The sequence below is a fragment of the Poecile atricapillus genome, chromosome 18 (assembly GCF_030490865.1).
Source record: "Poecile atricapillus isolate bPoeAtr1 chromosome 18, bPoeAtr1.hap1, whole genome shotgun sequence".
Taxonomy (NCBI): domain Eukaryota; kingdom Metazoa; phylum Chordata; class Aves; order Passeriformes; family Paridae; genus Poecile; species Poecile atricapillus.
Window position 1 is genome coordinate 9,957,245 of NC_081266.1, and position 103,529 is coordinate 10,060,773.

At 38.8% G+C, this 103,529-nt stretch overlaps 1 protein-coding gene and 1 pseudogene across 1 annotated transcript; one reads left to right on the forward strand and one right to left on the reverse strand.

Moving 5' to 3' along the window:
• Positions 1–31,022: 31,022 nt before the first annotated feature.
• On the reverse strand, positions 31,023–80,010 carry LOC131586097 (1-phosphatidylinositol 4,5-bisphosphate phosphodiesterase zeta-1-like). Its single transcript, XM_058852837.1, has 13 exons — positions 79,856–80,010; positions 78,775–78,925; positions 74,173–74,407; positions 67,472–67,673; positions 65,764–65,908; positions 63,869–64,024; positions 56,423–56,650; positions 54,131–54,287; positions 52,087–52,203; positions 42,996–43,168; positions 39,964–40,096; positions 38,266–38,415; positions 31,023–34,829 (listed from the first exon to the last, which is right to left on the reverse strand). Exons 1-13 carry the CDS (start codon positions 80,008–80,010, stop codon positions 34,747–34,749), a joined length of 2,085 nt encoding a protein of 694 aa, XP_058708820.1. The 3' UTR covers positions 31,023–34,746.
• A 115-nt stretch (positions 80,011–80,125) lies between these two features.
• Positions 80,126–80,670, forward strand: LOC131586098 (F-actin-capping protein subunit alpha-3-like; annotated as a pseudogene).
• Positions 80,671–103,529: the final 22,859 nt, after the last annotated feature.

The window sequence follows — 103,529 nt, forward strand, 5'->3', positions numbered from 1 at the left end:
ACAGCACATCTGGAGTATCAGATATATCTAAATTTAGTAACTTCCATTTGCTCAACTGGGTCCAATCTTTCCCAGTTTTCACAGGGAAAATTATGAATACTGTTTTGTTTTTTTCCTCAAGCATTGTTCAAGACAGGTTTCAAATTTATTTTAAAATGGTAATCAGATTTCACGAGCTTAAGCTCGTGATTCTAAGGTAGAATCTCTTTATATAAACTAGATAAGGTCAAATGTATTTCTGAGGTAAATTCACTAAGTTAAGTGAATTTGGCTCATGGTTAATAGCTTACTATTCTGGATGGAAGTTTAAAGCAATTATCACAAAGTTGGATTAATCATCATCCTATTTGAAGTGCTTTGCCTGTCAAATAGATTAACAAACTTGTATTTTTTTTTTCTATTTCACTATATATTATTGCAGATTGTATATGACAGAGTCACAGAGCTCCAAGGCCGTGTACTGAAGCTTGTTGTGAAAAGCAAAGGAACATTTGTGGGAGCTGTTAACATTCAGCTGAGCAGTGTCCAGTTCAATGAAGAAAAGTGGTACTCCCTGGGAAACAGTGTAATTTAAATGCTCTCCGAGATGATTCAATTATTTGCCCACTCACTAATGTTTCTTTATCCCATTTCCCACGGTACATTTTGTCTCAGTTGCCCTTGAGAATAGGCAGTCATCTGCTGAGCACATATCCTAACATTTCATAATGCTGTTGTCTTAAATGTGCTACCATGTTCCTGCCACAGATTCCTGACAGCGTGAGTTTAAGGAATCACGTGCTAAGGACTTGTAGCAATATGCAGAAGTTCTTATGACAGCAATGAAGGGCTTGGTTTTGTTAATATTAAATAGTACAGTAAAAATACTAAATTCTCAGTGTGTGGGGCCGCATTCTTTGCCCATTAATTCCACTGATGGTGTTGAAACAATGCTGGTAATGATGTAATTTATCATCATTGCATGTGATGAGTTCACCAGAGGACCACGGGATGGTTCCCTGACAATACATTTCCCTACAGATGTCCAGCAAATTTCACATTAAATCTTATCCAATCAATACTTTGGGTTTTTTAAAGAATGTTAGAAGTTTTGATACAATGTCACATTTAATCCAGGACATTAATTTGTCAACAATATGTATCATTGTTTCTTTTATTCTGACATCCAAGAGGCAGATATAACTGGTCATTTGTGTGAAGAGAGGAGGGAGAAGCTGATGTTCATGAATAAAGAGATTATATTGAGTGTGAGCTTTCAGGGGGGATTTATTTAAGCTCATGATGCCACAGATATTTGTTCAGCAGTCTTCCCACATTGCAGTCCTATGCTGCATAAGGGGTTCAAGTCAATACATGCATTGAATAGACTTAGAGCTATAAATATATATTTATATATTAAATAATTAACATGAGTGGTTCCTTTAAGTTCACAGATGCTAATTATGATCATTTTCATGACCCTCCTCTAGACTCTCTCCAAAAGATCAACCTCTTTCTTGTGTTGGAGGCCCCAAAGCTAAATGCAACTTCCCAAGTGGGACCTCCTGAGAGCAGACTAGGAGGGTAAAATCACCTCCCTCAACGCTGATTTTGATAGCAGATGTGGGCTATGTTTCCACTTTTTCCATCAGTGGGAACTTCCCCAACCTGCCCTGACTTCCCAAGTGAGGGATCGCGGCTCAGGCCAGTTTCCTCAGGACCTGTGGATGTTTCTCATCACGTCCCATGGACCTGTGCACCTCAAGGCTCCTTAGGTTTTCTCAGACCCAGTCTTCTCCTACAGAAAAACAGCAGTAGGGCCAAGGACAGCAGCCCTTATTTGGGATACCCCCTCCATAATATTCCCTCTGGCTTCACAAAATCATTGTGAATGTGCCTCTCTGGGAATCAGGCCACTGGGGCTGTTGCAAAGCCACAGATGTTATTTTAATGATTTCTTCTGCAGAATATCATCGATAATATGAAATATGAATAAAGAGTGATGCAGGTTCCAGCTTGATGCCTTCTTTGGATATCAATGGAATGTTACGGTAACCTGTAAATATAATGACACCTTTATTAGTGTATTAACCACAAGCACAAATATTATGATGGAGTGTTTTTATGATCACCAATGCAAACAAGGCATAATTTATGATACTGTAAGTAGCTCTTTAAAATAAAATGAAATTATACTAGAACTGAATATCATTTGTGCTGGTTTTTCTCATTTATATATATATATAGTATTTCAATTCTGGTATCTTTGGTGTCAGAGTGAAAAAGCCCAGTGTTTTGCAGGATGTGATATTTTTTCAAATGGAAGACTTTCAGCCCAGTGATATTTAAACATGGGCAAACTTACATTGTAACATCCCAGGTTATGTGCTGCACACATTGTTTTGAGAGCAAATGAAAGAACTTGTGAATCAGCAGTGATAGCACCTACAGAACGGTGCTGCAGCAGCCATGCACTGTGCAGCTGAGGCAGAAAAAAGTGAAGTGTAAGACTTTCTACCATGACTTCTTAAAAAGTTAATTTCATATGAGTAATTCACTTTATCAGAGATAGGTCATGCCATCATGAAGCTATGTGTTCATCTGGTTATTGAAGCATTTGGAAAAGCCATAGTTCTCAATTTCAAACATAATTCACTTACCTGCTTAGAAAACAAAACAACTTTTTCTTAAAAATCCCGGCCTGTACTGCTTTATATGACTAAATGTCCCTTATTTAATAACAAGTGACAATGTCACTTATGGTTAAAAAAAATTCTGTGTTTTTTCTATGTATATATGTAAATAATTCCAGCTATTTAAGTAAGTCTGTTTTGTAGAAGTATCCATGTTCTGAACTGCAGTTTTCAAAATCCCTCTTTAGCTGTGTGTGGATGCCTGTGGAGTCTTTGGGAGCCACATTTACCTGGGTTTGGAATTTCTTGCTTCTTTCATACAGAATCATAGAATTGTTTAGATTGGAAAAGAGCTCTAAGATCATCAAGTCCAGCCTTTGACTGAACACCTCCTTGTGAACCAGGGCATGGCACTGAGTGCCACATCCAATTGTTTCTTGAACACCTTCAGAGATGGTGGTTCCACCTCCTGTCTGAGCAGCTCTTTCTAATAATGGACAACCCTACCAGTGACAAAATTCTCCCTGATGTCCAACTGAACCTTCCCTGGCACAGCTTGAGCCATTTCCCCTTGTTCTGTCACACTACACATAAGTTCCTCTGGTATTTAAGGTTCAGATTCTAGGCAGCAAATATTAAAGCTGGTTGTAGGCAATTTACATTTGAGATCAGTTTTTAAGGCATGCACACAATATGTGGAAGGCTTGGTTGATTTCTTATCCGAAGATACACTTCAAAGACTAAGACTAATTTCTGAAGACTTGTGTTCTAGCCCCTACCTACAGAAGATTCTACAAAGTTTCCTGAGAGAAGTAAAACTTCTTTTTTGTTATTGAAATTGCCCCAATTTGCATTAAATGATTAACTACTCTTGGATCCCATGATAATAGAGTTAAAAATTGAATTCCTGTCCTGTATTAGTATTCACCATGGCAGATTCATTGGCACAGGGACTGTAAGAGAGGACTCCCCCCTCCTATTTGCCTTTAACCACCCAGGTAGAGAATTTTTCTCAATTTCAGCCCCTCTGAGTATAGCTACATAATCACTACATGGAAAATCAAATTCTGCTGCAGCTGGACAGCGAGCATTCCTCCCCAGTGGAGTCTACAGGTAGTTGGGAGTCTGCTGCTGGGGAAAGGAAGGCAGTGTGGATATAGATTTGAATCCTTTCAAAAGAAAATGCAGAGGAGGGAGGAAATGGCACAACTTTGCCCCTCTGGCTGTCAAAGAAAATAAAAGATGTAAGCACTGCTCAGCTTTTGGAAGCAACTTGCCCTCAGGGAAACCTCAGGGATATGAATCCTAGGGACCTGGGGACAGTCCTGTAGTACAGATTTAAGCAATTGGAATGCTGAAGACTAAGACTGAAATCCATGCTCACTCTCCAGCATATTAGGCAGTTCTTGCCTTGTCTTCTGCTTGTTGTGACTCCCTCTGCAAGAACATTATTTTCCTATTTCACTGTTTAGAGAGTACTTGGGTACCTAAAGCAAAACCATCGTTCCAGACCTGCTTTCAGAGATCTCAATGTTAAGCATTGCAATGAATGCTTGTAATAAATTTTGAAATTATTTATCACTTTACCTCTTAGAAGCATTTTATTTATGGCCTCTGGGCATTCTGACAGCAAATTACTTTTTTTATATTGTGTTAAGTGGGGATTGGGGTAATTTGTTTGGCATCATTTATAATTTTTGTACCTAGACTCACTCCCTAGAATTTTAATTATTGCACTGAAAATGTTTCCTCAGAAATCTACTGCTCTTACTTTTCCAAAATATGAATCCCTCATTTGTAACCAAAATTATAATATATATAATATATATATATATAATATATAATATATAATATATACATTAAGCCTCACTGAAAATTTGTATCTAAAAAAGCCTCAATCAATAATTTTGCAAGTACTTGTAAGCAGCAGTGCCTGATATTTGAATTTGTCTCAGATATTGTGAATTGTTAGGTTGAGTGTTCTTTCATTATCCTGAAGTATACAAATAAAAGGAAACGAAAAGGTTATCAGTGTAAAAATTCATGTTGTAGAAAAACAACTGAGCTCTAAGAGTAATGTCATTTTTCTTGTATAACTCCTCAGCCTCAACTAAGAATCACAAGCAGCTTTATGACTTCCAAACATGAGGGAAAAAAAATGCACCATTTAAAATCCTGTTAAGCTTAATAAAAAAGGTGTGGTGCCTGTTGCCAGCTCCAGTGTTTTGCCTTGCCGTCTTTATTCACTAATAAAAGCTGTTTGTTTTGTCAGAAATGGCTTTGGAAAGCCAGTGTAGTAAACAGCCATTTTACATAAGCCTTTCTCCTTGGCCTATTGGCTTCTGTGTCTGCTCTTTATGAGCAGCCTTTTCATTACAAAAGTTCCAGGAACTCTACTGGCTTAACAAAAGAAACTCCAGCAAGAAAAATACCATGAATATTTTGCCCTATTTTTAACCATTGTGCTCCACTCTGAAAAGTTGCAGATAGGTTACCTGAGGGGGTTTTGGTGGTTGATTTTGTTTTAATTTGGTATTGGGTTTTGAACTTATCTAAGTGCACAAAACCACTGTCTTCATAGCAGCTCTGACTAGTCTCACTTCTTGCAATGAATTAAAATACCACCTGAGCAGTTTCCATCTAGAATGGAACACTGCAGTGGGAAGAATCACCTGCCATTAATATTGTTCTGATTTCAACATCATGGATTTGCATTCAGAGAATATGTTTATTTCAAAAACAGAGAGTGCCATTTATTCATTTTGTTACAAAATCGTGCTCTAGAAAATAAACATAGTGCTGAAGTCTCTCAATGCTACAGTAACAAAAAAAGCCTGGAATGTTGCAGATTTTTTTGAGCTGTTATAGGTGGTTGACATAAAAATATTACCTGTATTCAGGCTCATCACAGGTAAAGTGTACTGGCCAAGGAATTCGTTGTTACACAGAGAAATCTCATCCTGAACGCAGAAGCGTATCATTGCCAGTTCTGGAACTTGGATGTTAAAAGAGAATGTTTCATTCCATTTAGGGCTCAAAGCTAATTAAAGGAGAAAAGAAACAGGATTAAAATATGATTTCTTTTTTTTCTACTCTATAACTAAGCTGCTATCACTAGTTTGAACTGGTAAAGAGTTTCTTTTACCCTAGGTATCTGTGCCCATTTAAACAAATAACTAAACTCCCACTGACTGTAGTGGGGCAAAAGCCTAAGATAGTTGGTGTCATCCCTTAAAAGAGGGAAAAATGAGACAAGGATAGCCAGGTTAAGAACTTCTGCTCAGCTTAAATTTTCCTATAGCCATACCAGTTTCATGCTTTTGCCAAAGTTTCTCCTTTCACAGTGTTGGAAATGAATAAGTTCAGGTAGTAGAACGTTCACTTGACCAGAAATACAAAAAGAGAATGTGGAACAGGAGGGGTTTCCCTGGTCTTTAGCAATGTTCATACCGGGAAAAGAAATTCAGGGGCTGATTTTAAACAGCAGCTATCTATAAAAAAGAAAAAGGAAGCATAGAAGACAGAGGCACAGACAAAATGAGATCACAGAAAGCTTGTAGTCTGAGACATCAAGAAGATCTGTATTATAAAGATAAGGGAGTGCTCACAGACAGCTACAAAGAGTACACACTTCACCTGTCAAGCAATTAAGGGATTACTCCTACCAGAGACTTCAAATGAGACGAGTGATGAAGTTACAGCAATTTCTTAAGAAAACCTCGTCATTAAGTTAAGTGGTTAAGGCTGGGATAGGGTTAACTTTCTTCATGCCAACCCCTATGGTGCTGCATTTTGGATTTTTGACTCAAACAGCACTGACTACACCCCAGTGTTTGAGCTATTGCTGAACAGGGCTTCCACAGTGTCGAGATTTCTGTCTTTCTCACTGCAGAGCAGCCTCCCCATCCCAGTGAGGGGGCTGGGGGTACCCAGGAAGTTGGGAGGAGGCACAAGTGGTACAGCTGACCCCAGCTGGCCAAAGGGATGTTCCTTACAAATGGTGTCATGCTCACAGCTGGGGGGAAGGAGGAAGGGAGGGCATTCAGAATTGCAGTGTCTGTCTTCCCAAGTAACCTCAGAGCTCCAAAATGAAGCCTTGTTTCCCTGGGAATGGCTCTACACCTGCCTGCCCATGGGAAGTGGTGAATGAATTCCTTATTTTGCTTTGCTTGTGTGGGCAGCTTTTGCTTTATCTATCAAACTGTCTTCTTCTCAACCCGGGGGTTTTCTCATTTTGGCCTTTCCAGCCCTCTTCCCATCCAACTAGAGGAGAACAAGCAAGCAGCTCTTTGGAGCTGAGCTGCTGTCCAGGATGAGCCCACAGCAGTGTGCAAAAAAAACAATTCCACCTTCCTTTAGAAAGGGGGAGTGCTCCCAGCTGTGTGTTTGTGCTTCCTTAATCTATCAGTCTAGAAAAATGGCACACACAGCATGAACTTCTGCTACAGATTTTGTGCCAGGAAATCCTAGTCTAGAGAGAAATAATTGGTGTTTCCTTATAAAATGTTGTTGTGCTTTGTTCACAGCCTAGAGAAGCAGACTGATGCTCACCATTACTAGATTCTACCATTACTAGATTCTACCAATACTAGTTTTCTTTCTTGTTTGGTCCTCTGGCACACCATAGATTTCTATCTGCACCATGGGGTTAGCTTTGTTGGTCCTTGAGATGCTGCTGCGTGGTAACTGATGGCCACTGATGAGCTGGAAAATTAAAGTTATATTGAAATAACTGTAAGAATGAACTAATTCACCACAGCCATATAGTCACCATAATAGAAATAGCTTTCAAAAGAAATTACTTTAAGTATATGCCAGTCATAAACTGGTGTAATAAACACAGTGGAATCAAGAATATGGTGCTTCACATCCAATTTAATTTTTTATATATAATTTTTTAGAAATATTGTGGTTTAGGAACATTTTTTAACTAGATCAGATTCCTCTGAGCCCAGTCCAAACTGACCTTGAATGGTTAGAGGGATGGGATACACATAACCTCTCTGGGCTGCCTGTGCCAGTGTTTCACCACCCTCTTTTAAATAAATAAATAAATAAATAAATAACTGAAATAATATTTTAAACAATAATTTTCAGGTTTTTTTATTCAATAGCTATACATAAAAATTATATTTTGCTACTGTACAAAATAATCCTATTGGAATCAGCCTACAGTGATTTTTACATTTTCTGCTATCGAGCTCATGAATTCCAATCTGTGTGGAGTGGATCAGCATCAAGACCCACCGTGACATCAGCATTGTGCTACAGGGTATGTAGCAGACTGCCTCACCTGTGCCTCATCTCTTGCACAGTGTTCCTTAGTATTAGACAAAAACTCTTCATTCAGTGAGCTTCCTGATGTGTTTTGACCAAAATTTCCAAAACCAGGAAATTTTGTCTCAGACTGCCCTGTAATCTGGCACCCAGACTAAGACAGGATTTATGAAAGTCACAACTTTGTCTGCTTTTTATCTATATTTCAGGGTAGCTAGGAAAGAGTCAACATCTGTGCAGTAATCAGCCTTTTAGGAATCAGTATATAACATGTATTGAGAGAGATATACAAGCCTGAAAGCCCAGGTGAAAGATATGACTCCTGACCCTGGTCTCAGGCCTAAGCATCATAAGAGATTCTTATTCCCCTGTCAACCACCCCAAAAATCAAAACCCACAAATCCCACACTTTGCTTTGATATTTTCCAGTGCTTGTAGCACCTTGCCCCCAGAGAAGTTCTAGCCTGAAATACTGAAGAGCAGTGGCTTGGCAAACACTGATGCTCTTTCTTCCTAAGGAAAAGCTGCTGCCTTCACCAGGAATCTTTGCAATCACTGATGGGCTGCCCACTAAGGACATGGGCCTACAGCCTGCTCCGAAGCTAGCCTCCAGAATTCTCCCTTTCAGTTTAGGAAAAAAATAAAAAATATACAGTGTTTGTAACATCCTGCTGGGCCCTGCAGGAGGGAGAACAAACACGGCACAAGTGGTTTCTTTTACTAGATATTGGAACGGATACTCATTTGGAATTTTGGTTTATGATTTTGATGTTTAAAGATTGTTTTCCTTGCAAGGATTTGACGGTTGAGTCAAATATCTTTAACTCAGTGAACGAATACAAAACATTGTTAGTCTGGTCGAACTAACAGTCTAACTTGTCAATATAGTAGTTAAAAGGAACACTAAAGTGGTACAAGGTGAGCAAATTTGGGTCTCGCAGGGATTGCAGGACTTTGGTGCGGTTCACCCCCTGCAAGGCGGGGGGGAACGCGTGCCGGCCGGTGCACTGCTCGAGCCCCGGCATCGTCTCGCGGGGCAGCTCGGGTTCGCAGGAGAAGAACCTGGCAGCACAAGGCTGGCAGAACTCGGCCCGGCGCCCGTAGCACGGTCCACGCGCGCGCGGGCCACGCTGACGGGCGCGGGGGGGAGCAAAGTTCGCTCTCCGCGCTCACCTCCGCTTCCCCGCTGGAGCGCGAGCGAGCGCGGGGCGCTGTGCGGGCCCCGTGGTTCCGTGCCGCTTCTCGCGGCTCGCTCCGCGCGGGGCGCGCACGCGCGGGGGGAGCAGGGGCGTCCGCGCGGGCTCCGCGGTCTCGCGCCGCTTCCCGCGGCACAGAAGAAAGGAGCTCACAGGGCGCGCGCGCGCGAGCGAAAGGGGGGCTTGGGCTCCCCCCCCTTCCCCCGCCGCTTCTTGGCTGGCACCTTGGATGGGTGCGGGGGGGGGAATGCTCGCCACGGCCCCGGCCCCAGCTCCAGATCTGGGCTTGGGCTCGGCTTTTACGGGGTTTTTGCGGCCGGCCGGAGCTAGGGGGCCCGGCTGGCCGCCCGGCCCGCGGCTGGCGGCGGCGGGCGGGCGCAGGGGGAACGGGGTTGTTGCTGCCCCTCCCGCCACCGCTTCTCTGCCGGGGGGAGCCGCGCGCTCCGCCGCGTTGGTACACGGGGGGTTTGTCACTCATGTTACGGATCTGGTTCTGGTCCCAGACCCGGGATCGGGCTCGGTTTCTACAGGGCTCTCGCGGCCGGCTGGCGGCCGCGACCGGACCGGTTGCCCGGGCTCCCCTGCGGCGGTGGCGGCGGCGGCAGCGGGCAGGGGCGCCCCAGACAGTTCCAGCGGCGCTTCGAACTTGGTTTTTTTTCTCTTTTCCATTTTTTTTCTCGGTTTTTTTTCACCGCTGCTGCTGCCGCTGCCGCCGAGGTGGTTTTGCCGGTGGCTGCGGCGCTTCTGTGTGTTCGGGTTTCTCGGCGGCGGCGGCGCCCTGCACGCTGGGCGCGGGGGGGCTGAAGAGAGGGTTTTTCGCGGCCGCGCTGGCAGCTATTTGGGGCACCGGCGGAGGCTCCATGGCGGCCGCTGGCAGCAGTGCCCGCAGCGCCGGTCCTGGAGGGGCCGGCGGAGGCTCCGCGGAGGGCGCAGGCAGAAGCGGCTCTCGCGGCGCTGGCGATGGCGGCGCCTGCGGGTGCGGTAAAGGCAGAGCCGCGCGACTTCTGCTCTGTTGTTGTTTTTCTGCTGGCAAAGCCTGCGCGCCGAGCTCTGCGGATGGCGGGCGCACAAACTTTTTTGGGGAGGGAGATTTCTGGCTCACGGACTGCTCCTTTCAAAAACAAGGGTCTGGACTCTTCTGGATGTTAAAAGAAGTAGCCAAACCTTTATTCGATGGCAAAAATACCAACAGGAGTAGGAAGACAGGCTAGCCTGACTCCCTGCAACTCACAACCCGAGGAGCAAGGAGACCTCCCCCAACACAGCTGTGCACAAGGTTATATACCGCTTGAGCCCCAGGGGATGGTACAACTCAGGGTCCAATGAGGGATCAGGGGAGGAGGAGTGAGGGGAGGCGGTTACACTACTGGGAACCAATAGGGACATGTCATGGGCGGGACGGCAACTAGGGAACCAATCGCGAACCGAACTAGGGGTGAGGAGCATGGAAGGTTCTGGAAGAAAGGGTCGGGTTTACAATGATGGATAGGGGGATTAGGGCAGGCCGGGGTGATGGGCAGGGAAGGTTGGGGATTAAGGGGAGGGGTTTACATAATTGACAACTGGGGTCAAAACCAATACAGTTAATAGGGGAGAACAAGAACATACCAACAGACTAACAATTACAATCGTAACACTATAAATACTTATAACAATTCCCCCCTCTTAAACTTTGATCGGGCTTAAGTCCAAATCTTATAAACAGTCCTCAAAGCAGTCTTCACTAACTTAAGCCCGCATCAAAAGCACTTATAGTCAATGTGCTTCTTGTCCTAACTTCAGACTTCCTCTTCATGCTCTTGATAGATTTTTCGAAGCTTCTGGAAGTTTCTGTAGAGGTTTACTGCCGATTCAGGTCTATGATCTTTGTCTGAGTTTTCAGTCTTTATCCGAGAAATGTTCTCACTTAATTCTTGTTGCAAACTCAGTTCCAGGGATTTTTGTACAGTTTTCGTGATGGTCCGGATTATCCATGGGATTAGACAAGGGAGGAAAGAGACACCGGTTAATATACAGCCTATGACAATTAACAGCTTTTTCCACCACTCTCCATTAAAAAGATTATTCCACCAACTGGTCTTGGCTAATGAGGACCACTTTTGAACTGGGACATGTGCTAGTCTTCTGATGTTAGTAGTTATGTTCTTGATTACCTCACTGTGGTCATCTATCTCAACGCAACACTCGGAGGAGTTGAACTTCCCACACACGCCTCCCTCTTCTGCCAGTGGGTAGTCCAGAGCTAACCGGTTTTGATAGATCATGGTCCTCATTTGTCGGGCTTGTGCAGACAGCAAATCAAGGGCTAGGCTGGACTGATTAGAGATAATCTCTACCACTGCTTGTAACCGTATCAGTCTGTTTAGCATATATATTGGGGTTCTGTATCCCCATGATCCATCTTGCGCCCAGGTAGCCGGGCCATAGGTTGCTATAATTCGTTCTGGTGGTCACTCATCGTCTCCCCATTTTTGGGTTCCCCCAATCAACACCTCTCTCCTTTTTCTTTTCAGATCATCATACAATGGAACCCCCAAATGCCGACCCTCTAATCGGGGAAGAAGGAAAAAGGAAGGTTTAATAATTCCAAGTGTGCAGCTTCCCGCCCAGTCTTTAGGCAGCATAACATCGGCTGACCTCCCACAAATCCCATAGAAATTAATTGGAGCCTTCCAGAAGCCCGGGGGTTCTATGGTGTCCACTCCAATATGGTGCCAAAATTTGGCTAACCTTTTATCCTCCCGTAGTGGATTCGGGTTTGGATCTGTAGTTGCACACTCATGTAAGTTTTCCCTCTCCACATAAGAGCATCTCGGTTCCTTCTCCTTAGCCCAATACAAATGAGGTGCTCGAGGAATCCACCATTTATGTGTGTCATTTGTTACAAAATACCTTTTACACGGCAACTCACCCACATAGAACTTAAATCTGGGTCCTTTTCTCCAAATGCATTCTTCTCCAATGACTTCAGACCGCAATCTCCATACTTCCTCCAAGGACCTCTTATCTTGAATTGTCTTCCCTTGTTCCAATGCCCTTAGTAAGTTTTGTGGGGTTAGAGGTATCCCTTCCCATGGCCAGATCTCCGCCATTTGGGTGTCTCCACAAATCCAGCAGTTAGTGATGTTAAATTCCCGACTTATCCTCTCAGCCAAGTCCAGGAAGAGATTCTTACCTCCTAATGCCTGTATCCCAGGACCTTGCTTGACTATCCCTTTTATTTCCTTTTCCTTAACCCAGTCTGATCTGTAATCTCTGCCCACTTCATCATCCCTCTCTTCTGGCTTTATTTCCGAACAGATCCATTTTTCTTTCATAGGACATTCCCCCAACAGTTTCTGCTTAAAATCACCTACATTTTCTGACAGCCAATAAACCTTGCCATCCTCTTCACAAGTGGTTAACTCCAAAAAGTTGATACATCGGGGACTTGGATTCGTATGGATTCTGAGGATGGCTGTCCGAGATTCTCCTGCATATATGGGGTAGTAGCATTTGTCGCAAGGGAGCCCTTCCCCTTCTTGGAGAGTCAACAGGAGGAATACCCATGGGAGTCCGATGCAGGTAACTCTCCCACCCATATTCGTGGCAAAAGTGTCTCTGCTCGGTCTTGCCTCCCCTTTTTATTCTGCTTTCCGGCTACCTCCTCGCTTCTTTGCTGCAGGAGTTTAGATTCCCTTCCGTATCAACTTGTTAATTCTTTTTAGGGCCTGATCTCTAGAGATGTGAGGGAATGTTCTATTTGTCTCTCAGGATCTGTCGATCTGTAAGAAGAAGCACAAATATTACAACTTATTTACAAATATTACAACTTATTCACACTTTCAACAGTTCAACTCAACATCTTGCCTCATATTACGGTTTGTCTCACTTAAGTCTTTTTACATATATCCAGTATCATTACATCTCTCGGTCTGTATTTTAAAAATATCAAATAAAAAAACAAATAGATATGCAGTTGTTAAGTTATGATAAATAGGTAGTGATAAATAAATAAATAAATATTAATCATTTTGGAATCTTCTTTCCCAATAAATTAGTCAGTAGGTTATGATAAATAGATAGCAATTAAATAAATAAATAAATATTAATCATCTTGGCATTTTAAGTTATGATAAGTAGATAGTAATAAATACATAAATAAATAAATCTTAATTATTTTTAATAAGTTATACAGTTGAACCCAGTTTAAGGCTTCTTCCTGAAAATTAACTTGGTGTCTGTTCTCTTCTCTGTGGTCCATTCACTGGGAGCTGGAGCTGGTTCCTCTGGTGCCGGAACTGGTCCTTTTACTCTGGTGGCATGTGTCCATCCTTTCTCTCGTGTATGTACAGCAGTCTCAGTAAGTAATAGAACCTGGAAGGGACCTTCCCACTTTGGTGTCAGTGGTTGTTCTTTCCAAACCTTAATGAGGACCCAATCCCCTGGGTTGACTCTATGAATCTTGGTGTCTAATGGGGTGGTCTGGGGAAGGTATCCCCTTTTTCTTAACTCTTGTAAGTTATTAGCTATTGTTTGTATATACTTCCTCAGATTTTGCTCCCCCTCTTCATAAGTTCCAATGCCATCTAGAGTAGTCAAAAAGGGCAACCCAAACATCATCTTGTACGGCGACACCCCCAAGTCTGCCCTTGGTTGTGTCCGTACCCTCAATAGGGCTAATGGAAGGCATCTAATCCAATTCATTCCGGTTTCCTCAGACAATTTCGTGAGAGCGATCTTCAGTGTCTGATTTATCCTTTCTACTCTTCCTGAACTTTGTGGTCGCCAGGGAGTATGTAGTTTCCAAGCAATGCCCAAAGCTGCTGTGATCTTATGTAAAACACTGGCAGTAAAATGAGGACCTCTGTCTGAATCTATGATATTTATTATTCCGTAGCTGGGAATAATTTGTTCTAGTAGAATTTTGCTGACCACCTCTGCCGTTGCCTTTGCCGTTGGATATGCTTCTACCCAATGGGTCAAGTGGTCTATTACTACCAGCAAGTATTTAAATCTTTGAACCTGGGGCAGTTCTGTGAAGTCTATTTGTATGTTTTGGAATGGCCTTTTAGCTAGCTCTCTTCCTCCATATGATGTCTTTCACATTACTTTTTTATTTACTTTCTGACATATCATACATTCCCGTGTAATTGCTTTAATGATTTCAAATACCCCAATGCAGACATAGGTCCTCATGAAATGATCACATATTGCCCGTGTCCCCCAATGTGTAGAGGCATGTAAAGCTTCCAATATTTTCCTTGCTAATGCTTTGTTCAGAACTTGTCTCCCATCTTGTAATCTCCACTCCCCCTTCTCATTCTTACTCGCACCTATTCTTTGTAACTCCTTCTGTTCTTTCTCATTAAATACAGGGACTTCTTTCTCACTTTTGTCTGGACCACCTCCATCTTCAATTCTCACTTCTCTTAATTGGAAAACCATCTCAATCTGTTCCAACGCTGCTGCTTTTGCTGACTGGTCCGCCATACGCTTCCCCTTTATTTCCATCGAATCCCCTTCTCTGATGCCCTTTTACATGGACCACCGCTATTTCCTCTGGTCCCTTCAAGGCTTTTAACACAGCTTTTATGATGCCCTCATGTATCAATGTCTTCCCTTTTGAACTTATGAACCCTCTTTCAACCCATACTCTGCCAAAGGTATGTACCACTCCATAGGCATATTTAGAGTCTGTATAAATGGTCCCTTTTTTCCGGTTTAGCCATTCTAAACCCTTTAACAATGCGTAGATTTCGCAGCATTGTGCTGACCAACCATCAGGTAACCTTCCCTTCTCTACAACCGTCATATTCTTTCCATTAATGACTGCATAACCACTCACCCTTTTTCCATTCATCATCCTAGAAGATCCATCTACAAACAAAACTTCCCCTTCCGTCAATGGACATGCCTGTAGATCTTCCCTTACTTTTGTTTGTAGATCAATGATTTTTAAACACCAATGTTCTAGTCCTTCTTCTGTTGGTTCTCCATACAAAAATTGGGATGGATTTTGGATCTTCGTCACTGCCAGTTCCAAGTTCTCTCTGTTATTTATCATCAGTTCATATTTTAAGAGTCTGTTGTCCGATATCCAATCACTGGCTCTTTTGCTCAAAATAGATTTTAAATCATGCGGTGTGTACACTTTGATTTTACTTCCAAAAGTGAATTTGTAACCTTCCTCTATGAGGACTGCTGTTGCTGCCAAAGCCTGAAGACAATTTGGCCACCCTCTGACCACAGGGTCTAATAATTTTGACACATATGCAATAGGCTTCCTAACTCCACACCATTCTTGAACTAAAACTCCATACGCTATTCCCACTTTAACAAATAACTCAAATAATCAGTTTAAATCGGGTAAACTTAAAACCGGGGCACTAGCCAATTTTTCTTTTAACTGCTTTAACTTCTTCTCATCTTCTTCTCTCCAAATAATAGGTTCCTCCTCTGCTAATTTTTCATATAAAAACTTCACTAATTTTGTATATTCTTCTCTCCAGAACTTGCAATATCCAGTCAATCCTAACAATTTTCTTATGTCCGTTTTAGTTTTTGGCGCTGATAAAGACAATATTCCTTGTACTCGGATTGGGTCTAACTTTTTGTATCCTTGCCCAATCCAATGCCCCAAATATCTCACTTCGGATTCTACAAACCGCAACTTTTTCCTGGACACCTTTATCCCTTTCTTTCCCAAATAATTTAATAGACTAATTGTAGTTTCTCGTACTTCATCTTTTAATTCACCCAAAAGTAATAAATCATCAACATATTGTAAAATATTAACACCTCCCATGGGCTTGAATTCACTCATCAGTTCTTGTAGAGCCTGCCCAAATAAATTCGGGGATTCCGTGAAGCCTTGCGGTAACCTAGTCCATTGTAATTGCTGTTTCCTACCAGTCTCGGTGTCTGTCCACTCAAAAGCAAACCATTTTCTACTCTCTTTCTCTAACGGGCAAGACCAAAAAGCGTCCTTTAGATCGATTACGCTAAACCATTTGTGGTCTGACGGTATCCTATCCAGTAGGTTATAAGGATTGGCTACCACTGGATACCGAGTGATGGTCTGTCTGTTAACCTCCCTCAAATCTTGCACTAGCCGGTAGGTACCATCTGATTTCTTGACTGGCAAGATGGGAGTATTGTGGGGGGACATGCATGGTTCTAGTATCCCTCCTTCAATCAACTCATTAATGATGCCATTCAGTCCTTGTCTCCTTTCTACCGATATGGGATACTGTCGTATTCGGATCGGTGGTATTCCAGGCTTCATTTTTACCTCTATTGGAGGAATGTCCAACAACCCATGCTGCCCTTTTTCTGCCCATACTCTTTGATCTATCTCGCTCTCCTCCTCTTCTCTTAGCAACAACATCTTAGCCACCATCTGCCCCTCTGTTGGTATTACCCCCATTTGTAATTGCACTTGTAGGTCCCGACCCAGTAGATTGCACTTTATATCCGGGATGTATAGCAGATCCACACACCCTTCTCGGAAATCCCCCTTAACTATTACCCCTTCTATAATAAAAACCTCAAAAGGATTATTTTCAGCACCATTTACTTTGCAAGTCCTTCCACTTAAACTATATCCTTCTGGAATCTTGGAGACACTAGATCTATCTGCCCCTGTATCAACCAAAAATTCATATTCTTCGCTCTGAGGGCCTACTTCCAATTTTACCAAGGGTTCTTTTCGATGTTTCATGCCGTCCCTCAGAGCATAGAACCCCTGACACCCCTAATCATCCCCTTTTAGTATTTTTTCTAGAGTGTCCTGTTCTTTGGCGATGTATTCATCTTGTTGCCTCTTCTTACAAAACTTCTTAATATGTCCTCTCCCATTACAGTAATAGCATATTAATTCTGACCTTTGTATCCTTCTCTCTCCTCCCTCTCTCCCTTCCTTTTCTTCCTCCCACCTCCTGAATTCCCTCTTGTCATCCTTTTTGGCTCCTCCTTTTTCTCCCCCCATGCTCTCTTTGGCCACTGCTATCATTATTTTTGCTGTTGCTTTTGTTTTCTCCTCTTCCCTCCTCAGATAAACTTTCTGTGCTTCCCTCAGCAGTTCATTCAACCCCTTCTCCTGCCAATCATCCAATTTTTCTAATTTTCTTCTTATATCCACCCACGCCTTGGTCACGAATTGTATTTTTACTAGCACCTGTCCTTCCGGGCTTTCTGGATTGACACTTGAGTATAGCTGGAAGTTTCTTCTCAACCTCTCCAACCACGCACTAAGTGTCTCTTCCTTCTCCTGATGACTATCAAAGGCTAGCTTTGCGTTATTCGCTCTCGGTACTGCCTCCCTTATACCTCTAATCATTAATGTTCTGTAATCTCTCATACTCCCTCTTCCCTCTTCCTCATTGGGATTCCACCCAGGATCTCAATTTGGAACCTTCTTCTCCCCTCTGGGGCCAATCCAATTTTCCCTCTCCCATATCCTCATTGCAGCGGCTCTAATCAACTGATTTTCCTCTAGGGAAAACAGGATATTCAATATTGAATTCAATTCTTCCCAGGTGTACACACTCGGGCCTAGGAACTGATCTAGCTGATGCGAGATTCCAATTGGATCTTCCAATAAGGTTTTTATCTCTTTCTTAAAGTTCCGCACCTCCGAGGCGGTCAGAGGAGCATTCACAAACCCTATACCCCCTCTAGCACCTCCCATGGGTACTTCCCGCAACGGGAACAGCTTTTCTGCTATTCCACTTTTGTCCTCATTTCTTTTTGTTTGGAATCTGGTATTATATCTATGTCCCCCTTCATCCCAACTCTGTTTGTCAGGGACCGGAAGGGATACAGGGACATTCGGGTTAGTTGAGGGAGAATCAGTCAATTGGTCGCTTTGAGATGCTGCGGGAACTGCAATGATGTTAGAAGGAGGCCTCGGTGGAGGAGTTGAGGTTGAAACCCCCACTGGTAATCCCAAAGAGGGTGTCAGTGTCATGGGGGAGATGACCGGGAAACTAGAGGCTCTGTAAGAAGAGGTAGTGGGTTCTAATATTGGGTATGTAGATACAGACGAGGGGACCAGGGAAGCTTGAGGTAATGTAGGGTAAGATGTTAATGGCAGAGGAGGAGGATGATGCACCATAGGTGGAGTTGGGGGAGGAGGTGGTGGGAGGTTTTCTAAAGGGTCCCATTTCCTCTCCAATTTCTCTTCCTCTCCTTTTTCAGACTCCTTAGTTACTTTGTATACTTTAATTTCTTCTTCCCTCTTATCATCATGAAGCCAACAACTGGCATATTTTACTTCCTCTTCATTTGATGTCTCCCTTAAATTTACATGTTTAATCAGGGCCAAACACAACCATCTCTCTCCCGACCCATACCAGGGCCAAAACACCGGGCCCTCAGAAATGCTCTCTTTTGGCCATATTTCCGTGCAATAACTTACCATTTTTACCTTATCTAACTCATTTAGCCTTTCCTCCTTCTCCCACTTACTCAGCATTTTTCCCAGTGGGCTATTCGGAGGTATTTCTCTTGGCATCTTTTCTTTTCTATTTTTCTTATTGCCACTCTTCCCCACACATTGCCCCGTATTGCCTTTCTATGTGCTCTAAGTAATATAAATCAATATATGTCTTTCAAACAAAAATGAAATACACACCTATGGCCTCACACTTCAATGACCAGAATCAAAAATACCTACGAAGTGTTATCAATGTATTAGAATAGAAACAAAACGACAGACTATTAAAAATAATAATAATAAAATGTAAATACAATCTCTGAATGTTGTCGGGTAGAAACAAAATGACGGAGAATCAAAAACAATAATTAAATATAAATGTAATCAAGTAAAAAGCAAAATAGCAAACAATTAAAATAATCGGGTTAAAAGCAAAATAGCAGACAATTGAAAACAATATCTAAACACAAACGTAATCAGGTCAAACCCCAAAATGGCAGACAATTGAAAGTAATCAGGTAAAAACAAAATGGCAGACAATAGGAAATAATAATTAAATATAAATGTGATCAGGTAAGAACCAAATGGTGGACAATTGAAAAATAATTAAGTATAAATGTAATCAAGTAAAAACAAAATGGCGGACAATTGAAAATAATCGGGTAAAAACAAAATGGCCGTCAATAGGAAATAATAATTTAATATAAATGTAACCAAGTAAAAACAAAATGGCGGACAATTGAAAACAATAATTAAATATAAATGTAATCAAGTAAAAACAAAATGGCGGACAATTTAAAAATCGGGTAAAAACAAAATGGCGGACAATAGAAAATAGTAAATATAAATGTAATCAGGTAAGAACAAAATGGCGGACAATTAATTAAATGTAGTCAAGTGAAAACAAAATGGCGGACAATTGAAAATAATCAGGTAAAAACAAAATGGCAGACAAGAGAAAATAATAATTAAATATAAATGTAATCAGGTAAGAACAAAATGGCGAACAATTGAAAACAATAAAGAAAAACCCAAAATGGCGGACAATAAGAAATAGTTAAATGATAAAATTAATAGTCTAATTAGCAATCGACCTTCACAGCTCAAAATGGCTGCCACAGCAACAGAATGGCCACCCCTCCAGCCACTTAGCCTCCCATACCAAGATGGCTGTCCTGCCAACTACACAATCAACACGAAATGGCTGCTCGACCAGCCACACGATCCACAACAAAATGGCTGCCCTGCCAGCCACACAATCCCTGCTCACCACAGCCAGGGGATGATCTGGAGACTCTCGGCTGAGCCTCACCCCAGAACTACATCCCTCTGGTGCAGCGAGATCACTTTAATATACCAAGCCTCAAACTAAATGGATAATGTGCCTCTACCCAAACTGAAATTTAATGACGGGAAACACAAATCTGAATCGCAATCAATTCTTCGTAAAAAAAGTATCTCTTAAAAAAGGAAATTCAACTAACAACAAAGGAACTTATAAATGACCAGAACTCAAAGAACCTTATACAAGAACCCTATAATGACAGGCTCTAAAACCATTCCCTCCTAATCCTAATGAGTAGAAGGCCCTTCCCACAACTGGTGGCCCTTATTCCCTCTCTAGGGTCTCCGTCTTGTGAGGTTTCCCCCTATGAACCCCAAAAACTCCGGGCGAGGTTCCTAGTTCGGGGTCCTATCTCCCCAGGTTGTCCCTCAACCCCCCGAGGAGCACAAACCCCAGAGTGAGTACCTCCTTTCTCCCCTGTCCAGAGAAAAGTTACCTCCCCACCTCCAGGTCCTAATTCCCCAGATGGTCTAACTCACAAAAAAACCTTCCCACCTGGTCTTAACCACCAAGGGGGACCCTCCCACAGTTGGTGGCCTCTCCCTCCTAGGTCTCTGCACTGTGGTGCATGGACTCTGGCACCTTCCCGGCCTTAAGGGCTTCAGAGTCCTCTCCCAAACTTCTGAAGCTCGGGACATTCAGTTAGATTTCTGGGGAATCCCTCTCTCAGGTGTTGTCCCAGGCACTTTGGGGTCCCTAGGGGTCACCCGTCTCCCTCCTCTGGGTCCCTGGGGTTTGCCTGTCTCCCTCCTAGCCTAAGGGGGTCCCTCCCCCTTCACCCCAACACCTTACCGGTCAGGGTTGCTCCCTGGAGAGGGGGAGTCCTTCTCACCGGGTTGTCACTCCCGCTGGTCTTCGGGTTCTATCCAGCAACCCTTCCATGGTCTCGACGTAGTCCAGGGGTATATATAAAACGAAAATGCGCACCACCCAAATCTGTGCTACTCCGGGACCACCTCTGGGCGTGGATATCCCGGGTTTCGGCACCAAAAATTGTCAAAAACAAGGGTCTGGACTCTTCTGGATGTTAAAAGAAGTAGCCAAACCTTTATTCGATGGCAAAAATACCAACAGGAGTAGGAAGACAGGCTAGCCTGACTCCCTGCAACTCACAACCCGAGGAGCAAGGAGACCTCCCCCAACACAGCTGTGCACAAGGTTAGATACCGCTTGAGCCCCAGGGGATGGTACAACTCAGGGTCCAATGAGGGATCAGGGGAGGAGGAGTGAGGGGAGGCGGTTACACTACTGGGAACCAATAGGGACATGTCATGGGCGGGACGGCAACTAGGGAACCAATCGCGAACCGAACCAGGGGTGAGGAGCATGGAAGGTTCTGGAAGAAAGGGTCGGGTTTACAATGATGGATAGGGGGATTAGGGCAGGCCGGGGTGACGGGCAGGGAAGGTTGGGGATTAAGGGGAGGGGTTTACATAATTGACAACTGGGGTCAAAACCAATACAGTTAATAGGGGAGAACAAGAACATACCAACAGACTAACAATTACAATCATACCACTATAAATACTTATAACACTCCTGCCCGCTGCTAAAGTTCTCTAAGGGTCTGGGCAGAGCTGAAGGACCGCCACGCAGTTCGGTTTCACTGTTTTTAGGCTGGCACTGTTTCAGTGCCTTAAAAATGACTCCCCAGGTTGCTGCCAAGCTGCATGCACTGGTATCTCCCGCAGCCAGCCTAGTCCACAGGTGGTCCCCCACTGACCACCAAATCTCAAGGTTAAACACATCATTCACAGTCATAGCAAACTCCTGCGCTTTCACCCAGTGGAACAAAGCGCATTTATCTTCTTCAGGAATACAGAGTCCCATGCTCAGCAAGGCATCTTGCCATGCAAGGCTGACAAGTTGCTCGTCAGCTAAATCACAAGTTCTCCATTATGAAATTTTTTTATCTTGGCGGCTCCGCGAATGCAATTATGCAAACGCTAATGGCTCAGACCCGGGTTTTTGAGCTCTGCTTCACCAAGATGAGCCGTTCCAAGCCCGCTCTCTGGTAGGCTCCACTATCCCGTTGGTTAAAATACCAGTTCCCTCTAGGAGAACCCGGGAGAATTCCACTTACCCCTCTAGGGGGAAGGGCTGGCTTTGTCCTCGCTCGCTGCTTACCCTCAGGGGATTAGCAGATGTCGTCACGTCGGTTGCTTTCTGACCTCGGGGGTCGGCTGCACATCACGTCGGGTTACCAGACCTCGGAGGGTCGGTTCATCATCATGCGGGGTCACCAGATGTCGTTCTAATTGGGAACGGCAGGAAGAACGACACGGACTCTCAAGGGAGTCAGAACAGGAGAGAATCTCTAGTTTATTGCTACAGCCATGTTATATAGACTAGTTTGTGGAAAGTACAGAAAAGAAACTCTTATTGGTTAGTAAAGTACTACATTACCATCATTGGTCAGTGGGGTTCACCACCCACCCTGACCCTCTCCTGCAAGGAAAACAAGAGAACAGACAAACAGCACCTGCAGGCTGTTTTCTGTCTTTGAGGATTGTTTGAAATCCTCCCATGAAATTCCCAGGCTAGCTCTCAGGCAGGTCTGGCAGGCCATGGGCCTACAGCCTGCTCTGAAGCTAGCCTCCATAAAGTTCCACCTGAATATGAGGAAGAATTTCTTTCCTGTGTGGGTGACCACACTCTGGAACAGATTGCCCAGAGAGGGTGTGGAGAATCCCTCACTGGAGATGTTCCAGAACCATCTGGATGCAATGCTGTGCCATATGCTCTGGGATGACCCTGCTGGAGCAGGGAAGTGGGGCCAGATGACCGCTGTGGGCCCTTCCAGCCTGACCCCATCTGGGATTCTGTGGTTTTGGTCAGGTATTCCTCATGTTAACCTAAATTTATAAATAAGCCAGGGCAGTCTGAGTTAGAAGTGATCACTAAATTTGATACTGTAATATGACAGAAGTCATAATCTTTAGTAAGAAAAATATTTCTGATGTTTCCTCCATTTTTCCTTTATTCTCCATTCTCCTTTATTTCAGTGCTCAACTCAGAAACCCTAGGAGAGGATTCGTTTGCCCAAAACTTGGGGGTTTTTTGCCTGCTATGTCTGTTGTCTTAATAAAACAGTTTACTTCAAATTCCACCTACTCATGATTTTAAAAGAGATTTTTTGCCACGTTAATCCAAGCCCTGTTTTTGCACTATTACAGTCAAACTGCCACTATCACTCCTTGTTCCTGCTAGGAAGTGTCTAGCAAAGGACAACTCTTTCCATTGCAAGTCTTGCCTCAAGAAATCCTATGGTTAAGCAGGCTTTTCACAAGAAAAGAAATTCAGCTCTTGTGCCAATCAAAAGAGAAAACGACATAAACTCATCATATGAGCTTTTTTGATTGTTTGGTGGCATAACAGTGCCTCTGCAGATGGAAAACTGGGACAATAGTGGGATTTGGAGCAGCCTGTTTGCCTTTCCTCAGCAAGAGAGGAGGAAGGGGGGAAATGTCACCTTTAAAGTGGGGGAGAAAAAAACCAATAATCAGAACTACAATGTCTACTTGGAATTCAGGTGGCTGGACATCAAATTACCTCTAACAGTCTGACTGCTGATTGCTACTATTCATGAAAAGGGGCTTTATTTTAGTTCTGAAATAATCCAGAGCAACAAGCAACCCGTCAAGTTTTCCCGTCTGAATCTCTAAAATGTTCTCTTTTTTAATTTTCTCTCTTGACCCTCTCCTCCCACTCACCTCTTTGAACACAGATTTAAATACATTCAAAGAGATAGTGAGGAAGTAGTTTTCAGTCCATCTCATACAGCCAAAACACTGCTGCAAAGTGCCTCCCTTAAATTTTGGGAGGAATCAGCTGACAGAGGAAGGTTAGTTGGCTGAAGGCAAGGTAACATGAGAAAGAGCAGTTCAAAAGCATAGTGACAGTTTTACCTGACTCCTTTTCAGTTAATCACATCCACTTCTGGACACCCATGTCCTGTTAAACTACATTACCTTTGGAGCCTGTCACCTCAGCGTGGTTCCTTCCTTTGTCTGAAACAACTAAAATCAGTTGACCTTCAAGTTACAGTGATGTTTACCTATTCATTGAGAAGTGGAGATCTAGATTGCACTTAGGATCCTGGTTCCTTGGACTGGGACTTAGGGCTGCGTTTCATTCTCCCTCCTGATTTTTAAGAGATGCTCAGTTTACTGTTGCTTGTAATCCTCAATTGAAGTTTTAGTACAGTCCTAAATCAACAGAGATGGGCTTTCAAGTGGACAGTGTAAATTATAAATCCTGCATTAACAATGTGACCACATTGGAAAATACCCTTTAGTTCCATTGCCCTTTAATGGCTCTCTTACATTGGCTATTGAATCCCATCTATCTAAATCCCATGGGAATTTTAAATCAGATGTGCTTTGGGGAACTTAGCAATAGTAATATTAATCACTCCCATAGTGCTGACAATATGTAATGGTTTGAGTGGTATGGAGGCTAGCTTTGGAGCAGGCTGTAGGCCCATGGCCTGCCAGCCCTGCCTGAGAAGCTAGCCTGGGAAATTCATGGGAGGATTCAAAACAATCCTCAAAGACACAAAACAGCCTGCAGGTGCTGTTTTCTGATTCCCGTGTTTTCCTTGCAGGAGAAGGTCAGGGGGTGGTAAACCCCACTGACCAATGATGGTAATGTAGTACTTTACTAACCAATAAGAGTTTCCTTTCTGTACTCTTCACGAACTAGTCTATATAACATGGCTGTAACAATAAACTAGAGATTCTCTCCTGTTCTGACTCCTTTGAGAGTCCGTGTCGTTCTTTCCGCCGTTCCTAATTAGAACGACAGAGTGGGGCATCCTTTGATGCTGTATGATGTTAATGGTAGCAAGAATCAGCTTTGCAGTAGACCACATCATTTGCCTTGAAGGATCATTTCAGATAACAAAAACCAGAGGTTTGTTGTGCAAGAACTGGTTGTTCACACACACAAGCACTGTTTTCCTTCCCAACAGAGAAATTATTTATTGCTAGGAGACAGCAGTTTCTTCTATCCCAGGGATATGTTGTTGATAATGCTGTAGAAAGCCCCACATTTCCAGACACATACTGTGAATAATCAAAATCTGAGAAATTTCTTCATCCTGAGCCAGGTGTAAAACTACAACAGGAGATAGAAATGCAAGTGCCTGTATAATCCTTTGGGTTCATTGGCTCCAAATGTTTTAAGTTCTCTTCTTTTTGCCTGTATTCTCATTTGCATCATGTCACTGCATTGCTTGGCTGCTGACAGGCAAACTTCCTGTCTAAAATGCTGATTATATGATCAAAATTATTGATATTTTGATACACTCCATTTTGTGCTTTCTGACTGTATACTGTGTAACCAACACAAGGGTTTGTATTTAATTATAAGCCAAGCATTAAATGGCACGTGCTTGCTCCGTAGTTTTTAATTTTTATGTTTCTTGTGTGTTCTTTTGAAGCCTCAAGTAATAGAATGTGTTTCCTGAGTAATTGTAATCTGCTTTAGGAATGACTTTACAGCTCCTCAGAAGTTATCAGAAAATTCTCCACCCACCAGCACTGGCTGGTGTTGATGACTGAGCCTGGTTAATAGATTGTCTCTGATCTCGAGTTGCTGCCGTATAAGATGGAATATCTGGAATATCATTCAGTAACCTGAACTGGAAAATTAGAGATTGCAGCTGTGTGATGGGCGAGATCAGAAAGGCTGCTGTAAGAATCCTGTTCTGCCCATATTGCTGCAGGAAATGCTCCTGGCTCTTCTATAGCAATATGTTTTACAAAACACCCTTAGAAACCATCGGTCTCCCCAATATCAGCACAGATACTTGGGGGTTAAAATCAGTAGGAGCTTGCCATCTAAAATCCAGTTCCTATGCCTTGCTCTGGAAAGTGGAAAGGCCAGACTTTGTATCAGATTAAGATGAGTTAGAGTAGATTGAGGCTTAAGGATTTTTTCCATCAGAATGAAAATATTAAAGACAGATAATTTTACCTTGTCTTTGTGTTATTTATTTTTTATTTTCCTGATTCCATTTTAAGCTGAATTCTACTAATGCTTGTTATTCCACTGGCGCTCCAGTGGAATACTGAATACTGAAAATGCAACATGTTTTTATGTCTGCTAAAAACACAGATTTCATTTGGTACTTTTTATTTGTTTTCTTTGCTAGAACATGGACACTCATATTTATGACCTTCTTGTTTTCCAGCACCTCCCAGATGGCTCTGCCCCAAGTGCACACGCTGAATTTTATCTTCTGCCAGATCCTTATGAGGTCAGTCGAAGGAAAACAAGAACAGCTCCAAGAGGCTCTGACCCTACTTACAATGAACTTGTGAGTACCGTTCACTTTCTTCCACCCTTTCTTGTTTCATGGAATCCTGGAATGGGTCAGGCTGGAAAGGCCCACAGTGGTCATCTGGTGCCACCTCCCAGCTCCAGCAGGGCCATCCCAGAGCACGTGGCACAGGATTGTTTCCAGATGGTTCTGGGATATCACTGCTGAGGGATGCTCCACAGCCTCTCTGGGCAATCTGCTCCAGTGCTCAATCACTGCACAAGGAAGTTCTTCCTCCCATTCAGGTGGAACTTCCTGGGTATCTGTTCCTCCTGTTGCCTCTTGTCCCATTTCTGGGCCTCATGGAGCAGATCCTGGTACATTCCCTGACCTCTTCCTGCAGATGCTGACAGACATGGATGAGGTCCCCTCTCAGCTGTCTCTTTTCCAGGGTGAGCCCAGCTCACTCAGAGTTTTCTCATGAGAGGGATGCCCCAGTCTCCTCACCATCTCCATAGCCCTTCACTGGACTCACTCCAGTGGTTCCCTGCTTTTCTTCATCTGCTGAGCTTGGAACTGAACACAGCACTCCAGATGTGCCTCACTAGGGCTGAGTAAAAAGGCAGGGTCACCTCCCTCAACCTCCTGTCAATGCTTTTCTTGATGCACCCCAGGATCCCTTTTTGGCCATGAGGGCACACTGCAGGCTCATATTGTCCACCAGAACCCCCAGGTCCTTCTCTGCAGAGCTCCTTCCCAGCAGGTCACCTACAACCCACACAGGTGCAATTTGTTCTATTTGCTTTGCCCTCTCTTGAAACAAAACAACAATACAACATTTTTAGAGCCATTGCAATGAGGGTGACCAAGAAGAAGGAATGTACCATAAGGAGAACCACAAATGGTGATGACTGTCTGCTTTGCATCTTTCTCAGAAGTGAAACAGTGTCTTTTATGTCTCTCTGTTCAGGAAAACAGTTGGATTTTTCACAGTGCCCTGTCTTACCCCATAACCACAGTTACACGTTAGCCAAATGAGATCAAGCATCATTGCACCATAACCCAGCAGTTCTGAATGAAGATATGCACAATAGCATGAAAAGTATTAATTGAATGGATGCTGTTATTCAAATTAACATTTGAAAATTGGCTGTCACTGTCCTAAATGATAACACAAGAATGAATAGCCAGGTTCTTTTCATGTTAAAATGCCATTAGTTCACAGCTATATATGATTCTTTCACACACCACTGAAGTGCTCATGCCTCTGGGGTGAAAGGAAACATTTGTATGGAGAAGCATTTATGGCAGAATGGGAAGTGGTATAAACTGTGTTCATTTGTAAGGGCAGATGAGATTGAAACAGTAGGTGGGATTGGAGATTATAATTATTACATGTAACAAATCTCCTAAAGATCTCAAAGCAATTTACAAATGCTCTTTCAGCAGGCTATAAAGTAGAAGGTGTGGAAAATATTACCACTCCACCCTGTTCCATAGATAAGATATGATGAAGGTTAGGTTAGTCAGCAGAGTCTCAGTGCTTATCTCTTCGTTTCTCAGTCCTGGAGTTGTAATATTTCTCTTTTCCCACATCTGTTAATTACAAAAGTTGCCTGCTTACACTGATGACTTCCAGCGTTCTGTAAGAAGGCTCCCTGAGTAGTATTGCTGCTCACAGCTGAGACAAATTTCCCTCCCTACAGTACTGCAGTGGAATAACAAGAAACTAGGCTTTATTTTTTCTGTTCTTTCCTTCTTTTTTCGCTATCAGAGTGGAATAAATCTAATTAATCTGTCTAAAGAAATTCCTTTACATTTGAAAGATATTTAAAGCAAACAAACATAATATGATTATATCATTACATTCATTGTAAGGTATCCAAAATGGACAACAGATAAGAGCCAGCCAGCAACACTGGAAGACAATTATCTTTCAAATTGCTCTTAGAAACCTTTGAATGCAAGGAAATCCAAAATCCCGTCTGCAGTTAGTCACTAGTCACTGGGAGGAGATTTAATTGTGGTTCACGAGTATTCCGCTGCTGTTAAAAGAAATCCCGTGAAAGCTTTAATGTCCTTAATCAAAACGGAGAGCCTTCTTCCCAGATGCTCAATCTTTTTCACTGGGAAGTGCTAATCACAGTGGGGACATATGGTTCCACTGAACTTGGCCCCTTCCAACCCGATGCCTGTGCTTTAGCAGCTCTGCTCCTCCATATGTGATGTCATTCTGGATGCATTTTTTTGTCCAAGGCTGGTAGACTGAGGCAGAAGCCGCCCCAGGGAAGCAAAACTACTAAAAATATAAGTCAGCTGTCTCTTAAGTTAGTTGCTGTCCAAAACACCGTGTACAGAAATGTAGTAGCCTTTTTTATGAGTTCATAAGTTTTTATTAAAGCCAAATGGCTGGAAGGAAGCTGTATATTAATTTCCTTCTTTGTTCCAGACTGAGAAAAATCTGAAATGTGCTTCTCTTGGGTATTTTTGATTCTAGTTTTGTACTTCTATTGCTTATGACTGCCTACAGCAAATTATCAACCTTGCAAAACTGCTTTTTATGTTTGATTTTTACTCGGGTGTGAGAGTGAAGATGTGAAAGTCCAGGAGGGCTGACAATAAAATGAGTTACAGCAAATGTTGTGGAGCTGCTTTTAGCAAACAAATCCTTCTTTTCTCTTGTGCCTGTGTTTGGATTTTGGAATTTGTGGCACTCATAGCAGTTAATGTTATATTGCATTAAGAAATGGTGGTAGAGAAGAGGAGAAGGAACACAGAAAAGTGGAATGCAGTGTAAAGAGAAAAGGAAGGCAGAGCAGCCCCAGCCAGTCTGATGAAAGGGGAGGAGGGGAACTGCACCAGGAGCCACGGCTGCTCCCTCCAGCACCATGCATCAAAACTGCCTTGGATTAATTACCAAATCTAGGAACTGTGCCATGGCTACCTATGGAGAAGCAACTGTCCCTCATTTGTGATTAAAATGTCATTAGACTCCTGTAGGTCAACAGTGTTTCTCTTTTTGCAGCCAGCAATAGTTGAATTCCAGCCCTAACTGTCCCACTGATTTGCTGCATGGCCACATATAACTCACCTCCATCGGATCTGTCTGTGTAAAAGGCAGGCAAATATTCTCACAGCACAATCATTTCAGGATTTAACTGTTCCCAAATTCTGGAACGTGTCATTTGTTTTATCCACACCCTTATTCAGCTTTCTCCAGACCTTTCTTCTGTCCCTACATCCTGATAATAATCCTTACTCCAGCTGAATTTGCAATACCATTTTAGAAACAGTTTACTGGGAGAATTTGAAAACCACCTACCCTGCACTGCAAAAGTCTGTCATTGCTCAAAGATGAAAGCCTATTTTTGGCCAAAGATTGAAAGTTGCTCATTACCCCAGTTCAGTTTCTTAACATTTACAGCTGATATGTGTAGGTTTTGGTGATTTAAAGCAACAGCTGGTACCTTTAATACATTGGCAAAGAAACAAGGCAGCTTTCTTTGATAGCATTAGCATCACCTCAGCATCAGATCACAGACTTATTCTAAATTATATTCTGCTTACTGTGCCTGTCCTTGCTTTTCAGATTTTCTTCATCATCTCACTTTTATTTTGGTGAGGAAAAGAGAAGCTGTGGAATCTGTAATTCATGGGCAATCTGGCAAATTAGGCACAGTAAACATGAAAACCAAAAAGCACCAGGTGCAAATTTCATGACAGCCATCCCAATCTATTATTTCCAAAGGCTTCTAAATGGAAAAGGCAATTTTAACCCCCTGGTAAGACCTTTCTTGGTGTCCTGTTGGTGCTTTCTGTGAGGGTCACCTGATGTCCTGTCCATTCCATGAATGCAATTGCAAGTGGAAATACAGAGAGGGTTTATCAGTCCAGCCCACAGAGGTCCAAGCCAGAGGGGCTCAGTCTGCCTCTCCTTTCCCTCAGCAGTGCCATAGGTAACAGCCTGCATTCAGATTCCATGGAAAATCCAAGCAGGCAAATGACTTTAAGGCAGTTTCAGTTTTCCATTCTCCTGAAGTGAGAGAATGTCGCCACGTTTGCTTTTTAAATGGCATAGAGAGATTAAAATTTAAAGCATTTTTCCACTGCAAGTGAAATAGCAAAAACATTTCCAGCCATACCAATTTTAGATTAAATGAGCTTCTCTTAAGCAAACTTACCTTTCAGGCCCGCTCTGAGAGCATTTTCCTTCATATTTTTATCAGCCCACATGCAGTTTGCTCAACAGTTTTTGATTAATGCAGGGACTGAAGCATGGGAATTTGTTCTAAGTGCAATTTATTCTTGTTAGGCTATTGCTCCAGATTATTTGGGGTTTTTTTAAAATTCAGAAACTACACCATTATAATTTCATACTTTATCCCTGTGTGTTCTCACAATATTAAGGTAATTTAAAAGCTATTTTAAATCTATAGACATTAATAATTGTTTAAGACATGCTAAACTACCATCTCATTTATTTGGAGAAGTATCAACAGCACATCTGGAGTATCAGATATATCTAAATTTAGTAACTTCCATTTGCTCAACTGGGTCCAATCTTTCCCAGTTTTCACAGGGAAAATTATGAATACTGATTTTTTTTTTTCCTCAAGCATTGTTCAAGACAGGTTTCAAATTTATTTTAAAATGGTAATCAGATTTCACGAGCTTAAGCTCGTGATTCTAAGGTAGAATCTCTTTATATAAACTAGATAAGGTCAAATGTATTTCTGAGGTAAATTCACTAAGTTAAGTGAATTTGGCTCATGGTTAATAGCTTACTATTCTGGATGGAAGTTTAAAGCAATTATCACAAAGTTGGATTAATCATCATCCTATTTGAAGTGCTTTGCCTGTCAAATAGATTAACAAACTTGTATTTTTTTTTTCTATTTCACTATATATTATTGCAGATTGTATATGACAGAGTCCCAGAGCTCCAAGGCCGTGTACTGAAGCTTGTTGTGAAAAGCAAAGGAACATTTGTGGGAGCTGTTAACATTCAACTGAGCAGTGTCCAGTTCAATGAAGAAAAGTGGTACTCCCTGGGAAACAGTGTAATTTAAATGCTCTCCGAGATGATTCAATTATTTGCCCACTCACTAATGTTTCTTTATCCCATTTCCCACGGTACATTTTGTCTCAGTTGCCCTTGAGAATAGGCAGTCATCTGCTGAGCACATATCCTAACATTTCATAATGCTATTGTCTTAAATGTGCTACCATGTTCCTGCCACAGATTCCTGACAGCGTGAGTTTAAGGAATCACGTGCTAAGGACTTGTAGCAATATGCAGAAGTTCTTATGACAGCAATGAAGGGCTTGGTTTTGTTAATATTAAATAGTACAGTAAAAATACTAAATTCTCAGTGTGTGGGGCCTCATTCTTTGCCCATTAATTCCACTGATGGTGTTGAAACAATGCTGGTAATGATGTAATTTATCATCATTGCATGTGATGAGTTCACCAGAGGACCATGGGATGGTTCCCTGACAATACATTTCCCTACAGATGTCCAGCAAATTTCATATTAAATCTTATCCAATCAATACTTTGGGTTTTTTAAAGAATGTTAGAAGTTTTGATACAATGTCACATTTAATCCAGGACATTAATTTGTCAACAATATGTATCATTGTTTTTTTATTCTGACATCCAAGAGGCAGATATAACTGGTCATTTGTGTGAAGAGAGAAGGGGGGAGAAGCTGATGTTCATGAATAAAGAGATTATATTGAGTGTGAGCTTTCAGGGGGGATTTATTTAAGCTCATGATGCCACAGATATTTGTTCAGCAGTCTTCCCACATTGCACTCCTATGCTGCATAAGGGGTTCAAGTCAATACATGCATTGAATAGATTTAGAGTATTTATATATTAAATAATGAACATGAGTGGTTCCTTTAAGTTCACAGATGCTAATTATGGGCCCTGTTTTTCTCTAATTTGAGGAAGCACTTAAACACCTCTTTAAGCATTTGGCATATGAGCAGCCACAATGAGCTGTCCATTACTGCCAGACTCTTGCACACACCCACTGACCATGTAAATAAACCTTTCCAGGGCCAGGGGCACAGTTTTAAGGCACAGGAGATGTGTTGATTTGTGGTCTGATCTGCTGTAAATTTTAAGTTCCCTTATACTGGGCAGATCTGACATTTGTCCTACCAGGTGGAAAAGTGGTCAACAGAGGGGTAATAATCCCAGAAGTGAAGATAATTGCCTTCTTCTCCCAAAGGACACCCACAACAGTCGTCAGAATAGAAAGTTGTATAAAGCTCCTGAAGTGGGACTTGGAGTGTTAGGAAATAAAATAAGCTGGAGTTTTTCTCAGCATCAAACAAATGGACTTGATCAGGTTTTATCTAAAAATACTTTCCCTAGTCAAACTGATGTACTAAGCTCCTCCTCAGTAAGGGGAGGTCAGGGGAACTCTGTTTGGATATTAATATTATTCATCTATTCAGAGCTGTGAGAAACTGTAAAATATTCGCCACATGCAAAGGATATTGGCTGGCACACAGAATATCATCACTACAAAGATCAGGACACCAAACATTTTTGTACTATAGGGTCTCATGGGAGACAAATCAAGTGCCTTGTCATTCAAGCACAGAAAACACACTGAGACCAGCTTACAAAGTTATGGAATCACCTGACCTTACATTCCAATATTGATTTTAGATTCCTCTTAGTCTACTGTCTCAGTTTCCTTATTAAAACTATAATGCAATTTTCTAACAGTGTTATTTCCTGTGACATTTTCTAACACTTGTTTACCACATGCCCTGATTTTCCATCTTAGAGCAACATTTAATGAAACAGCATTAGAATAACAATAAAGAAAAAGAGCATTAAAATCTATCATCAGAACTGTCTGTAAACTTAAGCAATATTATTTGGTATTAAAGAAACTTGTTGATATAACATCCTTTTTTAAAAAAAAATCATATTTGAGTGACAAATCTGCCATTAGTTGTGTAACTGTAGTCCTGTGGAAGGTCAACAATGCTTCAGTTCTGAAAGGAAGATGGGAAAATTGTGTCTTATGGGTAAGATCTACACTGATGTTAAGCAAGTAGTTGTCCTCCTAGATTTCACACACATAATCAACCCTTGATTTTTCTAAAACTCTCCAGTTCTCCTCGGAATACTGTGTTTCCAACTTCCTGAGTTCCCGGTAAGATGTATCCTGAGCTCCCTGCTCCTATGAGGAATATGGTTCTTTACAAACTCTCCATGAATTTTTTTATCTTGCTTTAGCAGCAGAACATTCAAGACTAAGCTAAGGAAAGGTACCAATACTAGCATATGATTTTTTTATGATTTTAATTTTTTTCTGAAAACTGTTTTTTCAGGTAAGAAAATGACAGTGGGCACTAAAGAGGAATAATTCAGTCAGAGCCCACTTTTTCCAAATTTAAAGGGAACATTGTATGTATAATTTTTCCTGTCCCCTTGAAAAGCTACAATGGTAAGAGATGTTGTTCAATACAAATAAAAATGCCAAATTCACATGCTTATATCCTAAAAAATTAGCATGATCTCTTATATGTATTGGATTATTATTCTCACTCAATAATTAATCATAAATTTGAAATTAGCTTCAACTGACATTAACTCAATTTTTAAAATATTCAAAAGCATTCAGTGTTTATTAATTGTTTCTAAACATTCATAGAATAATTGAATCACAGAATGTCTTGGGTTGGAAGGGATTTTAAAGACCATCTCATTCCAACCCCATGCCATGGCCAGAGACACTTTGTAGGTTGCTCAGAGCCCCATCCTACTGGTTTTGAACTCTTCCAGGGATGAGGAGTCCACAACTTCTCTGGAAACCTGTGCCAGTGCCTCACCACCCTCACAGTAAATAATTTCTTCCTTATACCCAGTTAAACTTACAGTTTAATTTACAGTTAAATGTAAATTACAGTTTAATCTTTCAGTTTAAAGCCATCCACCCTTTTCCAATCGCTACATACCCTTCTACTGGAAGGTTCTATAAAGTTTCCCTGGAGCCTTTTCTTCTCTAGGCTGAACAGCTCCAACTCTCTCAACCTTTCCTCACAGCAGAGGTGCTCCACACCTCTGATCATTTTCATGACCCTCCTCTAGACTCTCTCCAAAAGATCAACCTCTTTCTTGTGTTGGAGGCCCCAAAGCTAAATGCAACTTCCCAAGTGGGACCTCCTGAGAGCAGACTAGGAGGGTAAAATCACCTCCCTCAATGCTGATTTTGATAGCAGATGTGGGCTATGTTTCCACTTTTTCCATCAGTGGGAACTTCCCCAACCTGCCCTGACTTCCCAAGTGAGGGATCGCGGCTCAGGCCAGTTTCCTCAGGACCTGTGGATGTTTCTCATCACGTCCCATGGACCTGTGCACCTCAAGGCTCCTTAGGTTTTCTCAGACCCAGTCTTCTCCTACAGAAAAACAGCAGTAGGGCCAAGGACAGCAGCCCTTATTTGGGATACCCCCTCCATAATATTCCCTCTGGCTTCACAAAATCATTGTGAATGTGCCTCTCTGGGAATCAGGCCACTGGGGCTGTTGCGAAGTTAGAGATGTTATTTTATTGGAGCAGGGGGCAATCCTCCAGAATGATTTCTTGTGCAGAAAGATATCACTAATAGTACCAGATATGAACAAACAAAGAAGCAGGTTCCAGCTTGATGCCTTCTTTGGATATCAATGGAATGTTACGGTAACCTGTAAATATAATGACACCTTTATTAGCGTATAAACCACAAGCACAAATATTATGATGGAGTGTTTTTATGATCACCAATGCAAACAAGGCATAATTTATGATTCTGTAAGTAGCTCTTTAAAATAAAATGAAATTATACTAGAACTGAATATCATTTGTGCTGGTTTTTCTCATTTATATATATATATAGTATTTCAATTCTGGTATCTTTGGTGTCAGAGTGAAAAAGCCCAGTGTTTTGCAGGATGTGATATTTTTTCAAATGGAAGACTTTCAGCCCAGTGATATTTAAACATGGGCAAACTTACATTGTAACATCCCAGGTTATGTGCTGCACACATTGTTTTGAGAGCAAATGAAAGAACTTGTGAATCAGCAGTGATAGCACCTACAGAACGGTGCTGCAGCAGCCATGCACTGTGCAGCTGAGGCAGAAAAAAGTGAAGTGTAAGACTTTCTACCATGACTTCTTAAAAAGTTAATTTCATATGAGTAATTCACTTTATCAGAGATAGGTCATGCCATCATGAAGCTATGTGTTCATCTGGTTATTGAAGCATTTGGAAAAGCCATAGTTCTCAATTTCAAACATAATTCACTTACCTGCTTAGAAAACAAAACAACTTTTTCTTAAAAATCCCGGCCTGTACTGCTTTATATGACTAAATGTCCCTTATTTAATAACAAGTGACAATGTCACTTATGGTTAAAAAAAATTCTGTGTTTTTTCTATGTATATATGTAAATAATTCCAGCTATTTAAGTAAGTCTGTTTTGTAGAAGTATCCATGTTCTGAACTGCAGTTTTCAAAATCCCTCTTTAGCTGTGTGTGGATGCCTGTGGAGTCTTTGGGAGCCACATTTACCTGGGTTTGGAATTTCTTGCTTCTTTCATACAGAATCATAGAATTGTTTAGATTGGAAAAGAGCTCTAAGATCATCAAGTCCAGCCTTTGACTGAACACCTCCTTGTGAACCAGGGCATGGCACTGAGTGCCACATCCAATTGTTTCTTGAACACCTTCAGAGATGGTGGTTCCACCTCCTGTCTGAGCAGCTCTTTCTAATAATGGACAACCCTACCAGTGACAAAATTCTCCCTGATGTCCAACTGAACCTTCCCTGGCACAGCTTGAGCCATTTCCCCTTGTTCTGTCACACTACACATAAGTTCCTCTGGTATTTAAGGTTCAGATTCTAGGCAGCAAATATTAAAGCTGGTTGTAGGCAATTTACATTTGAGATCAGTTTTTAAGGCATGCACACAATATGTGGAAGGCTTGGTTGATTTCCTATCCAAAGATACACTTCAAAGACTAAGACTAATTTCTGAAGACTTGTGTTCTAGCCCCTACCTACAGAAGATTCTACAAAGTTTCCTGAGAGAAGTAAAACTTCTTTTTTGTTATTGAAATTGCCCCAATTTGCATTAAATGATTAACTACTCTTGGATCCCATGATAATAGAGTTAAAAATTGAGTTCCTGTCCTGTATTAGTATTCACCATGGCAGATTCATTGGCACAGGGACTGTAAGAGAGGACTCCCCCCTCCTATTTGCCTTTAACCACCCAGGTAGAGAATTTTTCTCAATTTCAGCCCCTCTGAGTATAGCTACATAATCACTACATGGAAAATCAAATTCTGCTGCAGCTGGACAGCGAGCATTCCTCCCCAGTGGAGTCTACAGGTAGTTGGGAGTCTGCTGCTGGGGAAAGGAAGGCAGTGTGGATATAGATTTGAATCCTTTCAAAAGAAAATGCAGAGGAGGGAGGAAATGGCACAACTTTGCCCCTCTGGCTGTCAAAGAAAATAAAAGATGTAAGCACTGCTCAGCTTTTGGAAGCAACTTGCCCTCAGGGAAACCTCAGGGATATGAATCCTAGGGACCTGGGGACAGTCCTGTAGTACAGATTTAAGCAATTGGAATGCTGAAGACTAAGACTGAAATCCATGCTCACTCTCCAGCATATTAGGCAGTTCTTGCCTTGTCTTCTGCTTGTTGTGACTCCCTCTGCAAGAACATTATTTTCCTATTTCACTGTTTAGAGAGTACTTGGGTACCTAAAGCAAAACCATCGTTCCAGACCTGCTTTCAGAGATCTCAATGTTAAGCATTGCAATGAATGCTTGTAATAAATTGTAATAAATTTTGAAATTATTTATCACTTTACCTCTTAGAAGCATTTTATTTATGGCCTCTGGGCATTCTGATAGCAAATTACTTTTTTTATATTGTGTTAAGTGGGGATTGGGGCAATTTGTTTGGCATCATTTATAATTTTTGTACCTAGACTCACTCCCTAGAATTTTAATTATTGCACTGAAAATGTTTCCTCAGAAATCTACTGCTCTTACTTTTCCAAAATATGAATCCCTCATTTGTAACCAAAATTATAAAGACATTAAGCCTCACTGAAAATTTGTATCTAAAAAAGCCTCAATCAATAATTTTGCAAGTACTTGTAAGCAGCAGTGCCTGATATTTGAATTTGTCTCAGATATTGTGAATTGTTAGGTTGAGTGTTCTTTCATTATCCTGAAGTATACAAATAAAAGGAAACGAAAAGGTTATCAGTGTAAAAATTCATGTTGTAGAAAAACAACTGAGCTCTAAGAGTAATGTCATTTTTCTTGTATAACTCCTCAGCCTCAACTAAGAATCACAAGCAGCTTTATGACTTCCAAACATGAGGGAAAAAAAATGCACCATTTAAAATCCTGTTAAGCTTAATAAAAAAGGTGTGGTGCCTGTTGCCAGCTCCAGTGTTTTGCCTTGCCGTCTTTATTCACTAATAAAAGCTGTTTGTTTTGTCAGAAATGGCTTTGGAAAGCCAGTGTAGTAAACAGCCATTTTACATAAGCCTTTCTCCTTGGCCTATTGGCTTCTGTGTCTGCTCTTTATGAGCAGCCTTTTCATTACAAAAGTTCCAGGAACTCTACTGGCTTAACAAAAGAAACTCCAGCAAGAAAAATACCATGAATATTTTGCCCTATTTTTAACCATTGTGCTCCACTCTGAAAAGTTGCAGATAGGTTACCTGAGGGGGTTTTGGTGGTTGATTTTGTTTTAATTTGGTATTGGGTTTTGAACTTATCTAAGTGCACAAAACCACTGTCTTCATAGCAGCTCTGACTAGTCTCACTTCTTGCAATGAATTAAAATACCACCTGAGCAGTTTCCATCTAGAATGGAACACTGCAGTGGGAAGAATCACCTGCCATTAATATTGTTCTGATTTCAACATCATGGATTTGCATTCAGAGAATATGTTTATTTCAAAAACAGAGAGTGCCATTTATTCATTTTGTTACAAAATCGTGCTCTAGAAAATAAACATAGTGCTGAAGTCTCTCAATGCTACAGTAACAAAAAAAGCCTGGAATGTTGCAGATTTTTTTGAGCTGTTATAGGTGGTTGACATAAAAATATTACCTGTATTCAGGCTCATCACAGGTAAAGTGTACTGGCCAAGGAATTCGTTGTTACACACAGAAATCTCATCCTGAACGCAGAAGCGTATCATTGCCAGTTCTGGAACTTGGATGTTAAAAGAGAATGTTTCATTCCATTTAGGGCTCAAAGCTAATTAAAGGAGAAAAGAAACAGGATTAAAATATGATTTCTTTTTTTTCTACTCTATAACTAAGCTGCTATCACTAGTCTGAACTGGTAAAGAGTTTCTTTTACCCTAGGTATCTGTGCCCATTTAAACAAATAACTAAACTCCCACTGATTGTAGTGGGGCAAAAGCCTAAGATAGTTGGTGTCATCCCTTAAAAGAGAGAAAAATGAGACAAGGATAGCCAGGTTAAGAACTTCTGCTCAGCTTAAATTTTCCTGTAGCCATACCAGTTTCATGCTTTTGCCAAAGTTTCTCCTTTCACAGTGTTGGAAATGAATAAATTCAGGTAGTAAAACGTTCACTTGACTAGAAATACAAAAAGAGAATGTGGAACAGGAGGGGTTTGCCTGGTCTTTAGCAATGTTCATACAGGGAAAAGAAATTCAGGGGCTGATTTTAAACAGCAGCTATCTATAAAAAAGAAAAAGGAAGCATAGAAGACAGAGGCACAGACAAAATGAGATCACAGAAAGCTTGTAGTCTGAGACATCAAGAAGATCTGTATTATAAAGATAAGGGAGTGCTCACAGACAGCTACAAAGAGTACACACTTCACCTGTCAAGCAATTAAGGGATTACTCCTACCAGAGACTTCAAATGAGACGAGTGATGAAGTTACAGCAATTTCTTAAGAAAACCTCGTCATTAAGTTAAGTTAAGTGGTTAAGGCTGGGATAGGGTTAACTTTCTTCATGCCAACCCCTATGGTGCTGCATTTTGGATTTTTGACTCAAACAGCACTGATTACACCCCAGTGTTTGAGCTATTGCTGAACAGGGCTTCCACAGTGTCGAGATTTCTGTCTTTCTCACTGCAGAGCAGCCTCCCCATCCCAGTGAGGGGGCTGGGGGTACCCAGGAAGTTGGGAGGAGGCACAAGTGGTACAGCTGACCCCAGCTGGCCAAGGGGATGTTCCTTACAAATGGTGTCATGCTCACAGCTGGGGGGAAGGAGGAAGGGAGGGCATTCAGAATTGCAGTGTCTGTCTTCCCAAGTAACCTCAGAGCTCCAAAATGAAGCCTTGTTTCCCTGGGAATGGCTCTACACCTGCCTGCCCATGGGAAGTGGTGAATGAATTCCTTATTTTGCTTTGCTTGTGTGGGCAGCTTTTGCTTTATCTATCAAACTGTCTTCTTCTCTACCCGAGGGTTTTCTCATTTTGACCTTTCCAGCCCTCTTCCCATCCAACTAGAGGAGAACAAGCAAGCAGCTCTTTGGAGCTGAGCTGCTGTCCAGGATGAGCCCACAGCAGTGTGCAAAAAAAACAATTCCACCTTCCTTTAGAAAGGGGGAGTGCTCCCAGCTGTGTGTTTGTGCTTCCTTAATCTACCAGTCTAGAAAAATGGCACACACAGCATGAACTTCTGCTACAGATTTTGTGCCAGGAAATCCTAGTCTAGAGAGAAATAATTGCATTTTCTATAACTCCTTGGGATGCAAAGTTGGTGTTTCCTTATAAAATGTTGTTGTGCTTTGTTCACAGCCTCGAGGAGCAGACTGATGCTCACCATTGCTTCTTACAATACTAGATTTCTTTCTTGTTTGGTCCTCTGGTACACCATAGATTTCTATCTGCACTGTGGGGTCAGCTTTGTTGGTCCTAGAGATGCTGCTGGGTGGTAACTGATGGCCACTGATCAGCTGGAAAATTAAAGTTATATTGAAATAACTGTAAGAACGAACTAATTCACCACAGCCATATAGTCACCATAATAGAAATAGCTTTCAAAAGAAATTACTTTAAGTATATGCCAGTCATAAACTGGTGTAATAAACACAGTGGAATCAAGAATATGGTGCTTCCTATCTAATTTACTTATATATATATATATATTTTTTTTTTTAGAAATATTGTGGTTTAGGAGCATGTTTTAACTAGATCAGATTGGTCTGAGCCCAGTCCAAACTGACCTTGAATGGTTAGAGGGATGGGATACACATAACCTCTCTGGGCTGCCTGTGCCAGTGTTTCACCACCCTCTTTATAAATAAATAAATATATAGATAAATAAATAACTGAAATAATATTTTAAACAATAATTTTCAGGTTTTTTTATTCAATAGCTATACATAAAAATTATATTTTGCTACTGTACAAAATAATCCTATTGGAATCAGCCTACAGTGATTTTTACATTTTCTGCTATCGAGCTCATGAATTCCAATCTGTGTGGAGTGGATCAGCATCAAGACCCACCGTGACATCAGCATTGTGCTACAGGGTATGTAGCAGACTGCCTCACCTGTGCCTCATCTCTTGCACAGTGTTCCTTAGTATTAGACAAAAACTCTTCATTCAGTGAGCTTCCTGATGTGTTTTGACCAAAATTTCCAAAACCAGGAAATTTTGTCTCAGACTGCCCTGTAATCTGGCACCCAGACTAAGACAGGATTTATGAAAGTCACAACTTTGTCTGCTTTTTATCTATATTTCAGGGTAGCTAGGAAAGAGTCAACATCTGTGCAGTAATCAGCCTTTTAGGAATCAGTATATAACATGTATTGAGAGAGATATACAAGCCTGAAAGTCCAGGTGAAAGATATGACTCCCAATCCTGGTCTCAGGCCTAAGCATCATAAGAGATTCTTATTCCCCTGTCAACCACCCCAAAAATCAAAACCCACAAATCCCACACTTTGCTTTGATATTTTCCAGTGCTTGTAGCACCTTGCCCCAAGAGAAGTTCTAGCCTGAAATACTGAAGAGCAGTGGCTTGGCAAACACTGATGCTCTTTCTTCCTAAGGAATAGCTGCTGCCTTCACCAGGAATCTTTGCAATCACTGATGGGCTGCCCACTAAGGACATGGGAGATTCCTTGCCATTTCCTGAGGGCCATTGCCAAGGCCTGCATGACCCACTGCTAGACCTAGCCTAAGCCTCCCCTGGCATGGGAAAAGAGTGAGTTCTTTCAAGCACACCATGACCCAAATCCATAAATCAAATCAATTTTTGACATCCAAGGTGAAGCAGACATACAGAGTGATGTAAAAATTTAGGAAGCACCTTGAACATCCCTATTTCTGCTTCAAAGGCTCTATGCCTCTTGATGGGAATTGTGGCACATTGGGTTAAGGATAAGGAATTCAGTAACATCAGGCCCTATGTGATTTTTCTATTCTTCATTCGTTCATTCATTCATTCGTTCAGAGAGATTTGCCCTTTAGATGTTTTCTATCTTTGCTTTCTGTTGTCATTTCTGCATTCATCTGGTTAGTAACTTTTTCAGCAGAAGCTGCTTTTCCTTTGACTCCTGCTCCAAATTGCTTTTGTCTTCAACCACAATTTCCTGGTTTTTGCTGCTGGCTATGAATGGGGCTCTCTGTGCCCTTCATTCCCTCAGCCAGTGGGATGCCATTGCCTCTCTGCAGCCCGCACTATCCAGCCTGAAGTCTCAGTCTAAAGTCCTCAATCTTAAACACAGCCTTTCTCTTCTCCAGCTCCTTCCAAACTCAGACACTTCCTCTGCATTGACAATGGTTTTGTCTGTCTCCTGCATTACAATTCAGGGTTTCTCCTCATCCTAATTCCAGCTTCATACAAATTAGGGCTGAAATAAGTGATGTATTTGCCTGGCTGCCTGAAATCATCCAGCAATGTCTATTCACAATTGGTATGCTCACTGTCAGGACACTAGAATGTTCTTGATTAGGTGCGTGCATTATGTAAGTATTTTATAATTGTCACTAACTATTGTTTTATCTCTGCTATTTATTACTCTGAAAGAAACAAAATAGCAATTACACACTAATTATATGCTAATTAAATAGCATTTATGCAAGTGGTATTCTGTGTAATCAGAAATATTACTTTTTCATTGGGAAAAGGGACTTTTCTAATTAGTGAACAATTATAACAAATCTACTTGACCTCAAAATAAAGGCCTTATCTAATCATTTATTTGTAAATGGCATGCATTTCAAGTATTTTTGGGAAGTCAATCACATTATAATTTGGGAGAAGTAGAAATAATTCAAAGACTTACTAATTCATCCCTCCTTTCACCCTTATTTATACCATTTAAGGATTATAAATAGTCTTTTATATATGCATAGAAAGATAATGAGACTTAAAAGAAGCATAAAGCTTCCTATCTTATCTTTAAAAATTTCCATTTGTCAATTAACATTATAATAGTACAGGTGGTATTATTGATAGTGAAAGAAATAACACCCAAAGTGCACATTTGAATTCTGTGTTTTCAGTTCAGCTTCCACATGCACAATTGTCTGGCCCCTTTTTCAGCTACATTATTTATATTTATTTGTACAGCATCATTAAAAATCATGTATTTTTACAGTCTCCTGGAGGCTCTGAACCCCTACATATTTTTAGCAAGCATAAGTGAAATACAGATGGGAAAGCACCCAAGCAGCAGTTGATACTCTGTGAGAGTTTTACCATCTTGTTGAAAACATTAGTTCCCAACAAACAGGAATAGGAATAAAATGGGGAAAAAAATTAGATAATAATTGCATCTGAAATACATAAAATTTGCTTTCCCATTTTCATGGAACAAAACAACACTTCAGTCATCTTACCCTTATTGACAGAGACATTGGTTTGCTGTATCCTCCCACATTTCGGGGTGTAAATGTGGTATTGCGATCCCTCAAGAATACAGGTTTCAGCACATAGCCACAACCACCATTGTCCAGGAATTTTCCATCTTGCAATTCCATTTGTGTTCCCGGTGTTTGGAAGTTTAAGGCCACTGTAAAATTATATCAGTATTGATTTTAGTGAATTAGATTTGATATCATTTTATAAAAAAAAGTTAAAAAAAATTTCAAATGAGCTTAAGATATCTACATCTTTCAATTCATATGTAGGATCCTGTTATTTCCCTTAAATTAAGTGATACTCAATAACGAATTATTTGTGCACAAAAACAGTACACTCTTTAGAACTGCACCCTCTTTTAAGAACTAATCTATAGATCTTTTTTACATTGCTATACCTCTCTTCCCTTTTCTTTCTAAATTAGACCTTGGAGAATATGAAATAAGAGATCCTTCTCTCTGCAAGAACTGAATTCACATCCTAGTTTCTCTACAGCAGCAAGACCCTGCACTCCAAACCTGCTATCAAAGATCTGGTGCAGAAGTCAAAACCTCAGGATTGTATCTAACCTTAGTTATGGTGCAGAATTCATCACAAAAACATCTCACCCAGAAGATTAAGAAGCTTTAGTTTAGTTAGAATACTCAGTGAAAATACATATAAATTTATAGAACTAGAAGCAATTTTAAAAGTGTTCTTAAATTTATGTGAGCACACACTCTCTTGGAGCTTAATCCTCAAGTACTGGTGATTATTCTAAGAATACACCTGACAGATTTTTTCCTTTCCTTGGCAGTTCAAAACATTTTCAGTTTGCTGCAGCACCAATAATAAAATATCACACTTCTCATCAACAGGATATTGTAATTCATGAGATAAAGCCAACATTGAAATAGACCTGTTTAATGAAATTTCCCCCTATTCCAGTGCATTGGAGCTTCTTGTCACATTCCAAATAGAAAATGCAGAAGTCAAATCAGCAATGAATTATGACATTATGAACCCATGACATGTGTTAAACAGAGAATGATAAGAAGTCATTTACTTAAAAGGATGGTTTGGTAGGAATGAAAAAAGAAGACTTTAAGCAGTTCAAGTGACTCATAATAATTCATAAAGAGGACCTTATTACATTTTCCTGGGAGATAATATGAATGCATTGAATGAACATTTGACATAATGCAAAAATCCTTATTGCAAGTGGAAAACACACAAAATTGTTTTCACTGCAAAAATTACTCATTCCTTCACTGCTTTGATGATCATTTTAAAATATTCTGAAGCAAACAACACAAATAGGAATGAAGCAGCTGGTACAATGGACCTGATATTTATAATATGATATATAAACACATGTTTTTGGTGGGGTTACTTCTGAAGAGCTCTGGTTCCGTAGTCTCAAAACCAATGAATGGGTGGAATACATGAAGTGCTCCCAGAGTGCATCATCTGTTTAATCTGAAAGGAATCCCATCTGTGCTAGCTAAAATTGCTCTGCATCATGAACCAACATGCAGCAAGTAGGAATAACTGGAAACCTTGTCTAGAAAAACCTCAAACAAAACAAAAAAAGCCTCCAAAACAAAACACAACATGCACTCCTGCTTTGATCTAAGTGTTAATGTAAAGACATGATTTTATGTTAATATACACAGGAATTTTGTTTTACCTTTAACAACAGAAACCAAACTTCAGAGTGTTCATATTGCCCATTGCCCACCATTGCCTTTTTTAAACAGGGTTGGTATTTTCTTGGTATGGTTTTGGCAGCGGTTCAAAATTTTCTCTTTATGACTCAACCCATCATCCAGAAACAGCCCCAAATTTGGTGCTATATGATGCTTGTATATTTTAATGCACTGAATCAAGCTGTGCAGAGGATGCTACAGGAGCTGCAACCCTGTGGCCCCTGGAAGTCTGAACTACAGATAAGCCAGGATCTCTCAGTCCTCAGGTGAGTCCTAGGCCACACTTTCAGGATACGTGGGTTTAAAAGTGCAACTGAAATTAGGCACATCGAACAGTCAGCTTCAAATAGCAGCTTCCACATGATGAACCAAATTACATGATTGCACATAATGAGACTATTGCTAAATTTACCAAGCTTTATAGGCGACTAAGCAGGAAAATCTGATGTAACAGCAGCAACAAGCAAACGAGAATACTTTATATTTTATCACATTAGGAAAATTACTTTTGCAACACAAGTGAAGGGCAATGTTATTATGGGTTGATATCTCTAAACATCAGCACTGTGTTTTCACTTAATTTAATTTGACCTTAAGAACAAGTTAAGAAACGCATGGAACAGTAGTTTTAATTTACTTACTGGTTTCTTTGTATTGCAAGTTTTAAGGTGATTAAGCAAATGTGAGATTTTGTGTCATATTCTCTGAGATGCAAACCTCTACTAAAACTGTTTACAGGGCTCATAGCTGCTTGGAGCCTCCCAGGGCACTACTTTATGGTGCATTGATGTACAATTTTTCTTTTTAATCAGGTGCAGTATAGCCCTAACACTTCTTGAGAAATGGCAAGGATCATAAACTAAAAGCTATGCCCAGCAGCTTGGGCTGAGCAATATCTTCCTGCAAACAATCCTGAACTTCTACCCAGTGTTTCATTTTAGCTTTGGTGAATTCAAGAGCAGAACTGTTCAATAATATTCTTTGTACTTTTGTTTTATGAAACAGTATAAATATAATGCATGTATGAAGAGAGATTTAAACTGACAGTTTATTTTGGAAAGAAACCCAAATGAGCTTGCAATGAAACCATCTGAGCAGTACATAATCTTAATGCATGGTTTTCATGGGGAAGTAAAGGCATCTGAAGTTGAACACGGTGTACATTAAATTTTCTCCTCAGTCCTTTCATTAAGCACCAGAAGAATTTTAATATTGACATCAAAATCAAAGCAGCACAGCAAAACATGGGCTTGGGGAACAACCTGAGCAAAGCAATTCTTCACTGTGATTCCTGCACCTAAAACAGATTTAACTATTCCTAGAACCATGAGGCTAAATCCCCTTCAGATCAGAGTATTGAATACTCAAATCATCTTGCAAAGTACCAAAGCTGCCATGGCAGTCCCAGTAAGCCCCAGGTGTAAATAACTTCATATGGCAAATTGAGGTTAGGAAATAGACTAGCTCCAAAAAATGAGCCAATCCATAATACACAGAAGAATATTATTTTTGACCCCAAACCTCTGTATCACAAGCAGTTAACTGAAGTCAGTTCCACCACTAATTGCAGAACTAAAGACACTCTAAATATTCATACACAGCACCTTCGATAGGTGCCACCATTCAAGACATAATTGATTTGTGGACTAAAAGCAAAAGCTTTGTAAAACCAAAATGAGAATTGTGACTGTGATTTGAAGGCATTGAGGAAAACTGCACATCTTTTGATCCTGCCTCTCATTAATATTCCCAGTGGGACTTTTAAATTGTAATTTTTTATTTTTTGTTCTTTGCTTGCTGGTTCTATCAGCTACATCACAACCATAAGGTTTAATGCATTTTCCCATTTAAATGGGAAGATTTTAAAATAGATAAGGACACATTTGTCACCATTTTTTCTTGAAATGAGTTACTTAATTGCATTTTATGCCATTTAAAAATGCATCTCAAAATGTATCAATTTTATGCCCTTTCAAAAAAACTCATATTCAGAAAGCACTCACAGTGCCAATGTTCCTATCCCCATGGTTTACCTCACTCATTTGAATCTAAAGAGATGTAATAGATCACACTTTTATCAGCCTTCTTGTCTTGCTCTCAGCTCTTTCCAGTTGTCTGTGCTCTTAAAGTGGGCCACTCACAATGAATGCAACGAAAATCTGTGCCTCAGATATCCCAAATCTGAGCTGAATTCCACCCAGCCTGGGAAATGCTATTGCAAACAGGAGCGTATCCTAATGCTCTGGAATGTTGCCATTGCTTATGAGATGATCAATGTGATTGGATTTGAAGCCACTGCTTTCATTCCACACCAGCACTCCAAGCTGGGCACAGACTGTCTAGGCTTTCTTCTCACATGCAGGTCACAGCTGCACTCAATCCATCACTGCCCAAATTTACAGAAATATTTCAGAAGTCCAGGAAAGATGGAGCGAGACTATTTACAGGGGCATAACAGGACAGGGGGGAAGAGCTTCAAAGTGAAAGAGAATAAACCCGTGAATAGGTGAGACCCCACACAAACTTTATGAGCAAGGACTTTGGTCTACTAGACCAAAAATAAAGAAAAAAAACCTCTTTTTTTTCTACCATAAACAAAATAAAATATATAATGATTGATTTTCCTACAACACAGAGCAAGCTTATATGGACAATATACATTTTGGCATAAAAAGTATCACCTCTCTTCCTGGCAAAAAAAAAAAAATCAGTAAAACTGTATTTTTTCTCTTCCCTAACAGACTCCAAATTGTATTAATCTTAATGATAACTTCTGGCTTCATTTTTCACCTGCACATTTTGAAATGGTTGTTTTCACTCTACAGAAGCTTGATTTATGGCTTACAATGTGAGGGATTCTGCCGTAGGAAGAGGGACTGCTCCTCTGAGAGCTGAATAAATGCATAACTGCATGACATAACATCCTTAAAATGTGCAGTCAGTCTTTTTTGTATGGTCTTTGGGCCAGTTTAATACTGTGGCTCTAAAGACACTGTCATTAGAAATGTGAAGAATCCAGTCACACAGTTCATAACTGCTGACATTGCTCCTACTTCATTACAAGTGGTCCTACTGGAAAAGAGATGTCAGGTGATTAAGAGTCTTCCATTGTCCAAGTAAATCTGCAAAGGGTTTAAGTAGAGATCCTCTCTTGTGAGATTCTCATGGGAAAAGTACCTAAAGCATTTCTGATAAATTATCAGATCTAAAAATCTAAATTGATTTTTGCTGTCTAATTAATGTGTCAGTCTGAAAGTCACACTTCAGTGTAAGTCTGAGTATTTTTGGTTGTCATTTGACCAATTTTACACATGAAACGTTTCCAAAATAATTTTTAAAATTTACTTAACTTGTGATTCTTGGCAGAAAAGTGAATATTATCAGCTTCCCTCTCCTGTTTTAGTCTGGAGTCACTGACAGGTTTTAGAACAAGATCAGCAACTACTTCAGAAACAATTGTGTTCCTGCAATTTTTTCCCATCTTCCTTTAAAATTTATTAGACTTCACATAAATTATTTACTATTCTATTGGTTGTCTGCAGTGAAGACAGCTGGAAAAACTGATAAAATGGAATTTCAGTGTTTCTTTGCTTTAAAGTGAAATTCCAGTATCTATGACACACACCAAAAACTGCCTAAAAAGAAGCAGAATAGCCCAAGAGCTTTTTCATAAACCTGGCAGTAGAAGCATTTCTGCAGAAGAGACATAAAACCTTCATTCAAAACCACTCCCAGCATTTGGAGCCATTCCAAAGGAAAGTTGAGTGCATTTGGAGAGCTTCAGATGTTGAATCATATTATCCCACCTATCTTGCAGGTGTCTACACCTGAATTAGCTGTACCACTTCACTCTTTGTGAAGACTAAATCAGTGAAATTCAAGGGAAAACATTAAAAAAAAAATTAGTCCTCTAGGTTTCACTTCCTAAGGAGGCATTTCTGGACTATTAAAACCAGTAGAAGAGAGCAATAATATAGTTATTGACACAGAACCCAAGCAGGGTCAGGTTTGAGTCATTTTAATTTCCACAGGTGAGGCATACCAAGATCAAAATTAGTTGGTTTCTTTTCCCTTGGTTGCTTCAGAGGTTAAAATCAGAACTAGTTAGAGAGCTCCTTATCACTCCTCTTTTCATGCATCATTTTTTACCATATTTTGTCATATTATTGCACACAAGACTGAACCACAAAACAGATGTGACAAAATTGCCAAGCTGCATTTCAGTGTCACAGTCCAAAATAAAACCTACAGAAAGTAAAAAACCCATCATACAAGTACAACTTTCACAGCAGCATATAAATTTATGCACACCCCAAAAAGCACATATGAGATATTCTGAAATAAAATTCTCTACCTACAACACCATGGTTTTCTCCTGTAAGTTATGGCATGTTTTGGTCATTCCTGCAGAGTGCTTTGGTACATGTAGAACATTTCCAAATGCCACATTCAAAAGGTTATTTAAGTCTTTTTTTATTATGATTTTCACCAAGGCTTTCTTTCATTTTGGATTTTTGTTGTTTTTTTCAGTCTATATAAAACAACTGATATCAGTTTATTTAAATAAATGTCCTGAATTTTATTTCCCTGCATAAATCTTTCCATTTCATTTTATTTCCTAAATAAAAAGGAGACATGGATACATCAAACCAGTTCTTTCCAGTGCCTCACTGCAGTTGTATGCAGGAGGCATACTAATTTTCACAGACTATGAAAAGTGAGGGTTTTTCTCCATAAGACCTCTTTTTTCCCAAAACCTCCTGTTCTTATGAGTCTCAATTTTCAGAGAGTGGACAGGGAGTACACAGTGATATCCAAAAGCTATTTTGTGGAAACTCTGTACTTTTTACTGAGCTTTTTAACTTGCCTTCCTCTGGAAATTAGGTTTACACAATTACATGTCTTGTCCTCAGCCCCAAAAAGTCTTGAGCCTGTTGGACCATTTCATCCTGCTTTAGCTGAGTGCCAGGCTGCTCCAAGTTAATATGTTCCAAGCAATTCAGAGAAAATTGCTGGCAAGGTACAGAAGAAAGCACTGTTTTGAGTCAGTCACTAAGGGAAGTGAAGGAGTAACTCAGTTCTCATAATTACAAGATGCAGAGGCCTGGAAGGCAGTGTTATGTGTAGGTTTGAACAAAACCTAATATATTTTCTTTGCCCAGCCAGAAAGGTTATGGATGTTAAAGGAATGTAAGCTTGCAGGTGTGGGGAGGAGAAGGGAGTTAAGAAGGGGAATAGGTGGCAAAGAGAAATCCAAGAGTCCTTTGAAGAGTTTCAGGGAATTGCAAAAGGGATCTAGAGGATTCACTTCTGTGCATGGGGTGTAAAGCACAAAGGCAGGCAGACAGGAGGGGTGTGTGAATTATACAGACATGGGACAGATATAAAAATCAAAAGTCTGTGTTAAATCAGTGAAAGGACATCAGCAGAAGATTCACTGAGATACCCTCACTTTGGGAGTTGCATTGTGAAGAGCTGCTATATTTCTGCCAAACAGCTATCTAAAGCAGATTAGGGAATAAATAGATCTAACATAGCTTGGAAATAATGTATGTGGAGAATTGTTTTTAATCAGCCTATTCCCATGTGAAAAATAGAGGGGTTTTTAAGTGAAGATGCAAATGAAGTGACCAAGAGGGCAAATCTAACCACTTCCTGCAGATTTTTAATTCTTCCAGGAAGGGGCCCAAACCCCCTATGCACCAAAAGTCATATGTTTTGCATATTAATGTTAGACTGACTTCTCATTAAGGCACACTCTGAGTAAACAGCCAGTGTAGTAATTTTGAAAGATTTTGGCGCTGTCTGTGATCTAACAAATGGCTATCCTTTGCAGAGATAAGTGTGGAGATTCACAGGCTAGAAAGAAAACTAGTAAATTGCAGTATGATAAGACTGGGAGATTAATTCAATTTTAAATTAAGGACCTCTGGCGAGTGCTTTCTCTAAGAATGAAACAAACTTCCTAGTTTTTAATGGCAATGTATAGTTTAGATAGCAATGATAGCACACAGGGAGTGCAGCACCCCAGGTAAATAATCCAGACATGGCACTAAGTGTGGATGAACCACAAGGACACAACATAATCAAACCAATTTCACACAGTATGGTGATGAGAAGATACTTGGATAGTCCAGCACAAGTCCAAATCTGTACTGCAAATAAGCATTTATGAGGACATAGAAGCAAGTCAAATTTATACTAAATAGTAATTTTTGTACTCCTTATGTAGTTATGTAAAATAACAGTCAGGATGGAGAAAGTAACTTGTCACAGAAGATATATGGAGAGCTGAGAAAGGAAACAAGTGGAAAAGGAAGCCTGGAACAAGGGTGACATAAGCTCCAGGGCCCTACAGACAGAATGAAATCTGTGCCTGTCCTTGGATGAGTGTGTATTTCAACATAACAAGGTGAATCCACACCTTTCACCTCTCAAAACCGAGAGCCTAAGGCAAAGTGCCCTGCTCACCCCACAGTCTCCCTCAGGTGGCCTTGGCAAAGACTCAAAGACAGAATATATACCTGGGTACAAAACCTATTCTGCTCTACTTTACCTAGGGCTGAAGAAAATTTAGCAGGCAAACATAGAAATATGTTCTGGAACTGAGAATCTTTTAAACTGAAGAATAAACACGTGAAGGTAAGATGGTCTCTAAAGCCATTAAAAAGGACAAAATGCTTACAGGTGAGAGGTTTTCCAAAGCCTGCTGGGTACAGAAGTCATGCCATGCTTATTTTGAAAAAATTCAAATAAATAACTTTCAATGAAGAAGCAGAAGTTACCACTTTTTTTGTTGCCCAGGAAACGAATATGTTTTGTACTGGAAATTAAAATTCTACATCTGAATAAAGACTGGAGACTCCCAGCAGCTCCCAGCTGTCTCTGGATGTTGTGCTGACCAGGAATGTTTGAGTGCTGCCTTGTGTAGCATATCCTGTTCTGGGAATTTTTGGCACTACTATCAATTGTTGTGCTCACATCTGCACCTAAGCAAGTCACAGAGTGCCACTGAAAACCCACAGACCCTTCAGAAGAAACTTGCATTGCTGAGTAATGGAAACTTAAAAATGCTGAGCTTGTTATTAGTGATTTTCTTAATATCCAATTCAAAGAGGTAGTTTAAAGAGATTAATAAAATAGAATAAATGGAATATCTGGGATAGAAAACAGCTATTTAACACAAAGTGATATTTACAAATTCTAGTGAGAAAAAACTGGTGGAATATGTGGGTTGAAGGAAAATTTTATACAACAAAAATTAAAATAATGCCACTGGGGGAAAATTACGTAACCTACATAACACCAAAATACTATAGGAAGCAAGAAACTCCTTTATCTGTAAAGCCTAGAATGCAATAGTTTCTGCAAGGATACATACCCATCTGACACCCTACATTCCAGAACTCCTGAGGATTATAATTTGACGAGCTCATTCTTGTTCCCTTGGGGTAAATTCTTGTAATAAATCTTGTAGTATGTGAAATAAACTCTTTAGCTGATAAACAGAAGGATAAAATCTTGGTAAGAAAACCTTTGTTATTAAAGAAATCCTATTTGAACAAATAATAAAAATACAGTAATTTGATCCAGCAATTTTTTTACACAATATTATGCCAATTTATTCTATTTTAACATCATTTTATTTTGAAATTTATTCATTTGTTCATTTAATAATTAATTTTTAAACCTTAATATTTTGTGTGTACTTGAATCTGACAGTATTCCTGTATAAAGAAATATATATTCCTTTGTAAGAAGTTCATTATCCAAAAACCATCCCTTCACTGAAATATTCTGTTTCTTCACCTTTTTGCAGGGTAAGCTTATGATTTCTACACTAAAGCCCACTGTATTCTCATGGGAAACTGAGACACAGGAAACTGCACAAAAGTTTCCCCCTTCTATAATAGCTCAAAATGAAAAAAAAAGGGAAAAAAAATCATCTTTAGATGATCTTGGCTTGTTTGTTGTTTGGAGGTTTAAATAAAATGGCTAAATAATATTAGGACCAGGGAAGAGCACGTTTTCAAAAGCCACTGAAATTCTTGTTATATAAGCCTCAGAAGATAACTATCATGTACATTGTTTTTCCTTCTGCTGGCAGTGTTCCCTCCTTTCTCATATGTAAGCATTGACTGCAGGGATGTGGGAAACTTCAGATGACTTCTATCTGCACGATTCCTTTTTAGTGATTAAACAAAAATCTACATTTCCAGGGTCATCTCTCTGATCTCCATTTTCCTCTCACCTCATTTTTTGTTTGTTTAGCGGTTTTGTTTGGTAGAGTTTGGTTTGCTTTGTTGTTTGGGGGTGGTTTTATTGAGGGGGAGGAGAGGTTCTAGAGCTACTTTTCTATCTCCTAGAGTGCTGGAGGAACCAGAGAGAGGACTCAGTGGCTGGAAAATCCTACTTTGTGACACTGTTCAGCATCATTCACCTCGCCAGCTGTTGCCCTGAAAACTAAAACCTGATAATGTTTTCATAGTTTTAGTTACTTTCCCATGGAAGTTCTATAAACAGAAGTTGTTTATCACATTCCTTCTAAGAAACATCTTTTGATGGACGTTTCACACGACCAGTGTGCTTGGGAAGGTGTAATTTAATTATCCAATCCCTGGTCATTGTTGAGAATCTATAAATACTGGGGTCAGAAAATAAAGTTCCTTCTTTCCTGTTCTACCACTGGAAAGTGTTCATGTGAATCATTTTGTGTCCTTTAGCAACAGCCAGCCACTGAATCACCTCCACAAAGTGAGTGGGCATGTGGCAGCCTTCATTGTCATTGTCACTGTCATGCTCGGTGATCTCTGCTTTTAACGCTCCCTCGGGGCTCTCTGCAGGCAGCTGGAGCTCAAACAGCAGAGGCTGCACCAAATGGAGCTGCTCCAGCCCAGAATGGTTTGGATAATTCAGTTTGGCTGGGATGGAAGGTCTGCTCCAGTGGAGCAAGCTGCCTGCTCTGGGGTTTATCCATCCCATTAATGAGGACTCTCTTATCTGCACTTGTCACCAAAGCCAGGCGACTGCCGAGCCAACTCCGCTCAGTTCTCAGCCCAGACATGGGGGTGGGGAGGGAGGTGGTGAAATTTATTCCACGCTTTTTCAAGTGCTGACTGCAATTCCTAAATTACTTGATGCAGAAAACAATGAATCGAAAGGCAGACGTACATTTTTTAGACTGTGTTAATATTTGTTCTTACAAAAATACACGGAATTAAAGCAAAGTTGAATTTCAGTTTTCCTCCCAAAGCCAACAGAAATAAAAATATTATGCAAAGGACATATCTAAAACAGTGTTATACAAAGAACCAAATAAAATCAGACAGCAGGTGTTTCATGAAATTTTAACCCTTCAATGCCTAAGCAGTGAAGCAATCATAGCACCAATGTAACTTTTAACTGATTGACTCCAAAGAAATTACCTGAAGATCTTAAAAGTTTTCGTGCTGCACTCTCTCCAATTGAATTATTTTCATAACACTGCTGATGCTGCAGGGAATGCTCAAAGCTCACAAACTTCTGAGATTTGGTATAAACCACGAGGTCTGACAATGCAAGGGCAATCTTTCCCTTTCTCACCTAAACATCATCAGATGAATAATGGAATAAAAAAGTCACAATGATGAGTATTTCATTATTATTAATATTAATAATTCAGAGAAACAATCATTTTGGATGCATAAAGCATGAAAAAACGTCTCAGTTAATGAATCTAATAAATATGACCTTTAATAGTGAGATCTGATCTGCTGAGAGAAAATTGAGGTTATTGTGCCCACGTTTATCACAGCAATCATAGGGTGAGTGGAGAGATCCTTCCTAGCAGAATGTTCTTCTCGATAGCTTTACAGTTTTCCTGCTCCTAAGAGTGGTTTGCAAATAATATAATTTTTCATGGCTTTTAATGTTGCTCCTTAAAAATATACCTCCAACTTTCTATTCATAAATATATAAAGTACTAGAAAAGACCAACAGAATAAACTCATCTATAAAATGTAGAATAACAGGAAAATATTACATTGCGCCAAGAAAATTAATCAAAGGCCTATTCCTTTAAGCATTGCCCTGAAGTTAGGAAAACTCTTTTCTTCTTGATTAAGGTTGAAAGTTCTCTCACCAAAATCTTAATTTAGTCTTGCTCAATTACCAAAATAAGCCAAAGTGACTGAAATTTTACCAGGATCTTCTCTCTTACAGAGAAGCACTGTGTGACCACTTCATTTTCCTCAGCATAACTTCTGAGCTAATTGGGGGCAGTAGCCAGCAGAGAGCTGCTGATGCTAATCATGTTTACATTCCATTAAAGCTTTTGAAGGCAAATTCTCATCCCACAAAATAATAGAGATTGCCTGCTCATGGCTCTTAAACTATGCAACGTTCAAGTGCATTAATTATTCTGGGGCTATGTCCCATGAGGACACCAGGAGTCTACTGCCATGGAAATCCTGAAAAATACAACTCTGGAGGCAGGCAAAGCCAGCAGCATCACTGGGGTATCTTGGCTGTGGATTCAAATGCTCTCCCACCCTCCCATAAAGCAATACAGTGGGACATCAAGGCAAATATTCCAACAGAGTGGGACCCTGGAAACCACTTTCTCTTCTGCCTGGGAAACATGAGCAGATCCTTTTTGTTGCTGCTGTTTAAGAGTCTGTGGAATTCATTCTAGTCTGTTACATGGTCCTACAAATATTCTTGAAACCTATTGTCTAGAGAGCTGGTCCTTCCTGGTCAGAGTCCATCCTTCCTCAGAATTTTTCCTTACTATTTCTCCATGTCAGTTGGAATGAGAAAGAAGAAAAAAACTTTCAAATCATATAAAAAAAAAGAGACACTGCTTCTCAGCGAGAGTGCTGGGCTCTGAGGAGCACTGCTGGTTTAGCCACATTCAGGCAATCAGAGCATGATGTGCAAGAGTGACTGGGTACACCAGGTGCTGCCTGACATCCTAAAAAAGCTGAACAAGGCAGTTTCAACCTTGATGAAGCAACAGATTTTCCGTGGTAGAGAATTATAGTTGGTTAAAAAAACTAAGTTCAACTTGACTTTCAAACACCAAATTTTTACACTTTTTTCAGAAATAAAGTTAAGTCTCTGCATGATAAATCTAAAAACACCTCTTCAGCTCCAGGTGCTGAAAAATGTTCCAGCACAACCAGGAATGTGCACCTAATTTAATGCAAAAAAATCCAGAACTGAAGAAAATAGGAGACTTTATCTATCTTAAAAATAGACTGGAAGACCTGGGGAAGAAATGGTTAACTCTGCCTGTTGTCATCAGGTACTGCTGTAAGTGTTCTCTATACATAGTTCCAGGAGAGCCATGGCACCAACAAAACACATCTTAAATCTACTGTGGGACCGAGAGCCTGGGACAAGCACAAGTTTTGAGAGAGGAAAATGTTGAAGTTCAAGATGGGAGCACAGGAAGGGGTTGATTTTGAGTTGGGTACTAAAATGTGGTCCAGTCTGACTTTTCTTATAAGAGTAGGAAAACTCTGAAACCTCGAGCTAAAAAATGTAATTTCCAAATGCACTGATCTTAGTAATTTTAAAGTTTTCTCTTTAAATTTTAAATTAAATTTAAAATATAAATTATTTTAAAATAACTTATTTATAACAACTTTTCAGTTTAGTCTCTATTTTAAGATAATCGAGTTTCTTTAAAAAAAAAAATCTGTGTGTTCTCTATATTCAATTGCAGCAAAAGTTACCTTTGGTTTTTTTTGAGGTGGGGGTGAAAGTCTATGATCTCTTCTTCTTCTGGTGGGACTCCTTGATGGCTGAAGAGGTAACGTGTCATCTGCGTCGTCATCCTCAGACTCAGATTCAGAGTCACTCAGTTCCTCTGTCTCACCACCATATTCAGCATCCATCCTGAGCAGACCTTCCTCAATTGTTCCAACTTTTTTATTTTTTATCAGAACTTTGAATTTTAATGCCTATAGAAAAGAGGTTGAACAATAGTAACTAGAATTACTTAGGTTTTCATCTCTTGGTGTTATTTAACCAATCTTCAAAGTTGTTTATTAAATATAATGATGTGAGGTTGCAAAATGAATTAAAATAGAGTGAGGCAGAAGCCAAAGCCAAAGAAACCAAACAGAATCTGGGGATCAATGTACACAACAGAATGAGCCTATCTAACACCATGACAGGAAAAAAGGCTCTCTTCCACAGGAACCCAGATGCTGAAACTATGAAAAGATAAAAGTAGAAAGCTAAGTAAGAGCCAAAAGTGATAGCCAGGCAAGACATAGAAGGTATATTTTTTTACTTATTTTTTTACTTCTATTTTAAGCCTAAATGTACTTCTATGTGTATATACACACTTAAAGATGTGTCTGCTATTCATTTGGAATGTTTTCATCTATCACTAAGCCTGCAGGAAATTTGTTATTTGATTAATGCCTTTGTGCATATCTCTCTGGTGTACCAAATGAAAACTTTTGTTTATAACTTGTGTTATTTTACAGTAGAACCTTATGCTGGTCTTACCTGGCCAGGGAAACAAAAGTTTGGTGATTTTGCCTAAGCAGTTTCTCTATTTTTAAATAGACGTGTATCAACCTCCATAATATGTAATGTAAAGGGAGAAAAACATCATTGAATTATATTGATTCTAACAGCATGGCTTTCATCTATGGAACAGAATCCTATGAGTATATATTTCACTTCAATTTACAAAACTATATTAATAGTAAAGCTTCTATTATGCAGCAGTACATCTGTGCACAGGAGCTGTCAGGGAGTAACAGGACTTACTGTCACTCTTGAATAAAGTGATCCACAACAATGTTCTTTGAATTTCCTATGCTCTAGTGGAAAGGAAGATTACACTACTGGGAGTGTGGCGGGAAGAGGGAACAAAAAAATTCACAATAAATGAAAGGTAACTGAAATGCTGTGTTTTAAGGTATCCACGAAGTAAATATGAAAGGTATGGATAACAGAAATATATAAAGCCAAAGTTTTTTAGTAGAAACCAGAGCCATAGGCAAGGATAGAGACATTCCATTTATTTCCATTGCAAGCTCCATTGCTCATAATCCCCCTATCGCTTCAGATCTCGTGTTGGTAGTTTGCCAGGGTGCCAGTGGAATGAGACATCCTATGCCCAATATCTATCAATGCCATGCTGCTGGAAGGTTTGATTAGTCTCTCTGCACTGGTGACTCAGGATAAGGATGCCCTTTAACATTGCCTTCATTTCTTATTAATGCACTCTTTTTTTTATTTTTCTCTGGTATTTTTAGAAGAGTTTTAATATGATTAATGCTACTCATGTTTTTTAAGAGTTCTGAATTTTGCTTTGCATGTTCACATTTCCCAGTATCTAAAAGCAATTCTATCCACTTTTGATCTTGTATTTTGTTATTCATGGGAAGACTTCATTCTACAAATAAAAAAAAAAAAAATAAAATAAAAAAAGACCTGGTATACAAGGGAAGAAAAAACTATCTATGGTTACATTACTGCCTCCTATATGCAAACATAACTTTAAGTAAAAAAAGACAATAGTGTGTGTGTGTGTAATGATATAAAAATGGGTCATGATGTCAATCAGTCTCTAAAATTCTGTTTGCGAGCTGTTAGCAAAAACATAAACATCCTGAGGTAGGAGAAGTTTTTTAAGGTTTGCTTTGTTTTCTACAAAGGTAACATTCTAAAATCATGGTTCTTTTCAGAAACAGTTACAAAAATACTCCAGAGAATTTGCTATTTTTTGGCCAGAAGCAAATGACAATAATAGTTACCCCCAATCACTGAAAGTGAAACACAGAGTGAAAAAATGGCATAGGCTTTTGTCTGAACTTCACACATCTTCAAAAAAACTTATAACAAATGTATGGTTACAAATTCAGTGACTGTGTGAAATCTGAGTTCTTTAATTGGTAATCAGCACTGCTAAACATGTGACACCTTTTTCTCTACATGTCCAGGTCTTCTAAGAGAGCTGAAAAGCCTTTTAATGAGCTGAAAGTCTGAGCATTCACTATAACTTCTCCTTTCTAGTTTTATTATGAAAGGCAAAATATGTTAAAAATACATTTGCTGTTTACTTCTATAAAAACTGCAAGCATACTAAAAAATTCAAATATGTAAAACATCATAGGACCTCCCTAGAGCATAGTGGGACTTCAAGACTGGCATAAGCAAAAACCTCGAAGTGCAATCAACTGGAACAAATATTTACATAATTAAATGAACAAAACCTTTTTCTTGTGCATTCTGGTTAATGGGATGTATAACACAAATCAGCTGAAGTAATGCCAAGTTTCCAAGATAAAAATCACAAGCACTTTGGATCGGGCAAACCCACCTATTGATGACTACAATTAATGTGAAAATTCAGTGCCCAGAAATGTAAGGAACAAACCCTGGATTTGAGACAGAAGTATTAAAGACAGAATAGCTTCTCCTGTTTAAATTGAGCTTGTTGTTCTCCCTTCTTCTCTCCTGACCAGCTGTAGGTGCTCAGTTAGAGGAATATCAAGCCTTGAAAATCTTGCTAAGTAACAAAGTTAAAATCTCTTCTGAGTTTTACATAATATTCTATTTCAAGAATGATACTGCTGCCTTAAATACTGATATAGGGTTAAGATACAACACCTCCTGTGAAGTCTGACACAGGGAAAGGTTTTGAGACAATGACAAGATTTGTTAAGTACAACTGTTAAAAAAACCCAACACCAGCTATCTTTAACGAATCACACTTAGTGAAGTGTGAATGGATGTCTTTGTGGCAGCCTTATAAATCACAGTTATCATCTACAGATACTTTATATCAATACTGTATACTTATTATACAGATATTTTTAATCAATACCACCAGCAAGGTCTGAGCTCTAGGCAAACAAATATTAATTATATCAGGAGCAGCATTTTAGCTACCTCATAGCAAGTTTTCCTACAACACATTTACCCAGTGAGAAGCACCCTACCCTGAAAATTCCATTTCTGTGTTGTGCTCTGTAGTAGACTTCAGGTAAGTCTACTTACCTTAAGTCTACTTAAGGATAAATAGCTGTGCTATAGCTGAAACTATATTCTACATGGGCAACTAAATCTCTGGATGCATTGGAAATAAGTCCAGATGATTGCAGAGAAAGATGAGATGGTTACAGGTTGGCTCAGAGTCTTCATTGCACAGATTCCTTACCAAAGTTCAATGGTCCAAGAAGATGCCTTACCAAACAAACCACATGATTTTTATACACCAAATAAGCCATTGACCCAAGACCTACCTGGGTAATGATATAAAATATGGCAATGTCTTGTTTTTAGTTATCTCCTGAAGTTGCTTTACAATGCAAAGAAGCTATTAACAGATAATGACTGTCACATGTTTACCACATTTCTGGGAAAATCATGTTCCCTCAAGAGTGCAATGCCTAAAAATAGTGAAGGAATTAGATGAGTCTTCTGTATGTACTCACTACAGCCTAGAGATTCCTGAAATTTTATGAGAAACAGTATGGATTTTTTTATTATTATTTTTGAGGTCATCACCAAGACATACCACATTCTTTTTTTTTTTTTTTTCATATTTTTTGTAAAGAATAGATGCCATAGACTGATCAAAAGGCCTAAGAGTGACTAGAAACATTTTGACTTGCTAAGAAACAAAAGTATTTCTGATGCAAAGACTTGGTCAAGACATTTGCATATGTGAATGTGTTGGTCAAAATAAATAGGAATTAATCTCATAAATGAAGCAACAGAATTAGATGTGCTTAATCTTGAATTTCTCACTGAAAACACTCACTGTGTAGAGAAAGCTCTCCTTTTTATACTGAGTAGATAAAGGTGAAGAAAAGTGTGAAGGATGAGTCCTGGCTTATGGAGTTAGCTGGTTTTCCCCATAATAGCAGAATTTAAAATATCCATAGCCCATGAAGTTGTACTGGAGACCTTCTATTGATCTTTCTCAAGGATCTCATTAAACAGATCCTTTTATTTGGACACCACAGGTTTAACAACCATAGGGAAGCCTTGGCAATCCTGGCCAGAAATGCTTCTGAGACATCACAATGCAGTAATTGATCTTGCAGCTGTGTGGTAAACATTAAAGAGAACTTGTAAAATCACAGTAGTTGCCACTTCACTTTCAGTTAATCACACAGCAATATCTCATTCCAGCTTTGTGACAGGAAACCTGCAAATAATAAAAGATTCCTAACTATCTGATATATCTATCCTGTCAGCAGTGTAAGGCAGTTCAATGCTCTACAATGCAAAATAATTGAGGAACAAACTTTCATCAAAGCATCAATGTGCTTACATTCTTTTCTGTGTTATATTGGATGCCCACATGCTCCTTTCAATTGCTGTCAGATCTCTTGAGAGGAAGAACACAGCAGGGTAAGTAAAACCTTATCTCTTCTAGCATCCTGATATTTTCTAAGTTCATCTACAAATTGCTGCATAAGGCACTTCATTCCTTCACTTTCTATCAGCACATCACCACGAGTGCTGGTACAACCAGCAGAGATGTCTGGCGCCCGTCACTGATGTCAAATCTAATTTAATGCAGGACCTGACTCAAAGGACCTGTTATTCCAGTGAAGATTAGAGGGAGTTCATGAAGTCTCTTTAGAAGCACCATGATGGCCAAGACTGGGAGCAGAGAATTGTATCAGGTCTGTCGCTTTGGGTGGCAAAACATCTTCTTGGGAAAGAGATGGGACAGGTGAAGCTTAAAAGCAGCCTCAGTTTCTCATGGGATAAAGTTTGTGGGAAAGAAAGAAGTAGTGCAAAAGTCTTCTCCTTCCTCCATATGTAGAGGAGGAATTGTGTGCTGAGATGCCACAGAATACAGGAATTGCAGGGAATTAATAATATCAATATAGTCAGATGGAAGTGTGAATATATGACTGAAGGCAAAGAATTAAAAAACCTTTAGTCCTGAAATTTTCTGGGGTTTGTTTTTCAGATGAAGCAAGTGTTGGGAAAAGCAGAGAGAGGAAGTGTTCAGTGATCCTCCGCTTTTATTTCCTGCGCCTCCATGTGATTTTCACTTAGAATTACAATGGTAGGAGACATCATTGCAAGGTGGTCCAAGGAACCACCTAAGAGTGGGCGTGTTCCTCATTTTAACCTCCTTCCACACACACACACAATCATCTCAGTTGACAAAGGTATAGTTCAAGACCTACTTAAAGAAAGAAGTAGAAGATTGACCATATAAAAGAAAATTATTTCGATGGAAGCCTCCAAAACTCCAAAACCTAAAAGGAACCTGTAGTTGTCTAATGTTTCTTTGAAGTGTTTGGAGAAACTATGTGATTTCCCACTTCATGTACACACAAAATAACCATTCAATTCTGATCTTGAAGAACACTGAGGTGGCTTTTTCCCTTTTCTTGCTAATGCTCCATCTTGAAAAAAGTGGACCAACAACTTATATAGGTGACAGCTTTTTTCTTTTTCACACTAACTGAGGATCCTTCCAACAAAGAGCATTTCAAATTCATCATTTGTGGTTCTGTAACATCTCTTTTGCACAGCTTGAGTAAAGCAGTCTGAAGACTAAATTCAGAATTTGGTTTTCTCAAATGACAATGAATTTACCCAGGCCTTGAAAATGCACAAGGTCCCAAGCTTTAAAGATGTGATGTCACTAAACTCCTTTTTTGGCTCTTCAAAAAGATGCCAGCCAAAGTCAAGCTTATAACTGAATTTACAAATTCAGTCATAGCTACATATTTCCATTGCTAAGTAAAGTCCTACTGACTTTTCTTACATGCATGATCAGAAAACCTAGGAGAAACAGAGAAGATCCTCATTTGTGTTCATCCTCAAGATAATAATTTTCTGAATTAAAACTTTTGTAATCAGGTGACGACAGTGGCGTTATTTAGGTAATCCTTACACCTTGCACAGATGGGAAATATGTCTCACAATACTTTAATATGTTAAAAGCTCAGGAGAATTAATCTCAGCTGACAGCATTTCCATACATAGACCCAGCAATCCATTTTCAGGCAAAACTCTACAGAGCTGACTCATGAAAACTCTAAGCTGTGGAAATATGAAGTATGAACTCCCTGTATCACAGTAACCATATGGTAAGGGACATATATCATAGAAATTAATATTTTTAAGTGTGTGATTCAGTGATTCCATTTCACTGATTTTGTGCTTGCTTCAGAGGACATATGATCCTTGCACATCTCCTACACTGAATCCAGCCGTGATTTGAGAAGCTTTACAACAAGCCCTCCTGTTTGATAGAGTTTAGATTTTTTCCTAATTGAAAAAACAGTTTTCAAGGCTTCAAAATTATGTTGGAAACCATGATGCAAAAAAATATATTGCTACAATAAAAAAAAAAAAGGGTGGAGAAACATGAACATTAAATATTACAACATTGTCATGGAAATATAAGAGTACGGTAATACTTCAGCACATCTTCTTGCACAGATCACTTCAAAAATATTTTTCCTTGACAAATCCTTAAAAAATTATTTTAAACACCTTTTGTGTGTTGTTTTTCCTTATGACAGTGCTTCCTTCCCACATTTTCATTTGCATTTTTTTAGCTACTGTAAAAACACAAGGAATAAAATATGGCTATACTGGCAACAGCGAGAAGCTGAAATAAGTATTTTGTATGTGTGCACGTATTTGTGCTACAAAAGACTTGAAAAAAGTTTTTGTCCTTGAAAGAAAATTATGTGCAAAGACTGGAACAAAGGAAATGTATTTGTTTTAGTTTGCAATAAAATTTTCAACACCCATCTAATTGCCTTTTCTGACTTCATGTCCCAGGGGTCTCGGGCCATCCGCTGAGAAACGCTGTCTGAGGGAGAAACACACTGAGAAAGAGAATGGCTTTGCAGTAGCAGAGGACCAAAAAAAACCTCCATCATCACTGTTATTGACAAAAAATGTAGGCTCAGGTTTCCATTTCAATAACATGTTTAAATTTCAGGAATTTCCTTCAATTTAAGCAACAAAAAAATAAATCAGCAAATAACAGATGTATTTCCATGTGTTTTTTTGGTGCAGTTTAAATATTTTTGTTACTACCTGAAGTCTATTTCTGACACAGATGTGATCCATAAATTCAGTCCCAGAGGACTGAAAAAAAAAAATAATGAAGAACCCCACCATCATTTCCATTTCTTTCACAGAGAAAAATGAAAACTTATTACCTCAGGAGAAGGCAGTTCAGTCATATCTACTGCACCACCAATTGGTGTAGTGAGAAGTTTGTCACCTAGAATACTTTTCAAGCAGTCTGCCATTACTTCCTGCTGTTTAGGGCTGCAGTGGTTCTCCAGAGACAGTATAACTGGATAGGCAGATGACTGGAAATATAATTTTAGGATTTTATTATTAATAAATAAAAATATGAATAATTGCTTTTCCAAAATATCTTACAAAAGTCCCCTTGGCCATCTGTATTTACATTCATTTTCAAAAACTTCAGAATATAGATCACTTGTTCCAGGTTAGTAACACAATAAAACACGTAACATTTGTGGAAAAAAGAAAGCACGATTGAAGAAGAAAAAAGAAATGCACCTTCAGAAAGTTAAAACAGAGCTAGACATATATGAAAAAAGGACTGCTTTTCAAATAGTCTATCAAGACTCTGATAGTCTCCCCAAAGCTTGTTCAGAAATTATTTCCTTTACATGAACAAGCTATGGATATTTTTTATTTTTGATAATACCACAAACTTTTCTAGGAACAGTATACACTTTTCTCATCACACTACTCAAGCAAGGGTAATTGAGTAAAAATTAAAGCTAAAAGGTGAAAAAGAGAAAATTAGTAAAAATTAGAGAAGAACTCAAAAGAAATGCATCCATCTAGACTTATAAGTAAATCTCATAAGTTGCCAATAATACTGGTGGATACCAAAAATATAGTCTGAATGAAATCTTTGCTCAGGCAGAGCCTAAATTGTCAATAAGGAAAACACCATTTTATGTTTTTCCTGTCTTTACATTTGTCTCCTGAGCACTTGCTATTGACTTTTAAGAGAAGAAAAGCTCAGCCTGCATGGACAGCTGGTACCAACCATGACCTGTTGTGATTTTATCATCTCATTGGCACTTGGGCTTGAGAACTGAAGTTTGAATTAGAGTTAAGCACAATATGCTGTGTGTTAGCAAGAAGAGGCAAGTTTTATCCAGTGGGTTTTGAAAAACAGTGGAATAAAATCATGTTTTTAATTTCACTTTTAAAATCAGAGATTAATTAAGTTTTATATAGAAAACAGAAAAAAACCGCAGCTTTGATTAACACTGAGAAGGCTATAAATACATATGCATGAAAATCCACATAAATTTATGATCGTGGATGTATATATTCACACACATAATGCTGGCCTGATTCTGAGATTTATCTTAATAGTCATTCAGCACTTCCTTTGAGCAGGAGTTTCACCAGAAGCTTATACAAAAGCCTGAGACGGTGCAAAAACTCTCCAGATTTCAGTGTTTTTCTAGAGATAGGTAAAAGGAACTTTGCTCTGATGGGTCACCTGACCAAAAAACATCAGTAGCTGCTAACATTTATCAGTGTCAACATTCAAAATCAAAAGAGAGGAAATGGAAAACAAAGTCTCAAACTCATCTATTATCTAATATTTTTGTCTATTTTATAAATTCACACAGAGGATACAAGACAGACTCATAGCAGCAGAAGAGTAAGTGACAAAAAAACCTTTAAGGGATATAAAGAAGGAGGAAAACATCAGAAAAAATCTGAACTAGGTCTTCAATATAGATTCAGTCCTTGTTTAAATTATGTCAGGTGAGAATTCCACCTAACAAGCTGAGTGAGATCACCTGAATCCTTTGCACTAAGTTTGGTTTATATTCATTATCAGGAAAAATGATTATGATTCCTTTAACTAGATTTTAAACTACATTAAGAACAAATAGCACAATTGCTCTGCAATTAATTTTTAAAATACCCATTGCTCAGTTGCATTTTTTTTTACCCTGGAGAATTTACAAGAGCCATGTCCCCACTTAGTTAAAGCCACCATCCCATTCTAACCAACTCATGTATACACACACAGATCTGTACGTACCATAAATGCATACTTGTCAATCACATGAATTACAGAGCGAAATGGAATTTTGCTTGTTAAAGTGTGACCATGATACACAATAGGTTCATTGTTGGTGCCATCCCAGCAGTCAATCTCCAGGCAACGGCATCCTTTTAACAGAGCACTTCAGAAGAACAAGAGAAACAATTTTGCAGCCAAAAGAAAGATAGCAAACTTTTTTATACAAGTTGCTGTGTTTCTAATTACAAGCACAGGGATTAATTACAGAAAAAACACCTCATTTTCACCATAAATAGAAATCCTACAGAATTATATGAGACAGACATACTTTCTGTTTCTGCCTATTTTAGGTGTGTGTTATTTAATAAACTTTATTAGACCTTTAAAGAATATGGGATTACCTGCATTATCTTCCTTAAAAGGCTAAAAATCAAGGATTTCAATAAAGGAATTTTAGAACAAAGGCAAATTGCCACTTAAAATAAAAGAATAAATATTTTCAATGCTATTTTGTGCTACTATTCCAAACTTGCTTAGAATTTTGAGAATCACTATATTTAAAAATCTATAGTACTTGGAGAATCAGGTTGCACTTGGTCTTTACATAAAACAGTTCCTCTCCCCAGACCACATTTCTAAGAGTGCTAAAGTTTCTGAGACACCCTGACTTTACTGCTTTAATCTGAATATGTTAGTGTCATCCCTTAAATTCTTAGGTTTCTAATATTTGACTTGCAACTAACTGAAACATTTCTTATAAACTGTTTTACTTAATTACCAAGCTGTCTTTTACATCCTGCTTTTCACACATTAACAATATGTCAAATATGCCTTTAGCTGATTTTAGCATTTTCCTCACACATACAGGAGATAAAGAGAGAGGGGGTTATACCTTCTTTGCAATTACTTTCAGCAAGGCAGCATTAACATAATGGAATTTTAAATACTGTTAGAAATTCAGTACTGTTTCTGATGGTTGCAAGTCACTAAAGAACATCAAGAGAGCAACCAAAAAAAAAATTACAAAGTGTTCAGATAGATGATGATTCCTGCTGCTTTCTCTTCATTAAAGTAGTACAAATAATTCTGGACACATCTCCTCCTAATTCTTAATACATCCTGCCCTCTCAGAGTTGCATTTACTACACAATTAATTTCTTTCTTCCCTGTCTTGGCAATAAGGCATCCTGGTCATCATCCTCTTGGAGTCACACACTGCACAGGTTCCTCTCCCTGCTGCCTACTTGAATGCCCATGTTTTGTTGTTTTTGTTGTTTCTAACCTGCCCACACTGCAACATGCACTGAACACAGATATCCTTGACACAGACATACTCCAACACACATCTTCTACATTGAACAGATCACAGCTTGCCCAGGAATTTTACATTTCTTTCAGGGAGTTATTTATTTTTTGCATGGCACGTTGAGATTAAAAACTGATTTAATCGTGTACTGTACAATATACTATAGATTCCATTTGCTGCAAGGTTGATTTTCTGAGATGTAAGTGAAAAAAATAGATTGCTTCCAGACTATGAACAGATGGTTTGGCAAATATATTGAAAAGTGTACACACAAAATAAAATACCACTCTCATTTCAACTTGTATCTTTGATGGCTTTGTCCCTTATTTCCAAGTAGGATTGTATGTGACTTAGCATTAATTAAAAAAAAAAAAAAAAAGCCAAAGAAAGTTTAAAATATTAAAAATTATGTCTATATACCTGGTATAGCCCCATAAGTGACTGGGTCCCATTAGCTGGTCAGCTATCAAGTAGGTGTTGTGAGAAGATGAAATAAAATAGTCACATAATGGCTGGTTCATATCTTGATAGACGGTCTTGTGCTGGCTTTTAAATATTGAACATTCGTCTGAGTTCATGTATCTTATAAATCCTTCAAATGACAACTGCCTTTTCTTCCTCACTGAACAAAAACAAAAGGAAAAAAAAATAAATCTCTGTTGTGAAGCCACTCTGATGCACTTTCTGAAATTTTTAATAGCCAATTCTGAACACTGCTAAAGGTTATACAGCACAAAGCTTTCCTGCAATTTTAAAATTCATACCAAATGTATAAACAACACAAACATCAGATACGTGTGACTCTGGAGCTGAATTGCTGTGGTTCAAACTTCTGAGAGGAAAAAAATGTGTTTTGACACTTTTATTCTTCTATGGACAGCACTAAGAAGAATTTTCAGTAGTCCTAATTAAATATAAATAAAATATTTGTCATTTACTTTGGAAAGTAACATGCCAGACAACGTGTTAAGGGAATCTTCTCTTTTAAAAGAACCAGGATTGTTCTCTAAAAAGTCAGAAATTCTCAATATAATCTTGCAGAAACTATGACTTCTAGCACCAAATGTCTTTGCCAGGGGTGGAAAATTCCAAATAAATATTGATCAAATCATGTTTAGAAATATTTGAAATAAAAATAGCATTGTAACCAAAGAAATAACTGTCTACACAGATGAATTGCAAATCAAGCCTATTACACTACTATATTTATAACAAAATGAACTAATTGAGTCCATACCAGTGATAGTCATCCCATTTGTTTTGGTTTTGACTGATTTAATGGCAAACAGAGCCATTACACTGCCAGCTACTGCTCTCAATGTCATGTTTGTAATGCAGTCATTTTACAAATGATATAATCTCAAAAGTTAGATTTGCTTCAAAATATAGTTTGAATTAGTGAGGGATTTTGCTCAGTTCTTACTCTAAAATAATTTTATTGTCACCGTTAGGCTAGTAGTTAACAATAAGTAAATAATCCAAGATTATTTTATGTTAATAATAGTTTAGAAGTCGATGTATACAAACTTGGGGACTGGAAATACCTGTAGGAAAACCCCCTTTTCTGCCCTGGTAATTCTTACTGCAGCTATAAGAATCAGAATGTACAAGTTAGAATTGCAATTATCGATCTTTGGTGTGTGACAGACTGGAAGTTTTACACCTGGATGAGAATTTACAGAAAATAATTGTTTCTCAATTACACAGGTCTTTGAACTAGAAAACTTGCAATGTTTTACAATGATAAAGAAAAACAGAAGGGCATCCAGACATCAAACATGCATTCACCCAACAACTTATTCCTAACAGAAGTCTTTCTGAAGTTATTCTTCCAGTCTTCCATTGATGAAGAATCCACAGACAACCCAACAAAAGCATTTCAACTGCTAAATAACCTTGTTAGGAAATTTTTCATAATTAGGAAACAGAAATTTACCCTGAAACTTCCTTGCTGTCCAAAATATTTGTTCTGTTTGGTATTATTCCTCTCCTCTTTTTTCACACTTTTTCTCCTATGAACACTGCTTTTGCACTTCCCACTTTCCACTCCTTTCCTCAAAAAAAAAATCCAATCCAGGGCATTTTCTGTTTCAGATTTCTGATAATTTTCGTTTTTCTGCTATCCATCTGTATTGTTAATCTTTCATAGGAGAAAACAGGATACTATTTCTTCATGGAATGTCCTGACAAACTGCTACTCACTTTTACCATCTTAGAAGGGTTTACGTATTTATTATTTTCTCCTTTTTTTTTCTAGTCACTGACAGTGACTAGTTCTTTAGATGTTCCCTTTCTAAAACAAATATTACATTTGATCTTTTCCAGTCTTTCAATTCATCATTCATTTCCCCCGTTTTCAAAAGTAACCTTTGACTTGTATTAGTCAAGCTTGTTACAATTTTCTAAGAACTTGGATTTGTCAACCTGTCTTCACTGACCTGATTACATCATTTAAGAAGGTCCTACCCTGTTCCATCCATATTTTTGACTATCTTACTCAGATTAATAATATTAATAATATTACAGAACCGACTGTACTTATTGCATCGGGAATTTCTTTGGTCTTCTTTTAGCTGAGAGATTTGCAGGATGACTTCTTGCAGCCTTGATGACTCTTGAAAAGTGAATCCTATAGATTTATCCACATGCACGTGGTATATTGTTCTATACTTGTAACAACTGGATTAAATTTCTACTGTCTGGATCTTTAAAAAACATTTTGAATTTTTTCACATTACTCAAAACAGAATACACTCATCCTGTATGTTTTGCCTCTAATGAATTACATGAGCTGTCTGGATTTCATTTTGGATTATTTTATTTTTCATGGTCTATAGATTTCTCTGAGCAATTACAAGTAGAGCTAGTAACTATTTGTGTGTGTGTGTGTGTACATCTTTTATGTTCTACCTTTTCTGCATTTATTTATTAAATTAGTGAAAAAATACTGGCTTTTCAGTCTTGCTTTTTTTCTGAATTATTTATGATGTTTTCCTGGCTGTTCTTGTCATCGACAAAAGTTAACTGCAATATTCTCAAGAGAAATTAATGTTCAAGCAAATATGCTAATGACCATAATCCCCAAAAAATGAACATCTAACATTGTTTTGTTAGTCAAGATGTAAGCTCATAGACTTCAGTAAAACATTCAGCTCATGTCTCCAATCAACAGACTAAAAATCTTTGTATTTTTACAGAGCTTACATTTCTGAGGAATAGCCCAGCCATGCTATTTTCTGACCACTTACAGACATTTTCTGCTTCTACATTAAAGGAAATGGGAATTCATCTCCATAACTATTCCACAGTGAAAAGACTTTCATCAAGACCTTACATTTCTCCCCTGGAGGAACCTCAGTCTTTTTCTCCATTAGGACCTTTTAGCAGTAGTTAGTGTGCACACACATATCCATTTGTTGTAGAAAGGGAAGGCAAGAAAAGATTTCTGCCTTCTCGTTGCCTCTTTTTGTTCACAAAGTTCAATGATTTCTTTTGTCTTGCCCTCCTCTTTTGGATAGTGTACAATTCATTTTATTAACAATATTCCTTTATATTGTTTGGGGTTTTTTTAAATCTGATTTAAGATAAAATTATTTTTCTCATTCCTCCTGTTAGGGTAAACTCCAGCTCTGCCATATATACAAATACTGTCATATCAGAGAGGAATTATGGATATTTGAACCTGGGTATTTGAAAAACTTGGATTACATTATACATTATTTTCAGAGTTTATTACATTCCATTTTTCTTATTTACCTTGGAATTTCTTTGAAAATGTTTCTCTTCAGAAAGAAAAAATGGAAAACTATCACAAGATGTTTGTTGCCCTGAAGGCCTTTAGAGTACCCACAATGAGGCAGACAAAACAAGCAAGAAATCACTCTGCACTGGCCAGAGCCTCCTGCAAGACCCATTTCCTCCTGAAGGGACTGAGTACAACCTGCAGCCCTGCCAGGGTCTGGGAGAGGTGTCTGGACTGAAATAGAGACTCAGGAGTGGGGAGGAGAAGAGCCTGAACGGAATGTGAGACTAGGAAATGTGGAGAGAGAGATGTTTCCCATGTTTTTAAATGTATGTGAGTGCTCTTTGCTTCCAGAGAGCTAAATGAGTAATTAAATGTCTATGGTACTTGGGACAGAGAGAGTGGAGTGGGTACAGATACATTTGCTGGGAATTTTAGGGGTGAACTCATGAGAAATACTTGCAATCACAGACAAGGGTTTTACTCTGCTATAATGGAAGGAGGAATCTTTCAGTCATTAAAAGGCAGAAACATCATCAGATGGAATTTCATACTATGAAATTTGACTACATCAGTATGAAACATTCATGCTCTAAGGGAACAGTAAAGAGAGAAGTATTTCCTTGACTAAAGTTATAATACACTTAATTCTTTTCTAGTCTCAGTTTATATTCTAGGGAAGCTTTTTCTCCCTTACCCACACTTACAACTGGTGCATGCTGGAATAAAGTATCTATCTGAACAGCAGTTCAGTTTTCTAAGGGTTTATATCTCATAATCACCTTGTCTTGAATTTTTTCCCCGAGACTAGACCTTTACACATCTTTTCATAATCTGATATATTGTGTCTCTCAAATCCAGCCACAGTCATTGTCTTTGTTGAGATTTTTAAGCCATCTTTCTTACTTCACATGATTTTTTATGAAATCTGTGGGAGTTTGGCAGAGATGTCTCCTTTATTAAGTTTGATTTACCTTGGCCAATGGGATCAAATGCTCTCTTCTGCAAATTTGTGCTCTACATTCAGCTCTGTCTCACATACATCAAAAATCCAAAAAAAACCTTCACGACTGTGTGCACTAGGAATAAACTGCGAATGTTTTTTTTTTGCTTCACAAATACATTCTGGATTACTCAAAGTCCTTGTCTGACAGATGCACCAGGCTTATATTGTTATTTACAAAGCAAGCTGTTTTTTTTAAGACAGGATTGCATTTTTGCCCTGTTTTTGTATTGCCTAGCAGGAAAATAGGCAGGAATAGAGTCCTTGAATGGCTCTACATTGTAAATAATACTGGGATGCACTTTCTTATCCTCACTGTGCCTCTAATCCTATCCATGTAAATGAGCAGAATTTTTTTTAAAAAAGACATATATACCAAGCTTAAAAAAAAATTATTTAGTTAGCATGTTTTCTTTAATCTCATTTAATGAGTTGAGTCTTCTATTCAAAGCTAATAGTAAAATGGGAAGATAATGGAATGTTTGGGAAGAATAAAACTCTCATTGGGGTGCTAGTAAGACACAACTGTCAGGTGTGAATCACATATTTTGTGATCAATTCCATAGAAATGGCTCTTTCTACCAAAAATGCAAGGTTTTAGCACACACGTGAAAAAACCTGTTAGTGTAGTATTTTGACATTAGGCATCTAAATTGTATAACAAGAATGAAAGATTAGTTTATTCCATACTGTCCTGAGCTAGCTACAGTACCTACAGAGAATAAATTCAAAGTTATCTGGCTCAATAGCTTTGAAAATCTCTCTGCAGAAATGTTAGGGATGCACTGGATGCTATAAATGGATTTATTTAAATTAGATGTAAAATGTAGTCATTGTTTTCATCCTAATCTTGACATAGCAGTGCTATCACATTTATGAGAGAATGGTCATTCCTATTAGCAAACCTGTCAATCAAATGTCAAAGCCTGGCCTTTTCCCTTTTTGTAAGACACAGGGAGGGCAAGGGTGACAGATGAGTCCAACAGATCATCCTGATGAATAATGTTCTGTAGCAAATTCAGAACGACACTTACACAAAATGGTCTATCACAATACCATATGAATCATCTCTCATGTCAATCATAACTGGAACTTTTCAATAAATATGTTTGAGTGGGAGTATGAATTCACTCAAAGGAGCATGAACAATACAGAGGTTATTTTGTTCAGCGAGATTATTTCCAATAACAAGACAAACAAATTTATCACAAGTGAAGAAACAAACAAGAATTTGTCTCAGCATCTGAAATTTCAACCAGACATTAAATTAAACCTATAGAAACTTCAGTTCATATTTTTAAAGGTGTTTTCTAATGGACTGAAGATTATTCATTGTTTAACTGTGCTATAGATTTTAACTTTCCCATCAAAACAGGTGACACAAAATAAAAGGAACCTTTTAAGCTGGTAATTTGAACAATTAGTAAACATTAGCTCCTCTGAAAGAGCAGAATATGTTTAATAAAATACAGTTAAATTTGAAAGGCAGCCTTAAAGAGTAAAGGCATAAGGAATCACATGTTTTTATTACTGGACAGTAAGTGCCTCTAAATGAAACACCCAATGTTCTTCTGTTTCTCATTGAAAAAGTGGCATTTTCCATTTTCTTCTTCCACCACAGGTCAGCATAGAAAATCCAGTGCTATTATCCCAGAAGAAATATTTTCCCCTTGGGTTTGTTTTTCTTAACCACTTATCAATTCCACCCGTTTTCAACGACTGGGAACCAAGGAAACGAAAGAATTGAACATATTCCACTGAATAAAGTAACAGCTTGCAGCAAAATGCAGTTCTATCCTTTTCCTAGCTGTAAATTTTGCCACAAGTTGAAATCAGTGACGCTCAGCAGAAGTGTTACACCCCAACTTGAGGCACCTTTAAATAGGTGAAGAACATGTTACAGATTTATGAAGCCCTCCTCATCTCAGCATTCTAGTGATTCACAAAAGGTGACCAGGCACCTACAAAAATTTTCCACAGTGCCCCTGCAAGGAAGTCAGAAGGACATAAAAGTCTTGTCTGAGGCCTTGAATTTTCACTAAGTGACTCAAGGGAGAGAAGACAGTGTAACGAGCAGAGAAGAAAAATGGCAGATATGGACTTTAAGAAAAACAAATTGAAAATGGTTTGTAATGAGCTGAAGAACAGAATTTGTAGAAGGACTAGAAATAAAAAGATAAAGAAATGACAGAAAAAAGAACAGAGCAGAGAAAGGAGGGCACCATAAAAAGAAATTAAAACACAGGAAGAAAACATAATAAATAGATGAAAAGACATGCTTTTAAAGAAAGAAATATATGAGGTTTAGGACAACACAGTCATTGAGAGAAGCACGAGAAATAAGAGCTAGATATCAAATAGTTAAACTGTACATACCTTCATCAATGGGTTCATACTTCATAATAATTTCTAAGGCAGTTGTTTCATTAGCTTCAGTTTGAAATTGTTCTTTTATAAGAAATTTAAGGAGCTGGCTGTCAGGTAGAATTTTGCCATCTGTCGAGTAAGCCTTGAATAGTTCTTCAAATTCAGGCCTGTGTACAAGAGCTCGATAAATTGCTCTGAAGTCGTCCATGCTAATAATATTTCCTGACTGTTTGTCAATAGTTTTCTGAGGGAAAAAAGCAAGCAAAATTTATTAAAAAAAAAAAAAGAAATTAATGAAACAACATGCAATTATACAAATTATGCACCAAACACTCTTTTATAACTGACCATAAGAGTGAGCATCATAGAAGAATCCTCAGGCAACAGTGACTACAATCAGATTACACTCCTCAACTTTTAGATGACACTTTGTGTGCTACAAATATTTTATGTAAAGTAAAATGGACCATATGACACAATTAGCATCTAAATAAGTGCAATAAATTTAGATTTAATGCATTTTTAATATTCAAACACATTGTTGAAAATCTTTAAAATGCTACGCATTAAAATAAATGTGCAGCATAAAACTTATCAAGTGGAAAATATATTTAGTATAATACCTCTCCAACAGCTATTTACACCATATTGTAAATACTGTCAGTCAAATTTGCACACAAAATCAGCAACCAGTAATCTTAAAAATGAAATAAGGATGACCAAATTACCAAGAAATACAAACCTTTCAACACTTCAATAAACGAAGTTTATTGTTTCACAACAAAACAATATTCAAGTTTGAAGACAAGATATTTTGTAAGAACCTATGACACCATGTTCTAATCTTAACAAGCCAGAATGTTTAACTTAGATTAATTATTCACACTTTCAGAATTCTTGAATTGTAAGCTTGTTTTCATACAGCTTACAGAATGTTAGCATAGTAATTAATTTCTGTGTTTCAGTATAAAAGTCACTAGAAAAGTTAAAAGGCCACAAAAGAATTTGAGCAGAATAATGCTTTTTTACCATTTCTGCTTTTTACATTTTTCACAGGTTTAACAATTCTATTTTTCCTTTAAAATTTTCTACTTAAAATAAGTAACTGCATATATATATAAATAAGCATAGAAATAAATATATGTCTTGCATATATATAAACATAATATATAAAAATATAAATATAATATATATAATATATAAATATAAATTGCATTTCTATATAAATATAAATATAAATATAAATATAAATATAAATATAAATATAAATATAAATATAAATATAAATATAAATATAAATATAAATATAAATATAAATATAAATATTAATATTAATATTAATATTAATATAAATTTATTAAAACATTAATATAATATAATATAATATAATATAATATAATATAATATAATATAATATAATATAATATAATATAACCATAATAAGATATAATATGTAATACGTATATTAAGATATAATAGCATATATATAATAATATATAACATATATTCTATTATATAAACTATATACTATATACTATGTATATTAATATTATTTATTAATATATAATATAAAATATAGTATATGCTATATGCTGTATATTGTATATATGTTATATATTAGTTAATTATGTACTGATTAATTAATTAATATCAATATAGAAATATAAATGTTTCTAACATTTTAGCCTGATTTTTGCTTAAAACCTGCCAAATCAAGAGAAATCTTCTGACAAAATTGCTCACAAAAACCACAAATGGCAATCCACTGCCTCAGTGCTTATGACTGTAAACTGATGAAAATTCTCAGTTGTTGGCTCCTTAAACTGAGATGCCAAAGACACCATGTTCCAGCATCCAAACATCCAAACATGGCCCTTACTATGGCTGGTTTGGCTTCCACAGAAATGTCTAGAAGCAGGAAATTGCTTACTTGAGCTCTGGCTGCTCTTTGATCAACAGATTGGATTACTGCTAAATTAGATTGGTTTTGAAGCCATACCATGAAAGCCAAAAGTTTAAAGATCTGGTGCCAGTTCCTTCCTATGCAGTAAAGTTCTTTCTGCACTTCTGAATAAGTACAATAGGAGTAAAAATATATTAAATAACTGAAACGAGTACAAAATTAAATTTCATGAGGAGTTCTAGTGAAAAAATCTTACAAATGAGTACTTCAGTGTTTGCTTTGAGTTTGCAAAAGAGAATAATAATGATCATTATTAACAGAAATCACCAGCAAGAAAATATTTCTGTACAAATGCTAATTATACACATTTCATTACTGCTGAGAAATTCCCCATCTAAGGTTGATTTCTTCCATCCAATTTTTAATGTTCTTAACAGTGCTGCAAATTTGCTTATAACCATTAAGCAGGAAAAGAAAATACCAACTTCTTTTGAAAATAAACAGTCTATCAGGACTTGGAGGATGTTCACTTAGTTACTGGCACAAAGAGAAGCTGGACAAAAAAGTAAAGTTTCTATTTTAGCTGCCTCCTGGTGAAATACAGGCAATAATACTACACAAAAGAACTCTTCAAATTAAAGTCATAAAAATCATGTCACTATAAAAAGATATTGTAAATTTTTGGGGTAGATTTTTATCATTCCTATTTTTATTAATGCACATCAAATTTTTGCTGTTCAGAAAAAGAAGAGACAAAGTCTTGAGAGAAATTAGATGAAAATTTATTATTCCTTAAAACCTTAATGTTCATAATTCTGATACTGCTCAAAAGAGTATTACAGTAAAATAAGCTCAAAGAGAACAGAGAAGAAAAAAGCTGATTATTCCTTAAAATTAGCTTTCTATAAAATGTATTTTGCTATGTAGAACCATTAGATTAACTGCTGATGTGCAGTTAATTACAAAGATGTCAGTAACATCCAGAATGCTTTGGATTTTTACATATTGTTTCGCTGATGAAATATTTGAACCCCCCAAACTACTGAACCCCTGTAAATCTTTCTCAAATAGCATAGGGCACCTAACAGTACTGCTATAAATAACTAGATCAGGCTATTGGGTATAATATGTTGTTAAATACAACTAGATCAGACTTCTTCTTTGCAGGTCACTTCCCTCAAATCTCCTTTTCTCTTCCCACAGCTGACCATCTCTCACATTCCTGCCAGAAACCAAAGTAGGGGGAAGATAGAGGAAACAACGAGAAATATCTTTAAGTTCTCAAGAGATCCTCTAGCTTTGAAACTTTCTCCATGCAGTGAAAGTTCAAAAAACCACAGGAAGCCTCTTCAGCCAGGGTTGAGCTCATGCTGCTGGTTCTACCTTGGTTTGAGAAGGCAAACAATGAGAGAGGAAGACAGGGTGAGGAAAGCTTAGTGCCTTCCTTCTTATGACCTTTCTGACTTGCCATAGTTAATTGTCTCTGCCAAATCAGGACAAAATTTGCCAGCTGGTTGCAACATTCTCCAAAGAATCATATCTATAAAGGTGAAAGTAAGTAAATATACATGTATTTATATAAATATATATATATATTTATATATATATACACACTTGTTTTCATTCCCTTAGGGAAAAAGCATTACCAGACAGATGGGGTTTTTTGGGGGGGAAATGATGTAAAGGGAAAATCTTAGATATTTTGAGTCATTACATGAAGAAAATATGTATCCAGTACTCATTTGTTAGTATTTGCTCACTGAGACAAGATCTGCTTGGCAGTAGTTTGCTTGCCTACACTAAATGAACTTAAGTCCAGCTTCTAGCTGTATCATATAATCTTCACAGAAATATCTTAAAAACTGCCACCTCTCAAGGCCAAATCCATTCCCAGGGAGTTAGAGAGCGATTCCCATCCATTCAGGCACACCTCTTAAATATTACAGGAGAGGTATAGTGGAGAAAGGAATGAATGTGTGCTGGATCTAAAGCCTGGACAGCTCAGAGAAATCCCAATTGTCCTCCTGGAAAGAGGATTTTGAGAAGATTGCTCTCATGGCTCTGTCCAGAATCAGACAGACATGTCTGGGCTCATTAGCTTGACCAGAGAAGCTGAATAGGATGAAACCAGAATGCTTTAACTTTTCTCAAGCGCAGACATGTTACAAAAAAAACCCTGGGAATCCAAACCAACATATTTTCCATCTTACACTAATTTGTTGTGGAGAAAAGACAGAGTTATGTGGGTGTCAGTCTCTCCGAGTAACAAGCAGTAGGACAAGCAGGAGTGGACTCAAGTTGTGCCAGGCTATTAGGAAAAATTTCTTCACTGAAAGTGTTGTCAAGCATTGGAACAGGCTGTCCAGGGAAGTGTCTGCGTCACCATTCCTTGAAAGTACTTAAATGCTTGCAGATGTGGTGCTTAGGGACAAGTTGCAGAGGTGGACTTTTCAATGTATTAATGGTTGGACTCAGTGATCTTAGAGATACCTTCCAATCTAAAGGCTCATGATTCAAATTCAAACCCTGGGTTATCTATTTTACACAGACATGAAAGACCTGGAGGAGGAAAATTCTTTGCTGATTTTGCACACCACACTAGCTTGAAATACATTTCCCAAAAAATTAACTTGAAAAAAATCAGCAAACATATGATGTGTGTAACTGAACTTCTAAACCATTCATTGCTTAATGTACATACACCTTACCTTGAAAATATGTTTTAAATGGTCTTCATCAAATTTTATTTGCATTTTTTCAAGCAGCCTCCTGCAGCCCTCTAAATCAACATTCCCATTCATGAAATCATTCTGAATTGTATTCCAAAACCACGTATGAGACGTCAGGTTAAGGAAGATTCTGGCCAATTAAATTGCCTTTTAATGGAGGGGATGAGGGGGAAAAGTTTAATTTCATTAAACCTAAGAAGATTGTGCTTCCCTTTCTTCATACTCTAGAACATCCTTGCATTCTGCCCTCTGAGAATGCAGCAGGCCCCAAGGTGTGCAGGAAGAGATTTCTGCTCTGTCCTCAAAGTCCCAGAGAGCAGTGACAGAAGGGCCGAAGGGAGGGTGTGATCAAGGGGTGGTCAGGGTGCAAAAAGGGCTGCAGTGAGAGGAGGGAAACGTGGGGAAGCCGAGGGGATTCAGCAGGCTCAGGGAATGGTGGGGAGTGCCAAGAAACACCAGGGAACGAGTGCTCCCAGCACTGTGCCCACCCAAACATTATCAACCGGCCCTGGCTGACAGGACTGGCTGCCCCAGGCCCTCCAGGGCATCCCCTGTGTGCCCAGGCCTGAGGGGAAAGGGCCATGTCAGGGGCATCCCAATGGCAGCTGTCACAGGGCAGGGAGAGCAGAGGAAGAGGAGAAGGTAGAAGAAGAAAAGGATATCTGTTCTCATCCATGGTGGCTGTGCACCGCCTGCTCCAGGCCCCTCACTGCAGTGGCATAGCCGAGATCTCACTTGGGCTCACAGTGGGCTCCTCATGCCACTGTGACCTGACAGAATGGCATGGAATGTTCACTCCCCCATCCTTCCAGTGTCGCTCCAGTGTTGCTCTGGTGATGTCACAAACTGCAGGCGCCCAGCACAGGCCCCTTCCTGCCCCCGCTCCACCACCCTGCCACCATCCTGTGCCTTTTCCTTCCAGCACAAAGTGTCCCCAGGCCCTGCCCCTGTCTCCCACCCATTGCTCCACCACCCTGCCACCATCCTGTGCCTTTTCCTTCCAGCACAAAGCGTCTCCAGGCCCTGCCCGTCTCCCACCCTTAGGATATCCCACACCCACAGCACGTCTGCTGGCAGGAGCTGTGTGGGGCAGAGCAGGCCTTTTGCAGCCAGCCGTGCCAATGTCCTCCAGGGGAGCTTGGCCAGCTTGGCCGAGGTCTCTCTGTCCCGGTCCGAGGTGACAAGCTGGTGAGGCAGAGGCTGCCAGCACAACATCTTCCCCCAGATAACCAGGAGCACTGTGCTACCAACCCACTGCAGAGACCTGGGGGGAAATCCCTTCTTTGGGCCTTGGGGAACCAGCTGGCTTCACGGCACAGGGTGATGGTGGATGTTGAGAGTTGTGGGATGCCACCCCAAAGTGCTGGGAGGCCACCCAAGCTCCCACTTTCCTGCTGGGAACTTCTCTGTCCTCAAAACCAGCCTGGGCAAGAGCAGCTGTCCATGTCCTGCTTTGAGGCACACCAGTATCAGCCTTCAAATCACTGGGACAGCCCTTGGGAATCAGGCTGGACTTACACCCTGACTCCATTTCCCACTCGTTTTACAGGAATTCTTCCCCAGGCAAACTGCTTCGAAGTTGCCAGCTTCCGTGTAGCTGTCAGCAAGCCTGAGTGAGACTCGAAATGTGACAGACCAAAGGCAGTTTGCCACAGATTTTATGAAACTTGTGAAAGCTGAGGACACCAAGTTTTGTATTGACATTCTGGAAAACATTCAGGTTTTGTCAGAGGATGTATGGGACGAAAATCTGTCGAGGAATTCCCTGTTACTCACACTTTTATGAAGTGGAATAAACTATGGAACAATCAGCATCTGAACACCAAGGTCTCCAGTGCTGAAGTGCCTCAATGCTTACTGAAATACCAGCTTTGATACGATGGCCTAAATAAAAAATGGGGAAAAAAGACAAAATGGAGTTGTTTAATTGATTTATTTCTGGATCACTCAGGAGAGTACAGAGACTTCCATCAGTCAATCACCACTTTAAAAATAATTCAGGTCTGCGGTGACTGGAAATAATTTGTTTGGTTTTTTTTTTCACTTTCTTCATGTACTTTTCAAGTACTTTACCAGGGATGGTCAAGATGTCAAAGGCAGCACAGTGCTCCAGCTGAGATAGCAAGCAAATTCTTACTTTCCTTCGCAGTTTTAACCAAAATTATATTCACTTTTGTAATTTCACACCAAATGAACCATTGATTATAAGGAATCTAGTAAGGAAGATCAGCAAAGACATTGGGACATTATATCTAGATTTTTTTTTTCATTGCTACTGAAACCTTGTAAATTCAGCCTTCAGGCTTTGCTTGTGCATATATCTCTCAATCCCTTATATAGATACATGAACAAAGAGAAGATCAGGACACTGGAGGAATAAATTTCTTATAGCTAGTGCAGAAGATATTTCAGGACTGACCAGGGATGTAGGCTGGGTGTTGCAGCATTAAAGAATAAAGAAATGCTATTCCTCTCTCCCAGTATTTATTACAAAGGTCAAAGGAATGCATGTGATTTTGGTTTACTTTCAAACTATAATAGTGATTATTTCCTAACATTTATCAGAGATTATTACAAATGCCTACCATCCTTGCTGTTTTCTGTAAACATAACTTTTAATTAGAGTTTCAACAGAAACAAAGTTTAATTGCAAGAACTACTGTAAATACTACACCTTAAAAAAAAAGGTGTAAACATTCAAGCATTATTCTTGCACATATTAGATGTTTTCATTGTAAGCATAAGATTTTGCTGTTGTTCATCATAGCTGGTGGGAATTGCAGTGCCACATGGGTCAAACACACCCTTTTGTAAATACTCATTTGTGGCTTTATAGATTCACTGCTGACTGACCATGATTGCTCTCATTGTCTTGGTTTTAAAATGTCATAAAGAACTATGCATTGATATGGTTTCAAGGAGAAAAAACTGTGTAAAAATGGGCATCTTCAGATTACTCTTCTGATGACAAATGAAGATTTTGCATACTTACTGCCCTCTGATTTGGGAGGTTCCTTTCTCTATGTATCTGGATATGATAATAAATATCCCAGAGAAACCAATGCAGTTGAATAGAGAGAAAGATGGAGCACAGAGAGCATTTTCTGTGCTCCCTCCGTTCTTCAAAGAGAGCTGCATTACCTTTGGGTCATTCTCTTTTCACCCCACAGCTGCTACTGAGATCCATCCAACACCAATCCAACCCTTTAGTGCCTATTTCCTGCTGGAGACCATTCAATGAACAAGTAGCTGTCTTTACATGAAATTTGGTTGAAAAAGTGATTATTTCTTTATTGAAAGTAGGAGTAATTTTATTAAAAATGTTATACAATCCAGGGCTGCTATAGTGAAGATGGCTTATTGGGAGTGTAGTTTATATCTGCAGTACCAGAAAATAGACAAAATTTTGGCCATAGATGTAAGTGCTAACAGAAACATATATAACACTAGAAATTATGGATTGGAAAAAAATCACTTTTTTCACAAATATTGAGCATGAACAAATAATAAGGAACAACAAAGAATGATGAAAAAGATGGAACAGTTAAATGACTTTCAGTTTCAATATTTATTCCACCAGATCAATCCCTTATGAGATATGATTTTGCAATACATTGTTTTGTTCTGTAGAATTAAATTCTGTCAACTTTAAAATGCTGTTTCTATATAGAAAAACTGTAGCAAAGAGTGCAATAATAAAAAGTATTTAATATTGTAGTATCAGTCTATCAGTCTACCTTTATAAACTTTTCATTTTCTTTCAATTTCCTTTCTCTAGAAAAGAGGGGATCTATGAAACCAGAATTTGTAACAAAAGCTGCTCAGAAGGATGAAATTTCAGCAGAATAAATGTTCTGATGTCACTGAAAATGCCTACTCATTTTTAGCAATGCTATGAAATTAATTTGAAGAAGGTAATTATAAAACAGGCTTTGCCAATTTTCCCTCTACATTCTCCAGGATGGGCTTTGATTTATTTTATTTTATTTTATTTTATTTTATTTTATTTTATTTTATTTTATTTTATTTTATTTTATTTTATTTTATTTTATTTTATTTTATTTTATTTTATTTTATTTTATTTTTTTATTTATTTTTTTTTTATTTTTGGAAAGTGGAAATTTGAGAAAGAATAAACATTATGAGAAGAAACTGAAGGTGTACAACTCCATGGAAAACTTCACTGAACTTTTATTTATACATTTTTATGGCTCTGAATGTCTTTGAGACTTAGTTGCAACTGCTCCCTTTTTTGTCTGTAAGTGATTTTTTGTTGCATAGGGAATATGCCAACTTTCATTATTTTTATTCCTGAAATTGCCTCCTGTTCTCTCTAATGCTTTGAAAACCATTCACATTCTTATAGCTGCTTGTGAACCCCTCTCTTTTATTTTTTTTTTCAGTTCCCTGTATTTTAAAATTTAATGAAGGATTGACATGTATAATATATGTATATTTATATATACAACAAAAACAAAAATTCAAATTTTCCATTGCAGTAAGGAGTTCAGCACACCTGGAATTGAAGCTCTGTCCTATTTACAGTCATAGCTCCACTGCTGGTAAAGACTTGCTTTGTGCCTGCAAAAATAAATTTTTTATATCATCAGGTATCTTTTGGTTCTTCTTATGTTGGGTTGCTCCTGAGTGGCCATGGATCTTTTTTACAGGGAGAAGATCACCCGCTCCATAAGTTCAGAATAGCTTTGCACAGAGATGTAATTTTATTTCAAAATAAAATGGGAATTTTGTTAAAACTCTGCTCCTCCATTTTCAGGTTTGCAGACTCATTGGAATCACCAAGTTGGTACAAATGCACCTGAGGCAAACTGGCTCAAATTTTTCATTTCTGATAGTAATTTTGAATCTGTCATTAACTGTTGCTGTAAAGAAAATGATCATTTTTACTATGCCAGTCACATTAGAGTTTAGCTTGGACTTCATTGTCAGCTTATAGCTGCATTAAAATGAAAAGACAGCATTTGGACTGAATATTTAATGTTCATTTTAAAGTTTGCTTCATGTTTTGCTACCACTACAGCAGGTGGAAAACCTATCAAAATGAAAACAGTGAAACAAGCTTAATGGTTACATATTCAAATATATATGTGAAAAAAACTGATTTTTTTTTGATTCAGAATAGATAGATAAATCTGTAACAGGCAATAAAGACTCCAGTTATCTGTTGGCAGAAAGCAAAGTCTATCAATATTCCTAGTCACCAGAAGAAATTAATGTTTTCCTCTCTACATTTTCCAAAAATTCTTTCTTTGCTTCATTCATGGAACAGAAAAGACAATTTTTGTAAAACAAAACACCTTGCTTGTATGTCTTCCAGCCTGTAGTCTGTACTAAAATCTCCACTGTATGCCTAAATTCCCATTCCTTTCCAAATTGTGAGAAAGAAAAGAAAATATGATTTTAAAACAGAGGAAATAAAAATGAAGGAAATCCAAAGAACCTTCTGTCAAGTGTCTCTCTCACTGAGCTCAAACAACCAACACTGTGATGCTGCAGCTATAGTAAGACTAAATTCAAGGATTATTTTCCCTTCTACAGTAAGAATGGTTTAAAATGTTCCAATAAATCTGAAAAAGCAGATTTATTACATGCCAAGTGCAGGATATTTTCTAAGTCCGTATGTCAGTATGCCATTCCTGGCCAAATATTGGTTTTTATAGTCCTTTTTAATGAAAGCTGCAGAGTTATAAAAAATGTGGAGTGGTTTAAAAAAGTCACTATTTCAAAAAAAACAAACCTGTTTTGAGCTATTCAAAGCATAATATCCTGGGATTCTCCAAAGTTATGAGACATGTTTGTTATAGTACGACTTTGGGATTGCCACCATACAAAACTAAGGGAACAAGAGACAATAATAACAATAACAATAATTATATCAATAATAATATCAACAATAACAATAACAATAACAATAACAATAACAATAACAATAACAATAACAATAACAATAACAATAACAATAACAATAATAATAATAATAATAATAATAATAATAATAATAATAATAATAAATTACCCATTCCATATTAGATCATTAATATAGTCCATTATTCTTGAATGGAAAAAGGAACTATTACACATCCTTAAATTAATGCCCAGAAAATATCCTGAGACACATTATTAAAGGGATGGACAGCATCTAGATTAAATTAGAGACAACAATAGTTGGTTCTTAAAACCTGAGGCAGGGATTAACATAATTATAATAATATATATAAATATATAATTAATATATATACTATATTGCACGTGTGCAAGGCAGCCATAATCCCAGATGAAACTCTTTGATAGCTGATGCAAGTTTCTTTCACAAAATGAAAAAGAATTAAGAAACAAGAAATTTTCTATCCTGGTTGAAGTTTAGAATTACAAACCTACATCCTCAAGCACGCTGCTGTGTTCTCATGTATGACAGCTTTCTTCTCTGCAAAGATTCAAGATCTACCTACACAGATCACAGATGACAGATGACAGATCAGTGCAGCAGCCCCTGGCAAGCCTACAGCTTTTTAGGTGTGCTCATCTTCACTGGCAGAAAGCAAAGGATCAAAGGTCTTTGCTTGTTCAGCTATTCATTGCTTTTTCTTAAATATATTTTGTTTATTCTTAAACACAGGTTTAGGAGCCTGAGGAAGATAAAATATTGAGTATGGTGCTGCTCATGTAATTTTACTGTTACCTGACTTCTGAGACACAACCAGCCCACCAAGGAGTTAGACTTTAACCCAAATAAATTGATCAGGCCATACTAAATCCTACACATTCAACTAAGTTGAAACTATGAGTATGTGTTCACAGTCATTCATGTTCATGGCTGGAGATTGTCACAGGGGCTCCTTTTGGCATTAATCCTCAGTCATTCTACCTGGGCACATGGTGAACTGCCCATTTCATGTGGCTCATTTTTGTCCACCTACTCACATTTATTTCCCTTGTTTAATGTTTAATTTAGGGCTCTGTTGGGACAGGAGAGCATACTGAGGAACATATCCCACTATGGGAATTCAATGGCTGAAAGAGTCCAAGTTCCTCTAAAGGTTAAGAAAAATAAATACGCTACAAGCCACTTCTCTTGGAGTGGGGAATTGGCAGCTAAACCTCCTAGAGACTGGTATCAGTTAAAAAAGAAAAAAAAAGTTTCAATAAACATCTTTAGTTTCAGATAGAAACTGTTTCTGAAACAAGATAATCAAAGCAAAGATGAACACATTTCTTGGGGGGGGGGGGGGGGCGGTATTTGTAGAGTTTTGTGAGTTTTACCCTGCAATGAAGATACTGTTAATAGGATTTCCTCTGAGAAACTCACAGAGAAGTAAACACTCCTGTACATGCCTGGAACAGCTGTGTTGTCCTTTATGTACCATTGACTCCATTGATCTTGAAGCAAATGTCATAGATAACTTCTCTTTAGAATCAGGCATGTTCCAAGCCATCGAGTTTCCTTATGCTGTTTTTCTTGCTTTATAGCATTCAACAGATGAGAAAAAGTGAGTTTTTGTTTCCAATTCTTACGAGTTCATTAGTAAATATCTTTTACAAATCCCTGTGATTATTTTTGAGAAGAAAGCAATTGCCAGCTCACTGAAGATATTAATTTTATTTAAGAACTATATTTCACACAAGAATTCCCTTTTTCAACTCACTTTAATTACATAGTCATTAGAGACAGATATGAGAAGCGCAGCTTATTTGAAGTATTTATTATTCATTCTTGTATTGTTAATGAAGTAATGCCTGAAGCGCATCTGCAGTAAGAAGTCACCTTCTTGTTCATCAGTTTTTCAAGTCCATAAAATAAATGTGATTGCTTCAGGTACTGTATTACACAGATTTAATACCATTGCTTTCCATATTAACATCTACATGCAGATTTATTCTGTTGTTCTTTCTTCAATAATTAACATTATCTGCTAATATATTCTTGCTCAGACCAGTTCCTTTAGTAATTATCATCCAATGCTGTATGTATTCACTGAGCAGCTATAGTTTATTCTTCCTTTTTCCATCAAAAGGTCATTTTAAAGACACATCCACAACATGCCTTCTATGATCTGCAAGCCCTGCAAGAACCAAGCTGTTGTTTCAGCCCCTGGGCTGTAGTTCCATATGCCTAAATCCATTATAAAATCTGGATTTATATCAAGCCAATGAAAAACATAATTAACATTTTGGTATTTGGTGTGCAATAATTTATTTTCTGTTATCAAAGTTACATAGGCTGCCAAATGTGTGATACAGATTATGGGACAAACTGTGCTTAAAATGCAGGTTCTTTCAAAACAACCTGTTATTTCCCATGAAGTATTCATGGGAAGAAAGAGATTAAAATGCATAGGCTCGATTTTGCCTTCAGCTCTTTTCTGGCTCCTCTGTTTAAGTCCCAGTTCAACAAAGTGCTTAATTGTCTGATTAATTGCAATTATGTGACTATTTCCACTGAGAGGAGTAGTATGATATAGGTACCATGATGCTACAGTTGGTTAAATTTCATCATACAAAATGAAGGACTTGATAAAGAGGGTACAGAGAACAACAGAAATGTGCCCTTCTTTTGACTGTGGACTTTAGACCTGGCTGAAGAAAGTTGCTACAGACCAATTTCCAGTCCTTTGCTTAAATCTATTTTATAGCTTTATTTACACGATTCTGCTGCATTTTTTTCGTATTAAATATAATACAAGTTGATTCATTTTCTTTAAATTAATACTTCTAGATCCAGAAATGTTCTTAAAAGTCTAGAAGCTTTGGTAAATTAAATGCTAAGTATTTATTCTTGCTCTAGTCAGAAACACAACATTCAAGTGAAGAGCCTTGTCCATTTAAGCTCTGAGCAAGAGTGTTCAATGTCTCCTGAATTTGAAGAGGTTCTGTTGGAGGCTGAGACACAGAATGTGGGCCCTTGTTTCTGATATTTAGTTCTAAGATCCAGAAAAACACTGAATTTCATGCAATATGAAATTTATGAGCATGTTTTCATGGTGATACATGAAAACAACTGTTAAAGTTAGATAGAAAAAGCTAAAAGTGTGAGTGTGTAGATCAGAGAGTTTTCTTAAGTCACTGGGTGAAAAAGTTAGTTTAGAGTTTAAGTTAATTTAGGAAGCAGAAGGCAAGATGGAGGATTTAGAATGTTGTCTCTTTTCCTTCTTTCTTTTTCATTTTCTTCTTCTAGAGGTTTTTGGGTAATTGTATGTGATTGAATAGAAAACGCTGCAATGCAGCACACAGGTGATGGGTCATTGGGTCATTAAGAAAAATAATACACGTGTCTATTGTTAATTGGATAAGAATGAGTATAAAGATAAAATAATTGCGTAGTTCGAGGCCATTTTGTGCCTTCAAAGCCCAAAGTGAGCCACAAGGCCATTCTGTACCATCAGAAGAAAATGAGCCAGATTGCAGTGAATTGAACTTGTGCAGAAAGTCTGGAGAGACCTGCCAAGTTTTGTGATAACATCCTAATAAACACGAGAAACAAGATCCTAATGAGCTTGAGAGCTTTCTTCAAACCCAGAGAACTGAGATAAGCAGGTCTCTCCACGAGGGAGGATCCCAAAGGAGCTCAGCCCAAAGGGGACTGAGAAATCTGGGAGGAAATAAAAATACAGAAGTGCAGCAGAATCAAGAAAGAGAAAAAAGAAACAAAAAAGAAAAAGTTGCAGGTTCAGCTGTGTGCTTCAACTCATTTTTCCACTGGAGTTCCCTTACAGCTGTAGGAAAATGTTCATGTGTCCTACAGAATGAGCAGTTTGTGGGCATGAATGGAGCAAGATTAGCATCACTCCTGACATAGCAGGGAAGTAGCTGGAGAATGTTCTGGTCATTTCTTCTGCACCAGGAAGATGTAAAAGCAGTTTTTTTAAAACTTTCCATACTGCTTTTGTGGATTCAGAAGAGTGAAGTTCTGTTTCATTTCTATGAGGTAATTGACCATTGTGTATTGGGAAAGTAAATACATGAAGCAATGTGAGCTGATGAGATTCTACAAGAGTGTGGGCTACTTACTTGTTTTCAGATGACAGGGAGGAGATTAGAAATTAAATTCATAATAAGGGTGAAAAAAAAAAATTGGATTTTTGCTTGCCATGGATCTTTAGTTTAGAATTTTAGGTTGTCCAGTAGTTGGGTTTTTTTAAAGCAAGATTTATTATAAGAATTTCCTATAAAAAGGGAATTTCTGCCAATTTTCTGAAGACATAGGACCAGACTAGAAGAGGTGAAAGCATTTGTAGATTTACCCCTGCAACAGAGTAGGTAATTCCAGTGTCTGATTTCTACTGATATTGGCACAATATTTTTATAAGCAAAAAGTTGAAGTAGAAACAAAAAGAACTCAATATATTTATCATAAAATTCTGCAGTCAAAAGTGACTTTGATGCCGTCTGTTCCTGTTTCATTAAGTTCCTCATAGGCAGCATAATCCTGATAATTTCAATTCCCTAGAAGAATATTCTCTATTTCATTTGCTTCTAAAGGACCGAATTATTAACCATGTCATATTGTAAAATTGCCATCTAAAGACTTGATGATGTGCTAAGTAGAAAGGGAATTGCCAGAGGCTGTAAGCTCTGGGTCAAAGGACAGTTGTTTGTAGCTCATTAGTATGATGTGGTGAAATCTGAAATTATATTAAATGTTTGTTTAAGATGTAATTAGTGAACAATTTATGCATTTTCAAGTATTCCATGCAGAGTCTCATGTAGAATCTGTAATCTCATATCAACAGTGGCAGAAATGCTTTCTTGGGTGCATTATTTGCTTCATTCAGCAGCAGGAAAACAATTCAAAAGTCAGAATATATTGCTCAGCATGTTTGCTTCTTTTTTTTTCTTTTTTCTATTTCTCTCTTTACTCAGCTGTGCAGCCCTGACTGCCAATATATGGTTTTACAGGAGAGCTCAATTCAGTCTGTTCTGTTCCCATTCTGCCTTTTGAAGAAAATTCAAGTACAGGCTGAATTAGCCTCATGGCTTTGGGCATGTGTGGGCCAGGAGTCATTTTCCAGGCTGCTGTGACACAAGTGCTGGGTACCTCAGAGGCTCCTGCTCAGATGCACAGGCTAAAGGCTGGGTGACCTCTTTCCTCAGTCTGCTGAGAAGGAGAATAAAGTCATCACACAGAGCACTTCATCTGGACTCCTTGTTTTGATGTCAGGGAGTGTGGCATGAAATAAGAGATTGCACTTTCTCCCAGGGAAGTTGGTCTTGGTGCTGTCTCTCCCCAAGCACACACATCACCTGAGCTGCAAGCTCAATTTAGTGGTTCATCCACCCCCTTCTTCCTCCCTTTAAAGCAAGATCTGGGTGCACACCTTCACACCTAACAGCAGAACTCTTCTTCAGTGTGTCAGGTGGAAAGGATTAAGAGCCTGTGTTGGAGTCAGAGGCACAGAGAGCGTGCCCTTATCTCTGATACCTGGCTCTGACATCCAAGAAAGCACTGATTTCTTATAACATCCTGAAAACAACTGTTCAAGTTAAATAGAAAAGCTAGGGGTGTAAATGTGTCAATTAGAAAGTTTTCTTAAGTCACTGGGTGAAAAAGTTAAAGTTTGGAGTTTTAACTAGTTTAGAGAACGGAAGACAAGATGGAGAATTTAGGGTGTTATCTCTTGTCCTTCTTTCTTCTTCATCTTCTTCTTCCAGAGGTTTTTGGGTAGTAATGAGTGATTGGATAGAGAATGCCACAGTGCAGCTCACAGGTGTTGGGTCATTGGGACACTAAGAAAAATAATTTACTTGGCATTTGTTAATTGGGTAAATGGACATATAAAGAACCTTGAGCAGGATCTTTTTTGGCCATTTTGCACCTTTCTATCTTAGTGCACATAGCTCCTTGTACCCTGTGTACATGTAATGCTGATAAGAGAAGAATAAACAACCAAGTCCAAACGAGAGAAAAATCTGCCTCCTTCTCATCAACTTCAGTTCAAGGGGAGAAAGAACATAATCACGAATGCCTAACAGAGACAATCCTGTTTTCCACCAACACACCAAAAGAAAAGAGCTTGGCAAGTAGCCTGGTGAATGAGAGTACCCACATCTGAAAATGAAAGAAATGGAAGGAGGCAGAAAAAAGTCTAAGTGTGCTGGGGGAGGAAATAGTGTTTGTCCTTAGAGTACAGTAGTGCCTGTTTCTTTAAAAAGACTCAGAATACAGTAAATGAGGGGCTGATATGCTTCTATCAGACTGTTGAAATAAGGATTTTGGATAGCCAAGTGTGAATCTACATTTGTTTGGTATTAAATCCTTCTAAAATCTTTGCACAACTGATCTTGGTACTGGGATATCCAAACCCTGATCAGCCTAGTTTTTGAACCAGATTCATTCCTGCTCTGCCTGAAGAGCTAAAACCCAGGCTAAGGAGGTTCTATGCACTATGGAACTACTGCAGCTCAGCTGATTTTGGAATTCATGTTGGATCTCTGAGAGAATCCCCAGTTGTGCTGCACAGTACAACTGACATTGCTACCTCTGGGGTCACTGCAAACTGGTTGTGGCCATGAAATGCCCCATATAGGACAGGACAGACCTGCCAAACATATTTCAGGGGAAGAAAAAAGCCTATAGTTGCATCTAAAATATAAAGTGTATGTGTGTATATGTATATAGATAGATATTATAAAGCATAAAGAGCATGTGTGTGTATATATGTACACACTTTGAGATGAAATAGAGCCAATAAAATTAGAAGACCTAAAAATCTCTATTGAGATATTTTATGTATATATTTATAGTATGCTCTAATTCCCATACAGGATGCAAGTTGCAGTCGCTAATTCAATGTTTAATGCTGTATCATTGAAGATTCAGTCTATGAAATAAGGTTGTAGTGGAAGTAATATTTGAGGAATTATTGAAAAATAAATATATCTAAGCAAAATGAACCTGAGTGCACTGGGTACATCTGTATTATGCTACACATGTCAGGATAATAAAAGCTTTCCTTTGAAAGAAAATAATATAATAATTAGTTGACAGCTAAACTTTTTCCCTGGCTGCCAGATAGTTTTACAAATATGCAGTTTAAAATAGTGACTTAGCTACTGTATCTAATATAATTATAGAACATTGAAGGTTTATACACAGAATTCATTGGTATCTGCATACTTTTTTAAAAAACAGCAAATACTGTGTTTTTCAGTATTACAGCCTTGGAAAATGCTATCTGATCACTTAAAAACTTGGACAAAAAACAGTTTTGATTCCAGGTCACTGTAAATATCTCTAAAAGTGGAGTTATTATGTATAAACTTGCTATTACTCATGATAAAAATCTATCCCACATTAAATCTATCCTGCTCTCATACTTAATCTGTTCCTACAAAGACAGTATTTATACACATCAGGATTGCTTTAAACATAATATTTGATTTAAATTTTGTTATTTATATACAAAGAATATTGAAATATTCTGATATTCTGAGTTGTGTCAAATCAAGTGAAATATCACTGAGAGTAAATGTTGCTAAAAGCTTTCAGACTTAGTAAAGGCTTGTGTATGAAATGAGTTTTGTAGCTTTGGCAATGCCCATGTAGAAACCTAGACAAAAGGTATGTAACTATTTATTGAAGACATGTTTATCCTGCATAAAACATTATAATAATAATATATAATAATATATTATAGAATACAATAAAAAGTCCTGAAAACAAACATTACTTGTACCACTATATTCCTGTACCCTGCATCCATCCTATGGGAAGCCCCATCCTAATGAATTGCTGCAATGCTGCAGAAGCACCTGCAATTAAATACACAGAGCAGCCAATACAATTTGGCTTCTTGAGCAAGGGCAAACAGCTTCAGGAGAATCAGTTTCCACCCATGAGGGGAATAAAATTGTGCCAGGTCATAGCTCAGTCTTAGGTGGGAGAGGAATGAAGCCTGCCCAGATGGACGAGGTGGAGTTCATAGTGGAGAACTTAATGGTCACAGTCCCACAAGTGCTGGCCAGGGGGGAGGTCTTCAGACACTCCACCAATACTGAGCAGATTGTTTCCAGCTTTAGGAAGAATATCCCCTGAAATTGCATCTACATGACACTGAGCAGGCAGAAAACCTCTCCTTTTTTTTCTTTTTGGTACTCCTTTGACAGCGAGCTGCACAGCCTAGAGAAGCGGGAATTAAGTGAATTATGGTGCACAGGGGTAAAAAGCTTGTGAAGGATAAAAGAGGGATGACTAGAGACCAGAAGTTAAAACAAGGGGAGATGGAAAAGGACTGGAAGAAAATGGATTTTGTAGAAGCAGACTTGCCCATAGCTCTGGAAGAGTACTCTGCATTTTGCTGTGGTTCAGCTTTGAATTTATTCTGCTGATTCTATATAATTCTAAAATTCAATTCATAATAACCTCCTATTCACTATAACCACCTTTCTTATGGGTATCTCCTTGTGTCAATACTATCTCCATATGTCAATTTGCTATGACATTTTCCTTGGTTTATCAAAGCGACAGACATTGCACTCTGCTTCAAAATGATCTACTCTTATGAATAAAGAAGTACCGATATTTTCCAAGGTTTCAGAATTCTTGTTTTGATCCATTGCTCTTTAAAAATTGTGTCTAAATTTTCTATTCAACGAAAAATATGTTGAAAGCAAAGCAGTGAGATGTTTACCTTTATGTATTTCTACTTTCTGATACACTCTTTAACTGCTCAATCACACATTAGTTATTTTCTGCTTGCTTGGCTGGTGTGTTGCTTAGCTTGGTTTGCACAAATGTTCTCTTTTTTCATTAACTTATTTCATTCACATGGATGAATTTGGGATACAGTTTACACTTTCTCTTCCTTTTGACATGTTAAGAAAAAGAAGAAATAACTTCGTTTTGAGGTGGGCCACTTTTAAAATAGATTAAAGAGATTGTTATTGCTGTACAGCACAACAGAATAGCACAACTTCGCATCTCTGACTTCATCAGCAGACTATCCACCCCAATTCACTACATGTGACTGTTTATGTCGTTGTGTATTTGAATGGTCACTGCAAATTTTCATTTCTGTCATCAATTAAATGGAATATTGCAGATGGAAAAGAAATGAAGTTAAACCACTAGACTTTCAGAAGCTCACACTCTCAGCTTTTAAGTTATTGGATGTTGGTTTCCAGTCTCAAGAAGATGGACTATGTTTCAGGAAATCGATTTTGTTCTCATTTAAGCCAAAGGACCTTGCTATTGCTGCATATCCTGCTCCTTCTTCAGAAAGATTTATTACAAAAGATGTAGAAATTCTGATGAGTTTCCCTGAAAATCTAGATTATTTGAAGGCAAACTCTGTAGTGTATAACCTCACTGTTGTGCCAGTGTCTTATCACAGAAATCCCTAAATGTTGCTGCATGTCTCCTCTGTATTAGTGGGGTCTGTATTAGGGCATTCACAGAATTGTGGAATCTTCTGCTGTACTGACTGTGGCTTTGGCTAAACTAGAAAAATCTATATTCCCTCTAGAGATTAAAATCTAAAACCTGTAAAGACTGAAACATCTATTTTACACAGTGTTAAAAACCACACATAAACTTCACAGATTGTTAGGTCATGCACTACAGCAGAGAAGCAATAAGTTCCCTCTTCTCTTTTAAACAGGTGAGCTAAGTAAAACAAATTTTATCACCACTATATGCCTTGCTATGCTGCCAAATATATCCATTTAGGGACATGGAGGGAAGGAACTAGAGGTGAAGCTACACTCTTTACACAGAATAGCACGGAGGCAAAAGTTATCACAAAGAAAGCAGGGGTGCAGCCCCTGGCCCCAGGTCATGCTCTGAATTGCTGTGAAGCTCACTCTGAACTGATCAGCAAGCTGCACATGTCCACCCTGTGCACCTCTCCTGCTTTGCCAGCTCCTAAAGGGGGAAGCAAATGCATGAACTCTGACCCCAGCATCGCTTTCTGCTGCTGTTTCTCTGCCCAGAAAGTAAACAAGGAGTAGGAGTGCTCACAGAACCTGTCCATGGGATTTGATTATATACTGGAGGTACAGCTGAGAAGTCTCCATTACTGTTTGGGAAAGGTCAGCAGTAATCAAAGCTCAGAACTCTTAAGGTAGGAATATATTAAAATTTTTCCTCCCCTTTTCCCTCCCCTTTTCCTTCCCTTCTTTCCTCATACTGGATACAGCCTATAACCACAACCTCTTCTACAGTTCATTATTTCATCTCCTTCATAAAGGTATTCTGCTGTGGGCATTTCTACTGCACTATAATTATTATTACACTGGCAATCTGACTTTCTCTTTTTTTTTTTTTTCACTTTTATTTTTACCTCATAGTGTTACTGGAAATGTTTTATCTTCTGCTGGTTTACATGATCTTTTCAGCAGTGGTCAACAACACGGAAGAACTTTTTCCCTGGGATAGCTGAACTGGTAAAACTTTTCTTCACCACCACATACACAGCACTGAACAACTCTTGTTAAAAAAATAATATATCCTTTCTTCTGCTTGTTTTTCTGTTGCAGCAGGCAATCTTTGTAAGTGGTGCTAGACACAAACTCTGTCTGTCATCGAGAAGAAATCAAGCACATCCCTTTCCTTGCAAACCTTCTCCTTTCCTCACATTAGCACAGGGACACACAGATGGTAACAATTGCATTGTCCCATCTCCTACCACACACATTAGGGCATTTATCTGACGAGTCTTGTGGCTCCTTGGCAGGCAGGTTAACACACCCAGGAGGGTTTGCACAACTCCTCGAGCAGGGTGGCCATGTGGCCTCTGCTGCAGCTTGTCGTGAAGCACCAGCAGCCTTTGGGCCTCTGGCGTGCTGCTGCTCACTCCTGCTTTTGATTGAGCAGGGTTGCTTCATTTGTCAGAGCTTTTGCAATCCCCTCTGCAGTTGTCTTTGTTACAGGCTCTGTTTAAAAGCCCTCCCCCTGCTCTTGCTGAAGAATTCTGGTTTTCTTTTTTTCATTTCAAAGATTCAGGATTACTTAATTTCTTTCTGTTCCAGAGAGCTCCTGGTTTTCTTTCAAGCTTTTCCCAGCAGCCTGATCTCACAGAGATTTTTCTTACTCTCTTCCTAGTACGACAGTAGTATCCTTTCTTTTTTGCTTCAAGATGTTTTAAGAATAATGGCAAAGCTTGGATGTTAACCTCTTCAAGCTGCAAGGCTGACACATGCCTCCTTGACCTCTCGAAAACCTGAAAAATTAAAAGAGTTACATGTTTAACGATGTCAGTAGCTTGGTTGATGAAATTACCATGAGCATACTGAAATGTCATGAAGAAAGCAAAACAAACAGGGCTTATCTGGAGAAATAAAGCAGCTGATCTAGCAGAGCAGCAGAGATTTCAGTCCAGAAAATGAAATCATCAGCTCTGGGAAGCAAAAATGGAACGCCAGGAGCCAGTTGTAACGGAAGGCTGAGTACAAGAGAGAGAAGAATGGTGTCAGATGGGCATTAAACATAGAAAATGAGTGGGCAGGGAGGAAAAAACAGAAGTGATAGTCAGAACAGACTGGAGGGAGGGAAGCCTCGTTATTCACAGCACGAATCTGGGTCCTCTGGGGACCAGCTGGAGGAGCAGAGTTCTGCAGAAATTATCACAAGAGAGGACAGGTGCGCAGCCAGCCTTGGAGAGAAGATGCAGCCTTCGGGGAAAGGCAGGCGCAGGGGACAGGTCACCCTGTCACAGCTTTTACCTGTTTCTGTCCTCTGGAGAAGGAGCAGAAGTGTAAATGGAGGAAGAGAGTGGATGAGTTAAAGGGGAACGCCAGGAAATGCAAAGATAAGGAGGAGGAAGTAGGGTTCAAGGTGGAATATGGGGAGCGCCATTTCAGAGGAAGATAAAGAAGAAGTTGAGAAAGGAAGGCAAAATGGGAAGGTAAAAGCTGGTGGGAGCAGCAGAAGAAGGTAGAAAGGAAATAGAATCAGAAAATCATACAATTGTTTAGATTGGGAAAGACAAGATATTCTCCATATGCAGAAATCTGTATAAAAAATTTGAGATGAAAATTCCTCAGTACAGAAAATATAATTTCAGAAAATTAAAAGCATAAAGATTAAAGGCAACTACTACAAATCAAGCTGGCTTAACCTTTGCTACAAGCTGGGACAAATGGAAATAGCTGGGGAAAAAAAGAGATGCATTAACAGCAATATTTAACCAGGGAATTACAGCCTGTGTGTGATGTGTGAACCACAAAGTGTTTAATGAAAGATAACCTTGTTTTCAGCTAATACAACCCTGCCACACAGGGCTCCTGCTTCCCCTGGAGAAGAGAAATCCACAAAAATAAAAATGAAGATTGGAAACCATTTGAATGACAATAGGATATGAGAAAATAAAATGTATGACAGAACTATACAAGCATAAAACCAAGCACAGATGAGCAGCTGAGATTATGGCAAGACAAATGACAGTGGGTTTCTGGCTATAACAAAGTGACCCATTGCCTTAGAGGCTGGAACACTCCCCAGTTCAGCAACTGCTGTCAGTGATACTTGGTGACAGAAACTGGCTCAGTGGAACATTTTTAGTTTCTCCTTCACAAGTTCTTTCCTCTCTTGTATGTTTATTACTTATATATATATATATATATACATTTGCATGTGCCCCTTTTTTTCTATGAGAAATGCCTTTTTTATCACTAATCTGGCATTTTCTTTGATGTAACTTAACATGTGGCAGAGTACAAACAAAAGATGACATGGAGCAAAAAAAAAGACCAGAAGGAGTGGTAAGGGGAGAAGACTGGAGCAGAAACTAAAAAAATTCAAAGCATATTAAATTCTCCTGAAATGGGGGATATGGTTGAAGTAGGTTCAATAAAGTAACACAATTTTTCTTTAAAAAGGAGACAGGGCTGATGAAAAGAAAGATGAATTAAGGTAACTCTGAGTACTGCAGGACCAGAAGCACCAGATTGCTAATGAGAAATCCTGTGCTATAGCTTTGAGAAAATATTGTGCTCTTGGAAATACTGAAATATTTGAGACATGGCCACTGTATAACTGAAACCTAGAAGAAATCTTTCCAAATACTTATAATGTTTGAAAGCACTGATGATTGTGTAATTTTCAAAATCAAATCTGAGATCAGAATACTATAGGGACCAAGAGACCCTCAGAAGTTGGTTGCTAGAAGTGCACAGCTTTAGCTTGCTAAAGGTTGTCAGAATTGGCTGCAGAACAGAGCTAGATCTGATTACAAGTCTTGAAAATGAAACCAGCTGATGCTACAGAACCTCATCACAAAATGAAGAAGCAGAACAGGTCTGAATAGTCAGAGATGAAGTCTAAAAACTGCAGTCAACCAGCGTGAAGTTTCATGAAGCAATGGAAGAAACTGGTTGGAAGAAAATGCACAGTTAAATTAAATAAGAATAAAAACATCTTGTAAAAGCTTTCCAAGAGTGACTACAGTTGTCTTTGAAAGAAATACTCTGTATGGGAGGCTCTTTGTGGGGACTGTCCAAATGGCAGCTGTGTTTCAGGTGGGATTTGTCTCCTCTGACTACAGCAGTTTACAGTAAAGGTCTCTGCTCCTGCCTGGGAAGGAATCCCACCACTGTTAACAGAGTCAGTGTAGCCAGTCCAGCTCAAGGTGTGATTCAAGTGAGTGGATATAGGTCCCTACATCAGAATAAGAACTGCTCCATAGTCTACATTAACTGTATTGACTATCTAGACCAGCCCACTGCTGCTGTAAAAGAGGCCTTGGAAGACACCTTCCTTTTCTCAGGAAAATCCAGCCCCAGTACCTGAAATCCAAAGAGTTTGAGCTGGACACAATTTTGCAAGCCAAGTTGCAGAAACTTTTTTTTTTTTTTTTCAGTTAAATAACTATTCAGCACGAGTAGGTAAAAGTCATGTCATGCAGTGAACAAAATATTCTTACTGTGAGTAAAATGTAAATCAGATGTAAGGGAAACAAATGTGAAAGAACAAAACTATGTCTTACCTCCCGTTGGGAGAGCTGAAACTATGGAAGAACAGCAGTTCATGAAGATAAAATGAAAGAGATGTGCACAGAAAAGCTGAAGTATACAAAAAATACAACAACAAAAAAAAAAGAATAGAACTTCTAGTAAATAGATTAGGCCAGATAGAACCTGCTGAGATGATAAAAGGTGAATGCTGTTAACAACAAAACAAGCCTTGAAACAGATACCAGCCCATATCTAAATATAGCCAAGGAAATTTTAGATCAACAAGTTAAGATATGGCTTGGATTTGCTTATGTTGCAGGGAAAATTACAGGCTAAAAATAGATTACTTTTCTTGTTCTGCTGTAACACTATTAAAGAACATCACTGGTAATCTTATGTCTAGTCCATAAAGACTGACACACGTATTACACCAACTGTGGTAATTACAGAAAATGGCCCATGATTTGATTAAGATGTTAAATGGCTTGCAAAAATAGTATCACTTAAAGCACTTCATGGCCAAGGTATCCACAACATCATGATTTTATGGAAAATGTCATCCAGATTGCAACAAGGGTGCCTACCAAAATCTCAAGGGTGAAACACAGTATTATTTCACCCTGCTCTGGAAAAAGACTGTCAGCTGCTGAAAGTTGAATGGGAATAGCTTAAAATTCATTATATAGTTGGTATTAAACACAAACATACTTCAAATTCTTACTAGCCCCACTGAAAAAAAAAAAAAAGAGGGAGGGGGAGAATGAATGCATATGAGGAAAGGTATGAAAAAAGACCACATAAAAGACCACATAAATAAAACCTTTGCAGCCACAGGGCCCTGTATATCTCACATAATGCAAACCACAGGTGAAGCTCTTCCAGATATTCCACATGAAGCTCATTCTTATTTGTTCAAGCAATTACTGAACAAACAAAGGCAATTCTTTGGCAGAAACTCAGGTCATCTTCTTCTAGAGCAGAGAAAGCTTCTTCATCTCCTACTGTTTGAAACAGAGCAGGTTTTTGTGCAACTGGACAGCAGCAGTGAAAAGAACTGTGTGAAGAAAAGCAGATGCTGAAGTCTACCAGATACTGAAGAGATCTGTGAAACAGAGAAGCCAGCTGAGAGACAGGGAATTTATTTGTGTTGCACTGTATATGATTTCCATCTAGATGATTCAAGTGAGAGGGTTATTTGAGAGATGAAATACCCTGGCTTAAGTCAAATGGAGCTAGCAATGGCCAGTTGGAGGAAAAGTAACATATTGAGATCACCGCACTTCCCTCACAAATTATTTCCTTCTTAATACTATTTTAAACTAATCCTGGCAATAAACATGATATTAAAATGTCATTTTTAACACTCTGTGAACATCACAGGCAACTATTGTTATAGTAGGCTTGAGGGCTTCCTAAGCAAGAAGGCTGTGAAATGGTGTGAAAATAATGAAGAAGGTTCCAGAAAAGTAGCTGCTCATCTTGAAAAGTAGCATCTTCAATCCTTTTTGAAACACTGAATATCATAGCATCACTAAAAGAAACCTGAATGTCCCAAAGAGGGCATCCATCATTTCAGGCTGGAAGATTCTCATGTAACCTCACACATGGCATGGACCATACAGTGAATGAGTCTCTGAAAAAAGGCTTGCAACAAAAAAGTGTATAGACTTTTTTCAAAATTACACTGAACAGGCAAGATGATTCTGGCAAGATGGTGCTGGTTCAGAGAATAATAACCCCTTTTTCTTTTCTGGTGTTGTCTGCCAGGGAAAGGCAAATTTCACACTTTGGCTTTGGAGTTTGTTTTGTATTAGTCTGACTGGATGTTTCAAAGAAAATGGCCTCATATTAGGATTCACTGCCATGAAGGAAACAAAAATTCTACACAGCACAGCTAGACCTGGAAATCATTAGTTGCAGATAAAAAAAATAGTTTTGAGATGAGAACAACTGCTTTTCCTGTCAAGCACAGATTGCAAAACTTATGAAGCTGTAAGATACCACTCGTTTCTACTGCCTGAGTGTGCACAGGCTTTGGTTGTGCATCTCCCAGTGTGTGAGGATATCTGGTGCTGATGGCAGGCAGGCTAATGACCCAATGCTTGTTCAGTCACATTGATGCTTTAACCCAGAGGAGGACTCCTGTGCCACTGGTACCAATGACCCCCCGAAAAACTTTCAGCCTCCAGAGCAACCAGACAGGAGCCCTGGACAGTCGTCAGGCTCTTTATTTGGAGTAAAAGAGAGGATCCATTCTAGCAACAGAGCTGTCTGCAGAGGCTGTGTTCAACAGCTTTTTTCCTCTTTCTTATTTCCTCTGACCTAGGCTAATTGCTTCTTTCATCTGCACAGAGATATCCTGACTCCAGAGAACGTTAATTAGCAGATTGTTGATTTTTTCCCCCCTCCTCATCACTGAAGAATGTAGCCTAAAGGAGTGGTTCTTCTCTTCTCACCCCATGTGTTGGATCTAGTTATCAAGTGACCTCAGGATGTGTTAGATCAGCTTATTGATCTGATAGGAAACTAATTATTTGAGAGGATTTGTGATTTATTTTCTAACAGATCAGCAAACTGATGTAATTCACCATGGTCTGCAGTATTGCTACAAAGGCAAGAAAAACTAATGTTTGGGGATGGGGTAAAAGGGAACCCACCCTTCAGAAGTAGAGCAGTGCACATTCCCTCGTGAGAATGTGTAATATAAAACTGCACCTCCAGCAATGGCCTTTCCTCACATTTAAAGGGTTATATTGTCTCACTAGTTAAACAACATAAAAAATGTAAAGTCACAGACTCCATGAAATAACCTCATCCAGTTTGATTCACGTTGACAGAACACACAGAATCAATCGTGATGAACACAGTTCTGCAGAGAGGTTTTAGGTGGAGTGTCTGCACTGGGATGGGGCAGCCCTGGCTGTATGGACAGACTGGGGTCTGGAGTGCTGGAAATGGACCAGCAATGGAATTCTATGGAATGCTGGGGTCTGGAGTGCCAGGGAAAGGGACCTGGGGGTGCTGGTCGAGGGCAAGCTGGACATGAGGCAGCAGTGTCCTGGCAGCCAGGAGGGACATCCCTGTCCTGGGGGTATCAGGGACAGCATCTCCAGCTGGGCAAGGGAAGGGATTGTCCTGCTCTGCTCGGGGCTGGGATGGCCTCACCTCGAGTTTTGGGGGCAGTTCTGGGTGCCACAATATAAAAAGGTCATGAAGCTGTTAGACAGTGTCCAAAGGAGGCCACAAGGAAGGTGAAGGGCCTTGAGGGGAAGCCGTGTGAGGAGCAGCTGAGGGCACTGGGTCTGCTCAGGCTGGAGGAGACTGAGGGGACACCTCACTGCAGTCACAGCATCCTTGTGAGGGGAAGAGGAGGGGCAGGCACTGCTCTCTTCGCTCTCATGACCAGTGGCAGGACCCAAGGGAATGGCCTGAAGTTCCATCAGGGGAGGGTTAGGTTGGATGTTAGGATAAGGTGTTTCCCCCAGAGGGTGGTGGGGCACTGGAACAGGCTCCCCAGGGAAGTGGTCATGGCCCCAAGCCTGGCAGAGTTTAAGAAAGGTTTGGAAAACTCCCTCAGGCACGTGGTGTGACTGTGCAGGGCCAGGAGTTGGACTTTGATGACCCTTGTGGGTCTCTTCCAGCTCAGGATGTTCTGTGATTCTCTGACTGCAGTCCACTCCCTGCTTCAGAGGCTTTGTCAGATGCTATGCTTAGGGTCTAGCCCTCTTTACTCAGCTCATTGTGTTTGTTGTCACCTCAGACCTGTTGGGAGAGGTGTGGATGGAATTCTCTGAGTCTTATTCAATGAATGTTCTCTCAACACTGTTTTTAATTAATCTCATTTCAAGGGATTCATTGTTTTGTGGGCAGGGTTCCTTTGCCCCAGGAATTTTAAGTATTTTGATTATGAATACATTATTGAACCAAAATTATTTTCTTAAAACATCAATAGTCTTACTTCTCCCTTAGTACTCCCTGGCCTGGAGGGATTTGCTAGGAAAGGTTCTGTCGTGTGGAGGTGAAAGAGGAAGAGAAGAAGCCTGGATCAAGATGGAGAAACACGGGAAAAGTCTCAGTGGAGCTGGGTTTTTGCTTCATCCCATGCTCCCAGGGCTGGGGGTACTGATGGGAGGGCTCTGTCTCACAGATTAACATCCTGCTCCACATCCTCTTCCCGTCGGTGACAGGAGCAGCAGATAAATAAGGCCATACATGCAGAGAGCAGAGAACAGCTGTGCCAGTGGTGGTCACCACTCCAACAGTCTGTCTTCAACTCTTCTGGGAAAAAAAATAAACAAAAAAAAACCCATTGGGCAGATGGGAACATTCTGATGGATTTCTCTGAGCTTTATAAATCACACTGACCAGTTTCACATTTGGAATCATTAGCTCTTTTTTATAGTAAAAGGAATGATGTGAAAGGTACAATATGTAGTGTCTTGAATTATGCATGCAGTTTTTATAGTGATATAAACTCTTTTCAAAGACAAGTTTTACTCCCCCTAGAGATAAATCTTTTTTTTCCCTGAATGTTGTTCTCGAGTCCCTCTTTTAAGAGCATTCATGCACTTATCTGACTGTAGAAAAAAATGTATCATTACTGACCCTTGCAAAAAAACTCCATGTGTGATTTGTTTTGATCAAACTTTTAGACCAACTTTGAAGCCAAAGTTTTAACTGTGGAACCTACAGCAGCCTTCAGAAAGACAAGCTGCCAGCACCAGCCTGCACAAGTGGTGCAGATGTGCTTTCCCCCATACCCTTTGCTCCACAAAATGGCAACATTTCGGGCTCCCAGGAATCACTGTGAGTTCAGGGTGCATAGCACC

What these genes read in the sequence shown, in the direction of transcription:
- LOC131586097 (XM_058852837.1), bottom strand. Translation starts at nt 80,010, where the DNA reads ATGTTGTGCTGGCAGCCTCTGCCTCACCAGCTTGTCACCTCGGACCGG. An exon ending in CTGAACTGCCTTCTCCTGAG is followed by an intron (nt 56,651 to 63,868) that starts GTAATAAGTTTT and finishes TCTTTTCTATAG; the next exon opens with GCATTAAAATTCAAAGTTCT. An exon ending in CACCTCAAAAAAAACCAAAG is followed by an intron (nt 54,288 to 56,422) that starts GTAACTTTTGCT and finishes GATGATGTTTAG; the next exon opens with GTGAGAAAGGGAAAGATTGC.